The sequence below is a fragment of the Salvia splendens genome, chromosome 5 (genome assembly GCF_004379255.2).
Source record: "Salvia splendens isolate huo1 chromosome 5, SspV2, whole genome shotgun sequence".
Lineage (NCBI taxonomy): Eukaryota > Viridiplantae > Streptophyta > Magnoliopsida > Lamiales > Lamiaceae > Salvia > Salvia splendens.
Genome location: NC_056036.1, coordinates 34,009,649 through 34,153,827, shown reverse-complemented (window position 1 = coordinate 34,153,827; position 144,179 = coordinate 34,009,649). Strand labels below are relative to the sequence as shown.

General features: G+C 40.0%; 10 protein-coding genes and 1 pseudogene across 11 annotated transcripts in view; 7 read left to right on the top strand and 4 right to left on the bottom strand.

Annotated features, from left to right (window-relative positions):
- Window positions 1-1,452, top strand: part of LOC121804170 — an 11,491-nt gene extending 10,039 nt beyond the window's left edge. The window contains exon 3 of the mRNA XM_042203705.1: window positions 1,101-1,452. Within this exon, the coding sequence (XP_042059639.1) occupies window positions 1,101-1,452 (352 nt within the window). The remainder of the gene's footprint in view (window positions 1-1,100) is intronic.
- A 17,419-nt stretch (window positions 1,453-18,871) lies between these two features.
- On the top strand, window positions 18,872-37,793 carry LOC121802683 (annotated as a pseudogene).
- A 4,160-nt stretch (window positions 37,794-41,953) lies between these two features.
- LOC121805540 (probable folate-biopterin transporter 7) lies at window positions 41,954-44,814 on the top strand. The gene is made up of 2 exons (XM_042205440.1): window positions 41,954-42,538; window positions 43,566-44,814. Exons 1-2 carry the CDS (start codon window positions 42,283-42,285, stop codon window positions 44,621-44,623), a joined length of 1,314 nt encoding a protein of 437 aa, XP_042061374.1. The 5' UTR covers window positions 41,954-42,282; the 3' UTR covers window positions 44,624-44,814.
- On the bottom strand, window positions 44,760-45,593 carry LOC121805543 (dirigent protein 22-like). The gene has a single exon (XM_042205443.1). The coding sequence runs from the start codon at window positions 45,424-45,426 to the stop codon at window positions 44,878-44,880; it is 549 nt and encodes a 182-aa protein (XP_042061377.1). The 5' UTR covers window positions 45,427-45,593; the 3' UTR covers window positions 44,760-44,877.
- Window positions 45,594-48,994: 3,401 nt separating this feature from the next.
- Window positions 48,995-52,652, top strand: LOC121805539 (CSC1-like protein At3g54510). Its single transcript, XM_042205439.1, has 10 exons — window positions 48,995-49,328; window positions 49,568-49,711; window positions 49,791-49,854; window positions 49,986-50,198; window positions 50,279-50,470; window positions 50,590-50,888; window positions 51,164-51,443; window positions 51,714-51,992; window positions 52,148-52,381; window positions 52,475-52,652. The coding sequence occupies exons 1-10, from the start codon at window positions 49,045-49,047 to the stop codon at window positions 52,631-52,633; spliced, it is 2,148 nt and encodes a 715-aa protein (XP_042061373.1). The 5' UTR covers window positions 48,995-49,044; the 3' UTR covers window positions 52,634-52,652.
- A 149-nt stretch (window positions 52,653-52,801) lies between these two features.
- LOC121805542 (annexin D3-like) lies at window positions 52,802-54,473 on the bottom strand. 2 transcript variants are annotated; one of them, XM_042205442.1, is made up of 6 exons: window positions 54,313-54,473; window positions 54,063-54,208; window positions 53,668-53,895; window positions 53,388-53,600; window positions 53,227-53,316; window positions 52,802-53,155 (listed from the first exon to the last, which is right to left on the bottom strand). In XM_042205442.1, exons 1-6 carry the CDS (start codon window positions 54,386-54,388, stop codon window positions 52,952-52,954), a joined length of 957 nt encoding a protein of 318 aa, XP_042061376.1. In that variant the 5' UTR covers window positions 54,389-54,473; the 3' UTR covers window positions 52,802-52,951. The 2 variants fall into 2 exon arrangements, with proteins under 2 accessions (XP_042061376.1, XP_042061375.1); XM_042205441.1 differs by having other exon boundaries at window positions 54,063-54,229; window positions 54,313-54,469.
- A 7,263-nt stretch (window positions 54,474-61,736) lies between these two features.
- LOC121801962 (annexin D4-like) lies at window positions 61,737-63,319 on the top strand. The gene is made up of 5 exons (XM_042201452.1): window positions 61,737-61,882; window positions 61,969-62,141; window positions 62,247-62,462; window positions 62,547-62,846; window positions 62,907-63,319. The coding sequence occupies exons 1-5, from the start codon at window positions 61,765-61,767 to the stop codon at window positions 63,114-63,116; spliced, it is 1,017 nt and encodes a 338-aa protein (XP_042057386.1). The 5' UTR covers window positions 61,737-61,764; the 3' UTR covers window positions 63,117-63,319.
- Window positions 63,320-72,692: 9,373 nt separating this feature from the next.
- Window positions 72,693-77,811, bottom strand: LOC121805794 (DNA-directed RNA polymerase V subunit 5C-like). Its single transcript, XM_042205796.1, has 5 exons — window positions 77,684-77,811; window positions 74,385-74,656; window positions 73,539-73,715; window positions 73,316-73,429; window positions 72,693-73,015 (listed from the first exon to the last, which is right to left on the bottom strand). Exons 2-5 carry the CDS (start codon window positions 74,616-74,618, stop codon window positions 72,890-72,892), a joined length of 651 nt encoding a protein of 216 aa, XP_042061730.1. The 5' UTR covers window positions 74,619-74,656; window positions 77,684-77,811; the 3' UTR covers window positions 72,693-72,889.
- LOC121805793 (translation initiation factor eIF-2B subunit beta-like) lies at window positions 77,146-83,789 on the bottom strand. Its single transcript, XM_042205795.1, has 9 exons — window positions 83,527-83,789; window positions 83,292-83,446; window positions 81,866-82,153; window positions 81,504-81,627; window positions 79,307-79,414; window positions 79,088-79,190; window positions 78,885-79,010; window positions 78,047-78,240; window positions 77,146-77,811 (listed from the first exon to the last, which is right to left on the bottom strand). Exons 1-9 carry the CDS (start codon window positions 83,577-83,579, stop codon window positions 77,721-77,723), a joined length of 1,242 nt encoding a protein of 413 aa, XP_042061729.1. The 5' UTR covers window positions 83,580-83,789; the 3' UTR covers window positions 77,146-77,720.
- A 5,366-nt stretch (window positions 83,790-89,155) lies between these two features.
- On the top strand, window positions 89,156-90,262 carry LOC121804169. The gene has a single exon (XM_042203703.1). The coding sequence runs from the start codon at window positions 89,156-89,158 to the stop codon at window positions 90,260-90,262; it is 1,107 nt and encodes a 368-aa protein (XP_042059637.1).
- A 30,632-nt stretch (window positions 90,263-120,894) lies between these two features.
- Window positions 120,895-121,305, top strand: LOC121804167. Its single transcript, XM_042203702.1, has one exon. It carries the CDS (start codon window positions 120,895-120,897, stop codon window positions 121,303-121,305), a length of 411 nt encoding a protein of 136 aa, XP_042059636.1.
- The last annotated feature ends 22,874 nt before the right edge of the window (window positions 121,306-144,179 follow it).

The following is a 144,179-nucleotide window of genomic DNA, read 5'->3' as shown; positions in this document are numbered from 1 at the left end:
CTCATGCAATTTCCTATCCAACTCAGAAACGTAAATGAAGAAAACAGAGCATACTCCTAGATTCGAACAGAATATAGAAATCGGGATGCCGGAAACTCGCTACGAATCGGAAGTACATCAGATCTACATAAACTGAACGAAATGAAACGAAAACACGTAAGCTAGGCATAAAATTAAACCAACACGACTCAGATTCACGTCGAATGCTTAATCCACTCCGGATCCAAGACATCCGAACTCAACACCCAGCACAATCAACTCCATAGCTCCGATTCTCACAGATCTACTCAAATCAACTCCAGATCCCAACAATCTCAGACAACCCTACGACATCAACAAGTTAAGAACCCGATTCATCCACAAACAAACTCCATTCTCCTAGATCCAACCACAAACCTGCGATAATCTAGAAAACAACCAACTCCAACAATCCAACTCAGAATTCAAGTAAACATAATCGACAAACAAAGATCAACACAGTCGGCATAAACTAAAACGAAACTTGCATAAACACAGAAAACATCCAGAAAACAAAGAGGTCCGAGCCTCGAACAGCGAAGCTCGGCGAATTCAGCAGAAACGTAAATAGAAAATAAATTGTTTCTTCGCCCTCAAGTAGGACGGTGTTACCACCAGATCGAAAAGTGTGTAAGCTAGAAGTGAACCCCAAGTATGCCCTGAATTTCCCACGAAAGAACCCAAGTGTGTGAAGAAAAGTGAACTAAGCTACAAGCTGTTGGCGAGGTCTCCCACCGAGAAGATCCCTCCAGCGTGCATGCTTCTCTCTTTTATAGACTCGGACATAACCTTCTAGAGTCTTCGTAGAAATCCCTATTCTACCCTTCAACTCCGAGGCTTCCTCCGTCGAGCAATTTTCCGCATAATGTCCACTCTTTCGCCTTCTTCCTAGGTCCACGCAACTGTCTCCCTTCTTTGCTGGACCTGGCGAAAATCTTCACACACCTGGCTTAAAACGCGTGTTAGACCCAGAAATTTCACGAATTAAAGCCCTAGACCTATGCATGAAATTAGCCTTATCAGTCTCCTTATCAATTAGTTTTTGGAAAATCATGTCATTTGCCTTTTGAGTTGGAGTATAGGTCTTATTGGGCGAAAAAGAAGTTGAATCAAGATTTCCAAAAGGTCGGCAAAGAAAGGCATCTCTTTCTCAACGAGATGGAAGAGTTTCGAATGGAAGCCTACGATAGCTCGTTTACTTACAAAGAAAGGATGAAGGTCTATCATGATAGGATGATTAGTCCACGAGAGCTCAAATTGGGGGATGTAGTTTTATTGCATAATTCGAGACACTCTCTTTTCCCCGGAAAGTTGAAATCTAAGTGGACCGGTCCTTACATGATCAAGAAAATCTATGATAGTGGGACGGTTGAGTTGCTAGCTCCGGATGGGACATTGTTTCAAGTCAACGGCCACCGGGTGCAGAAATACTAGTTCGGACAAGGTGAAGAAGATGAAGTAGCACTAGAAGAACCACCAAATGAGTACAGAAGGGGTAAAGTCAAGCTAATGGCTATAAAAGAGCACTTGTTGGGAGGAAATCCAGCCATTTATTTCAATTTTTTTAAAAGTTTTTTAGTACCTTTTTGGTTCAATTTTCGTTTGTGTTGATGAAAATTTTTGCAGGTTTCTGGACTCTCTTCAGGGAACGCTGCAGTATCCGCAGCGGCCCGCTGGCCACCTTCTGGAAAGGTTCTGACTCGTCGCAGCGACCGCCGGTGGACACCCAGCAACCGCTGCCCAAATGCAGTTTCCAGAGTGATTTTTCGAATATTCGCCCCGTCCAGCCCTTACGAAAAAATTTTCAAGGTATGTTTTCTTTTTAGTAGTTTACTCACGTCCCTACTGACTCTACAAACTTATTTTATACTTTGTTGTAAATAAGTTTGGGGGGATGAAGTGGTGGACCGTGAGTTTATTTGTTTTAGGTTTTAGTTTAAGTTTTTGTTTTAAAAATCCCAAAGGTGAATCCATGCCATAAACATAGGATGAAGAACTTAGAAACGTGCATGTTTAGGGACACATTAGACCGAGTTGTCAATGATATAAAGTTCTTTTCATCTTTGATTAAGTATGGCTTGACGTTTTGATTTGATGGTTTGGTGAAAAGGTGCATAATTAGTGAATTGCTTGTTCGCCTTGAATCATGCTTATACCTTGTGAGATTTGATCCTAATTTTTTTCTTGTGTGATTTATCTGCATTCATGTTTATGTTTCTAGAACTTGCTCCTAGTCTGCCTAAGTCTACATAGTGTTTAAGTTGATTTAGGAGGATGTTAGACCATCTTTTCTTAGCTACTTTTATACCTAAAATTTTTGACCCTCTCAAAAGTTCAAAATTTTTCCCTTTTGAGCCAATTTTTGAGCCTTTAAGCCTATTCTTTGGAAGCCAAATAAATGGGGACAATCCATTGGGTTAGGTTAGTTTTTATTATCTTTTGTAAAGGAATTGGAGAGATAAGGAGGAAAGTTATAAAAAGTAGTGTGCTTAAACATAGAAAAGTGCAAGTTGTGAAATAGAAAAATTTAAAATGTGTGCTTGATCTAGAAAGGATGCTTATGAAAGAGAAAAAAGAAAAGAAAAAGAAAGAAAGGTTGTGAAAAGAAAAGAAAAATCAAAGGTTTGGAAAGTAAGTTCAAGGAGAAAAATAAAGTGTTAGAAGTGTCTTGCTTTTTTACAAAAGTGGAGTCAGTTAAACTCTACTTGGGATATTTTTATTTTGAGTCACTTTTTAGCCAAATATTCCTCACCTACCAAAGAGCCTACATTACAACAAAAAATAAAGACCTTTCGGACTTTTGATGCTTAATCACATCTAGTAGATGAGGGATTAGACTTTGAGCAAGCCTGTGGTAAACTTTGCATGATGCATGATTTGAGTGCTTATACACATTACATTTATACACTTTGAGAATGAGAGAAATAATCACTTCCCATCTTTGGAGGTTTGCCACATGTGAGTGCATCAATTCAAGGTGTTCCACGAGTTAGTAATGAAAGTGCACTAATAAGCCTGGCTTGATTTGATTGCATTAATACATGCTTGATCCATCTATTCCATACTTTGAGGCAATTATGACCTCTAGTCCTTGTGCATTCCGTGCGTCTATTTTGTGTCTTAATTGTTTTGTTCAAAGACAAACAAACATATAAGTTTGGGGGAGTTGATACGATCAGATTTTGCATTGTTTTAAGGCCTTTATTTGGTCCGTTTTTAATGTCAAAATCCAATTCATGTCCATATTTTGCATATTTTATCTATTTTGGTATTTTGACGTGTATTGTGATAAATGTGCATATTTGAGCCTAAAAAACAACAAAAAGTCGAAGTTGGAAATCTGGAGTTTTTGAGACGCCCAGCGGTCCGTTGCAACACAACCAGCGACCGTTGAGCCAATAGCGGTCCGCTCCAGGAAAGTTGTGCATGGAACGAGGAACACGCCCAGCGACCGCTGGGGAGTCCGCAGAGACCGCTCCAAATAATCCAGAAGCTACGGGACAATTTCCAGCGACCGCTGCGATGAAGTGTAGCGACTACTGTTCGAGAGGCAGAGGCTACGGATCATCATGCAGCGACCGCTGACCAAGGCGCATCGACCCGCTGGAAAACGCGGCGCACGGAATTGACCTACTTTCTCTCCAAGATTTACCAAACTTAGCCACTTTTTGCCTTATTTGATGGAGCTTGAATTTTCCTCTATATATATCCCCTCAAACCTCTTCATTAGGATCTTCTTTTTGCCTTATAATTCTAGAGCATAAAATTGAGAGAGTTCTTCATTGTGCAAGAGGTTGAAGAAGGAATCAAGATAAGATCAAAGCTACAAGGATCCAACCTTTGGGTTTTATTGCTTTAGTTCTTATGTTCACTTTGTTTTCCCTTCATTCTATGTTTTTAGATTATTCAATTATGTATAACTAAATTCATAGGATTCTAGGGATGTGTTACTAACGACTTTGGTTATACAATTCCGTTTTTTATTTAATATCCATTTTGTTTCTTCCCTAAGTTGTTCCATAATACTTCACGTTTGAGTGACATATTCGATGATGATTTAATATAACTTGCTACATAATCGTGAGAGGAGGTTGGCGAGTTAGATCCATTTAGTAGACACTACAATTAGCTTCCCTTAAAACGACACTGTTAATTGAGAGTGAGGACTTTTTAAGGGTCTTAGGAGCTTTTAGGAGTTACGAATCTAGGATTGACAACCCTAGTGTTAGTAATCTACGCTTATGCCACATGGGCAAAACTTATGTGACTCATTTTATCGAAGTATAAATTGTTCTAGGGTATTGTAGTTGGAATTTGTATAACCATAACTGTGAATGCACATCCCTGGAATTCTCTTATCTCTCATATTTTACCTCTTTAATTATTGGCAATTAGTTGTTTTATTGCTTTCAAGTTGTTCTTGCTTTAAAAAATCCAAAATTCTCTCGGTTTTCCAAATAGTGAAAGAAGCTTAGTAGGAGGTAGCCAATCTGTGATTGTTTTCCCTGTGTTAGATATTCAGTACTGACCTTTAGTTATACTGTATATACTCTATATACTGCCAGGTTTATTTAGTGCTAATAAAAAGTGCATCACACACTAACTTTCTTTTTCACTTATTTGCTAAAACCATACTTAGAATAAGGTAGAAAAATGAAACGATTTGTGAAACACTGGTAGAAAATCTTCAAGATTGAGTTTCACGTAAATTCCTTCCAGATACGTCCAAATATTTTAAAAAATATTTTTGCTATTTTCTGAAATTAAAAAATTGTTTTGGAAATCTTCTTAAAATAAAACAAGAGACAAATAAAAACTTTATTTCAAGTAGTGGGTAATTCTCGGAATCCACTTGATCAAGTGTTCGTGTTCACACACGTGTATGAATTTCCTAAAATTGTCCAAACACTTATTTCAAGTATGCGTAGTGAGATTTCTGTAGCTACACATACTGCCGATTTATTTATCACTTCTCTTTTTATGCGGATTAACAAAGAAAAAGTTATAAGGCTGGATACTCCCTCAAACTTTGTGATTCTCACGATGTGGTGAGTCAGTTTAGTCGCTGATTGCTTCTTGCAAATCTGAGCTTGACTCACTTCAATTTCCACCGAGACTTGAGAAGTAGTACTTTCTGCCCATTTGATCATCTCTGGTCCGCTGTGCTCATGGTTTGGCAGTTTCCTTTCCTCCTTATAATCATTCATCCTCTGGTTCCCATAGCCACCTTTGCAATTTACTTGATCGAGTGGTTTTAAGTTGCTTTCCAACTTAATCAGCTCAAAAGCAGGCAAATTATTATGGGCATGGTCATCAACTGGATATCCTGAATTAACTCTTCTTCTTGCTATCCACCGATTTTTCTGAGGACATATCACCAATGTATCTGCCCGTTTTTTCTTTTGATTCTTGTATGTCCCCTAAACCTTCTTATTTTCCTTGGGTCGTAGTCCAGGGTCAGAAGGTTCTTTTGCCTTAAGCGGTTTAGGCAATGGTTCCAATTGTACCCAGTAGGTAAAACCTTGCAACTCTTCTTCTCGGCCTCCCTTCCTTCAGCTCTGGCTTTCCTTCTTCGCAACACCCATCAGACTTGTCGATCACTGGAGGTGGTCTCTCTACAGGTGCATTTTTGCCTTCCATAGCAGCTACGAGTTCTTCCATCTTCTCATCGAGTCTATGCAGCGTTCTTGTCTGGAGGTAGGACAGTGTATTACCAAACTCCACACTACGATTGATGACCCCTTCTTCTTTCTCTTGGGGTTCATCCTTTGCTTCCTCTTGAATTTCATGCGATGCTTTATCATCAGGAGGTGTGGTGATCGACTCTTCTTCGGTTAGTGGTTCCTCTTCTTCTCATCAGTAGTTTTATGATAGAACACATGTATGAAACGAGCCTCATCAAGAAGTTTAATGGGAGCAACGATTTTGAACTGTGGAGGCTCAAGATGAAGGTAGTGATGATGCAACAAGGATTATGGGAAGTTCTGAAAGGGGGAAAAACAGAGGCTGAAGAAAAACCTGATGTCAAGAAATCGAACCTCCAAGATAAAACTTACAGCACATTGATTCTAAGTTTGACTGATCGGGTGTTGAGGGAGGTTTCAAGGGAAGAAACCGCGGCTGAAGTATGGGCAAAACTTGAGTCATTGTATATGACCAAGTCCCTCACCAACAGGCTGCATCTAAAACATAAGCTTTTCACCTTCAGATTTTCTGATTCAAGGAGTATAGGAGAGCAGCTTGAGGAGTTTGCTAAGTGCGTTGATGATCTTGAAAATATTGATGGTTATCAAGGATGAAGACAAAGCATTGATGCTTCTCAACTCACTTCCTAAGAGCTTTGATCAATTTAAAGATGATATACTACTTGAGAGATATTCTAAGATCACCTATGAAGAGGTTCACTCAGCTATGAAGATGAAGGATTTCCGGAAAGGAGCTGTGAAATCTCTTGATCCAGCAGCTGAGGCTATGAATGTCAAGCCTGCTAATAAGAAGGGATTCAAGAAAAAGGGTCACAAGAAGTGGAAATCTGGGAAGGAGAAAGAAGAAAAGGAAACCAGATCTTGCCACTATTGTAGAAAGCCCGGGCACTTGAAGAAAAATTGTTATGCCTGGAAAAGAAACAAGAAGAGGCTGACAAGACACAGAATACAGCAGACTTGGCTCAAGAAGTAGAAACTGCAGAAGTAATGAATGTAATGAAAACTGATATCACTGATTCCTGGATAATGGACAATGGATGTAGTTTTCATATATGTCCTAAGATAGAGTGGTTTCAGAATTTGCAAGATGCAGATGGCTCAGCATTGTTGGGAAACAATCAAGCTTGCAAGGTGAAGGGAATAGGGAATGTGAGATTCAAACTTCCTTATGGTTCGGTAAAGATAATTACAGAGGTCAGATATATTCCAGATATAAAGAGAAACCTCATTTCTTTGGGTGCACTTGAGAAGAAAGGTTACTCATTCTTGTCAATTGATGGAAAAATGAAGATTCTTAAGGGATCAAGGTTGGTTATGGAGGCCATAAGGAAGCATAGCTTGTATTATCTTTTGGCTGAGGTAATAGCTGGTGAAACCAATACTGTCAAGAAATCAGATGTAAGTCTGTGGCATCTCAGACTCGGGCATGTGTCTCAAGGAGGAATCAAGCTGCTAGTGAAGCAGGGGATTATTCAGGAAGCTGCTGATTTGAGCTACACAGAATGTGATATTTGTGTATTGGGAAAGAGCAAGAAGAATCCATATCCAACAGGGAAGCACACTTCTACTCATCCTATGCAATATGCACACAGTGATGTATGGGGGCCAGCTTCAGTCCCAACAATAGGTGGAGGAAGAATCTGGTGTAAAGAGGCAGAAGTAGAAAAAGGATTGTCACTAAAATGTCTAAGAACAGACAACGGGCTGGAGTTTCTGTCTCACAAATTTGATGACTTCTGCAAACTTAAGGGGATAAAAAGGTATAGAACAGTGCCTAATAACCTTCAGCAGAATAGAGTGGCTGAGAGAGCAAACAAAATCATACTTGAAAGAATAAGATGTATGTTAATCTCTTCTGCAATGCCTCAAAGGTTCTGGGGTGAAGTAGCTTCAACTGCAGTTGTGCTTATAAATAAATGTCCATCATCAGCTATTGAAATGCAGACTCCTGACTTCAGATGGTATGGATCTTATGGAAGTTATTCCTTGTTGAAACCATTTGGATGCAGAGCCTATTCTCATATATTAAGCAAAGTAAACTGGAACCAAGAGCAATCAAGTGAGTGATGCTCGGCTACCAAAAATGAGTTAAAGGGTACATGATATGGTCTATGGAACCAAATAATAACAAGGTTGTAGTCAACAGGGATGTAACTTTCAGGGAGTTAGAGATGCCATATAAAGCTACAGATGAACAGATTGTGGCTGATAAAGATAAATCTTCAGTTGAGGTGGAGCTGCTGGATAATCTGAAATTGGTGGATAAGCAAAATGAAGCTACTGATTCTGAAGCAGAAGAGACTGATCATAATAATGCATCTGGTAATAATAGTGATGAAATGGAGGATTTGTCTAATTAATTGCTTGCCAGAGATAGGCAGAGAAGAGAAAATGTGAGAAAACTAGCCAGATATAGCAATACCAGCTAAGGGCATTATGCATTTTGTGTAGCAGAAGAGATTGATTCTGCAGAGCCTAACACTTACAAGGAAGCTGTTAAAGGCAGGGAAAATGATAGGTGGGTCAAGGCCATGCAGGAAGAAATAGACTCACTTATCAAGAATAATACCTGGATTTTGGTGACAAAATCAGTTATGCAGAAGATTATTGGATGCAAATGGTTATACAAGAAGAAAATTGAAGCTTCTGACAATAATAGAATCAGGTACAAGGCTATGTTGGTGGCTAAAGGCTACAACCAAAGGGGAGGAATTGACTTCAATGAAATATTCTCACCTGTTGTAAATCATAATTCGATCAGAATGTTGTTAGCATTGGTTGCAAGGAATGACTGGGAATTGCATCAGCTTGATGTCAAAAACAACATTCTTAAATGGTGAACTTGAAGAGAAGATCTTCATGGAGCAGCCTGAGGGATTTGTGAAGGCAGGTGATGAGGATAAAGTATGCTTGCTGACAAGAAGCTTGTATGGCCTTAAGCAATCTAGCAGGCAATGGAATATGAAATTTGATCAACATATGATGTTGATTGGCTTTGAAAACTCTAAGTATGACAACTGTGTTTATATGAAGAAAAGAAATGGTAAGGCAGTTGCTTTCCTACTCTTGTATGTTGATGATATGTTAGTGGTTGGTTTAGATATGAATGAGGTTCAGAAAGTAAAGCATGATCTCACAAGTAGATTTGAAATGAAGGATCTTGGAGAGGCCAAGAGGATCCTGGGATTGATATAGCAAGAGACCGGAGAAGAAGACTCTTGTGGTTGAATCGGCAAGACTACATCAGTAAAGTTCTAAAGAAGTTTCAATGCATGAATCCAGAATTGTGTCTACTCCATTGGGACAACAATTCAAATTATCAGCAGAGCAGAAGCCAAAGGATGAGGAAGAAAGGACTGAGATGAGTAAGATACCTTATGCCAACATAATTGGCAGTGTGATGTACATCATGGTCTGCACAAGGCTAGACATTGCACATGCCGTGAGCTTAACTAGTAGATACATGAGTGATCCGGGAAGGGTGCATTGGCAAGCACTGAAGTGGTTGCTGAGATATCTAAGAGGCACCACTGATTATGGGATCTTATACTCAGCCGGGCAGGATTATACAAGAGATGAGCTAGAGGGTTTCTGTGACTCGAATTTTGCTGCTAACTGTGATAACAGGAAGTCACAAACCGGCTATGTGTTCACTTTGTTCAACTCAGCCATTAGTTGGAAGTCTAATCTTCAATCCGTAGTAGCCTTATCCACAACCGAAGCAGAGTATAATGCTTTGGCAGATACGATAAAAGAAAGTTATTGGCTCAAAGGTTTGCTAAGTGATTTTGGGATAATTCAGATGAAGGTTGTTATCAACTGTGATAGCAGCGGTGCAATTTGCCTATCTAAGCACCGGACTTTCCATAACAAGAGTAAGCACATGGATGTTAAACTTCATTTTGTGAGAGATGAAGTAAGCAAAGGGGAAGTGGAGGTGAGAAAGATTGGGACAGAGCACAATTCTGCGGATGCTTTGACAAAGGCATTACCAGCTGCCAAGTTTGCCTATTGCTTGGAGTTGGTGAAGGTGCAGAGGAAATAAGGAGCTGATAATGGAGACAATGAAGGCTGATTTGAAGATGTTGGAGCCAAGGCGGAGATTTGTTAGGAATGTGGTCCACAAATATTCAAATGGTGGTTTGGGCCGTTTGGAAAGAAGTCGGGTTGGCTTTGTTGGGCAGTTAATTTGTTGAGCCCATTACTATATAACTCAATTTGTGAGTAAGGGAGAAACATAGCAGATACACACTCTCATTCAATCTCTCTCTATTCTCGGCATTCTCAAGAAGAAGAAGAAGCAGAGATCGAGTGGATCTTGAGGGATTAGATTCATGAGCTGATATTTGTAGAGGTGTTACCTGCAGCTGATTCGGTTAGTCCTCATTAGTTCAATTGCGTTTTTGAGCTAGATTGATTGAGGATTGCATCGTAGTGTTTCTTGTAAAAGATCTTCGTCTTGTATTGTTCCTCCATTGAATAAATCGTAGCTTGAGTTTCCTGTGGACGTAGGATTCATCTGAACCACGTATATGCTCGTGTGCTTTACATTTCTTGCATCTTGGTTATTGTTGTTCCATCAGATCGATTCACAGTTTTGTTACTACGAATTCGTCTATGAGTTTTAGAATTCTAGGTATTTGAGAGTAAATCTTTATGTTTAATTAATTCCAGTTTTGATATCCTAAGACTTTATTTACGTCGTATAGTTTTGATCATTAATGATTCTAGTTCATTGACACGATCAATGTATGATCTAAATGGCATACGGGGAATCAAGCTGCTGTAACATGGTTACATGAAATTTGTAGTATATTCAAAGCTTCAAGTTTTGTTAACTGGACCACGAACAAATTTGAATTCCAGCGCACACATTTTTTACTTGCGACGTACTCCTACAATTCTATGGTTTTATGATATGAATTATATATTTGTTTCCTTTTGGTGTGCCAACGTTACCAAACTTTATTTGTAAAAATAATGGATATTGTATTTTGAAATTAATTCATGTGTCTTATTTTTAGAGCCTCTTTCTTTAAGGCGAAATAAAAGCGTATTGTTTTCTTGATTAAATGATTTGTCACTAATTAAATTTCAAAAAGAACTTGGCACTTAGAGAAATATTTGCTTCGGTCCATCAAGAATATGCAATGTAGAGTATTGTAAGTGTAAATTATAAAGAGTGATGTTTAGAAATAAAAATTGATAACAATTGTTGCTAAGTTGTGATATATTATCATAGATGAACGGAGAAAATTAAGGGCAACATTAATGGTGCATGAATGTATATATATTATTTATATTAATATTTGTTGAATAGATACTTTTGGGAACATCTCACAATGGACTAAAGTGTCTCCAATTTAATCATGGAACAATATTGTAGCTATCCAAGCTTATTTATATAATTGTTTTTAATTCATCGGATGAATTGCTCCTCGATACTTAATGGAGTTTCCTCGACAATATAGCCTGCATCCAAGATTTAATATTCAGTCACCATATAACACAAATTGTAGTACTCCTACTTATCTATAAAATATATGGAGAAGACCATTCTTTCATAAAAAAAGGTACATAGGAAAAAAAATGTTAGTAACATATGTAATTATGAAATACCGATAAAGTATTAATGAGATTTTTTTAATAAAGGGGTAGTATGAAGTTTGATCCATTGTTACTTTTCTTGAAATTTTTAAAAATCCTAAAATTAACATGTTTCTATCTACGTTCCGATTCAAAATTTTAATCTTAAAGCTAATTATGTGGTTAAGAGTTTCTCCGATATTTGGGTCAGATTAAAAAATTAGAATCGAAAAATATAGCCATAAATTATGAACCATGTCAATTGTAGTTGTGCAAAAAATATTGGACCAAATTAATTAAAAGGCACAATAAATAAATACATCTATATTCCTCTTTTTATATAAAATATAATACTAAAATTAAGTAGAACGGTGAAATAAAATATTGGGACTTACTTCCGCATTTTGAGTTGAGGGGGAGAGGATTGTTGCACATTTTGGCGACGTGAGCGACATTATGAGGGCTAAGTACTTTCTCTGTATAAGTCACAAACATTTGGCAAAATTGCAAAACATTCACTTTTTTTAAACTTGTGCAACATTTTTGATCGGGTTTAATCATTTTTGGCGCAGCTATATGCATATACAGCGCACAGTCCCTTATTAAATCGATCATGCCGCTAAATTGTTGTTGGCCGACGCTTGCAGGTGGAAGCGCCGCCGCGGCTGTAGCCACCTGAGCATTCATAGTTATGATACTGGCGATCATGAGGGTTGTTGCCACCACAAAAAGTTCAGTTGGATGAATATTGGCCATGTTTTATCTTGTTTGTGATTTTGTGGTTATTTGATTTCTGTTGGGGTTTTATACACTTGGATTAGCCTATTTATAATTGTAATTTGGCAATAATCAATATCTCACATATGCATGTAAAATTTTTTCATATTAGTGAACTATATATATTTGTAACTTGGCAATAACTAATAGTATCTCACATTTTCATGTAAAAGTTTTCATATTAGTGAACTCAAGGAAAGAGAATTAAAGTGGATTTTCTTGAAAATCATTCTGAATATTTTTAATACGAAGTTTGATATTTAAGTCCTTATAGTTCCCTTCTTCTTCATTGAGCATGTGAAGAGTTGGAGTGCTGAAACTTTATCGGACTACTACATTAGTATAGTGAAACAAGTCTAGACTACTAATGAAACAAGTCTAGACTATGATTGAAAAAGAAGACTCTCGCATTCCAAGCATGAAAGAACTGCTCCGATTCTACTATGTCACAATCGCACTTTGCTAAGAATAACAAAGCCCAATAAACCGTAACTAGAGGTGAGAATGAAGAAAAGTCGAATAGAGACGGAGTGGATACATGGATCAGTCATATGTTTAAGGGGTATCCAAAAGAGAATACTTGAATAAAATGACTCGATCGTGTAAACTCGAGTCAAGGATTCATACAACACAACCTGTCAAACATCAGTCTTTAAGGAAAAAGATAGATCAACTTGCTTTAAAGCACATTAGATACAACTGAACGTGGTTCCATGTATAAACACATGAACCTCCGAGAATTTTGCATAAACACAAGACTAAGCCTACTTGGATCAACACCCTCCACTCCATTACAACTCAGCCTACACATTAAAAATACATGCAGGACTGAGTACATATGGGCCTCAGTGAACACAAAGCCAAAAGATACAATTATACATTGAAAATATTGTCAAGCCCATCACAGTAATACTTTGGGCTTTTCTTAAAAGGTCCACCCTAACTAAATTCTTCGTGAGCTAAAGTTTGATTGTGCAATCTAAGTTCTTTCTATAATCCACCATATCTGGACACCTTGTGCTAGAGAAGTGGTCACTTTCCATGTCACCGGACCGGCCAACCCTTACGATGACACACAATCCACATGTACACTAACCGAGTAGGGACTGTCCCCTTGCTGGGACCTGAATTTGATTTTCAATAACTTTTTGGCATATCACATTCGGCATAACCAAAACGAATATGCATCATCCCATAAAATACTTATGGCAAGATAGCATTATTTGCATAATAAATATCATCTCGAAAATACTTCATATTTTTATCCACAGTTGTATGTAGGATTGAAAAGTCACCTTGTGTGCTTCCGAACTCCGCAAAATAATATTAACTCACTTGGAGTTAAATTCTTTTGCGATGGACCTTGTCAAATAAATGATAATCATGCTTATTCTTATCATAGAGGTGTTCATGACAGATTAGGTGTTGCTTATATCCGTTGATTTTGTCTTTGTATTTGGGCTTTGCCTGTTTTTTTTACCAAAAAAAAGATAATCTATTTAACTTCACTAAATAATAAAAGCAGATAATATGCACCTAGGATATGCATTACATCTTCTCAGTCGGTAAAGCGTTTAACTTTTTTCACTTTAACTAAATTGGAAGATTTAATTCTTGGCATTACAAGAGATTAATTAATTAAATAAATCTGAGTATTGTTGTGAGTTTTAAAGTGCAATGTAAGTACACAACACAAGTAATAAATCCCTAAAAATACTACTTCTGCAAGTATACAGGCGTGCAATGTAGTGTAAAAGGTGTCGAACCCACGGGGAGGAGACTAATAGCTAAAACGATTAAACCTAACTAAAAAGTAGTAAAATAGTTTAATTTTGGGTTTTTTTGATCAAGAGGCGATTGAAGGCCGAAACGAGAAGGAAAAATGCAAGGGAATCACGATAAAGAGGGAAGACTACTCCTAACTTGTTTCGAGTTGCTTGTTCACATGAATCCAAAGTCTAATTACTTTCCATTATTTATCGAGATCGTGTTGATTTTACGATCTCACACAGCTGGTCACTGATCGTGGAATTTTACACCTAGGATAAGCTGATCACGCCTCATAGGCTAGCACTCGCCAACCCCTCACTCCTACAGTCGCATAGTAAGCTCGGGATTGGCTTCTACAAACATTCAACAGCCAAGATCCACCCCGGACTATCCCCTGATCAGTTTTAGCCCTAGGATTTCTTATTTATGTTAGCTCCCTACTCCAAGTTAAAGAGGCATTGAAGTTAAGACCATTACAGAATTAAGTTTGCTAACAAAACCCAACACGAATTGAAATAAACACATAGACAAGAACCAAAATACGGAAATCAATCAAAGCACAATCATGGATTCATATTTACAAGCTTCCCTAACTAACTAGGAGTAATCCCTAAAATGTAGCCATTCATAGTGGACAACAATACAAAAAAACAAGTAAATGCTAACATATGGGCAAGATTAGGGACGAATTAGCCTTAAGCTTCTTCTTCTTCCTCCCAAAACTGGTCTTCAAGCCTCTTTTTCTCTCAAAAATTTGCCTCCAAGATACCGGGCTCGAAAACAGGTCCTGTAAAATTTGCCCGGTCGGCCGATATGTGACTTAGAAAATGCTCGGTCGGGAGGTTTTTCTAACTCTCGGCACAGGTCGGGCGTTTAAACGCCCGGTCGCGTGTTTCTCACTGCATTGCGCAGTCTTTGTAAAACAATCGTATCTTCTTCTGCCTTGCTCCGATTGAGGCGTGCGAGGTATCCACGCGAAGCTCTTTCGAAGGTGAATGCAATGGTGAACTTGTACAAGCCTTTTAAATTAATCTTGAAGGGCTGATTATTGATCAGATTCGGGCCATTTTCCTTTCTCCTTCCTCTCTTAGAGCTTGGTCTTTTGTTCTACAATATATCAAAATGGGTTCATTTTTCACCTTAAAAAGTATGTTAAGATAATGCAATAAAGGATTATAATTTGATTCACATCAAGTATTTACTTAAATCAAATTATGCAAACTCACTTATTTAAATTAATTCAAAAGAACTTAAACCCAAATAATTAATTTAATCCAAATTTAGCAATTAATTTATCTTTACCTAAGAATGAATTAATTGTAGCCCCAACACTTTAAATCTCACATACTTATGTTCTTTATGGGATTGGCTATTGAAGTACTACCATACAAGATAATTTAGTTAATTTGATATAAATAATGTCAAAAATAAAAATAAATGTACATAAATTTCATATGTATATAATATTCTGAAATTTTCAATTTAATTAAATTAAATTACAAATTAATTTTATTATCAGGTATGCTATACTATAGCAATAAAGCGAAAAATGGTATGAATACTTTATGACAAATTTTTACATTATTTCAAACTTGATTCGAAATAGTTATGCGCAATAAAAAATTATTTTTCTTTTAAATATGTTGATGTATGGATGTATTCATTTCCTTTTTGTATATTTTGTTCTTTGTTCTTTTTAATCTCAACCTCACGATTTTGTCATCCGACGGTTAGATTGGTGCCACAGGTAATTTAATAATGCAGATTTTCAGTTGAATAATGCACACCGACTAACAATGCAACATTATTGTGTAATAATGCAGATTTTCAGTTGAATAATGCACACCGACTAATAATGCACCATTATAGTGTAATAATGCAGATCATCTGGACCGTTGATAAATGAGATTTAACTGCTCATATTAAGAAGAATAAATGATCTAGGGATGAATAGGAGAATAACGCTCCCATGTTGATGTATAATATAAAATTTTACTATTTTTCTAAATTATTGAAAAGTGATTAGTATGTGATTTATTTTAAATTAATCAAAATTTAAAATTTAAATTAAACTTTAATGTAAAATCTTGAAACCGTTCATTGTAGGTTTATCACTCTCCGTATGTCATAGTCAACTTCGATTATAAATATTAAAAATAAGGTTTGCTAGTTTGATTACAAACAATTTGTTACTAGTAGTATTATTTTTGGTTTTGTCATACAAGTATAACAAAACTATACCCTCTTCTATCACTACTCTATATTCTGTTATTTCCCAGTATATGAATTATGGACAATGATAAATGTACATAAATTTAATATGTATAATTTGATTTTTTAGGTATTTCACATACAAAAATTAAATTTTGAATATTAGTTAATTTAAACTTAATTAATACTTAGTATATTACATATGTACCTTTTATAACATTTGAAGAAAAGATTAAATTTTTGAAATTATGGGAAAAGATTTTCTTTTCCATGTAATATCTAGTATGTAAATAAAACAGTAAACCTAAACCATGTGGGGATTTATCATTATCATAAATCCTTCATATAATTTCTTTTTCATTGGAATAAATCCCAATGGTGAAATGACTCAAAACTAAGGAAATTATGAAATATATATTGATTCATATTAGATTCGCATATTTGAAATTGCAGATTTGATACTTTGATATATTTTGATATTTGGGATTTAAATATAATAAGGATAATTTAGTACTAGTAATTAATAACAAATCAAAATTTAGGGGTATTATAATGTACGTAGATTTATCTTTACTAATTGATCGTATTTTAGTGCGTGAATGTTCATTTTCCGACGGTAGAAATTCGCAAATCTAAGACGGTAAGGAAAAGGTATGTAATGATTAAGTAATTAATCCGAGTAATTATCATCTTTTAATTACTTTTAAATTTAAAACACAATTACCTCTTTCTTCTTCACATTTATTATTTGATCATCAAAAGAAAAGAATTCCAAAATGGTAAAAGTATAAAAAAACCTCCACTTTTCACAAGAGAGAGAAGAGGTAGGCATGCACATGGGTCGGAACCGCCGGTTTCGGTTCATGAACCGGCGGTTCACGGTTCATAATTCCCATGAACCGGAATCGGCCGCCAAGGGTCCCAGCGGTTCCTGTTCCGGTTCAAAAAATCGCTGGTTCACGAGGCGGTTCAAAACTGCCGGTTCCTGGCCGGTTCGGCGGTTCGTAATTTTTTTTTTTTGCATTTCTTCTCGTTTTAGTGTTTATTTCAACGAGACTACAAGTCACAAGTCACAACTTATAAGTTACAATTTACACTTAATGTTGGACTTGAGCTTTTGGGTTGAAAGAGAGTGTATTGGATTATTCTCTTTTATATCTACATGTTCTTGGATGTATTGTTATTTCTTTCAATGTGGGATAAAACTCTTTATTTATAACAAAATGATACAGCTACATCATCTTTGTTTATATTAGTTTATATCTTAACTATCTTCTATTATTATAACTTAACAACAAATATAATTACATAAAGTATTATTCTTTAATTCTTTATCATTATCAATTTGTTTGTCTATAAGTTTATGTGTATATTAACTAATAAATACCATTATAATTTATACACATTAAGAGAATAATTATTATACAAATTGTATTAATCTAGTGATAATTATAATATGAATAATTATTTATCTATATACAAATCATATTACTCAATAATTGTTTATTCTTATTTATCAAAAATATATTCACAAATAATAATTATATTTATATAAATTATACTACATCTATTAGAATAACAACTATTATAGAAAATCATACTATTAGTCTACTACTAATGTATAAACTATATTATACCACTAAACAAATCATTTTTTAGTTATCTATTTTTATCATTATTATACCAATTATATTAATTGTTATTTTTTCACATTTTAATCAATATATTGAGAAAAATTAACAACATAGTTACATTAAATCCAATTATTTGAACACGTCCACATTCTATAAATATACAAATTATTAGCAACATGCAACATTCAAATTTAATTAAACTATTCTAGTTGATGCTATTATTATCTATAAATTTGTCTTAGAAAAAGAATCATAACAAAAATAAAGATAAAGTTAGTGAATAATAAAATGTAGTAAAAAATAAAGAAAAGTAGAAAACAATAAAAAGTTTTGTATCTATTGGAAAAAGATGAATGAATGATCTAAACATGTAGTTATAAAAGAAAATACTTCAACATATTTTGTCCCACGTTGAAAGTGAAACAAAAAATATTCAAGGATGTCTCTATAAAAGAGAAACAACCAAGAATGGTTTCTTAGAATTCTTAAAAGTGAGCACATTTAAATCCAATTGTTATTATTATTTGAACACATCCACATTCTATAAATATAGAAATTATGAGCAACATGCAACATTCAAATTTAATTGAACTATTCTATTTGATTCTATTATTATCTATAAATTTGTCTTAGAAAATGAATCATAACAAAAATAAAGATAAAGTTAGTGAATAATAAAATGTAGTAAAAAAAAAGAAAAGTAGAAAACACATGAAAGTTTTGTATCCCACATTAGAAAAAGATGAATGAATGATCTAAACATGTACTTATAAGAGAAAATATTTCAACATATTTTTTCCCACATCGAAAGTGAAACACAAAATATTCAAGGATGTCTCTATAAAAGAGAAACAACAAAGAATGGTTTCTTAGAATCATAGGCCCAACAAATAAATATGGGTTATTATGAAATTATTGTATTTATTTATTTGTGAAAATTGATTTTTATATATAAAAATTGATTTTATAAATAATGATTTTTTTAAAAAAAAATTATTGAACCGGCGGTTCGAACTGGTGAACCGTTGGTTTTGAACTGCCGATTACGGTTCTTGATATTTCTGAACCTGAACCGGCCCGCTTGAACCGCCGCCGTCGGTTTCGGTTCCGGTTCATGAACCGGCGGTCCGGTTCGGTTTGTGCATGCATAAGAAGAGGTTTATCAAGACAATGAGGATGGCGGTAAAGAGTTCTGAATTGTTGGAATCCGGTGGCGGAGAAGCTAGCGCTGTGGTGGTGGTTGGAGTAAAGGTGGACTCTCGGAGTAAAGAGTTGCTAGGAAGGGGACGCAGAGTGGCGATCGTGTCATTGCTCTGCACGTGCTCGATCCCAACGTCGGTGAGAATTTTATAATATCTGTTAAGGAAGAAGTTCCTTAACTCGTAGATTTTGCGTCATACGTCGCGGGAGCTTTTGCCCGTCGATCAATCCGGCGTCAAAATTAGGGTTTTGTGCGTTTTGCACGTTTGAAAGGAAAGAGAGTAAGAGAAAATAAAATAGAAGGATAATTGATATATCTTGAATGAATGGGAAGAATACAATGCCTCCTATATATAAGACTACCCTGACTTAGAGAACAAGAAAGTAAAGATCCTAATAATATATGAAAAGATATGGTAAATCAATAACTAACTAATTAATAAAGATATGGGGATATTATTGAAGATATGCTCGTATCAACTCCCCCACGGTTGAAATCCACCTTGTCCTCAAGGTGGAAACCACGACACAACGAAGAGAGTCGAAAACAACAACTTGGCAAGATATCTCCTCCTGGATCAAACGCACATCGAATAGTTGAAGATCTCCGTTCATTATTCCCATAAAAATACACCGAGGGAGGACTCTTGTTGAAAATTAGATGGCTCCATTTGTTAACGAATTCTTGAACAATTTTCTGGTTGCTTTTGGTCTCCTCATCCGGCTTAGACAAAATCATAATGTCCTTTCCAAGTAGTAGCTTGAGCCAATTCTTCAGGGGAGTCAAAACTCCATGATCAGGCAGAGCTTCATCTTCTTCCTATGCTTCCAAATTCCCATCAATATCAACCTTTTCAACTTCACAAAAACGAGAAGAAGAATGTAGAATCTTCTCTGAAGAATCATCAAATCCGTCCTCGACTAGATCACAGTCAAGAATCAAAATCTCTTTCTTATTACACTCCAAAACATCTCCAACTGAAGTCTTGGACAGAGCATAGGAAGAAGTTCTGGCGGCGGCGGCGGCTCGAGGGCGGTATCGGGAAGCAGCGTACTCGACTGCTGCGGCGGAGCCAATGAGTCGTAGGGGGCTAAACCCGACGGCCCCGGCGAAGCCTTGCTATTTCCTGATGGAGGAAGGTGCTGAACGAGGTCCCCAAACAGGGCTGCGCAGGTTCAGGCAGCTCGGGAGGAAGCATGTTGTCGATGCGTCGGTCGGCTGCAACAAGGCGAGACTCCATCCTGTAGCACGCTTCCAATAATTGTTGAAGCTGTGCGAGAGTCGGATGTGTAGTGGTGGTGTCTGGACAAGGTGGCTGTGGCGCGGGCTGATTCCATCCTGAGTTAAGCGGATGATCGTATGCCGAGACCTCATGGAAGGGGCGTTGTCCCATTGTCTCCCAGTAGGCAGGTGGATCCCAGCTAGTGGGTTGTCTGAGCTCGGTGTGGTGTGGCTGCTGAGGCGGTTGATAAGGCTAAGAGTATCCCTGCTGCGTGCACAACCTTGGCGGGTCCCAACAAGAGGGCGGTGGTGGCGAGTACAAATCTGTCTCGTAGGACGATGGTTGCTGATACGCAGTTTCCTGGCGCAACCATGGCGGGTCCCAGGAAGTGGGTTGACGGGCTTGGTAGGGATGATGTTGTGGGTGGAGTCTCCCATCCTATGGATGTGGATATGATGGTTGTTGATCTAATGCTCTGATCGGATGGAGCATGGGTTGAGACACGGGCTGCCATGGGTGGTAATCCGCCTGCCGGAGTTGATATCCGATGTAGCTGTACGACATGTAGACAGCGATTCGGAGGAAAAGATCACGATGAAAACACCAATTGTTAAGGCAGGTAGAGTACTCGACTGCTGTAACGACCCGCTAAGCTGATATTATTATAAACTATATTATTAGCTCGATTATCTAAATAAGTAACTTTTATGCGATTAAATCCAAACTACGATAGATTGCAGTTGTTGTTTGTTTCGACGTTAGGCAAGTAAATAGAACACGTAAATATTTTACACCTATAAGATTATAATAAATTTAAGTAAATAAACAAGATCCCAAAAATTTAAGTTTTAATGTTCGATACATCCAACCAGTGTCCAACGAAAATTTAATTTATTACATCCTACGTTCTAAGAAAAATCGGGTACTTCAACGCGGACAGCCACGAGCTTGAACCGATTATACCTGCACCAAATTAAATACAAATAATAATTATTTTAATAAACAAATAAAAAAAAAGGGTCCGACAGCATTTAATGCTGCATTAATTGCATGGCGGAAGGAGACCATATCCTCTGACGGAATATCTTGGAAGATAAGTTTCAAGATGTATATGTATGTATGTATATACAATCAATCAAACATCCAAATTTCTCTGCTCACATAACCCCACAAAAGAGGAGTCCGAGGAGGGAGATGGCACTCAATTGTGGGTTCAAATACTACAAACCAACACTTTACCTTCCACTTCAAAAGGTAAACAGCAAACATCTCCTTTTATTTATATATGTACAAGCATACATATATGTATTTGGAAATAGGATCTGCCCAGATTTAGAATTCACAACCCCAATACAGTAAGTTTAATATGAGTCACCCAAATCTCCCACATAGCAAGGCATATACTCAAAATTCACCAAATTTAGTAAATAGAAATAATATAGAATCCTACAGCCTTAACAACTAGAAAGAAGGAGAAAAGCTTATCTCCATGAATCTGCCGGGTTCCGGCAGCGAGCTCAGCACTCCGTCGCCGACGGTGACAGCCCACGCCCCAACAATTCGTCACTAATTTCATTCTTTAGAATCTGAAAATTTGAATTCACAATGTTTCAAACTCAAAAATATAATCTTTAGGAATAAATGAAAAGAGAAGAAATGAACGAACAAATTTCCAACCAACCTACCTGACGGGAATCGACGACGGTGGCTGGGGCTGCGCGAGGTGACAGCGGCCTCCGCGGCGGCGACTGACCTGGACGAGAGGGAGATCTGGAAATGATGGCGGCGCGACGGTGAAGAGAGAAGAGAAGAGAGAGAGGGATAGGAGAGGGACACCGCCCGGAGCGCGGCGCCGGCAGGGCGGCGGATCGGCGGCGATGAGAGAGGGAGGGGAGAGAGGCGGTGCATTTTGTTGAATGAGGGAGGAAGAAGAAAGACTTAGGTTTTAACTTAGGATTTCTTAATTTGGGCTAGTTTTAACTTGGGCTAATGAATTAAATGTTTTGGGGCTGCAATACCTAGTAAGTGTGAGGCCCATTTTCGAATTTATTTAATTTCTGGGCTTAATAAATTAATTGGATGATATATTTAAGATGGGCTCCAATTAAATTGTTTTGGGGCTTTAGAAAATTAATTTGAAAGATAAGGTGGAGAATTTGGGTTTTATAAATAAATCATTGGGTTTATAATTGAATTAATTGTGGGAAATCGTTTAATTAATGTTAGAATATTTCCAAGGCCGAAATAAATATAAATTCTCGGTGGGAAATTATTACGATAAGTTAATCATGGGATTAAATAAATTTTTAGGAGTAATTTATTTAATTTCAAAATAATTTTGAAGTATGAATAATTTATCCCAAGCCCGGAAAACATATAAATTTTCTTAACAAAGGGGAAATAGTTGCGATAATTCAATTATGCGCTTAAATAAATTTTGGGATTTTTGTTTGAGATTATGATGGAAAATACGAGGAGCTAACGGAGGAATTATGGGCGTAAGCGGCCGACCGGCATCGCCCCGCGACGCCTCGGGCGGCCACTAAGGAAATGGAAAGAAAGAGGGAGACGACGTTCTCAAGTCACAGAAATAATTAAGTTTAATAAAGAAGTGCTATTAATTAAATTTCCCAATTTAATTAATATGCAAGTTTCTAAAATTTTCTAACGGTGAACAAATGATAAAAGAAATAAAGTAGGGGCATGCATTCCTAGGAGTATGTGAATTTTCTCGAGTCTTATTAGTACGTTATTTGTTTTCAAAAGGCTATCTCCGTGAGTTAAGGGTGGAGTCAGGAAAATTCAAGTTAAGGAGTTTTAAGCAGTCGAGGTGAGCTTTCCTATACTAAAAATACAAATCGTATTTTATGAAAACACGAACACATGTTCGTGATTCTTAAAGATGTTGTCTTGCCATAAATGTTTTTGTATGATGCATATCTGTTTGGCTAAGGCCAAAGGAATTATGAATGATGATATAAGTCGAATTCGGGTCCCAGTGAGGGTGGTGTCCCCGCTCGGACTAGTGTACACAAGCTACCTTTGACCTGTTGGGCAGAGCAGGTGACCGAGGAAGGTGGCCACCTTCCCGGCACATGAATGTAAGGTGACCGTGGGAGAACACCATCTCAACGGCACAATGTGATCAGATATGGCTAAGTACAGGAAAAAGGGACTGCAGTCCAATGTGAATATTTTTAGTAAGCTCGGGTCTTTTCAATAAAACCCTGAGTGTTACTGTGATGATGGCTTGACAATATTTTCAAATGTATATGTGTAATTTTTGGCAATGTGTTCATTTGCTTCCGTTGTGCATCCTAAAAGACTCAGGTCTATTTTGTTCAAAACTCTGAAATTTTGACATTTTTACAAAAATTACTCGAGATTTCATGATCGAGTATCTTTTCTTCTATGTATCAGCACTTGATTAGCCATATCTCGCAACCAATGCTTGATTTTATTTTCCCCTTATTTCTTTCCCCGCTTCTTTAATCCTCCCCCTAGTCGCGATCAACCGTGTTTTCTATCCTTAGAAAATGCGGTCGTGACAGAGTGGTATCAGAGCATTCTTTCTCGCTCTGAACCCGAGAGTCTTCTTTGAAAATCTTTGGTCTAGCCTTGTTCCACTAGACTGTCTAATCGATGAAAATGCTCTTAGCACTCCCACCAATCGCGCTCAACGAGGAAAAATGTAACTTGTTATTTTTTTTCAAAAGAAAGTCAAGATGTTTGAAAGTTTGAAATGGAGAAATAACTCATGCAGTTAATTTGAGTGAAAAGATGAAAATACGAGTTTAAAGAAAGAGTTGATGTTTTTTTTTATTTGGTAGCGCACTTAAAGAAAGAGTTAGTATGTCTTTTCTTGGCTAAAGACTGCGAATGTATGAATAAAAGAAATAATTTTCTTGAACGGAAAAAGGTACTGAAATATGAAAGTATAAAGTATATGAGATTGGTACCAATTATTGAAATGATACCTCTTTTTGAGTAGTCATTGAATCATGTTGCTAGAATGGGGAAATCGAAATTTCCAAGAACTTAGAATATTTAGTTCTGCGTTCCTTCTAGAACATAATATGAACTCAAACTTAGAAGTACAGTATGAACATTTCTCGCTTTCCCGAGCGATGAAAAGAAAAGGACTCGATAAGAAAGAACCTAGCTCTACAATATAAGTAAACAGAAACGACGTGTTACGAGGATGAGTGTTCTGACGACCCGAGAGTACCAAGGAGTCATAATCTCCACATGTGGTCTTCTGACGTGATCGTAAGGTGAAGGTAGCTTGTGATCAAAGTTTCCCCTAACTCATTTACCATCCTCTATAAATAGTTAAACAACGGAGTATCACCATCGTAGTTAACCAGGAAGATTTATCAGCAACGCTCACTTGGATTACCATGAATTTCATTTTCTCGCATCCCCCTTGATCAAAATACTTTTGTTTAATTAAGATCTTAATTGACTTCCTTTGCAAGGTAATGTGCTATTATTTTCCCTCTTCTATGTCAAGGTTGTGAATCACTTTCAGTTTTGAGCTTGCTCCCTCATGTTTTCTGATAACCTCCAGTGACTACGGTCCTTCTTTACTCGTTCTGTATAAAAACAATACTTTGACTCTCTGAATTCTTGCCACCAAACTCCTATACTAGGAGTTGCTTTATTTATAGCCTTCAGAACGAACATGTTTCCCTAAACTATTGTCTCTTCAATGATAATATATTCTTCAAAGATCATTAGTAGACCTTTAGTGTTTTCAAATGTGCTTGCTGACACTCATTAATTTATAAAGAATAGTCACCTCTTCTTAATCGTACTATAATTATTCCATCATGCTTTGAGCTCTTTAGCAACTCCAAGTCTAAAGTAATTTGCTCTCTTTCCGAACTAGTTTGCTCTGGTTGTCTTCTCTACTAGTTAGTTTCCGTGATTTGGTTGTAAACTTTGTGAATTCATTAACGTGATATAGTATCACGATGTGGTTGACCAAAAGGGTAGTTCCTTGTTATTCTTCTTTCTCAAATCCACTTGAGACCAATCATTTTCAGTCTTACTATATTAGAGCAGCCATCTGGTGAGACCTTAAACCTTTTAATTTGACCCTTTGTGTTTTCAGACATACCTATTGACAAGCTCTTTGTTTCACATGAGTACTCTCATCTTCTGAATTCAAACATGACTGTTGTCTTTTGATCTGAGCTTTTCTGCAAGCTCCATGTTAAAGCTGGCACATTGCTTCTCCCTTGGCTAGTTTCCTCTTGTTGCCCTCTTTATTAGTTAATTTCCCTGAATTTCTTATAAGCTCTAAAAATTTCGTTGATATGATCTTCTATCACAGTGTTGAGCAAATTGCAATTGTTTGTTTTTCCTATTCTTTTCAAATCCATTTGTAACCAACCATCTCAGGTCTTCCTGTTATCATCTGGGGATACATGAAACTTTTCTACCTCACTGTTCATTTTGATTATATTATTGGTAACCTATTATTGACATCTACATTCTATTCATCATACCCCACTTTTGCAATTTATTCCATCTGACAAGCTCTTCCCACAATAAAATTCTCAAGTTCTATGGGTATAGCTCAAGCCCTTTGAAGTTGTATCTTTTCTTTTCTGTGAGTGAGCGTAATGAGCCCAATTGAACCTAGTCTTTGCACTTCATGAAAATTTTGTTGCAAGCTATAGGTGAGGGTTTGTGATGAACTAAATTACTCACGTAATCGAACTAATTAAGTCGTTTTATTTTAATGGCTACCTTGGAGCCTACACAAAGCAAGAACGATTCGAATATTTCTCTTGGAATCCCAAATTCAATTCCTATCGAAGTTAAAACGGTTAGATCAACTCTATATTTCCTCGCGTGAGACCCTCATGGGAGGCAAGACATTGACCACTTCAGAAAATGCAAAAAAAAAATAATAAATAAATAAATAAATCCTACGCCAACGAACGTCGAACCGAATTGAAATTTAACATCGGAGAGGTTTTTTTTAAAGTATCCCCTTCCAAAGGAATAACCAGATTTGGACTCAAGGGAAAGCTGAAACCACGATTTATTGGACCCTATGAAATTCTGGAAGAAGTGGGCCCAGTAGCATATCGCATGGCATTACCTTCCCAACTTTGGGAACATACACAACGTATTCCATGTCTCCCAACTTCGAAGGTACGTGTTCGACCCAAAACATGTGATTCGCCACGAAGAAATCGATCTAGAACCTGACCTGAGTTACGAAGAAAAGCCAGTAGAAATACTAGATCGAAAGGTGCAGCAGCTTCGGAACAAGTCGATTGCTACAGTGAAGGTTTTGTGGAAAAACCACGGACAGGAAGAAGCAACATGGGAGCTAGAAGAGAAAATGAAGGATAAATATCCCGAGCTTTTTGTCTAAATACATCCTAAATTTCGGGGCGAAATTTCTTTTAAGAGGGGTAGAATGTAACGACCCGCTAAGCTGATATTATTATAAACTATATTATTAGCTCGATTATCTAAATAAGTAACTTTTATGCGATTAAATCCGAACTACGATAGATTGCAGTTGTTGTTTGTTTCGACGTTAGGCAAGTAAATAGAACACGTAAATATTTTACACCTATAAGATTATAATAAATTTAAGTAAATAAACAAGATCCCAAAAATTTAAGTTTTAATGTTCGATACATCCAACCAGTGTCCAACGAAAATTTAATTTATTACATCCTACGTTCTAAGAAAAATCGGGTACTTCAACGCGGACAGCCACGAGCTTGAACCGATTATACCTGCACAAAATTAAATACAAATAATAATTATTTTAATAAACAAATAAAAAAAAAGGGGCCGACTGCATTTAATGCTGCATTAATTGCATGGCGGAAGGAGACCATATCCTCTGACGGAATATCTTGGAAGATAAGTTTCAAGATGTATATGTATGTATGTATATACAATCAATCAAACATCCAAATTTCTCTGCTCACATAACCCCACAAAAGAGGAGTCCGAGGAGGGAGATGGCACTCAATTGTGGGTTCAAATACTACAAACCAACACTTTACCTTCCACCTCAAAAGGTAAACAGCAAACATCTCCTTTTATTTATATATGTACAAGCATACATATATGTATTTGGAAATAGGATCTGCCCAGATTTAGAATTCACAACCCCAATACAGTAAGTTTAATATGAGTCACCCAAATCTCCCACATAGCAAGGCATATACTCAAAATTCACCAAATTTAGTAAATAGAAATAATATAGAATCCTACAGCCTTACCAACTAGAAAGAAGGAGAAAAGCTTATCTCCATGAATCTGCCGGGTTCCGGCAGCGAGCTCAGCACTCCGTCGCCGACGGTGACAGCCCACGCCCCAACAATTCGTCACTAATTTCATTCTTTAGAATCTGAAAATTTGAATTCACAAGGTTTCAAACTCAAAAATATAATCTTTAGGAATAAATGAAAAGAGAAGAAATGAACGAACAAATTTCCAACCAACCTACCTAACGGGAATCGACGACGGTGGCTGGGGCTGCGCGAGGTGACAGCTGCCTCCGCGGCGGCGACTGACCTGGACGAGAGGGAGATCTGGAAATGATGGCGGCGCGACGGTGAAGAGAGAAGAGAAGAGAGAGAGGGATAGGAGAGGGAGAGAGACGAGAGGGAGGAGAGAGACGCCGCCCGGAGCGGCGGCGCCGGCAGGGCGGCGGATCGGCGGCGACGAGAGAGGGAGGGGAGAGAGGCGGTGCATTTTGTTGAATGAGGGAGGAAGAAGAAAGACTTAGGTTTTAACTTAGGATTTCTTAATTTGGGCTAGTTTTAACTTGGGCTAATGAATTAAATGTTTTGGAGCTGCAATACCTAGTAAGTGTGAGGCCCATTTTCGAATTTATTTAATTTCTGGGCTTAATAAATTAATTGGATGATCTATTTAAGTTGGGCTCCAATTAAATTGTTTTGGGGCTTTAGAAAATTAATTTGAAAGATAAGGTGGAGAATTTGGGTTTTATAAATAAATCATTGGGTTTATAATTGAATTAATTGTGGGAAATCGTTTAATTAATGTTAGAATATTTCCAAGGCCGAAATAAATATAAATTCTCGGTGGGAAATTATTACGATAAGTTAATCATGGGATTAAATAAATTTTTATGAGTAATTTATTTAATTTCAAAATAATTTTGAAGTATGAATAATTTATCCCAAGCCCGGAAAACATATAAATTTTCTTAACAAAGGGGAAATAGTTGCGATAATTCAATTATGCGCTTAAATAAATTTTGGGATTTTTGTTTGAGATTATGATGGAAAATAAGGCGTAAGCGGCCGACCGGCATCGCCCCGCGACGCCTCGGGCGGCCAGTAAGGAAATGGAAAGAAAGAGGGAGACGACGTTCTCAAGTCACAGAAATAATTAAGTTTAATAAAGAAGTGCTATTAATTAAATTTCCCAATTTAATTAATATGCAAGTTTCTAAAATTTTCTAACGGTGAACAAATGATAAAAGAAATAAAGTAGGGGCATGCATTCCTAGGAGTATGTGAATTTTCTCGAGTCTTATTAGTACGTTATTTGTTTTCAAAAGGCTATCTCCGTGAGTTAAGGGTGGAGTCAGGAAAATTCAAGTTAAGGAGTTTTAAGCAGTCGAGGTGAGCTTTCCTATACTAAAAATACAAATCGTATTTTATGAAAACACGAACACATGTTCGTGATTCTTAAAGATGTTGTCTTGCCATAAATGTTTTTGTATGATGCATATCTGTTTGGCTAAGGCCAAAGGAATTATGAATGATGATATAAGTCGAATTTGGGTCCCAGTGAGGGTGGTGTCCCCGCTCGGACTAGTGTACACAAGCTACCTCTGACATGTTGGGCAGAGCAGGTGACCGAGGAAGGTGGCCACCTTCCCGGCACATGAATGTAAGGTGACCGTGGGAGAACACCATCTCCACGGCACAATGTGATCAGATATGGCTAAGTACAGGAAAAAGGGACTGCAGTCCAATGTGAATATTTTTAGTAAGCTCGGGTCTTTTCAATAAAACCCTGAGTGTTACTGTGATGATGGCTTGACAATATTTTCAAATGTATATTTGTAATTTTCGGCAATGTGTTCACTGAGTACTTTTGTACTCAGCCCTGCATATATTTCTAAATGTGCAGGTTGAGCAGCGAAGTGATGGGGGAAGTGCTATTGAGACAAGACATTTAATTCAGTCATATTTTGACTCTCGGAGGTTCATGTCTTCATACATGGAACCGCGTTCATTTGCTTCCGTTGTGCATCCTAAAAGACTCAGGTCTATTTTGTTCAAAACTCTGAAATTTTGACATTTTTACAAACAATTACTCGAGATTTCATGACCGAGTATCTTTTCTTCTATGTATCAGCACTTGATTAGCCATATCTCGCAACCAATGCTTGATTTTATTTTCCCCTTATTTCTTTCCCCGCTTCTTTAATCCTCCCCCTAGTCGCGATCAACCGTGTTTTCTATCCATAGAAAATGCGGTCGTGACAACTGCTGCGGCGCGGGCTGATTCCATCCTGAGTTAAGCGGATGATCGTATGCCGAGACCTCGTGGAAGGGGCATTGTCCCATTGTCTCCCAGTAGGCAGGTGGATCCCAGCTAGTGGGTTGTCTGAGCGCGGTGTGGTGTGGCTGCTGAGGCGGTTGATAAGGCTGAGAGTATCCCTGCTGCGTGCACAACCTTGGCGGGTCCCAACAAGAGGGCGGTGGTGGCGAGTACAAATCTGTCTCGTAGGACGATGGTTACTGATACGCAGTTTCCTGGCGCAGCCATGGCGGGTCCCAGAAAGTGGGTTGACGGGCTTGGTAGGGATGGTGTTGTGGGTGGAGTCTCCCATCCTGTGGATATGGATATGATGGTTGTTAATCTAACGCTCTGATCGGATGGAGCATGGGTTGAGATATGGGCTGCCATGGGTGGTAATCCGCCTGCCGGAGTTGATATCCGGTGTAGCTGTACGACATGTAGACAGCGATTCGGAGGAAGAGATCACGATGAAAGCACCAATTGTTAAGGAAGAAGTTCCTTAACTCGTAGATTTTGCGTTGAACGTCGCGGGAGCTTTTGCCCGTCATCAATCCGGCGTCAAAATTAGGGTTTTGTGCGTTTTGCACGTTTGAAAGGAAAGAGAATAAGAGAAAATAAAATAGAAGGATAATTGATATTTCTTGAATGAATGGGAAGAATACAATGCTTCCTATATAAGACTACCGTGACTTAGAGAACAAGATAGTAAAGATCCTAATAATATATGAAAAGATATGGTAAATCAATAACTAATTAATAAAGATACGTGTATATTATTGAAGATATGCTCGTATCAATATCACTATCCAACGTGTTTGTAGCACCTATATTTCAATTTTAGTGTTGTATTTCTGAAATCTCAACACAGGAATTTTTTTGTGTTAGTTTAACTTTGTGAAATACTATGTTTGATTCGAGTTTTCTTTTCCTTTGCTGGAATTGCCAAGTATAATTAGTTTAATCGTCGCAATTTGAGGCTCTCGAAATTGCATTGCATTTTCGAGCTTGATATTCTAATTTGTTGCGATTTGATTTTGGGCGGAGAAGATGAATCGGATTTTCTTTCGCTGGTGAAAGCTTTTGATTCCATGCTGGTTTCTTATGAAGGTTTCTGCAACCTAAAACAGGTGTTTATGCTGTTTCTACACGTCTATATTTTCAATCCACTGTATTGATGGTATTAGCAAATTTGGGAAGGTGGATTTAAAGCTCAAGGTCTGTAAAGGATCTCCAGTTCATAAAATCATTCTCCAGGAAGCAAAATCATGTGGAGCAACGAGTTTAATTGTCGGTACTTCAGGAGTTGATCACAAAATTAGATCAAGGCCCTCAGTTGCCAAGTATTGCTCCAGGAATCTTCAAAACAATGTAGTATCAGTTATGCGTATCAACAATGGCAAGATTGTTTTCGGTAGAGAATTGAATGCTTCATGCGTCCCGTTGATGTCAAGCGACCTCGATCAAGGAGGAAGAAATTGTCCAAAAGCCCTCTGAGTCTGCCACCCCAGAGACTCTCAACATCATTGATGGAGTACGAACTAAACAAGCCCAACAGCAGTAAAGCCCAAGAAAGAGTATCAGTTCGGCACAACCAAAGAGTATCAGTCCGGCATGACTAAAGAGTTTAGTTCGGCACAACCAAAGAGTTCGGCCCCAGCCTACAGCTCGGTGAAAGCCAACTCATCAAGCTCTGCTCTCAGGTCGGCATCAAGCTCTACTCTCAGATCGGCAAAAGCTGCTCGGCAATAGTTCAGCAGTTCGGTCTCAGTATTCGACCGAACTGGGAGATAGTCAACTCATGTCAGAACCTCCACGATCTCCACTACACCCACGATCTATTCAGTGGTGTCAAGCAGTCATTAACTCATGCAGGATAGTGGGCCCATGCAGGATCGCATGACCTCCACGACATCCACAACCATCATTAGTGATGACGCAAGCCACGATCTTAGTTCAGTATAAATAGAACTTAGATCAAATAGATTAGGGGGACTCTCTCTCTCGCTCTCTAGAGATAAAACACAAAATAGCAAGTTTGTAATTGTAAGCTGTAGAAAACAGATCAAGCAATACAATCTTGCCCTCCCTTTTTCCCGTGGACGTAGATTTACTCCAGTAAATCGAACCACGTAAATTCTTTGTGTCATAATCTTCTTTCTCTACCAGCATTTACAAACATCAGAAATTCGCGGATTCATCACTGGCGCCGTCTGTGGGAAACTCAGAACCAAATTTGTGATAAAGCGAGTTTTTGATCCTCCTCCACCAAAAAAATGCATTCCAGATCACGTAACACCCATAATTCTGTCCGTGACAACCGTGAGGAAGTAAGTCTAGCTCGCAGGTCTGAAAAACGGCCTCGGGAGACATCTACTTCCAGTTCTCACGAAGGAGCAAGCCACTCCAGGAGTCATCGCACAGAATCTTCCCAGCAGCCCGATTTAAATGAGGTTGTCAAACTGTTTTTGGCCGAGAAGCAGGAGGAGTTCTTAGCCTTCCTGCAAAAAAGCCAGCAGCCGGAGAAGAAAACGGGGGATTCTCCCTCCTCCTTCAGACATGAAAGTCACTACCGCAGTAGTGACGTGTCCTCCAGGAGAGAGAATCCTCACCCCCGACATGTTCTTCCTCGCCGAACTCCTTTTGAAAGAATTCAAAGGGCACCGGTACAAGCAGATTGGGACCACGTCTCAATCCTGAGACGCCACCCGCTCAGTTCATACCATTGAACAAGTCGAGAGCGGAAATTTTCGAACTACATTCCGAAATGTTCGAAAAACCAAAACGGATGACGAAATCGGCCACACGCCGAAGTCTTGATGCATATTGCTCTTTCCATCAAACCCACGGTCACGATACCGAGGAGTGCCGAAATTTGGCTGCAGATATTGATGTTCTTGTGAAAACAGGAACGCTAAAAAAATACCAAAGCAAGCAGCCGAAAAACAAAAAACAAAAAGCAGAGGGGTACGAGCTGCTTTCCTCAGAATCCGAAAAGGCAACAGGATCCCGAAGACGATGACGAGCAACAATATGATGGAGTAATCCTGACCATTGATGCTTTCCCTGCCGGGAAGACTAAATCGTCCCTGAAGCCGTAATTCCGGTTGAGATCGGCATACCCAGTTTCCGAACTCTAAACTTCTTCTCAGCAGAACTGAAGGAGGACGGACTGAGAGCCGAGCTAGATCTTGCCGAAGAAGAGAACTGGCCTGCATAAAAGCAGCCAAGTACAAGGAGCAAGTAGCCCGGTATTACAACCAAAGGGTGAAGAAGCTGCAACTTCAAGTGGGAGATCTCATCTTGAGAAACAACGAAGTCAGCCGAGCAGAAAAGCTGGGCAAACTCTAACCCACCATCAAAAATTTCCATATCGGGTGTCAGAAGTCCTCGGCAAAGGGTCTTATAAATTGACTCTCAAGTCAGGAGAATAAACGCCCCGAGCATGGCATATTTCCAACCTCAAAAAGTTCCCTTTGTAAGAGACAGTTCAGTCAGTCTTATGTGTTTTCTTTGTTTTTTACTTGTTCTTGTCTCTACGTGCGTTGTGTCTGTCTCTGTGCGTGTCGTCTCTTACAAATGTTACTGAGGTATCTTGTTCTTCGAAGGCTGATCCCCTTCTTAGAACATATGCAAGCTAACGATTGTGAGTCAAAGCTTCTACAGAAGATACAAGACCACAATTCAGCTTAAACAAGCAGTTCGTCTGAAACGAGCTGCAACAAGCCAACGATTGTGAGTCAAAGCTTCTACAGAAGATACAAGACCACAATTCAGCTTAAACAAGCAGTTCGTCTGAAACGAGCTGCAACAAGCCAACGATTGTGCGTCAAAGCTTCTACAGAAGATACAAGACCACAATTCAGCTTAAACAAGCAGTTCGTCTGAAACGAGCTGCGATAAGCCAACGATTGTGCGTCAAAGCTTCTACAGAAGATACAAGACCACAATTCAGCTTAAACAAGCAGTTCGTCTGAAACGAGCTGCAACAAGCCAACGATTGTGCGTCAAAGCTTCTACAGAAGATACAAGACCACAATTCAGCTTAAACAAGCAGTTCGTCTGAAACGAGCTGCGATAAGCCAACGATTGTGAGTCAAAGCTTCTACAGAAGATACAAGACCACAATTCAGCTTAAACAAGCAGTTCGTCTGAAACGAGCTGCGATAAGCCAACGATTGCGAAGTCCAAGCTTCTACAGAAGATACAAGACCACAATTCGGCTTAAGAATCAAGCACTTCGTCTGAAACGAACTGCAACAAAAGTCTGATTCTCGCGATAAAACTTGCCTGAATTACGACTAGGGAAAGTCCAATCCACGCGATAAAACTCGCCGAATTAGGACGACCAAGTTCGGTCAAAGCAGTTTACCTCATAAGACCGAGGACGACCATGTCTAGTCAAAGAGGTTTACTGCATAAGACCACTTCGGTTAACTGGGAAAGTCCAATCCACGCGATAAAACTCGCCGAATTAGGACAAGGGAAAGTTCGATCCCGGCGACAAAAATCGCCAAATTAGAACACAAGACGAGTCCGGTCAAAAGATGTTTATTTCATCAGACCAAAGACAAGTCCGGTCAAAAGATGTTTATTTCATCAGACCGCCAAGCCAAGTCCGGACAAAGATGTTTATTTCATCAGACCAACAAACCAAGTCCGGTCAAAGATGTTTATTTCATCAGACCGACAAGCCAAGTCCGGACAAAGATGTTTATTTCATCAGACCGACAAGCCAAGTCCGGACAAAGATGTTTATTTCATCAGACCAAAGACGAGTCCGGTCAAAAGATGTTTATTTCATCAGACCAAAGACGAGTCCGGTCAAAAGATGTTTATTTCATCAGACCAAAGACGAGTCCGGTCAAAGATGCTTATTTCATCAGACCAAAGACGAGTCCGGTCAAAGATGTTTATTTCATCAGACAAAACGAGTCCGGTCAAAGATGTTCATTTCATCAGACCAAAGACAACTCATGTCAGAAGTTTACTTCATAAGACCAAGGACCAAGTCCGGTCAAAGAAGTTTACTTCATAAGACCGAGGACAGACCTCAACTTACCCCGTACCTTTATCCAGAACGCCGAAGTGACTCGCTTCGCCGAAGTGATTCACTTCGCTTTTTCGGGGGGGGTAGTGATGGAGTACGAACTAAACAAGCCCAACAGCAGTAAAGCCCAAGAAAGAGTATCAGTTCGGCACAACCAAAGAGTATCAGTCCGGCATGACTAAAGAGTTCAGTTCGGCACAACCAAAGAGTTCGGCCCCAGCCTACAGCTCGGTGAAAGCCAACTCATCAAGCTCTGCTCTCAGGTCGGCATCAAGCTCTACTCTCAGATCGGCAAAAGCTGCTCGGCAATAGTTCAGCAGTTCGGTCTCAGTATTCGACCGAACTGGGAGATAGTCAACTCATGTCAGAACCTCCACGATCTCCACTACACCCACGATCTATTCAGTGGTGTCAAGCAGTCATTAACTCATGCAGGATAGTGGGCCCATGCAGGATCGCATGACCTCCACGACATCCACAACCATCATTAGTGATGACGCAAGCCACGATCTTAGTTCAGTATAAATAGAACTTAGATCAAATAGATTTGGGGGACTCTCTCTCTCGCTCTCTAGAGATAAAACACAAAATAGCAAGTTTGTAATTGTAAGCTGTAGAAAACAGATCAAGCAATACAATCTTGCCCTCCCTTTTTCCCGTGGACGTAGATTTACTCCAGTAAATCGAACCACGTAAATTCTTTGTGTCATAATCTTCTTTCTCTACCAGCATTTACAAACATCAGAAATTCGCGGACTCATCAATCATCTAGCAATGAAACTCAGAATGTTTCAATGGCTATGTTATCCGTAAAAACTCGAGAAAGGCCTGAATCTAAATCAGGATGGGCAGTATTGCGCTAGTTTTTTTTGTCATGGACTGATACTACCTGAATCTTCATCTGGTAAGAAGTCATCTGTGTTGCGACGGATATTGAGTTTACCGAGTCGACTATCAGATGCAGCTATTTATCCGGATCAGAAACCGACTAGTACATCTGAATGCCTAACAAATTTGGACCCAGCAAGGGGAGATATTGTACCGTACTCAGTTGATAATAATTCTAATCTGTTTTCATCTAAGATCTTCTCAGAAGGACTCAATGCTCTTACAGAGAAGTACTCAGCTACATGCCAGCTGTTTATCTACCAGGAGCTCTTGTTAGCTACGAATAACTTCATACCTGGTTCGTTATGTTTCATTGGTTTGCAAATTTCTGATTCACTCTTTCTTCTCATGTGTCATTATTGATGTATGCTATCTTTTCAGAAAATTTGATTGGAAAGGGTGGGAGTTGTCGTGTTTATCGAGGCTGTCTACCAGGAGGCCAGGAATTGGCTGTCAAGATACTAAAACCATCAGAAGATATACTGAAGCAATTTGTTTCAGAAATTGAAATAATTTCGTCTTCCCATCACAAGAACATAATTTCCTTAGTTGGCTTCTGTTTTGAAGAGAACAAATTACTACTGGTTTATAATATTCTTTCTAGAGGGAGCCTGGCAGATAATCTCCATGGTACGTGTATTTGTTTATTTCTGTATATCGTGTGCATCCTCTAGCTTCATTTGATCAACTTGTAATTGTGTATCTCTTAATTACTGCTCTTAGAATTAGGTGCTGAGAAGTCCAAAAACTTCTTTGGTTGGGACATGAGGTACAAGGTTGCCGTGGGAGTTGCAGAGGCGCTGGACTACCTACATAGTTCAGTTATTCACAGAGATGTGAAGTCTTCAAATATTCTTCTTTCAGATGACTTTGAACCAAAGGTATTATAGAATTCAACTAGCACTAATTTCAGATGGCTTGATCTGATTTCTGGTGTACTACTAATTCTGACTACGGTTTCCCTTGCAGCTGTCGGATTTTGGCCTTGCAACTCGGGCTTCAAGTTTACATCATATGTGTACCTCAGATGTTTCTGGCACATTTGGGTTAGATTTTATAGCTTTTTCTCAACATAGTTTGGCAACAGAGGATGGAGTTTAGTAATATGTTTATCTTGCAGCTACTTGGCTCCGGAATATTTTATGAATGGGAAGCTAAACGAGAAACTTGATGTATATGCTTTTGGGGTTGTACTTCTGGAGCTATTAACGGGAAGAAAGCCGATTAATGATGGATCTCCAAAGGGCAAACAAAGCTTGGTGATGTGGGTAAGTATTCTTTTCCGAAGTCTGGATGTGATCGACTTTTCTCTTAGTCGAAATGATTTTGGAATGTTTTCCGATATCACCCATTCCTTTATAGATTGGCATCTCCAGAATGATTCCTTAGTTTCTAGTTAATCGAGAAAGGACAAGCACGACTGATGTGGCTGTACTTAAACTGTTTCAATTCAGGCAAAAGACATTCTGAAGGATGGGAAAATTTCAGAACTCCAAGACCCAGAGTTGGTTGATGCTTATGACCAAGAACAATTTGATATTATGGTCTCAGCTGCAACCTTGTGCACCAGACACGCGCCACAATCTCGTCCTGAAATTAGCCTCGTAAGTAGTAGCAACTGGAGTTTTTTTCTGCTAAAAGTGGTTAAATCCGGTTATGATTCTTAACACTGTCCGCGCGGCTCAAAACAGGTCCTCAAACTTCTTCAAGGTGATCCAGCAGTGGTCGAGTGGGCTAGGCAGGAAACCGAGACTTGTGAGGACTTAAATATGATCTATAACGAACAATCCGCTACAGAGATCCAGTCCTTCATAAACCTCGCTTTGCATGATTCAGAAGATGATTCCACCTCCTCTAGCAGCACCGAGCTGAACATCTCCGTGGAGGATTATTTGGGGAGTCGTTGGAGCCGTTCATCAAGCTTCAGTTGAAATGTAGAGCAAAACAGGTTAATTCGACCATGTACATAGATACAGAGGCTTCATTGGACGAGATGATCCCAATGGGTTTCGACCCAATAAACAAAAATTTTAAAAGGCCGCATTATGGTGGAATGAACCCGAGACCTTTGGCCTCAAGCACTAATCACTCATATACAGTGTTTAGCGTAGCCAAATTTTCAGGTCTCTTTCTTCGTACAGCAAAGTTGGTCGACGGCGTGAAGGATTGCCAAACTATTGCAGTTAAATGGTATAAATCTCAGACACAGGTACTACTGACTGAGTAGATGTTAGTTGTTTATTGTGTTTAGGCAAGAACTTGTATACATTTTAAATATACAGTTAGGCTTTGTGAATCTTTAGTTAGAATATTGTATTGATCATTACTAGATACTCCTACTAATTAGGTCATCCACAACGCTGTCACTATATCGTCCCTTAAAATACTATTTGTGGGTCCCACTGTACTTTTTTACTTCATCCCTTAACTAAGGGACGAAACCTGCAACGCTCCGTCCCTTAACCGTCTCTTAAACGTCCCTTAAATTACTATTCATTCAATTTCATTTTTTTATTTTTTTTTCCAACAAATTCAATTAATAAAAAACACACTTCATTAAAAATAAAATACCATTACAACATAAAATTCGTAAAAAAAAACATAAATAAAAATCCTAAAAAAATTAAAACTACATAATTTAATTTCCTTTGCTCAATTAGATCCTCTTGGAGTTGGGCGTGAGCGCTAGAGTCGCGTGTCCTTGCCCGAATATACAACCGTTCTTGTATAGACGGATGCGCTCCACTTCGCGGCGGACTACTTGCGGTTGAGCTTCCGGGGGATTCGGGGTAGAACCAATTTCCCGCCTCGGGTCCTTCGTCTTGGACAATCATGTTGTGCAAGATTATGCATGTATACATGATGTCGACCATGCTCTCCATGAACCACGAACGAGCCGGGGCTTTGATGATGTTGAAGCGCGCTTGGAGAACCCCGAACGCACTCTCCACATCTTTGCGAGCAGCCTCCTGCTTCTGCGCTAAAGAGCCTGCTTTGGGTTCACAGACCTGCTGCACGTCTTCACGAAGGTTGGCCATTTCGGGTAGATGTCGTCGGCGAGATAGTACCCCATTTTGTAAAGACGGTTGTTGGCGACGAAGTTGATGGCCGGCGCTTTACCACCTAAAACTTCGGTGAAGAGGTCGGATTGGTTGAACATGTTTACGTCGTTGTTCGACCCGGGGACCCCGAAGTACGCGTGCCAGATCCATAGGCGGTAGTCGGGAACGGCCTCGAGTATAACAGTTGGGTGGGTGCCTTTGTGGCCGCTGGTGTAGGACCCCCTCCACGCCACCGGGCAATTCTTCCATTGCCAGTGCATGCAATCGATGCTGTCAAGCATCCCGGGGAACCCGTGCACTTGTTCGTGCAGGTCGAGCAGGAACTGGCAATCTGTCGTGCTTGCCTTCCGGAGAAATTCGTCGGTGAAGGCCGCCCGGACGCCTTTGCAGAATTGGAGCAAGCACATTCGCCCAGTGTTGTCTCCAATGTGGAGGTATTCGTCGAACATGTCGTGTGGCTGCAGTACATTTCTGCAGCGTCGTGTGGCTGGGACGACCGATCGCATCGAACCCTTCCTGGAAGAACTCTTCCCGAGCTGCCAAAGTATTCGCGATGTGGAGAAATAACGGTTTCCCTATGCGGAAACGGCGACAAAAGTAGGTATCTTCCCAAACTGGGTTATCGCAGAAGTAGTCGCGTACTAACCTTGCGGCGGCTTCCTCCCGGTTACGATGGATGTACGTCCGGGAGCATCGTTGGGGCGGCGCGGCTTCCTCCGCCTCCCGACGTCGATCTTCTCCAAGTGATTGTTCCATTATTTGACGCATTTGCTCAAAATGATCCATTAGTTTGATTAAATTTGGGAGAAGAAAAACAGAGTTGGTTTGAGATGAAAATTGAAGTGAAATAGAGAGGATTTGAGAGGAATAGATATGTGTTTGTGTTTGAAATGAGTATGAAATAGGGGTATTTATAGAGTAAAAAATAAAAAAATAAAAATAATTTGAAAAACGGCTATAAAACGGTAACATTACCGTTTGGATTTTACATTTTTTTATATTTTAATTTGAATTTAAAAAAAATGAATTATTGCATCAGTGTGACGAATCCCACTCGCGGGCCAGCGAATGGGAGTCACTCATGGCCTGGGAGCTCGCCACGTCGCCTCGGCGTGTGGCGAGACGTCGCGTTACGCGTCTCGCAGGGACGGCACTCGGGACGGGATGGCGACGGGCAGGGGACGAGACGGTGCGCTGCAACGCGTCGCGCCGCCGTCTCGTCACTCCGTGACGGAACGCGGGACACCCGCGTAACGCGTTGCGGGTGCCCTTAGGGTTTATGGTTGTATGCTTGGTTTGTGGAATCTGATTCTGTTTTTAAGGTTGTTTGTCCTTTTGCTACCTAATTGTTTGATAGAGACCATATTACTTTAAAGTGTGGCTCGTGGCGAGACGTCGAGTTACGCGTCCCGCAGGGACGACACTTGGGACGGGATGGCGACGGGCTGAGGACGAGATGGGGCGCTGCAATGCGTCGCGCCGCCGTCTCGTCACCCCGTGACAGAACGCGGGACACACGCGTAACGCGTTGCGGGTGCCCTTAGAGTTTATAGTTGTATGCTTGGTTTGTGGAATCCAGTGGCGGATCCAGGGGGCAGGTGGGGGCGGTCACCCCTACCCGATCGTCCGGAGAGTCTAAATTTTTCATTGAATCAAGCCGAAAATAGCATATCCGCCCCCTCCGTAGAGTGTAGAAATATTTTTGTTTTCAATAAATGTCATATAAAATGTAGTAGTTCAATGATTTGGTTGTTGGATTTTTAACTAAGATGTCTAGGGTTCAATCCTCAACAAAAACATATTTTTTTCATTTTTTATTTTATCCATTCATATTTCTTCTTATTATCAAAATAATACCTTTAAATACTTTATGTAATCTAAACTTTTACTAAGTTGCATATATTATGTTGTTATATTTATTCTTTAGTTAAAATCATTTTTAATCTTGTGTTAAAGTCTTTTTTATCCTATAGTACTTATAATTTGATCCATGCATCTTAATTATTCTCTATGTAACAAAATAAACATTTTAAATATTTTTGAAATATAAATATTTAGTGCTCTACTTATATCACTTTTGTATATAATATTTACAGTGATTTAAAATGTACATATATTTACAATAATTTTATATTTTAAAATGAATAAGACATATTTGCAAGCTAAAGCATGTTTATATTTATATATTTTTTTATTTTAAAATGAATAATACATATTTGCAAGCTAAGCATATTTATATTTTATTAATGAAGCTAGTGCTACTTAAATATTAATATAATATTTATTTATTTTATTATTAAAAATAACATTAAATTAAATATTTAATATTTAAATATAAGTTCCGCCCCTGTCATTTTCGGGTCCTGGATCTGCCACCGGTGGAATCTGATTCTTTTTTTAAGGTTGTTTGTCCTTTTGCTACCTAATTGTTTGACAGGGACCATATGACTTTAAAGTGTTGGTTATTAAAGTTTTTGTCGTTTGAGGGTAGTGTCCCAACTAATGTCCTCTTTTTATGACAAATAATCCACTACTTTCTTGGCATGTACAACTAAAAATGGATCAACGCAACTTGAATCATTCACAAAATCTTACTCAATAAGTTGCTAAATTTTTGTGAATGAAAGGTGTTGAGAGAATAAATGTCGTTTAAAATTTTCATTACATTTGGCATGGAAAAAGACTGATTAAAATTAGTTATGTTACATATCTCATTGTCTTATGGTCCTTGGCCGAGAGTGGCTAGTTTCCAATATTACATTGATTAAGGCATTCGATCAAATTAATTATGCATTTAATGAATCGATCATTTTGTCAACTCGACATGTACCACCGATCAATTTGTTGTATTTTAATTTTATTACTATTTCCTCCCTTTTTTAAAAATAAAAAATTTTGGAACTTGCATAAGTTTTAATGTAAAATTAATAAAAGAGAAAAGAGAAAAATTGGTAAATAAGAAGGATGAAGAGAAAAAAAAATAGTAAAACTAGTGATTATAAATTGTGGGGCTATTTTTTAAAATAGAAATTTTTTGTTTTTAGAAAACATATTAAAAAGAAAAAAAAATCTATTTTTAGAAAACGGATGGAATATTATGTTGTCCAATTCTATACTATTAATTTATTTTAATTCAACTAAAATGAGTTATCAACACAAAAGAAAAAATAGTTGAACACAACAACAAGAAAAAGATAATTGAAACACAAAAATCCAAAACTTGCGAAATTAAATTAAGCCACTCCTTAAATTTCTCTTATCAATCGGCCCAAATTTGATTCTCGATAACCTCTTCTTTTCTTGTGTCTTTTCTTTTCTTTTCTTTTCTTTTCTTCCTTTGGTTTTGTAACCTTTTTCATCACACACATGGTAAGATCGCCACGTTCCTATTCACCAGAAACTTCCCTCCCTCGGTTGCTTCCCCATTAATCATTCTACTCCCTAAACACCACCCGGGATATTCCATTTCCGATGCTGCTCACAATCACCATCACTACCGATCCTCAATGAACAGCCCCTAAACTGCTGATTCCTTTTACATCTCCACACTTTTCCGGATTTCTCTCTCGCGGAGCACCCACCGTTTTCCTTGAACGATTTCTGGCGCGTGTGGCAATGGGGATGGTGTCGGAGATTGACAGAAAGAGGAAATTTCTGCTAGGGATTGGGTATTTCGTGCAGGGTTTGAGGTGTTTCCCATGGATGGGGGTGAATTTCTTCCTCAAGGATGGGATGAGAGTCGCTCCCGCCACTCTTCAGATCCTTCAGAATTCCGCCAATTTGCCTATGGTTGCTAAACCCTTGTACGGCATTCTCTCCGATTGCGTCTACGTCTTCGCCGAGCACCGTATCCCCTACATAGCCTTTGGAGGTATCCAAATTTATTCCCCCAATTCATTTTTTTCAATACAAATTACCTACATCACTCAATTACATTTATACATCTTCTAGTAAGTAAGCAGGATATTTTCACTTAGTGTGAATTGTGAGAAGGCTGATTGTTAAAATCTAATATCTCGTCCCACATCGACTTGGTGATGATCCTAGCTTGTCTATATAAGAGTGGATAACCCTCCCCCTTATGAGACCTTTTAAGGGGTGAGTGGCCCATTTCTAATATGGTATCAGAGCGGGCCCAAGTCGATGATGGAGTTTATTTATTTATCTCTTCTCTTGCCTACCCACGTGATGGAAGTCCGATGTGTCATTCCGGCCCACACGTGAGGGGGCGTGTTAAAATCTAATATCTCGTCCCACATCGACTTGGTGATGATCCTAGCTTGTCTATATAAGAGTGGATAACCCTCCCCCTTATGAGACCTTTTAAGGGGTGAGTGGCCCATTTCTAATACTGATACTACTACTATTGAATTGAATCGTCAATGACGTGTTATGTGAGAGTTCAATTTTTGAGATTATGTTCAACCTCTTTTTCTTCATTCATGTAGCAGGAATGTAGTTTATTGGTTTGGTGTAGTCACTTATGCTGCACAATATGCCAATTGAGTCAAGCCTATATTTTATTCAGCATACTAGTGTGAATTTGATGAAATTTTATGTTTGGTATCTTGGTCCAAGGATACTCTATGGTCATGTTGTTTGTTTGTTTGTTCATGGCTGTTTGAATAACCTAATGCCTGCTATGATTCAATATTTCTTAGTTCAATGATATGCTGTCGAATGTCACGACTAGAATGTTGTGGGAGAATGACAACCTTTTGAGAAAATTGGAACTGATAGAAGACTAGGAGTTACGTGCCTTTACTCAAAATTTGTTTCCCTCTTCTCTTTTTCCTAGGATGAGGTGTTGGGGAGTGCGGATACCCTTGATTTATTTTGACACTCAATTTACGACATGGATTATTGTTTTTTCTGACAGAGTGATGAATATTTTGCAGCTTTCCTACAGGCAATCTCATGGATGGCAATTGCAATCTTTGCAACATCAGGCATCTCCTTCATGTCGATTACATTTTATCTCCTTCTCGGGAATTTGGGCGCTTCTATAGTTGAGGTTGCAAACGATGCCATGGTGGCAGAGACTGCGAAACAACCCACTACTTCCAAAAATACCAAATCCTCTTCATCTGGTGGCGGCCTGCAGTCGTTTGTCTGGATGGCCTCATCGATAGGTGGAGTTCTGGGAAATCTTGTAGGTGGAATTGTTATTGATCGATTTGCCCCACGGATGATGTTTTTAATCTATGGCATTCTCCTTTCGATTCAATTCTTAATAACCGCACTAATTCGAGAAAGCAGTCTAGCCTTACCAAAGAGTTCATCCCTAGGTTTTAGGAAGCAATTATCCGAACTCTCTGCTGCGCTCAAGAAGCCGGACCTCTTGTATGCAATAATCTGGTTTTCTTTTTCCTATGCTGTGATCCCAGCCCTAACAGGCACCATGTTCTTCTACCAAACTCAACATTTGAAGATTGAGTCGTCATTGCTTGGGATATCAAAGGTGGTGGGTCAAGCCGCAATGCTTCTATGGGGTGTTGTTTACAATCACTACCTCAAGTCAGTTTCATCTAGGAAACTGATCATTGCTGTTCAGGGGACCATGGTCTTTTTCATGTTGTCGGATTATCTTTTCGTGAAGGGGTTCTATCAGAACCTTGGTCTTCCAGATTCTTTATACGTTATCATATTCTCCAGCTTGCTCGATGTCCTCTACTTCTTCAAGATTCTACCCTTCAGCGTTCTGATGGCGCAGCTTTGCCCTCCGGGCTGTGAGGGCTCCATAATGGCGTTTGTCATGTCAGCCATCGCGCTTGCCTTCATAGTGAGCGGCTACCTAGGCGTCGCCCTCGCCTCCTATTTCAGGGTAAATGGAGATGATTTCTCGGGCCTGCCAGAAGCTCTGTTGGTGCAGGCAGCATGCACGCTCGTTCCCATCTTCTGGGCGTCGTGTGTTCCACTAGACAGGGATTCCCAAGGAAAGTCGAAGGAGAACTAGACGCCGCTGTCGCTTGCCAGGTTTTTGTAATACTTCTGTTCATGTCAGTTCTGTTCTCTTAGATTTATATGCCATTAATGTAATCCCAAGCTTATTAGGTATAGATTTTTCAATAGAATATATTTATTTTACACAATCGTGGAACTTTGATTTTATTAGTGGTAATAAAGCAAGAAAATTTATTCTCCTCATTTCATTTCAATATCATAAAAAAGCTAAAGAAAACAACCCAACATTAGCATAAGCAGATACTTTCAAAAGTGATTGACAGAGACATTGTATTGGACAGTAGCATCTCCTGTCTTAACATCAAACCACACGGTATGTGCCAAAGCATACCCTCTTGCAAACCTAAACAGCCCGCTCCCGCCTACGATCGGCATCTCTCTCACGTTGTCCATCACGTGGTTCCGCCCGAGCATGCTCAAACTGCTCCCATTGTACTTCCCTTGCGTGAAACAGAAGCTCACCACCATCAACAGACCCAGATCATTCCGAGTCGCCACCGAGTACATCCCCTGCGCCCGGCCGATGATCTCCGAGCCGCGATCCGCGCTTCGGGTGAGTGCATCGTCGATCATGTATGTTGTTCCGAACCCCAACCCTTTGCGAGCGATGATTTGCACGGCGGTCGGATTCCTCCCGCCTGGCCGGTCCTGGAAGTAGAAGTGAAGGTGAGTAGTTTTCTCCGTCCGCGTCGCAACTAGGGTTTCGACGAAGTCGTCCTCGAATGAGGAAATGGTTGAGAGTGAGAGAAGTATGAAGTTGAGGATGAAGAGAGTGCAAGTATAGGAAGAGGCCATCTTGGATATGCTTCATCAAGTGCTTTGGCCAAGGGATTTATATAATACACGAAGATTGCTTTTGATTTTGGTTTGTTTAGTTAAATATATATTGCAAGAAAGCTACTCATTGCAATTTTGCACGCATGCCGTCAAAGTTGAATTGCTTGCTTTCTTTTCGAGTAAAGATGTGACATATGTTTCTATATTTTAGGAGACACTAAACCTACTAAGATTATTGTATTTTATTTTTGCATCTACGTAAAAGGTAAAAGTTGTTGCCCCTAAAAAATCTAAGAGGAAGAGTACAATTAAGAATATAAGGTAAAAGGAATGCTTCTTCAATACTTAAAAACAAAGGATTCAGCAATTACAGGCTAGCCTAGTGGAAATGATGATTGTCACATAAATTTCGACTAAAATGCAAATATTGCAATATAGATTTGATCGAATACTCGAAATTAAGTATATGCAGAAAAGCAACATAAATATAATTTAACTAGACTAATATTGATTGCTAGAAGAAAGATATTTGAAAATCACGTAAGCCGGTGGGCTAAAATAGTAAGGAGTATATTTTTATAATAATATGAGAATATTTATATTTGGACTCTAAATTAATTGCATTTTTAGGCGCAATTAACTACACTGAAAAGGACAAAACGTGATTGAATGTAACCAAATAACGTTAATAACACACAAGCATCAAATATTTTTCGTTTACAACTTATATTGTGCATGAATAATATGACTTAAAGTCTTACACGGGTGATCTACGTTGGAGCTGTGAATCACTCGCTAATTATATTTTAAAAACCATACCACATAAATATTTTTAAAAAAGAAACAATTATGTAATTTCATAGAAAAATAAAGTTTTCTTTCTGTAACCCTGTACCCCTTTTTATCTTTGCTATATCAACTTCTTACATATTTCCCGTGTCTTATTCCAAATAGCAACACATTTCACATATTTCCGTCCAAAATCAAAATAGTCCTAGTATGGAATATAGTGATATAATAATCCTAAAAAAAGTGTAGGTTTAAATCTCATGATTTGTATTACCTCTTCTAGTCCCTATTAATTGTCTCATAGTTGATCTATGCCTGTTTTTTTTATTTCACTTCATTAAGAATAGTAAGAGGGAAAAGTTTGTGCAATACATATCATACTTTTATATATAGTAGTATTAATTTAATAATAACTCTGAGTAGAATATTTGGTCCATTTATCTAAAATAATAATAAAAAATATATATATTAATGGGAAAATAAAAATCCTAAAATAAGACTAGAAAAGATGGAGTATTTCCTAAGACACGGCAGTTTCACTCTCACAATTAAGAAGAAATAGTTGCCGAGATTTATTATGTGTTGAAATGGGATTATTTAAAAGTGGGAGTTGGTTAAGTCCGTTTCACTCTCACAATTAAGAAGAAATAGTTGCTGAGATTTATTATGTGTCTAATAAATTAAATTGAAATTCTATTACATTAAAAGTGGGAGTTGGTTAAGAGCACCCGCAACGCATCTCGCGGTTGTCTCTTATCTTGTCCCTCCGAGACGAGACGGACGCGGAACGCGTTGCAGCGTCCCGTCTCGTCACCATCCCCCCGAGACACCCGTCCCACCGAGACGGATGGCGAGCCGTCTCGCCACGCGCCCGCGCGACGTGGCACGCGCTGGCGCCACGCGTGACGCCCACTCGCCGGCCCGCGAGTGGGCTTCGTCACGCTGACGCAATAAATTATTTTTTTACAAAAATCGAATTTAATAAAATATAAAAATAAAAAATCAAACGGTAATAATACCGTTTCCGACCGTTTTTTTTACTCTATAAATACTCATATTTCATCCTCATTACACACACAAACACGCATCTATTCTTCCCAAATCATCTTCATTTCCTCTCCAATTTTCATCTAACCTCTCCAATTTTCATCTAACCTCTCCAATTTTCATCACAAAATGTTCGGCGATGGAAACTCTGGCGGTGGTGGCTCTGGCGGGTTTGACATCAACGCGTTTGGCGACTGGGGGTGCATGTACAATGTATTGGGTGGTTCGGGTTCCGGTTCGGCGACGCCGGGCACCCAAGGCTCGTCGACGCCGGCGGGGTACCAACCACCCCATTTTGATGTGGATGCATACGCTCGTCCCTTCGCCCCGCGGTATTCGCAGGGATTATCCCAAATTAGGGAGGATTTTCCAGATGAACCCATTCCGGAAGGAGGACGAGGCGGTGGAAGCTCCAGGGCATTCGACGCCGTGGAGGAAGAGGCGGAGGCTGCCGAGGAGGAGGAGGATGTAGGCCGGCATCCGTACAGCCGCAAGGACACGATGGTTGTGTACACCGTCTAGATCAGCGTCTCGTACGATCCCATCGTCGGGAATCAACAAACCCGGAAGTGCTTCTGGGAAAAGGTCACCGAGGCTTACAACGAGATTAAGCCGAAGATGCTCCGCGCTCACTTTGACCGAGTCGACAGAGGGCTCAAAAAATTCTGCGGCATCTACAAGACCGAAGCGGCTCATTACCAAAGCGGAGCCACGGGAGCCGACATTCTGAGATCGGCTTTGCGAGTCTATTTCGACAACACCGGCAAAGAATTCAAACATGTCGATGTTTGGGAGGTCGTCAAAGACGAGGCAAGGTGGGCCGGCGGTGTCCAGTCCAGCACGAGCTCGACCTCAAAGCGCACGAAGCACACGGCGGGTGACCAATACTCGTCTAGTGGGGGCGGTTCAGGAAGCACCACACAAGAGGTTGCCTCGCAGGAGGTTGAGGGTACGACGGACGATACAGGGAGGTCCTCCAGTGGGCGCCGTCGGCCGCAAGGGACCAAGGCGGTGAAGGCGGCTAGAGGGTGGAGGGGCTGAGGCGAATCAAGTCAGGCAGGCTCCCAAGGGTCGCCTTCCTCCTTAATGTTCATGTACTTCACTGCCACGATGGCGGACACTTCCCACATGATGCCTGCCCAATTTCAAGCCTATCATGCCGGCATTGTGTATCTGGCGGGACAACTTGGTATTCCGCCTCCACCGCCTCCGGGGGATGATTCGCCGGCGGAGTAGTTTTTATAATTTCTATAAAATTGTATTTTAAGTTATGTCTTTTTTATTTATTTTGCCACAAATTTAATTATGTATTTTTTTAGGATTTTAAGTTGTAATTTTTATTTTATTTAATGAAGTATGTTTTTATTAATTGAATTTTTTGGAAATAAAAATAAAAAATGAAATTGAATGAATAGTTAAGGGATGAGATGATTAAGAGACGGATAAGAGATGAAGGGTTGCAGGTTCTGTCTCTTAGTTAAGGGAAGGAGTGAAAAGTACAGTGGGGCCCATGAATAGTTAAGAGATGGGCCAGTTAAGAGACAGATAAGAGACCGTATTGCGGATGGCGTAAGTCCCAAATAAAAGGAAAAATGTTTGAATAACGATTAACGACACCAAAAACCGCATGCATATTTCATGCAACCACGTCTCCGTCTCTGAGAGTCCGCCGCGTATAAAAATAGTAGGGCCCACCCCAAATCAGTAGAAGGAGTATTTGTTTGTGTTTGTGTTTCTGTTTCCCCCCGAATCGAAAATCAGAGAAACCGCTGTGGGATTGACATGACATGACATGAAGGCATGAATGCAGAGAGCTTGCTGGTCTCAGCGTCCATCAATATCGGCTTCGCTCTCTTAATTCTCTCTCTCTTCTCCATTCTCCAAAAGCAGCCCTCCAATGCTCCCATCTACTATGCCCGCCGCCTCTCCCAGCACCGCCCCGTCTCCCTCCACCCCCGCCTCTCCGTCCGCCGCCTCCTCCCCTCCCCCGCCTGGATCCGCCTCGCCCTCTCCATCACCGAGGACGAGATCCTCGACACCTGCGGCCTCGATGTCTTGATCTTCATCCGCCTCTTCAAATTCGGGTCCGTTTCAATCAATTATATTTTACTCTGTTTTCCATGTATGATCAAATTCAAATCACATGGATTCACATTTCTGTGCCAATTTTATCATGGGAATTAGATGATGATCTTAATGCACGTCATTTCATCTGCATTCACTGTTAATTTCATGGAACCGAAGCTCGACCTCTTCGGATCCTATTTACAGTGGCAAGTGAACTGTGTGGGTAATTGAAATTCTGTGTGGAGAATTTTTGCAGGATCAATTTCTTCTTGGTTGGCTCTTTGGTCGGGTTATTTGTACTAGTCCCGATTAACTATCTAACCGGGGATGGAAAGCAAGCCGGCCATTCGCATTCCTTGGATGCTTTCACAATAACCAACATTACCAAAGGCTCGGACTGGTGAGCTTTTGGGGCATTGTGCAATGCTTTTATACTTCATTCGTGTTTGATGTTTATCTGAGTACTTGGTGTTCAACAGGCTTTGGGTGCATTGCGCGTGCTTATACTTCATATCCTTTTATGGATTATACCTACTACACAAGGTAGCATTTTCTTTTGCTTTCTATGTGGATTCTCTTTTGATTTTGATGAATTTTAAAGCATTTTGCCTAATTTTTTGGCCGAACAAACTAAGGAAAGCATTGTGTGAATTTGTTTCTTCCATCTATCCCAGGAATATGAAGCTATTCTGGTAAAGAGGATCCAACAACTACATCTTATGAGGCATGAGCCAAATCAGCTCACTGTTTTGGTTCGAGAAATTCCATTTTGTGAGGAACACAATGCCCATGATTGCGCTGTTGATCACTTTTTCTCAAAGTATCATCCACATTCATATCAGTCTTATCAAATCCTTTATGATGGACGTGAACTTGACAAATTATTGGTAAGGTTACTCTAGCATATTGACTGTGAGCCAAACACAGGAAGTTCAATTGTCTTAATGTATTAACTACTTATTTACAGAACCAATCAAAATCGGTTAGAAAAAAAATTGAGAAGTTGAGGCATCGTTCAGCGAATAAAAAACAAAGCATGAATTTGCTCGAATCGGAAGCATTGAGAAATGATGTAGAGATTGAACGGCTAAAGGAACAGCTTCGTGACATCGGTTACAAAATACAGTTTATACAGACTAAAGATCAGCTTCAAGCTAAGGTAGAATTTTACTCGATGAACAATCTGTCTTGCAAGTGATTAAAGTTTTTATAACACGAGTTATTTACTTGTTATATTAGAAGTTATTGTATTATTACCATTTTTTTCATCCTTGTAAGGAACTTCCGGTTGCTTTTGTCACATTCAAGTCACGTTGGGGTGCTGCTTTAGCTGCTCAATCCCAGCAGACGTCTAACCCTATTATATGGGTAACTGAAATGGCTCCAGAACCGAGAGACGTACTTTGGAAAAACTTGGCAATTCCTTTCAGATACATGCCTCTTTACAAGTTTGGTGTATATGTATCAGTAACAGTACTTACAATCTTCTTTGCTGTACCTGTTACTGCCGTTCAAGGAATTGCAAAGTTTGAACGTCTAAAGAAATGGTTTCCTCCTGCCATGGCTGTTCAGTTGATGTAAGATAAATATATATCCATGAACTGCATTTATACTCTTTGCTGGACTCATATTTGTATGAATCATCTGTATAGGCTTTTTGCATTACTTTGTAAAGCTTATTTTATGTTCACGGGAATAGAATGATAATGGTCGTGTACTGTGATAAGTTAATTATCTTTTCCCGACCATTTTTCTGTTCTTGAGTTCTGTTGTTTGCAGTGAAGTATGTCTTGAATATTCCCTAGCTATTAGTATGATATCTCACACCTCTACATCTGTTTCTCTTTTGTAGACCTGGACTCAGCTCTTTCGTGACAGGCTATCTTCCAAGTGCCATTCTCAACGGTTTTGTCTATATCGTTCCATTTGCCATCATAGAAATGGCGAAAATTGCAGGCTATGTATCAAGGAGTCGGAAGGATATAAAAGCATGCAATATGGTTTTCTATTTTCTCGTTGGAAATGTTTTCTTCTTAAGTCTGTTATCGGGATCATTAATAGATCAGATTGGTGAATATTTCAACAATCCTAGGGATTTTCCTGGTCGTCTTGCAAGTGCTGCCACTGCTCAAGTAAGAAGACCAGTACTTTCTACTCGTGATCATTTTTATGTGAAAACTTATATCCATCTATTTTATTGTTTTGGTTATTCAATCATTGAGTAGTTTGGAAAGGTTATATAACACAAAGAGCTTTTGTTAGAGATTTTATAGTAGTAGTATGGTTTTCAGTGATACCTCAGAGTTTCTTTTTGCAATCGTTAGTTCAAGATATGCAGACACATATACAATGCTCGATGTATAATACCTTGTTCTTGATTCTCTCCTCATCCTTTGTTTCAGGCAGATTTTTTCATGACGTACATCTTGACCAATGGGCTGTCAGGATTTTCGCTGGAGATTCTACAGCCCGGGTTGCTCATATGGGAAGTAATGAGGTCTCACATATGGGATCGTGGGAAGAAGACGCGACCATATCTTACTTCCCTGCCTTATTACCGTACAATTCCCTTTGTTTCACTCTGCATGTTGATCGGCATGGTGTATGCAGTTGTGTCACCATTGCTCCTTCCGTTTCTGGTTGGCTATTTTTGTCTGGGCTACGTCGTGTTCATAAACCAGGCCGGTTTCCTTTCCTCAACTACAAACTATATATAGCATACACTGTCACGCTTTGCTGGCCACCTATAATTTTCGTATTCATAGATATTTTCTAGCAAAAATTGATGTGAGAAGATTACTATGGCAATGAAACAGCTCTTTGTTGCATCCTGCAGATTCAAGATGTGTATATAACTACTTACGAAACATGTGGCCAGTATTGGCCCTACATTCATCACTACACCCTGGTTGCAATCGTGATCATGCAGATAACGATGATCGGTCTATTTGGACTCAAATCAAAGCCTGCAGCTTCTATTTGCACAGTACCTCTCTTGGTCCTCACTCTGCTCTTCAACGAATACTGCAAGGCCCGCTTCCTACCCACATTCTACCAGTTCTCAGTCAAGGTAGAACGCATTTTTGCAACATTTATTACATCCGTTTTTTGTCATCATTTCTATCTTAATATGGGAAGTTTAGAAGAGAGTTTTCATTTGCAGGATGCAAGGGACAGGGACGATTTTGATGAAAAAACGGACTTGATGGAACCCAACATACAAAATGCCCTCGAGGCATACAGCCCTCCCTGTTTGCGGCCACTGGATCTTGAAGATGGGGAATCGAGGTCGATGCAGCCACTAATAAATGCCACCACGTAAAACTTTCTACTTCCCACTTCACTACACATTGTTTTTCTGCTGCATGAGTTTGGCAGATGACATACAGAACGATGATTGCTGCTTGTATAAATTCTCTCTCTTGATCTTGCAAAACTTTCCGTGTCTATCTATCAGGCCTTAGATTTCTGATAAATATGCAAGATGAGGTTTCAAACGACAGAGTCTGATCTTATTAGTACATTACACTCTGTTTTATCCATTTCACAATCAAACTAACAAATTATGTGCCCAGAAAGTAATAGGTCAAATAACACACCAATGAATCAAAACTCATTAAACCAAAGAAAAAACAAGAAATCAGATCTTTGCTCCAAGCAAAGTCATGAGGAAGTCCTTGTAGTCCCCAGACGTGTCTCCGATGACAGCATTGTCTAGACTAGATTTATTGGCGTTGAAATACTCAGCCCGCACCCTCATCATATCGATCTCAGCCCGAGCTACAATGGCTCTAGTCAGCGAATCTTCGTCAGTCCCCAGTCCTACAATAGAAGCTCTTATAACCTGCCATTACCAGTGAAAAAAAGGGGTTACTTCCAGTTCCAGCAAGGAACAATTTCAACGAAGCGAATTACCTCAGCAAAGTGTTTCTCAGGAGTGTCTAGGCACCAAATGACCACTTTCATGACTGACTCCACAATGCCCTTTCCACAAGCCATAATGTCCTACCAAGTTGGAGTATTTATATCAGTGATCAATTGAAAGGCAAAATGTAATTTGAGATAGGAAAAGCAACCTTCTCAATGGATGTTCCATAGTCATCCTTGTAAAGCTGGAAAGTCTTTCTGAGCTGAAATGTGTTCCTTGTAGACAGTATCCTCAAGAGCTCGTCGTCGTCTAGTTTCTTCGCTTGAATGGCTTCACGCAGTTTAGCTGCCTCCATCTTGGCCATGGACGAGTCCACCGCTTCTTTATCGTATCTGTAGGAACTCACCAAACTGACCAGGATCTGTTGAATGTTTGTGTGTTAGTGATGAGTTTTTAAGCAAGAGAAGTGTGAAGGTAGAGAGATGTACCTTTTGGAGGGGAAGAGAGACATTGGATATGATGTCTTCTTCAAGAGAAGTGTGGAAGAGAGAGCAATAGGCTTGTCTAACAGCAACAAGATGATGAGGCGATGTAGCGCATGCTATCTCTGCTACAACTTGCAGCTCTGTTAGGTTTTTCCTTCTCGACTTCAACGCCTCATTCGCAAGCCTTGCGTCTCTTTCCCAGGGCTCGTATGTCCACAGAATCACCGCTTTCTACCATTTTCGCAGAGAAACAGAGAATCAGAAGCAAACACACAAATCGGAAAAAAATCACATGTAAATCAACGAAAAATGGAGTAGGAGCATCATCAATTGACAATTGGAAAAATGATTGAATGAAACAAGGAAATGAAATTCGATGAAGATGCGAAGGTACGGACCCTGAAATCACCAGAGAGCTCGTCGTTGAGGCAATCGATGAGGGAGGAATTGTAAATCTGGTGATACGTATCTCGGATGAGTCTTCTCTGAGCTGCATTTCTGCAACCGAGAATCCGAATTAAAGCCTTCTCATCCGTTCCAAGCCCTAAAACCAAACAACAATCACCTACAATATCATATACATTTTCACCAGAAATCGAGAGCCTTATTGAAACGTTAATTGGTTATATAATAGGAGAAATGGCCTACTCTTGCAAGCATTGTTGATTGCTTCGCAGTCTTTATCTGGAGAAGGAGCCACTTGAGGAATTCTGATCGTCGTCATTTTCTCCCCTTATTTGATTTTTTTTCTTGCTTTGATGAGGTTTAGTAGTTTTAGTTTCAGTTTCTTCTCTACAGAACAGACTGTTGAAGATGAAGGGTGCATGTTGCAATTTATCTTTCCTAATAGACGTTTTTGCCCCTCATTCTCATTTTATTTCCGCCCAGGTCCAGGTGGAGGGTGGACTATTATTTATGAATATTTTGTAATCCGACTTAATAATTCATTGATAAGACTTTTATTTTATTTTACTTTACTTTTTGGGCTAAACTGATCTATACTAAACAATTTTATACTATGTCGAAGATGAACTGCTACTACTCTGTCTGAAAATTATATATGACCAAGTAAAAAACAAATAAAATTGGTTGGATCAAATATGTCACTTAAAATTATTGTAGTGGCCTAAGACAGATGAAACAAATGCATAGTTGTTGGACTTTATTAACCAATGGGGACATATCAAGCACATCATATATCCTCTACACCACTCTTACTTATTCCATGTGTTTTATCACTCCCTCTTATTCCAATTCACATGTTTTAATACCATCAAACTTTATCTCTTAATAATTGTAACTTTTTTTTCTTTTCCGAGCCACCTTTTAACTATTGATAAAACATTTTGTTGTTACATATCCTTTTGTTAATATGTAAGTAATTAAATTCTATCTTTATAATGGCATATAAAGAGTTTTATCTTATTGATTATGTCCATCACGAAGGATCAATATATAGGTCTACCTTGATTGAATGACGTGGTACCTACAAAGTTATTAAGAAATGGACATGACAAGACATTACCAATGATTTAGATTATTGTGATCTACTAATAAATGTCAAAGTTGCCACTCTGTTGTGGAAAATTCGTCTCTACTTCTTTTTACTAAGACCATCCACTACGGGTCTCGCCGGCGTCTTGCGTCTCGTCCCGGCGAGACGGGACGCTGGCGCGACGCGTTGCAGCCTCCATCTCATCCTGTCTCGTCCCGCGTCTCGTCCCGGCGAGCTACGAGACGGGTTGTCTCGCCACGCGCCGAGGCGACGTAGAGCAACCCGGCGTCGTGCGTGACGCTCACTCGCCGGCCAGCGAGTGGGCGTCGTCACATGCTGACGCAATAAATATTTTTTTAAAAAAATTCGAATTTAAATAAAAAAAAAAATTTGTAACGGTAATAATACCGTTTTTTTGTTTTTTTTTATAATTTTTTTGATTTTTTATTAATTTTTTTACTCTATAAATACTCCTAAACTCATCCTCATTTCACACACAACTACACATCTATTCTTCCTATCATTTAAATTTTCTCTCAAATTTTCTCTCAAATTTTCATAAACCAACTCAAGATGTCCGGTGACGGCGACGGCAACTAAATGAAATTGAATGAATAGTAATTAAGGGATGGTATAGAGACGGTTAAGAGATGGAGCGTTGCAGGTTCCGTCCCTTAGTTAAGGGATGGAGGAAAAAAGGACAGTGGGGCCCTCAAATAGTGCTCAAATAGTAATTAAGAGACGGTTTAAGGGACGGTATAGAGACAGCATAGTGGATGGCCTAAGCTTCGTGTCTTTGTAAGAATACAATATATGACACGTATCAACGTAATCACGTTTGAAAGCTTTTTTTTTTATTCGGTGTATCAGATCTTTTATTATTAAAATGTCATCGAAGGGTGGCTAATCAGTTATATACTTATATACTACTACTTCTTTCTAAGTACTTTTACAGAGTCCATTTCCACTTCAAAAATTAATTCTATAAGAGCATTAGCAATGGGGCGCCATAAGGCGCGCCACGTCAGCAGTTTTATTCTCCTACCTTCCCACCTACGGTGGGGCGCCCTAAGGCGCGCTCTAAGGTGCGCCCTATGACGCGCCACATCATCATTTTATTGTTTTGTTTAATTAATTTAATTGTTTTCAAATAACAAGTAACGAGTAAATAAAAAACGGTCTAAATAACAAACGGCAAAGTTTTAATAAAAAATAGTTACATCATTGAATTAATAAAAAAAAAACTAAATCGGACCAATTCCCAACTTCTGACGCAGCTCATCGAGTAACGCCCGGAGATATTCGGCTTCGCCGGGGTCGGTACACTTCTTGAGGGCCCTGTGCGTCTGCAACATCGTCCTTGCCATCGACGCTGTTACTAACGACTCAAACGCGGTGGCCGTCTAGGTCGGAAGCTCTACCGGGACCGGAGCTTGGGTTGCAGCGGTCGACGATGAGGTCGCGGTCGCCTTCCCCTTGGCCTTCGCAGCCTTGACGCCGGGAGGACGCCGGACGGACACTGGTGTGCCGAAACTCCCTTCATCCACGTACGTCCGGTTGAGGTCAACCGGGTGACTGCCGCTGCCGCTGCTCGTGTAGTCACCAACTTCGGTGACCTTCGTCCTCTTCGGCGCACCAGTGTGCAGAATTTCACATTGGAACTTCTGCTTCTCCCTCAAGAGCACCTAGATGGCCTCGTGCTTGAAGTCGCCGTACATCGACCGGTACAACAACAGCGCTTTAGCGCGCACGTCGCTCAAGCTCTCGCCGCTCCCCTGTGACCACGTGAACTTCTCGAACTCCGCCGCGTACAAGTTCACTTGCTTCTTGACTTGATCCCAGTGCTTGCGGAGTTGCTCACGCTTGCGCTTGTATGCGGTCGGCGGCTTGACCGAATTGTAGAGGTCCGCGATGCGTTCCCAGTACGCGATCTGTCGCTGGTTGTTAGCGAATATCGGATCTTCCGATATATCTACCCAACACCGGGCCAAAGTGAGAGTTTCGTCGTCGTTGTAGTTCGTACGGCCGGGGGCGTACTCATCGCAATCACCGGGAGGCGGCAACTTCTGCGCCCGCTGCCGGTTCCGCTTCTTTCTGGCTGGGGCGGAAGCGGTCGCGGCGGGGTCGGGATCGGCCGCTGCGGTTGGGCGGTGCGGAGACGGCTCCATGTCAGATAACCCATACGATTCCGTACTAAAATCGGGATCGTAATGGGTGTTGGTGTCGAACGAACGATAATCGTCGGGTTCTGTACCCGACCAATGCGCCCATGCGCTAAACGTAGGACTATTGGGGCTTGAATCCATTTCGTAGTAAGTTTCGAAAATGAAATCGCGTGAAATGAAATGTTACAAATGAACGGTATTTATAAAAAAATGAAACTGCGTGCCATCGTCTGCGGTCGATCGTCCGCGACCTCCACAATGGGGCGGACGATGGTCATCGTCCGCGCTATCCTCCGCCACCGAAGTATAGGGCGCGACTATCGTCCGCGCCCTATGGCGCGCACCCACAATGGGTGCGGACGATGGATGGCCCGGACGATGCGCGCCATCGGGCGTGCCATCGTCCTCCCATTGCGGATGCTCTAATATAATTAATTAATCGTAAGCTCGCAAATGCATCCCACTAACATTAGTTCTTTCAAAGACTATTCCTTTTTTTGTCCTTTTTTATTTGGGAAGACATTATCCATTTCAATTTATTTGATTTGTTAGTTAATGATTAAATTCAACTGCTATGATTGAAAATAATGCAAACAAGTATTATATTTTTTGTGAGACATAGTGTTCAGCCATATATCACAAGATAGAAATGTTTATTATCATATTTAATTTATTATTTTATCATGGATATATCTGTCACAATATTTTTAAATATTACTGTAGGTATAAGGGCATTTTCTTCCTTTCACTTTTTATCTATGGAATTATCTTACAAATCAAACAAATCCAACCCATAGAACTAAACAAGCCCTTAATATACTCAGTTATTAGACTTTATTAGATTTTTTTAATAAAAAAATCAGATTTGAAATATGTTAAACCAAAAGTCACACATAAAGAGATCAACAATAACAAATTAAAAATAAGAGATGCATGAGGGTAGATTTGTAGAACAAGTATGGAAGATTTGACAACCCACTTCAAACAAGCTTATGAAAATCAAATCACTTAAATCGAACATCATCATTATTAAATGATGATAATAGAAAAACTGAAAAACATGTGATGCAGTTATAGGAGATAAGACTTGGAGGCTAAGAAAATTATATTTTGGGTTTTATTTATTTTCTAGTTAATAGAATTAGTAGATGAAAAAATATTAGGAGTAATTGTTTTTCCTTCTACAAATTAGGTTTTTATTTTTTGCTTATTTTCCTTCTAGTTTTATTTTCCTTCTAGTTTTATTTTTCATAACTTTAGGGTTTTCCTTTGCCTATATATAGGCATCATTGTTGAACTTAAAAAACAGACTTTGATTATTAATTGAATAAAGTCTCAATTTGGTCCTTAACATATTGCGTTTTTTTTTTATTTTGGTCCAAAACATTATCTTTTGAATTATTCGGTCTCTCACATTTAAAATCGGTTCACATTTGGTCCATTTTGGACGGTTCCGTCAAATCTTTGACGGTTTTAATTACTATGTCACAAATCCGTCACTAACTGAGAGAAACTGTTCCATCACTAATCCGTCAGTAATCCGTCACTAATGCGTCACAAATCTGTCACTAATCTGTCACTAAATTGCGAAACTATCCCTGCGTTGTACAGAATTGACTCAATCTCGCATCGCGCGGCCAGCTCTGTGAAGCAGTTGACGCCTTGCCCTATTTATCTAAAGGAGGCGTTTTGCTCAACTACAATGCCGGAGAGAGATTTCGTCATGATAATGGCATTTTGCTGAAGCAGTTGGCTGCGCGGAAGATGTTTGATAAAATGTCGGAGAGAGATTTCATCATGATAATGGCGTATGTGCAGAGCGAGAGGTTAGATGAGGCTGTCAGGTGTTATTTGGAGCTGAGAAGATCGGATTGTGGGTATAATGAGTATAGCTTTGCTGGGGTGTTGACGGTTTGTGTGAAGTTGAAGGCTCTGTGGTTGTTAAAGCAGCTACATTGCCAAGTTTTTGTACTTGGATTCTTGACAAATGTTGTTCTATCGAGTTCTGTGATGGATGTGTATGCGAAATGTGGTGAGATGGGAGATGGGAGAAGGTTGTTCGATGAGATGAAATGGAGGGATGTTCTTGCTTGAATGTGGTGAGATGGGAGAAGGTTGTTCGATGAGGTTGTTCGCGCGTATTAGTGACGGATTAGTGACGGATCAGTGACGGATTAGTTTCTTCCAGTTAGTGACGGATTTGTGACCCGGTAATTAAACCCGTCAAAAATTTGACGGAGCCGTCCAAAATGGACCAAATGTGATCCGATTTCAAATGTGATGGACCGAATAATTCAAAAGATAATGTTTTTGACCAAAATAAAAAAACGCAATATGTTAAGGACCAAATTGAGATTTTAGTCTTATTAATTTTACATTGAGTTTTATACTTTGAAGTTCTTAATAAGTTTGAGTTCTTTATCTACAATTTCAGTCATTCTCATACGTTTCTCATCAACATGGCTGGACTATCTCACTTTATGAATTGTGGTTGTAACGTCTCACTAATGAGCTGCAATAATAGATGATAATGATCTTCATGGAGTACTGCCACTTCTTTTTTTCCTTACCTTTTTGAACAAACAAATGAGTGGGTAATGAATATCACATACTATCAACTATAGTTAGTAAACTTTGGGATTATTCTTTAATCGTAAAATATTATTGGTGGGTGAATATTTTGACACGATTTAAGTGTACAATGCATGATACTATAATTTTATTTAACATCATGGTATACATAAAAACAGTTGGACAAAATAATTGACACCCATTTTGCTATAATACGGGCATCCATGTTGTATAGTGTACATCTCTCCAAAATAGTCATGAACAATTGCAAGACGATAAAAATTATTGTATTACTACTTTTTAGTTTTTATGGGATGTGTACAATTATATAATGCAACGAACTACTCCCTCCGTTTCATTAAAGATGACCCACTTTTCTTTTTAATTTATCCCAACCAAGATTTCTCATTAACAAAAATGAAAACATATTTATCTCTATTTTATTCTCTCTCTTACTTTATTCTCTCCACTTAACACACAAAATAAAGTTACATAAAATCTCGTGCCGCCCAAGGAAAGGATAATCTTCCTTGGGAGTATTTTAAAACATGCACATATATATCCCAAATTATTGACGATTATATCAAAACTTCTTACAAATATACCAAGTTTTGTTCGATATCCAATGAGTTATTCCATAACATCTAAAGACACGACACCTTAATTTTTATTTTTAATAATAGTAAAGTTTTCACAGCTCATATTGTCGTTTGAAGCTTGTAATAGCCAATTGGATTTCAGACTCAATCAAATTATACAGAAGATGATGGTGATGTTGATGGTAATGGTGAAATAGAGAAGAAAATTGTAAATTGACTAAGTAATTCTAAGATAAGATTGACTTACATATTTTATGTGATGTCGAAATGTTGCAAATAATTAGTTTTGTTTTTTTTAATAACAATTGCCCATTTCTTGATGTAAATGTATAAAGTGAATATTTCAATCTAAAAATACTAAAGTGCAACATTTAACATTCAATTAGTACTAATAGATTTACAGTAGTATGGAATCATTTATTTAGAGACATTGAATTATGAATGCGACAAAAAATTGACAACCATGCACATGGCTCATAGACTGTAGCATGGGCACGAGTTCCTCATTTTTGGATATGATAGGTGAAGCAATCATGCCACCTACCTATCCAATACATATTTGAATTTTCATCATTTAGTAGAAATGAAATAAAAATATTGTAAATACGAACTTTTTTTCATCACTATGTCACATGACATATATATTATGCTAGTACTAAATGTCGGTGGATTTATTTCATGTGAGTATATATGTGTTCTACCTTTCATATAGACGTATTATATCAAATGTTATACTATTAACAATCTATTTTCATAAATGTCTTGCCATCTATACGTTTCAATTGCAAATTGCAATCTTATTTTAATTTACTCACTTAAACTTGTCTTATTTATTTTTTGAGATGTTTGAAAAATCACAAAGCCATTACCCCTTATTATCATATACAACCTTAATTATCTTTATTGTGATTTTTTTCTCTTGTACTGAAACTACTAACAAATTTAAAAATTATATTAGTGAATTCTCATCAAAAGGATAGAACTAGAGTCTAGAAACAGAAAATTTTCTTAAGTGATATACTAAGGCTACCAGAAAATATTTTTTAAAAATTAAATGAAGTGGAGAAAATAGTAAGTAGTAACTGTAGTAAAATTAATTAACGTAATAAATTGAGATGTAACCAACACAGACGATGCGATTAATAAGACTCCATAAATTAATTCCAAACATTACACACTAAGGACTTGAGGGACATAGTAACATTTCGCAGGGGTACTTTTGTCTTTTCAAATTTCAAACATCCTAAGTCATCGTCATAGTATAAATTAAATGCGAGAGCGCCATCACCATCTACCTTCAAATCGAAATTCCCTCAAAAAAAGAACAAATTTACAGAGAACAATGGCAGCTTCCGACGAGCTCCGATCTCTCACCAGAGCTTTCACAGGTACTTCAATTCTGCAATCTCATGAAATAGTAGTCTCTCTGAACTTTAATTTACAATCATAATCGTGTGAAATGGTGAGGGATTAGGGCTTGGAGTGGACGAGAAGGCATTGATATCGACGCTGGGGAAATGGCACCCTGAGCAGAGGCAGAGTTTCAGAAAGGGAAGCCGCGACTTTTTTAGAGAGGATGAGCGCCAATTCGAGCGGTGGGACGATCGCCATATCCTGCAGCTTCGTCACGAGTTCCTACGTCTCAAGGTATGTATATACTTATATATGGATGAAGATCTGTGATTCTGCGGTTTTAATGTTAGATCTAAATTGAGAATTGCGAGTGAATTGAAAGGAATTGAATGAATACAGGATGCGATAGTGCTATGCACGATGCATCCATGGGAGAGAGATAGTCGATTATTGAAAGAGGCGTTGTACAAAGGGCCTCAATACCATGTGTTGGTGGAAATCGCGTGCACCAGATCCTCCGACGACTTGCTCGGAGCTCGAAAGGCCTATCACTCTCTCTTCAATCACTCTGTTGAGGAGGATGTCGCCTTCCACCTCCACACTCCTCACAAAAAGGTAGTAGTATTACTCCTTTTTCCCCCTTTCAATTCAATTTTCCAGCAACAAACAATCTCATCTCTTTTTTCCTTTCATGTGCAGCTTCTGGTTGCGCTTCTGAGCTCTTATCGATATGAAGGCCCAAAAGTGAACGACGAAATCGCAAAAATTGAGGCCAAGGCGATTTCAGAAGCGATCAAGGCAGGTGGTAGCAGCAGCCCCTTGGAAAACGACGACGTTATCAGGATTTTATCAACTAGGAACAAGGTCCACCTCAAGGCTGTGTACAAGCATTACAAGGAGATCACTGGCAATTACTTGGATCAGGATTGTGATGATTCCCACCTGATTCTGAAAGAAACGGTCCAGTGCTTATGCGCACCAGAAACCTACTTCGCAAAGGTGAATGAATGAAACTCAATTTTATCAATGAAATTTTAACCAAAAATATTGATGGTGTAGATTTTGGAGGCGTCGTTGAGGTACAATGTGGATGAGCTAACCAAAGAAGCGGTGAGCAGAGTGATCGTGAGCCGAGCTGATGAGGATATGAAGCAGATTAGAGAAGAATTTAATCGTCAATTCGGCGTTGATCTTGGCAAGAAGATTGAAGATGTGGCCAACGGAAACTATAGAGATTTCTTGCTCACTTTGGTTGCGAGATCGGATTGAAGCTTCGGTTGTTGACAATGTTTTGATTTGCTGGGAATCTAAGGATCATGAATATAAAAATAAATATGTTAATTTTTTTTAATGATTATGGTTATTTGTTGCCGGGTGTGATTTTGTTAAGGATGGCCTGTCGGTCGAGTTGTATTGAAGTTTATTTTGTGAGTGTTGCCTTATTCGAATAACACTAATTTGTTTCCTGGTTATTTTCTATGAAACGTATTTGTTTAAATTGATTACTATATCTCTAGAGGTGAGGATACGTATAAACCTCCGTTATAATATAAATGCTCCAGTAATGAATGAAGTCAGTGTGAAATGAGTTATTATGATAATTTGCTTAGAAAAATTATTTAAGTATTAATGAAATGGTATTGTCCTCATCCATTGGAGTCGAATATAACACCTCATATTCATTGAATGGTACATGCGACATATCAGAGACATAATGTGTCTATTGTGTATATATTGTGTTTAATATGTGTATAGTGTGTGTAGTTTACGTATAATGTGTATTTTGTGTAGCGTATGGAATGTGTATATTTAGTGTATAGTGTGTGTGCAACATGTGTGCTATGTGTGGAATGTGTATATTTTACTCACTAGATTTGTGCGTAAGGAAAGCAAGATATCCGAATAAGAAATCATTAAAACTTGAAAACATGAGAAGAAGCAAGACCATACCGAGTCATTCGTTGCTTGGTCTTTATTTTCTATAAGCATGATAGGTTTGATGCATGTTAAGCAAAACATTTATTTCTTCTGACACACAAGAAATCTTCATTCTTGATACATGATTTGCACAACGAACAGGTGCAAGTGTAGCACGTAAAGTAAGAAGCCTTTCGATATACACTGCATATGTGCCACCCTGAAAGAAATAGCAACTAAAATAAGGCTCCGTTCGGTATCATCAAATTGAGTCCGCAGAATTGGAAGGAGCCTTGAATTCCAAATCATGTATCAAGAATGAAGATTTCTTGTGTGTCACTCGACATGCATCAAACCTATCATGCTTATTGAAAATAAAGACCAAGCAACTAATGACTCGGTATGGTCTTGTTTCTTCTCATGTTTTCAACTTTTAATGATTTCTTATTCGAATATCTTGCTTTCCTTGCTCGTAAATCTAGTGAGTAAAATATACACATTCTACACTACGCACACATGTTGCACACACACTATACACACATAGCACAAACACTGAATACATACACCACACACTCGCTGCCCACATACACATTACACATAACACACACAGTACACACATTGCACACCGCTTACAAAAACTGCTCTCACGCAGTGCACACGCACGTACACACTAATGCTATAAATTTGTTTTGTACTACATGGAGCTGCCCACAGTAGTCAAAATAACATTCTCGTTTCATACATACACAAACCAAGTAAAGGAAAAACGACTATAAATTGAGATACATTCTCTGTTGTGTGTATGTGTACGTTTTCAGCAAATGTGTGTGTGTTTTTTCAGCAAATGTGTATAGTGTGTGAGAATCCTGCTAAGAAATTGATTTCTTAGTGGAATAACCCTATGAAAACAGAGTAATGGAATAACCCTTGCTAAGGAATCAACATATCAGCCAATAGAATGCATCTATTTTAATAGAATGCATCAGCCAAGAAAATTAATGGAATCAATACGCACACAGCAAATTGAGATACATTCTCTATTAATGAAATCGTATTCACAGTAAGGCAGGTGTAGTAAGTGTTATCTGCAAATGTGCATGTGTGTGAGAGTGAGTGATGTGTGTTATGTATGTGTGTGAATTGTGTTAGTGTGTGTGTGTGGGGGGGGGGGGGGGGGGGTGTAGTGTGTGTTTTTAGTGTGTGAGGGTGGTCTGTAGTGTGTGTTTTCATTGTATGTGCTCAATTTCTTCAAATTCAATTTCATATGAATTACTATCTCCGTCCAAAAAAAAAAGATAACATTGTAAATGACATGAGTTTTAATACGCAATTGGTAAAGTAAGAGAGAGAGAAGGAAAAGTGGTGGAAGTAGTGTTAGTGGATTGTGAGATCCGCAATTAGAATGATGAGTAAAGTTAGTATTGGTTTAAAACATTCTATTTTTAGAATTAGTATTATTTTGGTAGACGGCCGCAAATGGTAAAACTTGTCTATTTTTTATGGATGGAGGTAGTATACAACTTTACCGAACATGGGATTTGGAATTGGATTATAGTTCAATTTCTTTCAATTCAATTCTATAGAATTCTAATCCCAATTCAATTCCAATTTTGTATACCAAAGGACCCTCTAATTTGCACATTTCTCACAAAACACGTCAAAATAACAAAATAGATAAAATATGTAAATAATAGACATGTAATGCAACTTTGACACTCTAAACAGACCAAATAATGACCTTAAAATAGTTCAAAATCCGAGCGTATCATAGATACCTCCGCGTAACTATTTACAAGCTTTAAGCGTTTTTAATCTATTTAAATTGAGACTCATTTAACTTAGCTTTTTAATCTATTTAAATTGAGACTCATTTAACTTAGATACATCATATTAATCTATCCATGTGGCTGTAAGATGTAACAACCTACAAAAGACGAAACCACATATATTTGAATTCTTTATAAAAGAACATTATATATCATATTAATCTCTCCTAGGGATGGATCGCTACGGTATATCGTACCGAGAACGCCATACCGCATGCCTTACCGAAAACTGTGGTTTGAAAAAATATCATACCGATACCATACCGAAGTTTTGGTATCGTTAATTTTTGATACAGTTACCTTACCGTTATTGCGGTATACCGAAGTACGGTACGGTATACCTTAGTACCGTTATGCAAAAAAAATCTCTTTTATACACAAAATATTTAAAAGTAGGATTTTCAAAGATTTTTTGTTTTTAATTCTATTTTATATTATATAAATATATTAAATCTAATGTAATATATATAATATTTCAACATGTACCTAATTTTCGGTATACACCGAGGATTCAGTAAACCGCGGTATACCGATTCTACGTTACATACCAAATATTTGGTATATCACGGTATACCGCGGTATAAGAAAATTGATACCGTTACCGTACCAAATACCGTACCAAAATTGCGGTATACCGAAAAACTAGTGTTTTCGGTATTTTTTTGGTACGATAAGTGCGGTATTTCGGTATTTTTACCAAGCCCTAATCTCTCCATGTGGCTATAAGATGTAAACACCCTACACAAAAGACAAAACTACATATTTTTGAAAAAGAACATTAGATATATAGATTTGTAGATTTGTAAAGCACGTAACAATTTGGATTGAATCTTATCCACCATAGAATCTGTCAAGTACACCAAAGGAACTTCTTCATAGCCTACTTGATTAGGAGGTCTGCCCCTTCTTCCCCATCCTGCTCTTCCACATCCTACTCTTCTATATTGCTTCTGCTTCCGGAGGCAGCAGTAGCACCAGCACCAGGCTTATGCACCACAGAATCTGTCAGGTTCACCAAAAGATAATCTTCTTCATTGTCTAGTTATTGCTGTACCTTTTTATGGTGGTCTGTCCCCTCCGCAATTGCAGCCTTGTACTTCGACACTGCAGCGTTCATAGACACCGCTGCAGTGTTCACAGACGCCACTGCAGTGTTCACAGACACCACTGCAGCGTTTAAGGCCTTGAGCATAGTTTCCGTTGTCATCCACAATAGTGTCCGCTGCGCCCGTTGCCTTACCATCCACGGTAGTGCCTGCTGCGCCCGCTGCCTTACCATCCATAGTAGTGCCTAGGATTGGATAAATATACCGAAAAACGGTATATCAATCGTATCATACTGAAAAATATCGAAAAAAATATCAAATTTTCGATATACCGAAATTTTTAGTACGATACAATACCGTATCGTAAGTTTTCAATACCATAACGATCTGAATTTTTTTATACCACGGTATACCGTTTTATATCGAATATACGATATATATCAATATTATCGGTATACCAAAATATATAAAAAATCAATGCGGTATACCGAAACTTTCGATACGGTAACTATATGAAATTCTTTCATATCGATATTTTCGATACGATAACGATACAAAATTTTCGGTACAATGTACCGTATCGACCCCAGCCCTAGTAGTGCCCGCTGCCTTACCATCCACGTAGGTAGTGTTGCCCACGGTTCCAAAACCGGCGGTTCCGGTTCGGAACCTCCGGTTCCGGTTTACAGGAATTCGGAACCGGAATCGGACCGTGAGGCTATTTCACGGTTCCAGTTCTGGTTCGAAAACCGGCGGTTCCGGTTCCGGTTCGGAACTGCCGGTTTTCGGACGGTTTACACGGTTCCGGTTCGAAAACCGGCGGTTTCACTGTTCGGTTTTTTTTTTCTATGTAATTTGAAATTTGGACTTATACAATAAATTGGAACAAGACAACGGATAATTTAAATTGAAATAACACGAATAAGGTAAAAATGATATCAATTTTATTGAATTTGAGTTGTAACGGACAACTATATATTACAATTCACAATACATGTACAAGTATACAACAATGTAATATAATTTACAAGTGTCGTCGCAACATAAATAAAAAAAACATGAAATGGGGGATAATGGATGAATTTGAATTCAAAATCAAAATAAAAAAAAAATTGAATTTCGGAAAATCGGCGGTTTTGGCGGAAAACCGTCGGAACCGCCGGTTTCACCGCCAAAACCGCCGGTTCGGTCAACAAACCGTCTGCCTCGTGTTCCGCACTGGAACCGAAAACCGCCGGTTTCGCGGTTAACCGCCTGTTTTCATGGTTAACCGCCGGTTTCCGCCGACAAAACCGGTTGAAAAAGCTGCCCCCGCTACCTCCTCGGTTTTCTCACCGGAACCGTGAAAACCGCCGGTTAACCGGCGGTTCCGAACCGTCCGGAATCGGCGGTTCGGTGACTGTTCCGGTTCAAAAAATCTTGAACCGGAACCGGACCGCGGTTCCAAATGCGACGGTTCCGGTTCGAAAAAATTAACACGGTTCCGGTTCGGCGGTTAACCGCCGGAACCGGAACCGGTGGGCATCTCTACACGTAAGCATGCACAACGGTTCCGAACAGCCGGTTCCGGTTCATGAACCGGCGGTTCACGGTTCATCATATGCATGAACCGGAACCGGGCCCGCCAAGGGTCCCGGCGGTTCCGGTTCAAAAAACAGCTGGTTCACGAGGCAGTTCAAAACCGCCGGTTTTTTGCCTGAACCACCGGTTCCGGTTCATGAACCGGCGGTTCAACCGAAATTTAAAAAAACAATTATTTATTTATAAAAATTGATTTTTATATTTAAAAACAATTTTTACAAATAAATTAATACAAGAAATTCATAGTAGCCCATATATATTTGATGGGCTTGCGAATTTATAAAACCATTCTTGGTTGTTTCTCTTTTATAGAGACATCCTTGAATGTTTTATGTTTCACTTTCGATGTGGGACAAAGTCATTCTTGGTTGTTTATCTTTTATAGAGACATCCTTGAATGTTTTATGTTTCCCTTTCGATGTGGGACAAAATCATTCTTAGTTGTTTCTCTTTTATAGAGACATCCTTGAATATTTTATGATTCACTTTCGATGTGGGACAAAATATGTTGAAGTATTTTCTTTTATAACTACATGTTTAGAGCATTCATTCATCTTTTTCCAATGTGGGATACAAAATTTTCTTTTGTCTTCTACTTTTCTTCATGTTTTGTATAATATATAAACAAAATTATTATTCAAATATATTCTTGATTGATAAAAATAAAGAATTATTGAGAAATATGATTTGTATATAGAAAATATTTATTTGTATAATAATTATTGTTAGGTTTATACAATTTATATAAAAATTATTCTTTTAATGTGTATAATATTATTTATTAGTTAACATATACATAAATTTATAAACATAAGCAAATCATTAATGATAAATAACTAATGAATAATAGTTTATGTAATAATATTTGTTATTAATTTATAATAATAGAAGATAGAGTATTAATATAGACGAAGAATGATGGACGATCTATCATATACTTATAAATAATGACTTTTATCACACATTGAAAGAAAGAGTAACACATCCAAGAATGTGCAACTATAAAAAAGAATAATCCAATACACTCTCTTCCAATTTAAATGCTCAAGTCCAATATTAAGTATTGATATTTTAAAAATCAAAAGGTTTAACTTGAAGTAGTGTTTATTATTTTTATAAATAGAATGTATTCATTATAAGTTGTAATTTTTAGTCTTACGTAAATTTATTATCAATAAAATTGTAATTTTTACCTTATTGTTTGAAATTTATTTAAGCACATTTTTTACATAATAAAGACTAAAATGCAAAAAAAAAAAAAAAAATACTCCGTACTTAAAGTTGGATTTGATTTTTTAAAATGCCAATACTTGGATGAGAGTATATTGGATTTGATTTAATTTGGAATAGAGTATATTGCATTATTCTCTTTTATAGTTACAAATTCTTGGATGTGTTACTCTTTCTTTCAATGTGGGATAAAAGTCATTATTTGTAAGTTTATAATAGATCGTCCATCATTCCTCGTCTACATTAATACTCTTTCTTTCAATGTGGGTTAACCGCCGGGCCGGTTCGGTTTGTGCATGCTTACATCCACGGTAGTTCCTGCTGCGCCTGTTGCCTTACCATCCACAGTAGTGCCCGCTGCGCCCGTTGCCTTACCATCCACAGTAGTGACCGCTGCCCCCGCTGCCTTACCATCCATAGTATTGTCCGTTGCGCTCTTCTCTACCTTATTCTCTCTCTCTTATTTTACTATTTCTCGACTTTAACTATTTATTATCATTTTCACAAAATGAGTGCAGAAAAGTAAATATGACACTTAATGCGGGATGGAGGTAGTAATTTTTTTAGTATGAAACTATTAATTGTTTGAATTGATCATCTCTAGAGGTGCGGTTACTTATAAACCTACGTTATAATATGTATGGAGTAATGAATGAAGGCAATGTGAAATGAGTTATTATGATAATTTGCTTAGTAAAATGATGAATTGAAAGAAATGGAATTGCCATCATCCATTAGATTCGAACATAAGGCCATATATTCATTGAATGGTACATGCGACATATCGGAGAGAGAGAGTATTACTATGTGTTATTGTATGTATTTAATCGGTTGATTACTTCCATAGAATAAATCCCTTTAAATAGGGTTGAGCAATAATGGGTATTAAGTAATGTTTTTAGCATTAGAAATTATACTCCCTCCGTCCCGCACTACTCGCACCTTTCCTTTTGGGCACGAAGATTAAGGAATGAGTGATAGACAAAGTCAACAATTACGGCTGTAGGTATAAATTGTTACTAAAAATGGAAAGAGTGCAAATAACTTGGGACGCCCAGAAAGGAAATAAGTGCAAGTAGTGCGGGACGGAGGGAGTATAATCTATCATACATGGAATATTAATTCAATCCTCGATTTTAGAAATTGATTTATTTCTAAGTAATGGGAGCATCAATACTCAGCTTGTAAATGACATCTTCAAAACTTCAATTTTTTGAGTTAGACTACTTTAGTCAAAACATCTATTAGTTAATCCTAAAACCGAACATAAAGTAATTCGATTATATCTCTTTCGATCTTATCTTTAGTAAAGTGTATGTTTGCATCTACATGTTTGGTTATGTCATGGTAGACTAGTTTTTCAAGACACTTATAGCAGCTTTGCTTTATTAATACAGTATAGCTAACACTTTTCCATGAGAAAAATCAATTTTCAACCATTAGCTTTCTTAGCCATAAAATTTCGGTCGAACCACTCTTGATACCTTGAAATTCGGTTTCACCATCAGATAAAACAACTTATTTATGTTTCTTCCTCCATTTTTACCAAATTATCTCTAATAAAGTAAAGTAGCAATTGTGGATTTTCTAACAATTGGGTTACTTGTCCAATACGCATTTGCGTACTTATCTATTCTTAGGTGCCCTTTTTTATAAAAATAATACTCCCTCCGTCCATAAATAGATGTAACTAGGGGTGTCGAAACGGGTAGCGGGTAACGGGTAATCCCGAACCCGACCCGTTACCCGCCAGGTATCGGGTACCCTTTACCCGATGGAATCGGGATACGGGGCGGGGCCGGGTTTAATAATTTTGGGTTTTGCGGGTATCGGGTATCCCGATACCCGACCGGGTAATCCCGATAGTCCCGAAAATACCCGATATATATATTGATATTTTATAATTTTTATTTTTTATTTTAATACTTGCTCTTCATGATGTAATTTTTTAAGATTTTAATATTTTAAAAATCATAATGTAATTTTTTATTAGTAATATATTATAAAATGTATTTTTTAAGTTTATAACTTTTAACTAGGGTTAGGGTTAAGAATCTTAAGAGTTAAGATCACAAATCTTTTTTTCCGTCTTTTCTCTTACTCTTCAACTCCTTGGCTTGATCTCAATTTTCAACAAAATTAAATAATAATAAAAAGTTTCAAGTGAGACTATTACATTCATCAATTAGTATTTCTAAAAAATCATCTAAAATATACAAATAATATTTAAAAAAAGAAGATTTCAAAAAAAAATGTTTCGGGTCGGGTACCCGCGGTGTCGGGTGCGGGATACCCGACTCGGGTATCGGGTAATACCTGACTAAATGCGGGACGGGTATCGGGACTAACTTTTCGGCCAAAATCGGGTGCGGGTACCCGTGGGTACCCGTTTCGACACCCCTAGATGTAACACTCTCCTTTTTAATTTGTCTCACAAAAGATGTCACATTTTCATTTTGAAAAAAGTTCCCACTCACATTAATATATAAATTATATTTTCTCTCTTCATTTAATACACAAAACAAAACCTCCTAAAATCTTGTGCCGTCACACAAGTGTGACATCTTTTATTATGGGACGGAGGGAGTACTTCCTTTGTCTTATCGAAGATAACTCACTTTTCTTTTTAGTTTGTCTCACCTAAGATGACCCGCTATAAAAAAATAGAAACTCTTTTATCTCTACTTTATTTTATTTCTCTTAATTTATTTTTTTCACCTAACACACAAAATAAAACTGCATACAATCTTGTCTCACTCAAGAAAGAGGTTATCTTTCTTGTAACGGAGGAAATACGTCATATCTAAATGTTCCTATCAGATATTCCCATCTAAATGCGAAGAAAAATGAATTTACCAACTTGACGTTGATACCTACTTGGATTTGCCAATTCAGTTATCTGTAAAATATGGTAAAGCATAATCGGCGTGTAGTGTCCAGTTTAAACTCTAGTAGGCCTATCGCTGCTTGGATATTCATGATGCATTTTTTATGTTTTACTAGAAAAATTCCCAACACTTCAATTCCAAAAAAGTAATTGAGGTCACCTTATATTTCACCTTGATTTTTATGAGAAGGTAGTTTTAGTTTTTTAACGTTACACGGTCAACTTGATTTTTTAACGTTCCAAAAAAGTAATTAGGTTATCAACGTAACAGCTTATTAGTATATTAAATACGTACTTACTACTTTCCAAAGCTGTTATTCTAATGAGCTTAGTTAACTGTCAAACGCCCTCAACACCATAAATATAATTATCCAGGCTTAGTAATAACATAAATGAGAGCAGCGTGAACGTGTGGTGGAACCCCAAAACAGAAAGTTGTCGATAATTACATATCAAAAGAGCCACAGAAACACCTACGTATAGACTTATACTATTAGTTTGCAGCTAGAATGTCTTAAACAACTGCAGAATGCGATATTTTCTTCTAGGTTGAGATTAGACGACGCAACGATAAGACACTAGAGAATGAGGAATGCCACCAGCATAGCACACCTTCACCACCTGCCCTTTCTCGAATCCATAGTACCTTGCAATTGCATCGCTTTCAAGCATCATAGGAAGCTGCCAATTTCAACTACATATTCAGTATCACATTCGTGAAAACATTTATTCTTGTCAACTCATTGTATAAACTCGCTATGCAAATAAATATTGTAGCCATTTCTTTGTGTGCAAACTTGAAGCATATGGAGATAATCCGAAACTCGCTTCAGCCAGCAGAGTGTCACTATACTTTCAAAGCATGCCTCGTCACTCATATTTCAATGATAATCAAGCGCAAGAAAACAATTTGAACTTTGTTGTCTTGTTTTGTTTTATATGTATGAAATAACCATAGAATTATCAAAATCCAAGATGTACCTTCTTGTCTTCAATCGCATGTTTCTTGAGAAGCGTATCCTTCTCCCCAGGAGACAGAATCTCATATTTCGGCTCCAAAAAATGCTTTGAGATGTTAACCAACAAATCAGCAATCTGCAAAAAAGGCAAGGAAATGAATCACATGACATCTGATGTTACCAGCCTTCCTATATGTGCCTTAAATCATGCTCAAAACCATAGTATGTAGTTCCAGCTAACTAACCAGAAACGTCTCCACTTTCACCGAATACTCATCCAAAACCTTTTGAGCATGGGAATTCATCTTGCTTTGCACGACTAGTATCACCTTGTCCAGCCTTTCTTTGTTAGCAATCTGACTCAGTATGCCAACAGCATTTTGTTTTCTCGTCTGAAAACCTTCACAGAATATGACCAGAATCTAGAGCAGGAAATAAAACCACAAGGATAAAAGTTAATAACCAAAGCAATCTGCAACTCAAAGAGCTTTACTAATTAATTACTGGCAAAGATCACCCGATTAAGAAATCTACTGTGAACTTATTACCTGCATTCATTCTGCAAATATCTCATTTCCTAAATGTGCTTTCATTGAGTGCTAAGAGATTATGACCATCCTAAACAATTTGTGATAGAAACTAACAATTTCTTATCACTTTAGACTTGCCTAGAGACCTCTTATCTTGTGAAGCTTCAACTCCAGACCCTGCTATCTTCTATTTTAGAGCAATACAGTGTGTTTACAATTACAATAGAGTTTAGATCACCAATTCCCTCCCTTTACTCCGTAAAAATCAAGTTATAAACGTGAAACACCATAGAAACCTTTTCCATTGGAAACTGGAAACAACTTCTCTTTCACGATTAAGCATTCGCATCACAATCGATTTCAACCAAAACATAAAGCATCGCTCACATTTTTTTAAAAAAATTACGAAATCACGACTCTAGCTTCGAAAATGAAGGATTTCCCGCAGATAAATATCAAACAAAAACACATTCACAACTCTTTTTCGTAAAATACAGAAAGCAGAACAACATACATTAACCGTTACAGCACCAAACAATTTATTTTTAAAAATTAATATACCTTCCGCGAAGGATTGGAGACACGGTGAGCGGTGATGCGAAGGCGGTCGGCCTCCGGATGGTCGCCGAACTCGGCGCGGAATTCGGCTAGAGAGCGGCGGAGCTGTGCGTCCATGTCGGGGACTAGGTAGCCTCTGTCGCTCAGCATTTCGATGACGGTCCGCCGCGCGAGGTAGTAGCGGCGGCTATCGAGGCTGCCGTTTTCTACCAAGCTGTTGATGCACACTTTCTGCATTGTGGTTGATTTTTTGTTCTCTCACTTCCTCTCCCCCTCTGAAAGCAGTAAAAAAAGAGGAGGTACCGTACAGTTAGTTGGAGTAGCCAGTGATCACCCTTTCAGTTTTCCAAATTTAAATGTGCTGCGTGTTTTTATTTTATTTTTTTCTCCCTACGTCCCCCAAAATTCATCACCATTTGACCCGGCATGTATTTTAATAAATGTAATAGAAAGTGAGTTGAAACTGTTGGTGGTATATGTGTCCTACTTATATATATTAGTTTTATAATAAAATGTGAGTATGAATGAGTTAGTGGAATGTAGGGTCCACTACCAAAAATGGTAAAAGTAAAAGGTGACAAATTTTTAGGGACGGACGAAAAAGGAAATAGGTGACAAATTTTCAGGGACGGAGAGGGTACAATTCAATAAATACTTAAAATGTGATTTTTATGCTTGCGGTGCAAATTAAGCGTTTACTGTTTCATCACATGATTGTATTCAGTTTTGATTTATATGTTGATAATGAAAAAAAGTAGAATAGATAATGGGTTTATATGTTGATAATGAAAAAAAGTAGAGTAGAGTGGACTACAAATATGGTTTATGGGCTATGGGTTTATCTCGCTCATAGTCTCTGGACTTTAAAAATATCGTCAGTAGTCCATGAACTAAGGATTTATTTCGAAATTGGTCATTTCGGCTATTTTTTATCCGAAAATGCCGTTTTGAACATTTGACCAATTTCGTCTTTTCACGTTTTAACTGTTTCAATATGATACTTATTATTTCAATAATGTACTAAATCTGATATTATTTTAAAATTATCTTCTTCTCTTTGCCATCCTTCACTTATTTTTTAATTTCAATATTAGATTTAACTTTTATAAAATTAAATTTAAAATTTAAATTTTTAAATAACAATAAATTATTTTAATTAAAATTATTAATTTATGCATTCTTTCTCGTTTCATAGCTATATATAGAGAGATAAAACTATGCAACCAACTCACACAAAACTCTTTATAATAAATACATAAATTAATAATTTTAATTAAAAATTATTTATTGGTATATAAAAATCTAAATTTTAAATTTAATTTTATAAAATTAAATCTAATATTGAAATAAAAAAAACAAAGTGAAAGATGGCAAGGGAAGAAGAAGATAATTTTGAAATAATATCAGATTTAGTACATCATTGAAATAATATCAATTGAAACAATTAAAATGTGAAAAAATGAAATTGTCCAAATGCTCAAAAGGACATTTTCGGATAAAAAAATAGCCAAAACGACATTTTCGGACATCTTGCTTCCTTGGATCCGCTCAACTCCCATCACACACCGATGTGCGGTCCCCAACTCTTCTCCTTTGCTCTAAGGCAACCCGCAACGCGTCACACGGGTGGCCCATAATCCGTGATGCCGGGACGAGACGGCGGCATGACGAGTTGCAGCGCCCCGTCTCGTCCCCAGCCCGCCGAGCGTTCCGTCTCGCCGAGACGGATGGCGAGACGTCTTGCCACGCGCCGGCGCCATGCGTGACGCCCACTCGCCTGCCCGCAAGTGGGCATCGTCACGCTGATGCAATAAATCATTTTTTTAAAATTCGAATTAAAAAAATTAAAAAAACGAAAAACGGTAATATTACTGTTTTTCCTTTTTTTTTAAATTTTTTTTACCCTATAAATACTCCTAATTCATCCTCATTTCACACACAAATACACATCTATTCTTTCCAAATCATCTCCATTTCCTCTCCAATTTTCATCTAACCTCTCATCACAAAATGTCCAGCGACGGAAACTCTAGCGGTGGCGGCTCCTGCGGTTCGACATCAACGCGTTCGGCGACTGAGGGCATGTACAATGTCCTAGGTGGTGGTTCCGATTCGTTGACGGAGTAATTTTTTTTATTTTCTATAAAATTGAATTTTAAATTATGTAAATTTTATTTTTTTAGGATTTTAATTATGTGTTTTTTATTTTTTTAAATTTTAAGTTGTATTTTTATTTTATGTTGTAATTTTATTTTATTTAATGAAGTGTGTTTTTATTAATTGAATTGGTTGGAAATAAAAATAAAAAATGAAATTGAATGAATAATAATTTAAGAGACGGTTAGGGGACGGATAAGAGATGGAGGGTTGCAGGTTCCGTCCCTTAGTTAAGAGATGGAGTAAAAAAGTACGGTTGGGCCCAAGAATAGTAATTTAAGAGACGGATAAGAGACAGCATTGCGGATGGCCTAAGATAACCTAAGTCTGATATATCCCTAACTTCTTCGCTTGTCGACTTCGGCTCCTACAGCCCAACATACACCCATTGCCTCCTTCGTGAATACTAGAAAAATAAATTTAGAGTTGTTTGAATATCTTAGTGCAATTTTAGATTTTATGGTGAATGAGGTTTTTATAATTACACTTACGAATTTTCGATTCGAATGCAACTAGAAATACGACAAATCTTAAAACAATGCAATCTAATCAACGACATGCCTCTAAGAAATCTCTAAACTAACCAATTTATATAAAAACCCGACACTTCTCAACCGCAATATCTGCATATGCTAAGTTTGAATTCTAATAATATCCGCAATATACAATTTTTCAAAAACATCATAACATCAAGGGTGTCACCAATATAAATTGCAAATTGGAGGTAGTGATGAATGCACATACAAATGAGTAAATATAAAAACAAATCAGCTTCAACTCACTCGGTTACACAGTTAATTAGAAGTAAGAAGGCATGTTTTGCTCATCAAGGAATGAGCCTAAACATGCAAAACTTAGACGTGCCACTCAACCTTTGGCGATGCACTTCATCATTGCAAAGCATGATCATTAATTTTCGACGTATTAATTCTAACCACTATTTACTCCTCTCCCTATAAACTCAGTTGTTTCCATAAACGAATCTACTACACCAACCCTTTTCCCATCCCTGCTAAGTTTTCGATTCCACTGACAAATAGAATACGATTGGTGAAAATGATGAAGAATGTGCAGAACAAATTTTATGAAAATAACATTCTCTCTCTCTCTCTCTTTTTATCACCATTTTAGGATCTAAGACTTACCAACATGTTTCAGAGCATTGTTAGTAAAAGGTGATCTTCAAGAAGCTGATTTCCGTTGCACTACTAAGTCGTCAGGAGAGTAAAAATCAGCAATGAGCCGGTATATGTAGGAAGGATTGTGACCACCACTGTATATAAAAGAAGTCGTTAGTGAGAATGCCAAGCACTGTGCAACAATTTGACGAGAGCATATAGCTCATAAACATAAAACTTTTGTCACTCCAATACATGAATCCTATAGTAAAACCAGTTTGAATTGAAGCTTTGGCATTCATTTATATATTTTTCAAATTGACAAGTCAAATATTCCAGATCTGCAACCGTGTTATATTGAGCTTTATCCAAATTCCAAGATGATCTTACGTGTCTGTAATAAACAGGCTAACAAGGTCCGGCGGCACGTAATCAAAAGCAGGATTCACGACATGAATAAGAGGTGACCCACTGCCACTCCCAAAATCCAAACAATCTGAGAATTCTCCAAAGTCCAACAACTCAGATGGAGACTTCAGTTCATTCAGTAGGACCTCCGGGTTGTGAGGGTATAGAGGGCACAACTGTATGATTAGGCAAAACAATTAGCAAGGAAGGAAATAATAGTTAAGCATCATTACATGTCAACAACATTAAGTTGTTATAAAGCAGAAATGTCAATCATCAACCAGATTTTGATTATATTATTGACATTCAATTAGTCGATATTGATTAAGGAACCATGGATCTAAACAAAAACAAAAGGAGGAAGCAAACAGGTATCTACTAAACAGTCCCTATGAGGATTTAAGCTTTAAGGAAGTACATGGAGTGTGCAAATTTCCTCCCAGTGCTCACTTGATTTATCACAATTTAGGTCTGCTAAGATCATTATGCAAGAGCCTTGCACAGTTTGTTATTTGCTATTGTTTTCCACTAATTATGTAGTCTGACATCAAACCTTGCCTTATGGAGTGTGGAAATTTCCTCCCAGTGCTCACTTGATTTATCACAATTTAGGTCTCACCCAAGATCCTATCCATCTACCAGAAAATTATCTTTTGCTGGCTACAGCAAAAGAGACTGGTAACAAATTCTTATAATCATTATAAAAGAGCCTTGCACAGTCGGTTATTTCCTCTCGTTTTCCAATAATCATGTAATCTGACAGTAAACCTTGCCTTATGGTCAAATACCACTCATAAGAAAGGGCCCTACAACAGAATACCTTATGAACTCCAGAGAGGACAACGAAAGGAACGGCATGCCTTTTAGCTGCTAAGGCAACCATATTCAACCCCACAGGAGCTATAACACCACCATTAGCCATGACGGCATGTGCTCCCACTATAACCTTTAAAAGGGAGATTTTTCCAATCAAATGCAAAATAATAACAACACAAAAAAGTTAAATGTAACCATCATATGTACCATATTGACATGGGAAATCATGGCAAAAACTGCAGAATCGGTAATAACCGTAGTTTGAAGGCCCCTGGAAGCCAGTTCTTTTGCAAAAGCATGCCCCTGATATCTGATTAGATAACAAACATCAATGAACATAAAACATTATACTTCCAGAGACAATCTTCATTTAATTGCCTAAGGTGAAAACTATTGCAAGTGCACTCAATTATCCAAGCATCCAACCTTGGAGCACCTTCAGCGACAAATACACGGAATGACCTATTTTTTTCCTTTGCAGCAAGTAGAAACTCTTTTACTGTCTGTGAGCTGCCAAGTGTCAAGATCACCTCACTGGAACATGGAAGGGGAAAAGAGATACTTGAGCAAAATAGTAGTTCGAGTTATCAAATGCAACAACAAAAATGATGTTGGAGAAAACAGGGTCCTAGTAGCTCCACACACAAACATCATTATAAGGTTAAAAGACTAGACATTCAGCACACATAGACCCAAATTTAGTATCGGGTTTGCAATGAATAACCATGTAGCACAAAATAGATAAGAGGTTACAACTTACAACATTAGTTGCTTTACATAAAGATCAGCAATTACTATTTCAGTAATAACTTATAAGTGCAAACCAATTCAAGCATAACCACTAATTATTACTCCCTTTGTCCACAAAAAATAGTCTCATGGGTGGACGACACGGGTTCCAGTGTTGTTAGGGTCGCGGGTCGGTCCGGGGCGATGAGGCTGGACCCCGGGTCGCGGGGCGATGGGGCGCCGGGGCGAGGGACCCACGAATCGGGGCGCAAAATTATTTATTATTTATATATTAGTAATAATAATGATTAAAGATAATTCACTATAATATAAATAGTATATTTACATAACAGGTAAAAAATATTTTTAAAGTTCAATTTTGACATTGGGTAGAAAAGAATTATTGGAGGAATTATAATCAATTTACTTATTATAATATTTAATTAATGGATTTTATAATAGAGTCATTTTGGAAAAAGATGAAAGATTGGAAAAAATAATAAATTATTATTTTATTTCTCTTCATTTAAATAAACATAATTGTTATTTTAAATCTCTTCATTTAATTCATAAAACAAATTATCAAATAAACATATAATTATTATTTTATTTCTCTTCATTTAATTCATAAAATAAAATTAGGTAAAATGAAAAGCTCCATAAATAGAGATTGCAATGTTCTAAAGATTACTAAATTAGCTTTATATAAACCTAAAATTAAATTATAAATATAAGGAATTAATAAAAATATGTTACTTATACAAATAATAACAATAGAAATAAACAATAATTGATGGGGTAACAATAGAAATAAACAATAATTGATGGAGTATAAAGTAATTTCATTTCCCAATGTAGTCACTATCTATCTCTCTCTCTCTCTCTCTCCCCTCCCCTCCCCTCCCCTCCCATCCCATCCCTCTTCTTTTTTCTCTGTAAAAGCAAAAAAATTACAGCCAACCGGCGAACCAGGGCGGACGGCAACAGGTAAGCCCCCGATCCGTCTCTCGCTCCAGTCGCCCCGACCGCGCCCCGACCGCCCAGAGCGCGCCCCGATGGCGCCCCACGTATCTCGCTCGGCTCACCCATGTTGGGGCGAAGCCGGGCTCGATCATGGCGACCCGCGCCCCGAGCGCGCCCCGGGCGCGTTTTTGACAACACTGACGGGTTCTAATGAGAAATTGGTAGAGAGAGAGTGGGTAAAGTATTTGAGAAAAAAAATTCCATTTTTGGATATATTTGTGTGAACGAACCGAAATGGAAAGATGGAATTTTTTGTGGACGGAGGAAGTACGATATTACAAGAGTTTTTGGGGACATTGGTTTCTCTATTAAAAAATTAGCTATCATTGTCAATATTAGCTTACTTTGATTCGTAGCTTTCAATATTTTCACTTTTCCCTTTTGATTCATAACTTCATACAGCAAATTATACATAGTATCATTTGAGACTGCACTTGTTTGCATAAAGAGATGGCACTTGAACTGCCATAAGCAAGACTAAAGAAAACACTGATCTAATGACTTCTCTAGTCCAGGATTTATTTCAGGACTTCAGATTCATAACCATGATTAGTTGATTACAAAAGCAATGTCTCTATGTTAAGAATCAAGTACTTGATCTTTACCCGGTATTAGTAATGATGCCAAAGCATTTTTTTCAAAACCAGTGAATGAATAAGATAAGCTGAGTCCAATTCTTGCTCATGATAGCACACAGAAAATACTTCCTTGGAAATTTCAAGTTCATACCAGATCTAATATTTTATCACAAACAAGCTGAAGCATTAAAGGTATTGCAAATAACTACTCCCAAGTCCCCAACTAATATAATGGAATACAGTGACGTGCAAATATATGCGGGTAGTGCTTGTATAGGGATATGAATGCATACTTATGATGTATATGTTCCACTGCTTGTTCAGCAATCTGTTCGTGGCAAGTGGAAATTTCTTGAATTAGTTCGTTAACTGCCTCAATGACATCGTGTTTCAGTTTCCGCCTCAATGAATCAGCAGCTGGAAGGAAGAAACAATAAGAACTTAGAAGACAATACCCTTTAAAGAGTACATATATTCAGATTATTCATTGATCTGAAACTTACGGCATAACTGAAACTGCAAATTTTACCTATATAGTAGTATACTAGATATAAATATACAGGATAAAACATATATAGTAGTATAGTATTAGAGAGAAGCGTGTTTCTTGCAAATTAATTTTAGATTCTTGTGCGATCAGAGTGGAAGAATATACATTTGCTTTTGCCTTCAGAATCATCCCCAGAAGAAGAGGTATGAGGAGTGGCTGCTGCATGAGGTATATCATCAAGTAGTGTCTGTAATGAAGGTGGCCTTAAAGCATTTCTTGCAGCGGCAGCTACAGCAGAGGCTGAAAGAACTGGATGATCATATTCGTCGTTGCCGTCATCATCATCGCTTTCAGATGCTAAATTCAGCCCACCAACAGCAGCATTAGTAATAGAAAGATCTTCTTCGCGTATTATATGTAGAACACGGCGGACAACATTTCCAACAGCCAATTCTGCAACCAAAATTGCTCATCACCATCAAGCTAGAAAAACAGGAAGTATTCAACAGAGATAAGAATTGCTTGATGTTTGAATTACCAAATATAGCTTTTAATGTTATACACAGGGAATAAGCTACTTGGAGCTCAAAATAGCCAAACAGAGTTTATTATCTAGGGAAACAATAAGAACTGCTTGATGTTTGTTATGCATTACACAAGAAGTGCTTGAATAGCCAAACAGTGCTCTCTGCCTCTTCATTCTCCATGCAAGTTGCAAGCACCAGCAAACATTTGTGTCAACGAAAGAGAAGCTCCTACAACCGGATTTTTCTCTAATTGATAGTATGTTACTATCTTAATACCTTATAGATCAATCAATGCAGCATACTGATCTTCAAAGATTTAAACCAACATAACAAACGTTTATCGGACAAGAGTAATTATGAAGTTCTATAGGGGCCCAATTCTGGTATTATTGTTGACAAACGGTAGGTTAGGAAGATAACAAAAGAATATTCAACCACCATGAATATGCATTAGGCAGCTAACTCAAAGAAACCAAGAACAACCGAATCAACAAGAGATCACCTTGTACCTCCATATCCCAGTTGATCTTATCATCCAAATGGGATTTTATTTACACCACTGGAAACATACAATATTAATACATCACAGCCCTAATCTGACGGAGGAAAACACTTCCGGTTAACTGAATTTATCAATCAGAAACCTACATTTTGCCCATAGTACTAAAATCTAACAAAATTGAAGAGCCAAGAAATCCTACTAAATGAGCCTAGCTATTGCTAGCAATTAATCAACATACTTACAACCATTGTTATTTGATATCTGAAATTGGTCATTATCATGGTCATTCAGAAGTTAACAAACACTTAGAGAATCTCTATACGGCTCCTTTTATTCCTCAAATCATCCGAACTTATTCCTTTTCGTTCAAGTTTACAATTGATAGAACAAAGCTGTATTACAAGGAGACAGGCACAATTAACTGAAGATAGGAATAACAAAATTAAGAAGTCCAAAGAAAATACAAAATTACAATAAAATTGGGCTTGGGGGCGCAAAAGCAGGAAGCCCAACTAGTAAAATCAATAAGACTATATGAATCGAACAAAGAGAGTTAACATACCAACAGGTTTAGCAGTGATGAGCTTCTCGCCAACTTCCTTCACGGCGTCAATGAGAGCCCCAGCTTGGTTACTGTGCGGCAGCCTCAATTGAGATATGAACGAACGGAGTAATTCCGCAGTGAGCTTTGCCGTCGTCTTGGACCCCTCAATTTGGCTGCAATTATCAAATTGAACAACAAATTAAACATAAAAGCGGCGTAAAATCGTTCCAAATTTATTTATTTTTACAAATACCGTTTTTTGAGCTTAATTACGAACTCATTCACGAGGGAATGCACGTCCGGCATGATTCCGTCGGGTAAGATAAAGCCAGTAAAAAAGAAAAATATGTTGAAGTTGCTGAATCAGGGAATCATTTTGGTTTTAGGAATTGAATCAAAAACTTGCGTCGGATGTTAGGGCGCGGAGGAGGTGGAATTGGGATTGTTTAAGGATGTGGTGAAACGTTGCGAAAGGTTTATCGGTTGGGTCGGATCACCGATAATATCCGTCCGCGAACGCTAATTGGATCAAATTTATTTGATTCTATCTGCTTGAATTTAAATTCACATATTTAGATGTTTTTTTATAATAAAATAAAATAAAAATTAATGCTATTTTCCAATATTCATATTTTTAGTTTTATGTTATTTTGTTTCTAATTTAAAAATTCTTACTTGGCTACGTATGTGATGGCGTTTTTATAAATACTAGTGTTAACATTTGTTTTATGCCCGAGACAAAAGGTTTTTTAATAATGAAGATATATTAACCTAAAATAAAGAATATAGAGTAAATAAGTATTAAAATATATTTACAGGTAAGAACTAATTAAAATAAGTATTTGTAATATTATAAACAATTAAAAATATTATAAACAACTACAAAAAGATATTTGTACTTCTCTCAACCTATTCTCAATGAAACATTTCATATTTTAGCAGATGATTATATACTATTTTAATATTTGATATGCGTATAGTAGTATAAAATAAAAGAAATAACAAAAGAGGAGATATGTGGATAAAATAGAATAAGACACACAAATAAAGAAGACTGTAATCCTACTATTTACAAAAGAAAAAAAAACAAACTATTTGAACGAATAAATAGTTCACCAGTTTTGATTAACAAAACATAAGTATTCATAAATGAAAATAAAAACATAAGAAAAAACAATAACAAACTAGTAGTTCATAAGTTTTGAAATTGCAACATATTGTTTATAACTAAAAATATATTTTTTTAGAATTTAGTAGACATGATACGAATAAAAAAAATCACAATTAATAAATTTATTTTCATCAAAATTAAATTCAATAGTACATAATAATATTTTTAAAACTATAAAAAAGAAATAGAACTCAAAGTCATAAACAAAATTATCTTACCTAGTAGTATAATAAATCAAAATCAACTAAATTATAAATATGTGTACTTCTAGTAATTTAAATATAAATATATTTATATCTTGAATATAAATATATATTTATAAGTAATTTCAACCTAATTTATTAAACTAATATATTATATATAAAATTGTATATTATTATACACAAAAACAATTAATGTTATGCAATATTGTTTTTTGTTTGATAATGAACTTTCTATTTTTAAAAACTTATTTCTCTCTAATCATGTGAGACTTATTATCCATTAACAATACTTAAAAAAAATTCTTTCTATATATATTTTCTACTTTACCAATTATGCATTAAATTGTAAAATAAAAATATTTTCATTATTTTTGTAAGGGTAGAATAGACATAAATACCATAGTTAAAAAATGATGAAGCTTATTAATTTTGATACCAGAATTTATTTAGTAGTATCATTTTAATATAAACACTTTAGATTTGTAGCTTTTTAAGAAACTAACATATCAACCAGAGATATAGTTCACAATATAATTGGAAATTTTATAATAAATCACAATTAACATAAATAATTATGAATCTCCATAAAAATTTTAATCCCGTACATTGTTCTTTAAAAACTTAACAAAGAGGTGTAAAAAGTTATGTACACAGTTCATTTATCAATTTGTGCATTTATATTTTTCTCAAAACCGTAACACCGAAAAAATGATACTAACGTGCTCCAACTTCACAAAGAGAAGGCACCAAGAGTTATGTATAGGATTTCACTTTAACAATTAATATCATCTCCATTCATAAACACTACATTTAAACCAAAAGAATTCGTATTCACCAAATAAATATATTTTTTTAATGGTTCCTACGTATTTATATGTGTTATATATTAACCCAACAACACGTTTCACTTGAAATAACGATAAAATTTTATGCATCTTATTTGTATTGAATAATGTGACAATTTACACTACTCTTTATATTATACGAATTCATACAAACTTTGTAAGTTTACATTCATTTTAGATATTTATAATTTCATCTAATTTCATAAGTTATTCTATAAACTTGGTATTATTATTATTTAATTAATTGGAGACTAATTAAAATATTTTAAATTGAATGCTAATTAAAATATTAAAATATACTTTAGTAAATATTTTAATTAAGTAAATATAAGATGAAACTTAAAAAGATTAAATATTTGCATTGTCGTTTAGCTTGCGAATTACTTCTAAGAAGAAGCATTGCAATAATGAATAAAATTTTAATTTTGAGAATTGCAACAATGAATAAAATTTTAATTTTAATCCAAATAAAAAGGCATGTTAAACTCTTAGCACATCTCCAATTTTAACCTAAATAGAAGGAAAATTATTATATAAAATTTAATAAACAGTAGTAGTCAAATAAAACCAAACTTTATGACATAATATTAGTCATAACACCTAATTTAAAACTCATTCTCAATTAAAACTCTTTCAAATTATAGAATCCAATAGACTAAGGCCCAAATAATATACTCCTACATAAACTAATTATCCATACAAACCCTACATGATACAAAGTGCCGCCTCACTTTCTCTCTCTCTGTCCCCAATCGGCGCTCCCCCCTCTCTCTCAATCGGCGGGATTCGCCACCACGCCCATCGCGACTACTTCCGCCCTGCCGCGTTGCTCAAGCAAGCTGTCTTGTCGCTCCACCATACTGCCTCGCCGGCTTTCCTTTCACCCTGCTTCACCATCCGCCTTATTCATAAGACCCAGTCAGCTCATCATTCTCAATTTCTGAAAGTTTGATTTGTTTTAGTTGGATAATTGAAAGCAAGAGTAAGAAATATCCATAGAAGCAAGATTTAATTTTTTGTTGTCGTCGTCACCCCTCCTGCAAAGCTGCACCGCCGCCTCCTACTCCCCATCTCCGGCATCCCTCTCGCCGTCTCACCCAACGCACCACTGTGTTGTCCCGGCTGTGCCGCGTCGCCGCGCTTCTCTCTTTCTCCTTCTTCTCACCTTTCTCTCTCATTATCACGCCACAGCCGCTGCTGCTGTCGCCGCCGCTCTGGCGATGATTGGGGGTCTGCACAGCCGCCTCGATGCACTCTTTCTCCTTCCTCTTTCTTTTTCTCACCCTCTCTCTCTCCGTTTCATTTTGCAGATTCAATGTTGCTTTATAATTGTCCCAAATCGTACTTGGGAAGTGACACACTCATAGTTTAGGATGGTTTTAGAGGTGATTGACCCATGTTTTTGGTGAATTGAGGTGTTTATTATAGGCTTTCACCCATTTAGTCGTCAAATAGATGAAGTAATGAGTTTGTTGGAGTTTTGAAGTGAAAACAGGTTAAAATGGGCAAAACGGAGCGAGCGAGGCTGACTCTAGAAAGAAGACCCGACCGGGTGTTTTGAAGCAGAGAGACGGGGTCCAGAGAGAAGACCCGGACGGGTGTTTTATACGCGTAACCGTTGATCCTGAATTTTCACTCCGAGTATAAAGGCTATTTCACACATTTTGAGCGGGATTTTCCGAAAACTTCCCAAAACTGCAAAATCAAGAGAGAATAGAAGAAGAAGAGGACACTTCCCAACATCAATTCAATCTTAGGGAGTTCTTGTATCCATTTCCATCATGTTTTCCTTTGTTTCTTTTGTATTTTGTGTTGTTGGTATGAATAGCTAAACTTTTATTAGGGATGTAGTGAAGTTGTATGAATCTATGGGTTGAACTTTGAATTATGTTTATCTATCTCATGTGTGGTTTTGTTGTTTATTGGTCTCTCATTATCCAATTGCTTGATTGCCAAGTTGATACTTCATGTCTAATTTTAGTCATTGAGAAATGCTTGATTAGATTGTTAAATAATCAACAACTCCATGCGTTTTATGTGATCGAAAGATGCATAGCTAGAGAGAGGGCTTGGGTCCGTAGAATTAGGGAGCCGGATTCGAAGTGTTGGGAGGAGACTCCATCATTAAAGTCCCATCAACGTGTTAGATGCACCCGAGAGGGGGTCTATCCTATTGTCCCCACCTTCCTAACCATGCATGAGTCCTAATAGATGAGCATAATCCCTAGGTGACACCATTGATCCATATCAGCGGATCCATATCCCTATTTTTCCTATTTTGTGTGAAAACCTTTCTGTATTTGCTTTATTTGGTTATTTAGTTTAAATAGTGTTAATTGTCATCTTTAGATAACAAAAACCAAAACCTTTCATTAGTCTAAATAGTGTTTGAAATTGCATCATAGTATTCATTCGAGCACTTAGTCTTCGAGGATCAATAATTTCAACTTGCCACGTGCTACATAACTCGTACACTTGCGGGTGACGCTTTTGATTGCTAAATTAGCATGCGTCAAGTTTTGGCGCCGTTGCCGGGGACTAAATTTGCTTTTGTGTTTGATATTGTGATAAGATAGAGAATACTAGTTTAGATATTTTAGTTGCTTTATTTAGTTTAGTTTTCTAGTTTAGCTCTAATTTGAATTTGTTTCCTCTCTTGTGTTGTGTAGGTTTTTATGCTCCTGCGTTCAAGGCGTCTACCCCTTGAGCCGATCAATTTAGAGATAGAAGCTGCCAATAGAAGAAGAGGAGGACGCAGGAGAAGAGCAAGAGCTCAACCTCTAGTTGAGTCAATGGAAAATCCACATGGAAACAACGGAGGCCCACCTCCACCTCCTCCGAATCAAGATCAAATCATTCTCCAACTGCAACAAGAAATGGCGGAGATGAGAAGGGAAAGAGAGGATGAAAGGAGGCGAGAGGCACCAGTTAGAGATGCATTTGGAAACGTCAATATCCCAATTCCACCGTATGATACAAGGGTGAATGCTAACACTTTTGAGTTGAAGACGGGATTGATTCAATTTGTGGAACAACGTGTTTTCTCGGGAAGGCACACGGAGGATCCTAATATGCACTTAGCTAAATTCTTGGAGATTGCCAATACAACTAAGCTTAATGGGTTCCCGACTATACAATCAAGTTTAGGCTATTCCCATTCTCATTGTCGGGATATGCTAGAGATTGGTTTGATAACCTTGAGTCGGGCTCGGTTACAAGTTGGGATGACTTAGCCCAAAAGTTTTTGGATCGGTTTTTCCCTCTAAGCTCCACTCTCAACCTTCAAGCGGAGATCTCCCACTTTAAAATAAATGGTCAAGAGTCTATGTTCGAGGCTTGGGAGAGATTCAATACCTTGTTAAAGAAATGCCCCAACCATAGACTATCTCCGGGCCATCAAGTGAGCCTATTCTACAATGGATGTTCGGATTTTATCAAAAGTCAATTAGACTTTGGCTCGGGAGGATCATTCTTGGACAAGGGGGTCGATGAGTGCAAGAAGATGCTTCAAAGGCTTGCCTATACTAGCAAGGGTTGGAGCTCGGGCCGAGATAGTTCAATGCCGGTAGCTTCGGTTGTGATTTCGGATGCATTCAATCTTCTCAACCAAAAAGTGGTGTTGTTGAATCAAAAGGTGGATGGCCTTAATTGGGGGTGGCACATATGGGAGAGCCTTTACATACCGTGGAAGATGTCAATTATGTACATCAAGGAGGGAATCAAAGGAACTACTCCAACTATCGCCCTAACAATGGGGGTGGTAATTATCAAGGCTATCGCGCACCCTTCAATGCACATTCAAACCTTGCTTATGGAAATCCTAACAATGCTATCCAACCACCTCTACCTCCTCGTTTTCCTACATCTAGTGGGCCAACAAGTGGGGTCGCTAATATGCCCACCTCTTCTAAATCTTCAGGTGATGATGCTACCCATGAGCTTCTAAAAGCTCTAATGGAGAAGACCGATGGAATCATGGCACAATCTACCAAGAGAATTGATAAGGTTGAGACGGCGGTAGTGGAGGTCACCACGAGAATGGGGGCTTTGGAGCATCAAATGAGTCAAATTGCCCAAGCTGTGGGTCAACTTCATCAACCGGGGCAATTCCCAAGCAACACCATTCCTAACCCAAAGGATTGCAAGGCTATTAATTTGAGAAGTGGGACAAGCTATGAGAGCCCCCCTATGCCCGAAAAAGAAGCTATTGTGCTACCCGAGGAAGAAGAGGTGATAGAGGTGGAGACACCAAAGAAGAGCCCACCAAAAGATCAAACCAAGGCAATTGTTCCTCCCAAACCTATGGAAGTTAAACTTCCATTTCCTCAAATGATGCAAACGAAGAAGAATGATGAACAATTTTCAAGATTTTTGGATATCTTTAGGAAAGTTCAAATTAACATCCCTCTTGTTGAGGCACTTCAACAAATGCCAAGTTATGCAAAGTTCCTAAAGGATGTGGTCTCACAAAAGAGGAAATGGGGGCACTATGAGACGGTAAACTTGACGGAGAGTTGTAGTGCAATTATTCAAAGGAAGTTGCCGGCCAAAATGCAAGATCCGGGGAGTTTCACTATTGAGTGCACCATTGGAAATTTCTTTGTGGAGAATGCCTTGGGCGATCTAGGGGATAACATTAATCTTATGCCATTGTCCTTCTTCAATAAGCTGAATATTGATAAAATGAGGTCCACTAGCATTACTTTGCAAATGGCGGATAGATCGGTATTATACCCCTCGAGCATAGTTGAAGATATATTGTTGATCTGATCCAATTCATGTCGAAGAAGATAACATCTCCATCCAAGTTTGGGACCACTTTTGCTTTTTAACTACTTTTTGCTTTGTCCTTTACTTTTCAGCTGGTACTTTTCAGATCTGTCAGCCTAGTCACCTAACTACCACTTATTCTCTGATATGCCGTTTCGCCTTTTATAGTAATCCTGTACCTTCCACATATTTTCAGAGACATAATGTTCACCCACTCTCACGTACACAACCGCTTATCAATCACCATTTACCCCTCCTAGTCAGTAGAGTATCACCTTAATTTCCAGTCTAGATAGAACCTCAACCCCAAGCGTGGTAGCTAACCAACCTTTCCAGAATATCACCACAATTACCAAAGCGCATTTTTCTCTGTGGGATTCGACCCTTACATCCACTATACTAGTCAGTAGAAGTGGGTTGAGGAATTATTAATAGCCAGGTTCAGGATTAGCTAGGATCTCCTATCCTGATCAGTAGGATACATCCTTTGCTTGACGCGACGCCTGCAACACCTTGGCTCTTTCAAATGGCACCGTTGCCGGGGATAAATGGCGTTATTTACTGTTCTTGTGTGTCATACTTTGGGGTATATATTGTGTATAACTTTTCTTTTTTCTTTTTCTTTCAGTTTATGAGAAGCAGTTCGGCTCCTGACCATTGGAGACCGAAGATACTCCAGCGAGGAACTATACTTGTGACCACTCGTTCTTGCCTGTCGACAACCCTGTCTGACCTAGGTACGAGTAGTGACGAAGAGCAAGACACCATAGAGGGAGGAATACCAGAACAAGTACTACAGTTGGAGGGTAACCCAAGGAGAATGGATGCCCAAGGAGATGATGATCCAGAGATCGGGACGCTGAACGCGCATACTGAAGGAGAACCACCGCAAGCTATAGTAGTCACCCCGGGGCAGATAGCTTGTGATGTGAAGCCCCAAGTTATTGCAATTCTGCCCACGTACTGCGGGAAAAGCTATGAAGGCTCCTACGAATTCCTTCATGAGTTCTGTAAGATTTGTAGGGCACAGAGAAGGCCAACAGGGGCGACAGATGATGACTACAGATTGAAGGCTTTGCCGTTCGTTCTAAAAAGGGAGGCTAACATCTGGTTCATGCGATTGCCCCCAATTCCATTGAGAGTTGGGCAGATTTCAAGTCAGCCATTTTAGGCAAATTTTTTCTGTCATCTAAGACGAGTGCGCTGAAGAGAGAGATAACCAGTGTGAAGCAAGGTTACGATGAACCATTGAGTGATTATTGGGCAAAGTATATGAGCCTTTTGGATGCATGTCCGAACCATCGTATGGCGGATATAGAAATACATCACACCTTTTATGAGGGGATGAACAAGGCGACAAAGGATCTGGCAAACTCCTCGTAAGGAGGAAGTTTCACGCAGTTAAGGGTCAGTGAAGCTAAGAGGGTCCTAGGGAAACTCTTGAGCGCAAAGAAGGAGTACGACAATTCAAGAGATGGTTACAGCAGAGAAAGGATTGCGAGTGTCTTGTCTACTGACCAGGAGCATAAGATAGAGCAGAAGAAGAATTTGAAGATGGACGAATTGAAGAAGACACTCCTGAGCGCGATCGAGAAGAACGCACCACCAACTTCCCCAGCTGGGAACTACAAGGGTGCGAAACAGGGAAACCAAGGACCGAGCTATGATCAGCCTAATAACTTCGAGAATATGGAGCAAGTCAATGCTGCCGGGTACTACAATTCTAATGGGCATTGGATCCAGGGGAGACAACGGGACGCACATGGAGGGACCATCCGAATTTTTGATGGGGAGATGGGAACCAAAATCAAAACTAAGGTCCAGGTCAGAATCAATACCACCCTCACCCAAACCAAAATTTCAACCGTGGCCCAGAAAATCCCAACAACCAGTTCAACTGGTCAGGAAGGAACCAACAAACCCATAGTCAACAACCTCAAAACCAACCCCCACAAAACCAGAACCCAAACCCTGTCTATGTACCACCCCACTAGAGAAACTTCCAAAATTACCCGAATCAACCTAATCAAGGTTCCCAACATCAGCAGAACCAGAACCAGTTCCAAAACTAGGCCCAATATCAAAACCAAAACAAAAATAAATATCACCAAGACCAGTACAACCCTCCTGGCCAGTATAACAATTACCCACCTAACCAGAACCAGCAAAACTTCCAAAATTTCCAGCCCAACCAGAACCTCCAGTTTAACCAGCACCAAGGGCCAAATCAGTCCCAATATCCTAACAGGTCAAGACGATCTATGGAGGACATGATGGGAGAACTGCTCGCTTCATAGCAAAGTATCAAGGGTGAATTGCAATCCAACAATGAAGTGGTGCAGGGGATGCAGAGTGCCCAGAAGGAACATAGGGCGAATATTGATATGATGAATAGGCAGTTAGCCCAGCTGGCTAGTTCGATGGGTGAAATGAAAGGGAATTACGGGAAACTCCCATCTACAGTCCATGTACCTGAAAAGGCAAACGTGAGCAAGGTCACATTACGGTCCGGTACAACCTATGAAGGGCCCCAACCAAAGAAGTCCAGTGGAGAACCTAGTGGGACGAAGGTGCTGAGAAACGTTGTCTCGGAAGAGGAGCTACGCAGACCTCTACCCCAAATGCAGGATCCATTTTTCTTGGATGAGGAACCAGCGAGAAACGGTGAAACCGGAGGCATGCAGCCCAAGGTGGACTCGCCTAAGGAAAAAGGGACCGACGAAGGAGACTCCATCCCAGAATGTACCCAAGGAAAACTCCGGAAAGGCTGTTGAAAGACTGGTTAAAGAGGAGAAAGGAAAGAAACCGTTCCCTTACCGTTTCGTGACCAAAAGGAAGAAAGAGAACCCAGTGGATTACATGTCGATTTTCGGGAAGCTGGATGTTACCATACCATTCCTCCAGGCCGTGAAGCTACCCCCACTTGGGAAATTCATTAAAGAGTTTATAGCCGGAAAAGTCCAGGAGGAGGGAAAGATCATGGTGGAAGGGATAGCATCAGCAATTGTCACGACCGCACTTCCTAAGGATAGAAAGTACGGTGGGTCGCGACTAATGGGGGAATTAAGAAGTGGGGAAGAAAGGGGAAACAATCAAGGGGTACGATATATAGATCAAAAGATGAAACTTTATTACCAAATCTATAGTCTGAAAACACGAAGCAACAAAGTTTGTATGAAAATAGTCCAACAGATTAAAGAAAACATAAGAGTTTTAAAACTTGGCATAGCGGAAGCAATTGAGAGTTAGCTACTACTATGTATGAAGACATAATAGTAACTGGAACGTTTATTGAATCCTGTCTTTGTCCAAATACTCAACATCCTCCGCCTCCCTTGCTCGCTCAACCTACACATAGGGAAAACATATGCAGGGGCTGAGTACTTGATGCACTCAGTGAACTCATACCCGAAATACATTTTATCGATAAAGTTATGTCAAGCCATCATTGAGTGAAACTCGGGTTTTACTTTAAAATGCCGAGAAACACTAAAATCATTTCCATCATAAAACATGGCTGCAGCCCATCATCATCATCATCATCCTCCCTCATTTACCATATCTGAACCATCATGTGAAATGAGAATGTGGCCACAAACTCGATCACTGGACCGGCCGACCACAAAGGACGGCTCACGATCCCCATCAGTGCACTAGTCTGAGTAGGGACTCACTCCCTAGTTAGACCCGAATTCGTTAACCATCAAAGTCTAGTAGGACATTATCCTAGTAGACAATCAGATAGGCAATTCAAAACATAAAATACGGCATGACATAACATTCAAACCACCCTTATCTCACCATATACATATCATTGCAAATAAAAGAGTTTAAGTAATATAGCCCACCTTAAAAGCTTAGAGTTTTCCTTAAATAGCTTCTCGTTCTAACTTTAGCGGGCGTGCGAACCACCTTTTCGGAAAATACATAGAGTACACATCAATCACGGTAACGCAGACATTTAGAATGCATGCACTCTAATTAAAGTCTTTTATTTCATTTTTCTTGGTTTTCGTACATTTTTTATTATTCGGCGGCCGCCCAAGACTTAATTATTTACCTCACCTCTTACTTCCAATTAAAAGTCCCAACTAAATTAAAGAGGCCCAACTTTAAAATAACCTCCAAATAAAAAAATAAAAGGCCCAATTTCTTAAACAACACAAAGGCCCAATCAAAAGTGGCACAATCCCTTCTCTTTCCCCCATTCTTCACGCCATTTCTTCTTCACTCTACTCCTCTTTCTCTCTCGACAGAAATTGCAGAAACTCCCAAATTCCGTAGCCTTCAACAATCGGGTTCCAATTTTCCCCAAATCCCGTCGCCTTCCGTCGCGTCGCTGCTGCTCCGAGCTACTGTTCGCCGCTGACGTCGCCGCCGCTGTGTCGTTGCTGCTGCTGTCGCGGGGAGGCGTCACTGCTGCTGTCGCGGGGAGGCGCCGCTACTGTCGCCGGACAGAACCGCTGTTGTTGCCTTCCTCCAGCTCCGCCAGCGCCGCCGCCGCAGGGTCCGGCGGCGACTCCGCCGTCCGCCAGCCGCCTCTGCCGGCCGCCTCCTTCCCCGAAAACACTCCGAACAAGCCCGGAATCACCCCGAAATGTCCCATAAGATACGTTCTTATTATAAAGTTAAGTTCTTTCTCATTTTCGATTAAGTACGGCGATGTTCGATTGGTTTTTAGTTGTTGAATTGTTTGAATGACTTGTGGGAGGTGAATGTATGCAATAATGTATGACCTATTCATGCTTTGGGGATTTGGATATAGATTATACCTTGAAATGATTGAACTTGATTGTGGTTGAAACAAAATGGAAGCAACTTCTTCTTCCTCCCCTTCTCTCGGCTATCCCTCGGCTCTCTCTCTCTTTTCTTTTTTTTTCTTGTTACAAGTGAAATGTGAGAGGAGAAGTGAAGAAGCTAAAGTATTAATCTTGTGTGACCCTTGGGTTGTAGAATTGAAGATGGAATATGGAAGGTGGAAAGAGTTGGAAATGGAGGGTCTCCATGTGAGAGGAGTAACCGGCCGAGAAGGAGGAAAGAAGAAGAAAAGAAAGAAAAAAAAAGAAGAAAGTGTTGGGCTTGCTCCCACATTTTTGGAAAGAAATTTGGGCCTCCACACTTTAATTTGTTTTGGGCTTGTTTAATTGCAAGCCCAAGTTTGTAAAATTCTTTATCAATTGGTTAGAATTTTTAAATGTTATGGCCAAAAGCCATTTTTATATAAACATTTGGACTCTAATTTAATTGAGAAGCCCATATATATATATATATATATATACTTTACCTTCTCACATTTCTTTCTATTAATTAAAATTCACGGAAACTTTAATTAATTCGTTATCTTGTCTTCACAACGATTAAAATCGTCCAACGCAACCACTTATATTTGGTGTTGTTCCAAATATAAATTCCTCGACCGTTCCTCAATTTTATGCGCGCCAAGCACTATAAAAAGTACGGGCGTTACAACAATTGTGCAGGAAAAGCTACCACCCAAGAGAGCCGATCCAGGTATGTTTACTTTGCCTATAACTATAGGAGATGTAAAAGTCAAGCATGCAATGTGTGACCTGGGAGCTTCTATTAATGTTATGCCTTTGTCAATCTATAACTGGCTGAAGGGAGTGATGTTGTCAAACACTAGGGTGTTGATCCAACTGGCTGATAGATCATGCATAAGTCCTGAGGGTGTATTAGAAAATGTGTTGGTGAGAGTACATGATTTTACTTATCCTGCTGACTTTTACGTGATCAAGATGGGTGAGTCTGAAGCTAGGGAGTCAAGCGGTATATTGTTACGAAGGCCATTTATTAGGACAACCAAGACGATTGTAGATATGGCTGAGGGAACAATTTGCAATGATTTTCATGAAGAGAACTTTACCTTTGATATCAATGAGGCCATGAAAAAGCCTATCGATTCTGAAAATCTATGCTATGTTGATGTAATTGACCCCTTAGTCCAAGATTTTCTTGAGACTGAATTATTGCAGGAGAAACTCCAAGCTTTAGATGTATATGGGCAGGCTGATGTGGAAGCGGCTGCATGGTGCGATCTGATCAGTAGCCAAGGGTTAACTGACGAAGAGATAGAAGGAGCAATTAAGGATTTCTGCCAGAAATCAGAATTTATTGGAGCCGCAGGGGCTCAGCTACCAGTCAGTACAGATGAAGTTTCAGATGAAGAGTTGGAAAAGGAGGGGGATGCTGCAAGAAGCATTCTGCCCGCTGACATACTTTCCCCACAAGTTGAATTGAAGAAGCTACCGGTGAATCTGAAGTATGCCTTCCTAGGGGAGGAAAACTCGTACCCGGTGATCATTAGCATCAGCCTGACGATAGAACAAGATGCAAGGCCACTGACCGTCCTAGGCAGGAACAAAGAAGCAATTGGATGGAGCCTTACAGATTTGGTGGGAGTAAGCCCCGACGTCTGCATGCATCATATTAGGCTAGAAGAGGGGGCGAAAGCACATCGTGACTCGCAGAGGAAGGTGAATCCCAACATACGGGAGGAAATATTGAAGGAAATCTTAAAGTTGCTGTCATTGGGGATTATCTACTCGGTGCCCGATAGCGAGTGGGTCAGCCTTTTATAGAAATCCGGGATTCAGGTGGTTCAAAATGAGAGGAATGAGCTGATACCGACAAGGCTAGTCACTGGTTGGCGGATGTGCATAGACTACCGCAAGCTGAACGCCGCAACCAGGAAAGACCACTTCCCCCTACCGTTCATTGATCATATGTTGGAGCGACTGGCTGGGAAGAAGTACTTTTGTTTTTTGGATGGGTACAACGGGTATTTTCAGATCTACGTGGACCCTGAAGACCAGGATAAAACTACCTTCACCTGCCCATTTGGAACCTATGCGTATAGACGCATGCCGTTCGGTCTTTGCAACGCTCCGGGAACATTTCAGCGATGCATGATGAGCATATTCTCCGATCTAATTGAGGAGTGCATAGAGATATTCATGGATGACTTCACAGTCTACGTGGACTCTTTCGATTCATGCCTTCATCATTTGGATATAGTCTTGGAGAGGTGTCAAGCGAAGAGCCTAGTCTTGAATTTTGAGAAGTGTCATTTCATGGTTACAAAAGGTATCGTCCAAGGGCACGTGGTGTCAGAGAGAGGTATCCAGGTGGATCAAGCCAAAGTGGACGTCATTTCCAAACTACCTTTCCTTACTGACCAGAAGGAAATAAGGGGTTTTCTGGGGCATGCAGGATTTTATCGACGATTTATAAAGGACTTCGCCAAAATCGCCTAACCTCTTACCAAACTTCTTCAAAACGAGGTGGAGTTCAATTTTGATGAACAGTGCAAGGCTGCTTTCAACCTTCTCAAAGAAAAGTTGGTATCTGCACCAATTATCCGAGCTCCTGACTGGGAGCATCCTTTCAAAATTATGTGCGACGCTAGTGACTATGCAGTGGGAGCTGTTCTAGGCCAGAAGATCGAAGGGAAAAGGTATGTGATTTTTTATGCATCTAAGACATTGAATCAGACCCAAAGGAATTATGATACCACGGAGAAGGAGATGCTAGCCGTGGTATATTCATTCGAGAAGTTTCGGCAGTACTTGTTGGGATCCAAGGTCATCGTCTATACTGACCATGCGGCCATTAAGTACCTGATTGCCAAGAAAGAATCAAAACCCCGCTTGATCCGATGGGTACTCATGTTGCAAGAGTTCGATTGGGAGGTGGAAGACAAGAAAGGGGTAGAATAAAGTTGCGGATCATTTGAGCAGGATAATGCTGGATGGGAATAGCGAGGAGGTGCGAGATCGATTCCCGGAAGAGCACTTGTGTGAAGTGATTTTCGCCGCCAGAAAAATTGACTGGGAAGAAGTGATGAAGCTTACTGGCCAGGATGTGACAGAGAAAAGAAAGGAAAAAGTAGGGCAGAAGCCATGGTATGTGGACCTAGCCAACTACTTAGTTTCAGGAGAGCTTCCAGAAGTTCCGAACGTCACTAAGGCTCAAAGAATGAAGATCAAGAGTGAGGCAAAATACTACTTTTGGGATGACCCGTATCTCTGGAGGGTAGGAACAGATCAAGTGATAAGAAGGTGCGTTCCTGACTGGGAGCAGAGAGACGTATTGACACATTGCCACTCTTTGGCATGTGGAGGACACTTCGGTCCCAAGAAAACGGCAAGAAAGATTCTAGATAGCGGATTTTATTGGCCAACCCTCAACAAAGATGCCTACGAGTTTTGTAGAAGTTGTGAGCATTGTCAACTGACCCGTGGAATATCAGCACGAGATGAAATGCACAAGTCCCGATCATTGTTTGTGAGTTGTTCGACATATGGGGGATGGATTTCATGGGGCCTTTTCCCTCGTCGTATGGGAACTTGTATATCTTAGTTGCAGTTGACTACGTCTCCAAGTGGGTAGAAGTCAAGGCCACGAGCACGTGTGAAGCAAGAGAGGTTGCCAAGTTCCTCAAAAGTAACATTTTCAGTCGGTTCGGAGTACAAAGGGCCATAATATCCGATCAAGGCACCCATTTCTATAACCGCACCATCGAAGCCTTGATGAAGAAGTATGGTGTGCACCACAGATTATCCAGCCCCTACCACCCGCAAGCAAACGGCCAAGCAGAGATCTATAACCGAGAGATAAAGAAGATTCTAGAAAAAACCGTCAATCCTTCTAGGAAGGACTGGAGTATGAGGTTAGAGGATGCTCTATGGGCATATCGGACAGCCTATAAAACTCCCATAGGAATGTCTCAATACAGAATCGTTTTCAGAAAGATGTGCCACTTACCCGTTGGAATTGAGCACCGAGCATAATGGGCAGTACAACAAGTAAATGTGGATGCTACAGCCCGTGAAGAGGAAAGGAAGCTGCAATTGCAAGAGTTAGATGAACTTAGATTGGAGTCGTTCGACTCAGCCATGTGGTACAAAGAGAGAACTAAATTGTGGCACGACAGAAATCTGAGGACCAAGGATCTCCATGTTGGCCAGAAAATACTATTCTTCCAGTCTAGATTGAAGCTCATGCCTGGAAAGCTCAAGTCGAAGTGGACAGGGCCTTATGTCATCACCGCACTCCGTTCTAATGGAGCAGTGGAGATTTCAGGGAGTCTTCCTAACTCTGAACCTTTTATCGTTAATGGACATAGGCTAAAAGTATTCAGGGACAACAGTGATGTGGCTGTGGTGGATGAGATTCCACTGCAACCATATACTCAGGTTTCATACTGACCGGTAGGATAGGGATTGGAATTCCACTGGGCTAGCTCCTTTTAGTGTGATTTACATATGCTGACACAGTAGAATTCCAATTTTCCTAAAGGAGATGTAAATATGGTAAATATGTGGTAGTTAATTAATTTAAACCGTTGCATGCAAGTTAATTTTAAGAAAACCCAAAAATATTTTTCGGACCTCAAATATTAATTGGGAGTACGTACTGACCACCAGCATACCTATGGGTGAAACTCCCAATTTTATTTAAGTGTCTATTTCACTTTGTTTCTAATCTAGGAAAATATAGGGGGAAATCATTAAGGGACGAAGTTTGAATTTGGGGGTTTGTTGCAGCTTTGCAGGGGGACAGCGACTAGGAAGGCGCGTGTGCAGAGAAAGAGAGATGACGTCCAATCAGGGGGCAGAGCTCTCAACCGTCTCCCATATGAATCGGCGTGACCTAGAAACCGCCTGCAGCCGGTTACAAACCCTCAACTGCCTTTTCCACCATCATAATCAAACCGTCTCTCCCATTTCACTTCACAAACCCTTACCTCCATCCATCTCTCCAGAAATTTCCACCATTCTCTCCACAAAAGCCAACACCCGCATTACCACCAGAAATTCACCGAATTAAGCCATGGGAAAGAAGAAATGGGCGAAGAAAATCACCAACGAGAAACCTACTTCAAACCGCAGAGAAGAAACCCCAGAATCGCAGCCGACAATGGAAGAGCAGCCACCGAACCCGCAACCACCGGGGCCGACTCCTCAGGCTCCGACGATGGTTTCTTTGGACGTAATGACGGAGTTCCTTCGTCAGCAGGACCCAAGTCGAGATTGGGCGGGTGAGTTGGCCGGTTTTAGCCGAATCGGGGGCAAATGGAGCATGACCAGAGAAACCCCAGCAGTACCTGCATCAGAACCGAATGTGCAACCCACAGCACAACCACCCACTTCCATTCAGACTTCATCAATAATTGCACCAGAAAGGGAACCTCCCTCGGCGACCGAACCCTCAGAATCTGCCCAAACTCCCCAACGAAGCGACTCAATGGATGTTGACCCCATCTCTGCCTATTACGACTCCGAACCAGAGGAAAGGGAGGCGAGAAGAAGAAAGGAGGAAAAGAGCCAGAAGGGAGGCGATGAATCAGAGAAAATGCCGACAGCAGAGCCCATTCCTCAAGAAACGGCGAGGGAAGAGATAGATTTAAATGAGACGGCCAGAAATCAGGGCCTAATGACTGATGAAGAATTTCAGGCTCTTCTGGATGAGGTAAATCGGACGGAAGATGGTACCGCCACGATGGCTGAGGGTCTAGACCTCGCATCAAGGGCAGTAGAAGAGGGTGAGAAAGACGATGGAGAGAACAACTCAGAAGACCTAACCGAACGGCCAGTAGACGAAGTGGTGGGAGGCCAGACAAGAGAAGAAGGGACAGAGTCAACAACTCTCCAGACAGAGGCGGGGAAGAGTGATGTGCATATTGAGGAGGAGGAAACAGTAGCAAGAACAGAGGTACCCGGACCAGTGGCACCGCCAGTGATAAAACAAAAAGTTGTCAAGAGGAAGTTGGTGTTGAAAGGCGACCCTAGGGCAGAACAGCCGAAGCCGAATGCTTAGGGAAGTGGGCATCCAGTAAAGCAAAGGTAAACACGGCGGCAGATCCAGTGGAGATTTTAAGTGAAGAGGAAGGGACCACTCCCACAAAACCTGGGGAGGGATCCTTACCCACTACTGATTTGGAGGATACTGCGGAGGCAACCGAAGCGGTCTCCCAAACGACGAGTGACCAGGGTGAAGAGACGACGCAGATGGCTAAGAGGCCGGACCTCGCATCTGCACCAGCCGGTCATATCGAGCCGAGAACTGAAGGTACTCGTATCAGTACTGAGACCCGACCCTCTGCCCCAGACCAGCCTTCAACACATGCTGAGAAGGAACCGGAAGACGAGCGAGATAGTGAGGAGGACAGACACCGTGCAGAGAGAAAACGGAAGGGGAAGGCCCCTATGATGAATAAGCCCAGCAACAAGAAGCCATGTACAATGAACATTGGCATAGTCATTACTGAGTCAGTTCAGCGAGCCCAGGAACACCGGAGGGAACAGAGTGATAGCGAATACGCTGTCAGTGAAGAGTCAGAATCGGACAGCGCCATTTCCTTGGAGAATGAGGAGTACAGTGAGAAACAGCTCCCGCACGATCATCGGGAGCTAGTACATCCCCCGGTAGAGAGACTGAGGTACCGGCGCTGGACAGTGGACCTTACTGATGATCTGGAGGAGGAGATGAAGTTATTCGACTCTAAGAAGCTACAAAAGGTTTTCGATAGTGAGGATGAAGAGAGTAAGCAAGTGAAGAGCGGAAAGGTGCTTCATATTCCTTCTTTAGATGAGTTGGGTGCCCGCGAGCAGTTTTTTTCTTATTTGCATGCGTTAGGATTCGAATGGTTATTGGAGAATGGGAACCCGAATATCAGTGTTAGGCTAGCAAAGGAGTTCTTTACTACATTCAGATTTAGGGTCACCACAGATTTGGACGAGGTTTCTATTAGCTTTCGGTTGTTTAGAGGGGAGATAAACATGAATCTGATTGAATGGACAATACGTTTGGGGATGTGTAGTCTAGAGGAGGCGATAGGATCGGAGTGGCGGAGTAGGGAATGGGGAATTCTACGTAGACACGTAGACTTCGAGCCCTAGGAGGCATGGGAGGAATTAACTCACCCGGCCGCTGGGAAGTTTGCATCAACTCTCTCTCGCTCCATCCATTTCTTTAACCCAATCCTACGCCTAGTACAACTCCACTTGGACTTCAATTTGCTGGGGCAGTCTAACTCCGTTGTACGAACATCAATGACAGAGTTATACCTTCTTTGGTGCGCCAAGCGCGGAAGGAAGTTACATCTGGGTTTTTGGACTGCTTACCAATGCCATCTAATTGCCACCCATCCTGCGAGAAATCTCACCCTCTGCCATATCTTGGGAGTGTTCGTCAGAAACAACATCATCATCACAGAGGCTGAAGGCTTATCCCTCCAAATCATGGTAGATCCCCCTGGGTTGTTTGATACCCCATTCTTCGTCCGAACGAATGCTGTTTACATGAGGCAAGGAGTACCGCGTTTTTACACGATGGGTGAGGAAGCTATACCGACTGGGAGAACTACAGCAAGCCACAGAACACAAGATCAAGAACAGAGGCAGAAGAGATTAGAGAAGGCAGTGGAAGAGTTGGCGGAAGAGAATCGGCAAGCTAGGACGGAGTTAGCTCGCCTGACAAATGTGATGGAAGGGATTCTGAAGGAATTAGCGGAAGGAAAGTTAGTACGAGGAGCTGGACCAAGTGGCCATGGAGGCCAGGATGATGAACCCAGGGTATCGGAGACAGATGTAGCAGAACGAGAGGAAGAAGGTAACATGGAACAAGTGGAATCTGAGGAAGAACCATCCGGGAATGAGGAAGAGGATCTGGCAGAGCCACCTGCACCAAGCCCTGCTCCGCGGAGGAGTGGGATGAACATGTGACCACCACCCCCCTTGACAAGTTAATTTTTCTTTTCCTTTTTAAGTTTTAGTTTTTTGTATTTCGTATTTTATGTGTTTTTTTAGTTAGTATAATCTGTGTAGTATGTGAGCAAACCCCTTTCATAACACTTAGCCTATACAATAGTCTAAGTGTGAGAAGTAAAGGGTTTGATATTTTTGGCGCATGTGTTTCTGTTTATGTGTTTTTATTTTTGAGTGCATGTTAGCTCACACTTAGTCCACTGCGTAGCCTAAGTGTGAGGAGTTTTTGTATATATGTACGTGTGTTTGTTGGGTTCTGTTTAGGTTTTAAAATTCTCCCACTTAGCCTATTATATAGTCTAAGTGTGAGAAGTTTTTAGTAGAAGCATGTGTTGCTTGTTTGGTATGTCTGTGTGTCAGCCATACTGGACATTACCTTTTTTCACTTCACAGCCTTATCTGAGGGCAGACACTTGTGAAGCGGGAGGGGGGATGCAATGGCCAGTATGATATGTATATATGTGTGGTATGTGTTATTATTTGTCTAGGTCTAGTTTTTTTTTATATACGTGTTGATTGGGCTTAAAACCCAACTGCCTCGAACTGACGGTGAGGGGAATTGAGGGAGATAAGACATGCTGGACAATGGAAACCACCCCCCATAGTATCTCCTAGTCACTGTAGATGATGCAAGTATGAGAGAAAAATCCATCCTTAGAGCCGAACACAAAAGCCCTCTTTAATGCGAGTTAAAAGCCTAAAGTGGAACCACTTTCCACTCATCCAGAAAATAAAAGAGTGGCTGCCACAAGATGCCTTGGGTAAAGTGACCGCGTGTAGCATACACTAAAGGCAGTAGGAAACCCCCCCCTAAAAAAACCTTAGAACCCCACTTTCGAGCCATATATACCCAGATATAACCCATCAGCCACTGGGACTGTGTGTGTGCAAGGCATAAGGAAAAGAGGCAACTGGCCAAAAGGACATGCAAGAAAGAAACCAACTGGAGCGAGAATGGAGAAGCAAGGAGAAAATCGACCAGGAAGTCATTCCAGGTCCCAAAAAAAATAAGAAGGAATAAGGGTGGCGAAGCTACAAAAAGGAAAGAAGAAGAATGTGAAGAAAATGGTCAAAAATACTTGACCACAAAAAAATTGAGAAGGAACAAGGGTGGCGAAGCCACAAGACTCTACTGACCAGTTGAGAAGCAACATCAGAAAAGGTCCAGCCAGGCAGAGGTGACAGCCAAGAGCCTGAGCGCACACAGTTTCCCCACATCAAAATAAATTAGAGATTTTTGAGCCTAGAGCCTCAAGAACAACCAACCCAAACACTACAAGCCAATAGCCCGGTTACAAGCTTTAAAGACCTTCGGTAGCCGCACGTGAGATCTAAGTCCAAAGCATCTGTGGTTCAGCGCTATAAGAGAATACAGTTCTAATATCCCCGATGAGGAATGGGTGACTAAGCGAATCTGGTGTTTGGCCGAGAGTTTGGATGATCTTGACTAGCGGATATACTGACTGGAAGGAAAAGGGGGGCCGCGGAAGTTCAAGGCTGTCTAAGGCTGGATTGCACCTGACCCAAAGGGGAGGGATGGTTGAAAATATAGCCCGATTGACGTGTTTAAGTGTTTCTTTTGTCTTTTATGTGTGTTTGTCTTGTTTATGTGTTTTTCTTTGCGTCATAGTTTAGAGTCTAGGTTAGGATAGAGTCGGTCAGGGGTGTAACCAGGCTAGAATTCGACTTATTGCTTTTGTTTGTTCTTCACGCTTGAGGACAAGCATGTGGTAAGTGTGAGCAGTTTGATAAGTCGTATTCTAGGCATTGGTTACTAGTCAGTATAATGTGCATAATTGGAATATATCTGCAAAACAGTTGCTAAAGTGTGCAGGGAAAGTGTTCTAGCCAGTATGGGAATGTTCGGATAATTCAGGTGAAAAGGGCGTCAGTAGGGTGCAATACTAACCAGGATGCATGCCAAAAAGGCTCAAGATGGAGAAGAAGGATAGATGGGAAGATCAACCGCGAGCAAGGGGCAAAAGAGTCATTTCATGAAGAGAGTCTACCCTAAAAATCAAGGGAGGCCTCCCTATAAATGGAAGACACTTGGAGAGAGAATCGTCATCAATTAGTTCATCACTTCTACGCTTAGTTAGAAACCTCTCTTTGGTAGATCGGTCCCTTAGCATTATACTTCATATTCTCGTTCCTCGCCACAGCCATGGTCACCTGAAGCTCATCAGTTCACCGGAGTTCCACATCCTCTCGTTCCAGTCAGCGTGTTTCATAGTGTTAACAGTTTCATCGCCCGGAGTGGCAAAACAATCTTTAATTGCTTTCTTAGTTAATCGCACTATGTTTTCTTACATTGGATATGTAGCATTTTCAATATTTGCTTATTTTGAAGTCTTGGTTGTGATCCAAACATTTATGATATGAAGTTGTTTTTATGCATTAGTTCTTGTTTGGTTCTGTTTCTTTCTGTCTAGATAGCTTAGATTTAGTTGTTTCGGTAATTTCAAGGTATTGCAAGCATGTTTTCATTTCCGAATTGATAGATCTGAGTTCATGAGTTTATTTTGCTGTTAGATTCTAGATCTGAAATGGTTAAGTGTGAAAGCCTAGTTTACGTGATTTCTGCCACCTTGCATATCACCCAGGAAGCGTAATGTCAGTTTCGTTAGTTTAATCTTTCGATTTGAATTTTAAATTGTTAGATCTGTTTTCCGAAGTTGTTAATCTACAGTTCTTGTCCATTAATCTGGGTTTGTTGATCTGATCCAATTCATGTCGAAGAAAATAACATCTCCATCCAAGTTTGGGACCACTTTTGCTTTTTAACTACTTTTTGCTTTGTCCTTTACTTTTCAGCTGGTACTTTTCAGATCTGTCAGCCTAGTCACCTAACTACCACTTTGTCACGACCGCACTTCCTGAGGATAGGAAGCACGGGAAAATCGTGACTAGTGGGGGAACTAAGAAGCGGGGAAGAAGGGGGAATAATCAATTCAAGGCAATACAACTTAACAATCAAAGAGGTAATTCCATTTAAATCGATCAACGTTTCAAAACCCAAGTCTCATAATGAAAGATAACAGAGTTCAACCATAAAGGAAGTAACAGAGTTCAACAGTTCAAAGAAAATAACAGAAATTCTGAAAACATTGAATAGCGGAAGCAATTTTGAGAGTTTAGCTACTACTATGTATGTAGACATAATAGTAACCGGAACAGTGATTTAATACGTTCTTGGATCATCGCTCAACATCCACCGCCTTCCGACCCCGCTCAACCTGCACATAGGGAAAACATATGCAGGGGCTGAGTACTTGGTGCACCCAGTGAACTCATGCCCAAAAACATTCACCGTTAAGATATGTCAAGCCATCATCGTGTGAATCCTGGGTTTTACTTTAAAAAGGCCGAGAGACACTAAAGTTCATTTCCTTAAAAAGTGTCCGCGCGAACCAACATTATCCTCCATCATATACCATATCTGAACCATCATGTGAAACGAGACTGTGGCCACAATTTCGATCACTGGACCGGCCGGCCTAGGGGACGGCTCACGATCCCCATCAGTGCACTAGTCTAAGTAGGGCGTAGACCCTAGTTAGACCCGAATTCGTTAACCATCAAAGTCTAGTAGAGTTTTATTCTAGTAGACAAACAAATAGGCAGTTTCAAAACATAAACACGGCATGACATACTTATAGAAACATCCTTATAACACCGTAAACATATTGATTTAAAATAAACGTTAAAGAATAAAGCCCACCTCAAAAGCTTATGATTTCCGTAAGAATTCCTCGTTCCGACTGTTAGAGTGCGTGCGGACCACCTTCTCGGAAAATACATAAAATTCATATCAATTCTCGGTAACGACGATATTTGGAATGCATGCACTCTAATTCAAATCTTTTAATTCTCTTTCTCGATTTCCGTGCATTTTCGGTTATTCGGCGGCCGCCCAAGGCTTCACGTGCGACGCTGGTCGGCCGCTTACGCTCGTTCTTTCCTTCGTTGGCTCCTCGTATTTTCCATAACGTCGAAAATAATTTCTAAAAATTATTCAAGCGTATATTTTAAATTTTCATAATTATTTACCATTGAAAAAAGGTATCATTTAATACTTAGGTAAATTGTTCATTCTTTAAAAAGTCTTCCGGAAATTAATTAAATATTTTTTTCTGATTAAATTTTAATTTCCGGCCCCTAAGATTAAGCTTAGCCCACCTTATTCTTCCAAAAATTTAATTAGGAAGCCCATCAAATTAAAAGAAGTACATGGCCCAAACTTAATAAAATGTTGGCCCAAAATCATCTCCCTCTCCAACACACTCTCTCTCTCTTCCCTCTTTCTCTCTCTCCGTCGTCCTCTCTCTCTCGGCAATCACACAGCAGCCGACCGCCACCACTGCCGTCGTCGTCGTTCTCCCTCCGGCTTGCCACCGTCGCGGCTGGAGCCGCCTGCCGCCGCAGCTGGAGCCACCGAGGAAGCTGCTGTCTTCGCTGCTCGCCGGCGGGAGCTGCTGCCGCGGAGGAGAGTCCACGTCGCCGCTGCCTCGCCACGCCGGGGTTGCTGCCTCACCGTCGCGTCACCGGTCGACGTCATCCGCACCGAGAACGTCGAGTGCGGCTGTCCGCCGCTGCCCGTCGCCGGCGGCGGCTTCTCCCCCTCCGAACCACTCCAAACCCGCCCGGAAACACTCCGCAAAGGCTCGCAACACGAGTTATGAACATAAAGCTAAGTTCTTTCTAAGTTTCGGTTACGCGCGGCGATCGTTCGGTTGATTCTTAGTTGGTTTCTTACTTGAATTGGTTATGGAGGATAATCAAAGCTATATGCATGTAAAGCTTAAAACAACACATGATTTATGATAGGAATGGATTATACCTCCAAGAAGATTGAAAAAGATGGAAGAAAACACAAGATGGATGGCTCAAAGCTTCCTCCTTCTCCTCGGCACTTCCTCTCGCCGCCTCTCTCTCTCTCTTTTTTTGTTGTGTAATATGAAGGTGGGGGTGGCTATTGGGGTGTAGATATTGATGGGGAAGTGGGGAGGTTAAAACCGTGAACATCATGGGGGGGGAAAGAAAGAACCGTCGGACGTGGTGGGGGGAAGAAGAATTAATTTGGGCTTAGCTAAAATAAATCCATACTTGGGCTCCCATGATTTAATTTCCAATTGGGCTAAAATCAACAATTAAATTACAAGCCCAAGCTAGAATGGATTTAAAGAGTTATTAAAATTCAAGTTATTTCATATTTAATTGGACTTCAAATTTATTTTTGGAAAGTCCAAAATAAATTCATACATTTATATATTTTTCGTATTTTCCTTCATCAATTAAAATTCATGGTCCCTTATTAAATTTTGTTATCTCGTTCTTCATAACCAAAAAATTAAAGTACGAGAAATCGTACATAATTTATATTTGGTGTTGTTCCAAATATAATATTCATTCAACCGTTCCTTGCTTTACGCGCGTCGTTATCCACAAAACATATATTTCTTTCCATTTAATTCATTCGTCTTGCTAAAGAATAGCAATTTCATCATCGGCCTTTCAACGAGACCTTAAACGTGTCTCCCAACGTTCATTTTTAAAAAGAAAACACATTCCTTTTCCCATCAAACCCATAAACCATAATTTTTCCCATATCACATTTATCGAGAAGCATAGCATTTCGAAATAATTTTATCAATTATTCCGTTACATAAAAGTAAATTTCAAACTTAAGGTACGAGTGTTACATTCTACCCACCTTAATAGAAATTTCGTCCCGAAATTTACTCATTTCTAACGAACAGTTCCGGGTATTTCTCTTTCATTTTATCCTCGATTTCCCAAGTAGCCTCCTCGTGGCCATGGTGTTTCCAAAGTACTTTCACGGACGCGATCGATTTGTTCCTCAACTCTTGCACTTTCCTGTCCAGAATAGCTTCGGGCTTCTCCTCGTAACTCAAGTCAGGATTCAGAATCATTTCCTCCTGATGAACCACGTGTTTAGGATCGAACACATAATTTCGTAATTGTGACACATGGAAAACATTGTGCACAGTCCCAAAACTTAGTGGTAGTGCCAACCTATACGCTACGGGTCCCACCTTCTCAAGGATTTCATAAGGCTCTACGTATCGTGGCTTCAACTTCCCCTTTACGCCGAACCTCGTTATCCCCTTCGACGGAGACACTTTCAAGAACACCTTATCTCCCATATTGAACTGTAAATCCGTACGCCGGACATCAGCATACGACTTCTGTCGGTCTTGAGCTTCTTTTATCCTTTGTCGAATTTGTCGCACGATCTCTATCATTTCTTCGACCGAATCTGGCCCGAGTATTCTTCTTTCACCAACCTCATCCCAGTAAAGTGGTGATCTACATTTCCTCCCATACAATGCTTCATATGGGGCCATATTTATTGTCGCCTGGAAACTATTGTTATAGGCGAACTCGATCAATGGTAGTACTACTTCCCAATTTTCTCCTCTGTCGAGCACCACGGCTCTCAGCATGTTCTCAAGAGTTTGAATCGTTCTCTCGGACTGTCCATCGGTTTGTGGATGGAAAGCAGTACTAAAATTCAGTTGCGTACCAAGCTCTCGTTGCAAACTTATCCAAAATCTTAAAGTGAACCTGGTGTCTCGGTCCGACGTGATTGTCACTGGTACTCCATGTAGCCGAATGATTTCTTTCACATAAATCCGAGCTAGTTTGTCGGATTCATGTGTTATAGGGATAGGTATAAAATGCGCACTCTTGGTGAGACGGTCTATGATTACCCAAATGGCCGTATTCCCTTGCCGAGTCTTTGGTAAGCCTGTCACAAAATCCATAGTGATATGTTCCCATTTCCACTCCGGGATCTCCAACGGTTGCAACTTCCCATAGGGTCGTTGATGTAAAGCTTTTACTTATTGACATGCCAAACATCTCTCTACAAACGAAGCTATGTCCCTCTTCATTCCATCCCACCAAAATGATCCCTTCAAGTCCTGGTACATCTTTGTACTTCCAAGATGGGCGGTGTATGGAGTCTCGTGTGCTTCGGTCAAAATTTCATTTCGAAGTCATTCGTCGCCTGGCACACATAGTCTCCCCTCGTAGGTGAGAGCATTATCAGCCTCTTCTCGAAACTTCTCTTGGTCGCCCTTCCTCACCTTCAGTCGAATTTTCTCCAAATTTTTATCGTTGCGTTGCCCTTCTATTATCCTTGTTCGTAGATCGGATGCAATTACCAAGGTGGCAATCTTTCCCTTCACAGTTACCGGAGCTCTCACCACCTCCAATCGCATCTTGCTAAATTCGCGAATCAACTCCGCTTCCTGAGTGAGAAATGCAGCCAATTGCGGTTGAGCTTTCCGGCTCAGAGCATCCGCCACCACGTTTGCTTTACCCGGATGATAGTTAATACCACAGTCATAATCCTTGACTAGCTCGAGCCATCTGCGTTGCCTCATGTTCAAATCTTTCTGCTCAAAGAAGTATTTCAGACTCTTGTGGTCGGTAAAAATCTCACACCGAACTCCATAGAGATGGTGCCTCCAAATCTTCAATGCGTGTACCACAGCCGCTAGTTCTAAGTCATGAGTAGGGTAGTTCAACTCGTGTGGTCTCAACTGCCGCGAAGCGTAGGCAATCACCTTACCATTCTGCATCAGAACACACCCCAGTCCAATCTTCGATGCATCAGTGTAAACCACATAGTCTACTCCCGGTTCCGGCACTGCTAGAACAGGTGCGGTGGTCAATTTCTCTTTCAACAACTGGAAGCTAGCCTCACACTCCGGCGTCCAATTGACCTTGGTCCCCTTCTTCAATTGTTGAGTCATTGGCCTTGCGATTTTGGAAAATCCTTCAATAAATCTTCGGTAGTATCCCGCCAGACCAAGGAAACTCCGAATCTCGTTTGGGGTCTTTGGCGCCTTCCACTGTTGTACGGCCTCCACCTTTGCGGGGTCAACTCGAATCCCTTCGGCTGTCACAACATGCCCCAGAAAATTCACTTCCTTTAGCCAGAATTCACACTTACTGAACTTGGCGTATAACTTCTCTGTTCGGAGTGTTTCCAGTGTGATCCTTAGATGCTCCTCATGTTCCTTTTCATCCTTCGAGTAAACTAGCACATCATCTATGAATACCAGGACGAACTTGTCCAAGTATGGATGGAATACTCGATTCATTAAGTCCATAAATACCGCCGGTGCATTTGTCAGTCCAAACGGCATTACTACAAACTCATAATGCCCATACCTCGTTCGGAATGCCGTCTTGGGTATGTCCTCCCTTCGTACCCTCAGTTGATGATATCCCGACCTTAAATCCATCTTTGAAAATACTCCTGCTCCCCTGAGTTGATCGAACAGGTCGTCTATTCTCGGCAGAGGATACTTGTTCTTGAGAGTCAACTTGTTCAATTCCCGATAGTCTATGCACATTCTCAGAGTCCCGTCTTTCTTCTTCACAAACAACACAGGTGCTCCCCATGGCGACACACTGGGTCGGATAAAACCCAAGTCCAGTAGTTCTTGTAGCTGGATTTTGAGTTCTTCCAACTCCTTCGGTGCCATCCTATATGGCGCTTTCGATATAGGTGCGGCTCCTGGTTCCAGATCGATAGTAAACTCCAACTGTCGGTCAGGCGGAGGGCCTGCCAACGCATCGGGAAATACGTCGGGAAACTCACGTACCACCGCCATATCTTCAACTTTCCTCTCCTTCTTGTCATGTCCCTGTAAATACACCAGATAGGTCGGACGCCCCTTTCTAATCATCGTGGTTGCTTGAAGTGCCGATATCACACAGGTTCGTTGATTCATTGAAATTCCGTGGAACGTAGAGGGCTCCTTCCCCGGGGTTTGTAACGAGATTTGCCTCTCTTGGCATCGGATAGTGGCATAGTTTTCAGCTAGCCAGTCCATCCCCAGAATAATGTCTACATTATCCATCGGCATAACGCGCAAGTTGTACGCCACTAAACTAAGTTCTCCCACCGTGAGTTCTATATTCGAGCAAGATCGTGAGATTTCTACAAGGCCTCCTACCGGTGAGTTCACATTCATCTTATGTTCAAGTTCATCAACAGGCAGTCTTAAAGCATTCACGCAGGAGTGCGATATAAAAGAGTGCGACGCACCCGTATCAAACAGAACAGCAACAGGCATGTCAAATAATGTTCCCATACCTGCCCGATTTTCTTGTTTCGGCTCCCCCTGTGGGGCTTTCGCTTGCTTGCGTCCCAAGGCATAGGCCCTAGCTTGAGTCGGGTATGACTGGCGACGCTGCTGCTGCTATGGAGGTGGTGTAGGATTCCCTCGAGGTCCGTTCAGCGTTCCCCCGCCTCCAGTATTGTTGTTGCTCGGGCACTCTTTGGCGAAGTATCCAACCCCACCACACTTGTAGCACACGTTGGTCCCGACTCTGCACTCTCCCATGTGGTTCTTCTGACATTTGGCACAAGGAGGTGCTCTCTGACGGAAATCTCCACTTTGGAATGGAGCAGCTTGCTTTCCTTTTCCCTGAGAAGAGTTTGGGGTACTCTGGAACCTCTTGTTGTCGAAGGGTACGCGGTTCCCGTCCCATTTCCTCTTATCCCGGAAATTCTGCTGTGAGGTCGGCGGTGTTGGAGTAGTGGGTGTAACCGTCCTTTCCCGTGGCATCGCTTCCTCCACGTCCAATGCACGAGATAATGACTCGGCATACGAGAGTCTACCACGGCACGCCAACGCTATCCTGATTTCGTGCCTCAGGCCGGCACAAAACTTCTCCGCCATCTTCTCGTCGGTGTTTACTTGCTCGGGTGCATAATGAGACATGTCACATAGGGCACGGTCATATTCTGTCACAGTCATCCGCCCCTGTTTTAAATTGTAAAACTCGGCCTCCTTTGCCTTACGGTAGCTCCTTGGAATGTATTTGTCATACAATTCCTCCTTAAAGTCTTCCCATGTTAGGGTGTCTAACTGTTCCTGCGTCATTGTCCGCTGCTTCGTCTCCCACCAGAATTCTGCGGACCCGGTGAGCTGATAAGTCACGCACGATAGGCGCTCCTGGTCAGTGCACCTCAAGAACTTAAAGATGCGTTCTATGGCCCGAATCCAGGTCTCGGCCTTGGTTGGATCTCCCATTCCATCGAACACGGGAGGACGTTCCTTTCGGAACTCTTTCTCGATGTTCCGTTCCGGCTGTGGCGGTGGTGGAGGTGGTGGTGGTGGTTGTCCTTCGGGACCCACACTGCTTTGGGTCTCGTTGCTTGCCTCATTCTCGTGGTGAACTGCGGCACGTCGGGGAGGCATTCTGTTCAACACATGCATTAGTATAAAAACCAACTTTACCATCACCACTCCACACAACCTTTCCAAAGCGATAACAAAACTTTCCATACACAGCATGGTAAAACGAACACAACGATAAAACAACGGAAACTTAATTATCTTAAAACCAACAAGTACGTGTTTCACAAGGTCTTTGAAACAGGGAAGGAAAAACAAACGTCAAAAGAAACTACCACATAGTTCGTCAAAACAAAACATTCAAAACTAACACAACAGTAAAAGAACACTACTCCTCGGGAGCTCTCTCATAATTCGCCCCTTCCTCGCTATCAACTTCAACCTCTCTCGCAAGGGGCTCTTCTTCGGGGTCTTCCTCATCCTCCATGGGATCCTCCTCGTCTTCAAGGGGATCTTCTTCCTCTTCCTCATCACTCTCCCGCACCTCAGTAGCGACGTCGATATGCTCATCAACCACCAGGACTTCCGTCGCGGGAGGTGCGGAGGTGCGCATCCCAAGTCTTCTCCTCTTAGGGCAGTTTGGTTGGGGCGTCTCACTCTCGTACCGACCCCCGCTGTAGGGACTGCGGCTCGATGAGGACGCCTCCTTCCTAGGAGAAGCATAGGGTGGCGGTCCATCACGAGCATCGACCAGTGCTTCCAAGAGAACCTTCACAAAACCATGCATGTCTCCCTGCATGCTGTAGTCGGGAAGCTTATGCCAGACGTATGACCGTGAAGCCTCGTCGGCCCACCTATTCCAAGGTGCCGGTAGTCCATCAATCAATCTCTTGATTCCCTCATAGTGCCTCTCTCCGCAGCCATGAGCATCCCGCCATAAGGTCAAGTAATCAGCGACATAAGATATCAAAGGGGCCCTCGCGTCCCTCTCGAACCCGCGGTACATTTCCACCGCCCGCAATCCATTCTTGACATACCTTCCCCTTAGCGGTGCGTGGATCGTGATCGCCATCTACACAAAAGTAAGTTCCCTTAGCAACCAATCGTAGAAAAAGAATAAGCGAGGTAGAAAAGATAAAACGCGTAGAGAACGTCATACGTGTTACCGTTCATATACCTGTCGATTTCCATAAGGAAAAAGTCATAGCAGTTCTTTTCTTGTTAAGTTATCATCTAAGGATAGATGTTTCGTATTTTATAAACGTGGTACTATTACAATTTCGTCTATCCTTCAATCTAACGCTAATCGCGCTTCACAAGGTTTTCCTCGTCTCGTCATTTCATCGTCCTTTGGAATTCGCGCCCTTTTTGCGCCCCATTCATTCTATCACTTCTATTATGCTTCGTTTCAACTTTTGCCTTCTTTCGTGTTGAGCGTGGTGAGACGGAGTGTTGAGTGTTAAGCGAATACTCTTTTAGTCTAGCGAAACGAGTCTAGACTAGATTGAATAAATGACTCTCGGTCCAGAGCGGAAGGAAAAAGCGGCTCTGATACCATTCTGTCACGACCGCACTTCCTAAGGATAGGAAGCACGGGAAAATCATGACTAGTGGGGGAACTAAGAAGCGGGGAAGAAGGGGGAATAATCAATTTAAGGCAATACAACTTAACAATCAAAGAGGTAATTCCATTTAAATCGATCAACGTTTCAAAACCCAAGTCTCATAATGAAAGATAACAGAGTTCAACCATCAAGGAAGTAACAGAGTTCAACAGTTCGAAGAAAATAACAGAAATTCTGAAAACATTGAGTAGCGGAAGCAATTTTGAGAGTTTAGCTACTAATATGTATGTAGACATAATAGTAACCGGAACAGTGATTTAATACGTTCTTGGATCATCGCTCAACATCCTCCGCCTCCCGACCCCGCTCAACCTGCACATAGGGAAAACATATGCAGGGGCTGAGTACTTGATGCACCCAGTGAACTCATGCCCAAAAACATTCACCGTTAAGATATGTCAAGCCATCATCGTGTGAATCCCGGGTTTTACTTTAAAAGGCTGAGAGACACTAAAGTTCATTTCCTTAAAAAGTGTCCGCGCGGACCAACATCATCCTCCATCATATACCATATCTGAACCATCATGTGAAACGAGACTGTGGCCACAATCTCGATCACTGGACCGGCCGGCCTAGGGGACGGCTCACGATCCCCATCAGTGCACTAGTCTAAGTAGGGCGTAGACCCTAGTTAGACCCGAATTCGTTAACCATCAAAGTCTAGTAGAGTTTTACTCTAATAGACAAACAGATAGGCAGTTTCAAAACATAAACACGTCATGACATACTTATAGAAACATCCTTATAACACCGTAAACATATTGATTTAAAATAAACGTTAAAGAATAAAGCCCACCTCAAAAGCTTATGATTTCCGTAAGAATTCCTCGTTCCGACTGTTAGAGTGCCTGCGGACCACCTTCTCGGAAAATACATAAAATTCATATCAATTCTCGGTAACGACGATATTTGGAATGCATGCACTCTAATTCAAATCTTTTAATTCTCTTTCTCGATTTCCATGCATTTTCGGTTATTCCGCGGCCGCCCAAAGCGTCGCGTGCGACGCCGGTCGGCCGCTTACGCTCGTTCTTTCCTTCGTTGGCTCCTCGTATTTTCCATAACGTCGAAAATAATTTCTAAAAATTATTCAAGCGTATACTTTAAATTTTCATAATTATTTACCATTGAAAAAAGGTATCATTTCATACTTAGGTAAATTGTTCATTCTTTAAAAAGTCTTCCGGAAATTAATTAAATATTTTTTTCTGATTAAATTTTAATTTCCGGCCCCTAAGATTAAGCTTAGCCCACCTTATTCCTCCAAAAATTTAATTAGGAAGCCCATCAAATTAAAAGAAGTACATGGCCCAAACTTAATAAAATGTTGGCCCAAAATCATCTCCCTCTCCAACACACACTCTCTCTCTTCCCTCTTTCTCTCTCCCCGTCGTCCTCTCTCTCTCTCGGCAATCACACAGCATCCGACCGCCACCACTGCCGTCGTCGTCGTTCTCCCTCCGGCTTGCCACCGTCGCGGCTGGAGCCGCCTGCCGCCGCAGCTGGAGCCGCCGAGGAAGCTGCTGTCTTCGCTGCTCGCCGGCGGAAGCTGCTGCCGCGGAGGAGAGTCCACGTCGCCGCTGCCGTGCGGCTGGGGCTGCTGCCTCACCACGCCGGGGTTGCTGCCTCACCGTCGCGTCACCGGCCGCTGTCATCCGCACCGAGAACGTCGAGCGCGGCTGTCCGCCGCTGCCCGTCGCCGGCGGCGGCTTCTCCCCCTCCGAACCACTCCGAACCCGCCCGGAAACACTCCGCAAAGGCTCGCAACACGAGTTATGAACATAAAGCTAAGTTCTTTCTAAGTTTCGGTTACGCGCGGCGATCGTTCGGTTGATTCTTAGTTGGTTTCTTACTTGAATTGGTTATGGAGGATAATAAAGCTATATGCATGTAAAGCTTCAAACAACACATGCTTTATGATAGGAATGGATTATACCTCCAAGAAGATTGAAAAAGATGGAAGTAAACACAAGATGGATGGCTCAAAGCTTCCTCCTTCTCCTCGGCACTTCCTCTCGCCGCCTCTCTCTCTCTTTTTTTTGTTGTGTAATATGAAGGTGGGGGTGGCTTTTGGGGTGTAGATATTGATGGGGAAGTGGGGAGGTGAAAACCGTGAACATCATGGGGGGAAAGAAAGAACCGTCGGACGTGGTGTGGGGAAGAAAAATTAATTTGGGCTTAGCTAAAATAAATCCATACTTGGGCTCCCATGATTTAATTTCCAATTGGGCTAAAATCAACAATTAAATTACAAGCCCAAGCTAGAATGGATTTAAAGAGTTATTAAAATTCAAGTTATTTCATATTTAATTGGACTTCAAATTTATTTTTGGAAAGTCCAAAATAAATTCATACATTTATATATTTTTCGTATTTTCCTTCATCAATTAAAATTCACGGTCCCTTATTAAATTTTGTTATCTCGTTCTTCATAACCAAAAAATTAAAGTAAGAGAAATCGTACATAATTTATATTTGGTGTTGTTCCAAATATAATATTCATTCAACCGTTCCTTGCTTTACGCGCGTCGTTATCCACAAAACATATATTTCTTTCCATTTAATTCATTCGTCTTGCTAAAGAATAGCAATTTCATCATCGGCCTTTCAACGAGACCTTAAACGTGTCTCCCAACGTTCATTTTTAAAAAGAAAACACATTCCTTTTCCCATCAAACCCATAAACCATAATTTTTCTCATATCACATTTATCGAGAAGCATAGCATTTCGAAATAATTTTATCAATTATTCCGTTACATAAAAGTAAATTTAAAACTTAAGGTACGGGTGTTACACACTTATTCTCTGATATGCCGTTTCGCCTTTTATAGTAATCCTGTACCTTCCACATAGTTTCAGAGACATAATGTTCCCCCACTCTCACGTACACAGCCGCTTATCAATCATCATTCACCCCTCCTAGTCAGTAGAGTACCACCTTAATTTCCAGTCTAGATAGAACCTCAACCCCAAGCATAGTAGCTAACCAACCTTTCCAGAATATCACCACAATTACCAAAGCGCATTCATCTCTGTGGGATTCGACCCTTACATCCACTATACTAGTAAGTAGAAGTGGGTTGAGGAATTATTGATAGCCAGGTTCAGGATTAGCTGGGATTTCCTATCCTGATTAGTAGGATACATCCTTTGCTTGACGCGACGCCTGCAACACTTTGGCTCTTTCATACCTCTTATTTTGGGAAGACCGTTTCTTGCCACCTGGAAAGCCATGATTGATGTTTCAAAGGGAGAGCTTACACTTCGCCTTAATGATGAGAGTATGGCATTTTTATTATATGAGGCCTTAAAGAGGCATGGTGTGGAACCGGGAGGAAGCATACAACATTGCAACGTTGTGACTGTGATGGATGAGTGTGTTGGAGGAGTGGCACCGACCTCCTACTTGGATGATCAATTAGAGAGAAGCATTTCTCATTCCATGTATTCTTCTCATTCTTTTGATATTTTAGATGCTAACCCCGAGTTGTTGGAATTTGAAGGTGCTCTGGACTCGGCTAAAGAGATCCCTAGATCGCGTCGTCCACAATTTCTACCTCTTAGGAATGGAAGTGAAGATAGCAATAAAGAAGTGGACAACAAGAAGCTTGAGTTGAAGCCACTACCACTACACTTACAATATGCCTTTCTTGGAGAGAATGGCACTTTTCCGATAATTGTATCATCTTCCCGCTCTAGTTTCGAGTTGGACAAATTGTTGAGAGTTCTTAGGAAGCATAAGAGTGCCATTGGGTGGTCCATATCGGACATTAAGGGAATAAGCCCAACAGTTTGCATGCATAGGATTCACTTAGAAGAGGGGTATAAGCCTAAGGTACAAAACCAAAGGCGATTAAACCCTATTATGCAAGATGTGGTTAGAAAAGAAGTGTTGAAATGATTAGATGCCGGTATGATATATGCTATATCCGACAGTGAGTGGGTAAGTCTTACTCAAGTGGTGTAAAAAAAAGGGGGTACCACCTTGGTGAATGGAAAAATGATGAGTTAATAGCTACTAGAGTGGTGTCCGGGTGGAGAGTTTGCATAGATTATCGGTCTTTAAATTCGGCCACTAGGAAAGATCACTTCCCCCTTCCATTTATTGATCAATGTTGGATAGGCTAGCCGGACATGAGTATTATTGTTTTCTTGATTGTTATTCGGGATATAACCAAATTTTGATAGCTCCCGAGGATCAACATATGACGGCTTTTGGTTGTCCCTATGGTGTATATGCATATAGGAGAATGTCTTTTGGGCTTTGTAATGCCCCGGCTACTTTTCAAAGATATATGATGTCCATTTTTCATGACATGGTTGAGGATATTATGGAGGTTTTCATGGATTACTTCTCAGTTTTTGGTATGACATTTGATAGTTGCTTGGATAATCTAACCAAAGTTTTGCAGAGATGTGAGGAGACCAATCTAGTACTCAATTGGGAGAAATGTCACTTTATGGTACATGATCGGGTCGTGTTGGGACACACAATATCAGCCGAGGGACTTGAAGTGGATAGAGCCAAGATAGTTGCCATTGAGCAATTGCCACCTCCTTCTAATGAGAAGGCCGTGAGCAGTTTCCTAGGCCATGCGGGGTTGTATAGGCGTTTCATTAAAGATTTTTCTCATATTGCTAGACCCCTTTGCCATTTACTAGCTAAAGATGTAAAATTTGATTTCACCCCTGAATGTGTGCAGGCATTTGAGAAGCTCAAGGCGGCATTGGTGAGCGCCCCAATCTTGATTTCCCCCGATTGGTCTCAACCTTTTGAGATCATGTGTGATGCAAGTGATGTGGCGGTAGGCTCAGCTTTGGGACAAAAGAGAGACAAGATATTCTGGTGATATATTATGCTAGTAGGACATTGGATTCGGCCCAAGTTAACTACACCACTACAGAGTAGGAAATGCTTGCGGTGGTCTACTCTTTTCACAAGTTCCGCCCTTACCTTATTGGAGCCAAGACTATTGTCTTTACCGATCATGCTGCCATCTGTCATCTATTTGTTAAGCAAGATGCAAAACCAAGGCTTAAATGGTGGATCTTGCTCCTTCAAGAATTTGATTTGGAGATCTGAGATAGAAAAGGGTGTGAGAATGTGGTGGCGGATCATCTCTCAAGATTGGAGCAGGTTAGCGAAGAGAAAAAAATGAAGTTGGTCATCAATGAAGAATTCCCTGACGAGCACTTGTTTTATGTGACTCAAAGCAAGGTGGCATGATATGCAAACATAGTGAATTATCTTGTTGCCAAGGTGGTTCCGGATGGGCTCACGGATTATGCAAAGAGGAAGTTTTTCCATGATGTGAAATTCTATTTTTGGGATGAACCTTGCCTCTTTAGAAGATGTGCTGACATGGTGATAAGAAGATGTGTTCCCCAAGAGGAATGGGAGTCCGTTATTTAGCATTGTCACTCCGCACCTAGTGGGGGGCATTTTGGAGCAAACCGGACCGCAATGAAGGTACTTCAAAGCGGCCTCTATTGGCCAAGTATCTATGGTGATTGCCACAAATTCGTGTTGCAATGCAACGAGTGTCAAAGAATCGGGGGGGGGAGGGGGTTTGTCAAAGAAGAAGGAAATGCCAATGACCCCAATTGTGGAAGTTGAGTTGTTTGATGTTTGGGGGATTGACTTCATGGGCCCCTTTCCATTATCATTTGGTTATGAGTATATTCTTTTGGCGGTGGACTTTGTGTCTAGATGGGTAAAGGCTATTCCTACCCACACCAGTGACTCCAAAGTTGTGACTAAATTTGTGCAAAAGAATATTTTTACAAGGTTTGGCACGCCACGAGCTTTAATTAGTGATGGAGGTTCCCACTTCAACAATCGTCTATTGGCAAGTGTGCTGGCTAGATATGGAGTGAAGCATAGAGTAACAACACCTTACCATCCTCAAGCCAATGGACAAACCGAGTTAGCAAACTGGGAGGTGAAGCAAATTCTTGAGAAGACGGTGAAGCAAAGGATTGGTCACTAAAGCTTGATGACGCATTATGGGCATATAGAACGGCTTATAAGACTCCCATCGGGATGTCGCCGTATCAATTGGTATTTGAGAAATCGTGCCACCTTCCGGTAGAGATGGAGCATCGATCATATTGGGGAGTGAAGAAACTAAACTTGGATTTCTTAAAGGCCGGAAAGGAGAGAATGCTTCACCTCAATTTGCTAGATGAGTTTAGGAATGAGGCTTTTGCCAATTCTTCTATCTATAAGGCAAGGTTGAAGACATATCATGACAAGTTGATTGAAAAAAAGGAGTTCTTCCCGGGGGATGCAGTGTTACTCTTCAATCATAGATTGAGGTTATTTCCGGGCAAGCTCAAGTCTAAATGGTCCGGACCCTTCACTATAAAAAATGTGATGACCAATGGAACAATGAAGCTTATTGGGCATGATGGAGGCACTTTCATGGCAAATGGCCACAACATCAAGAGGTTCTACTCCAAGAATCAACAAGATGAGGTGTTTGTTGTGGCCTTGACCGAATGAAGAGGAGCTTGAAGACCGTCGGGCAAACGACGTTAAACAATTGCGCTATGGGGGAGGCAACCCCTAGTAGAAGCTTTTTTTTAGTGTGTTGGAACAGGAAAATAGGTTTTGATGGGTGAAAAACGGAGTGAAAGAAAAAATGGGTTGGAATCCAGAGAAGAAACCCGGTCGGGTGTTTTCCATATCACAGAAAACCCGATCGGGTGTTTTAAAGAAGCCGTCGGTAGTCCAGAGAGAAAACCCGACCGGGTGTTTTCCAATTTCCAAATCACCCGGTCGGGTTTTTTGAAGAAGCAGTCGGGGTCCAGAATAAAAACTCGGCCGAGTGTTTTCCACTTTACAAAGCACCCGGTCAGGTGTTTTGAACATTCATATATACACCTGTGAGCAGAACACCCGGCTGAAAAACCCGACGCCCCTTTCTCGCAAAATCCTAGCCTCCAAAAAACCGATTCTCCGGTGATTTCCTCTAAATTCCTCCCTTCCAATCTCACTTCTACACTCTAATCTCTCTTCTACACATTTTGACCGATTAATCGGTGAATTTTGGTGAGTACAAGGCAAGAAGCTAATTTTCAATTTCCACTTCAATTAAACCCCAAAGGTACCAATTTTTCCCTCTTATCTTCTTGACCCATGGATTATTGTTGACTATTGTGTGATTTATGAAAGAATATGATGAACTTGATACATAGTTGTGGGTTTTTGAGGATTAGTTTGAATTTGTTGTAGAATTGTTAGAATTGGGTGAGAATTCATGAGTTGCTTGCATAATGTGAAGTTGGATGTGTTGATAGTTTGCCTTTGTTGAACATTTGAGCTTATTTGTTTCATGTTGATGAAGAGTGCATTTGTGGAAAGATAAATCATGGGAAGAATGGTGTAGTTGTGTGTAATTTTGGTTTGAATTTTTGATACTTGTGATTTATTGGACTTTGGGAGAGAATTTGGCTGCAAGCATGAGGATTAATGATGAATTTGTGCATCTTTTGGGCTTAAATTGTGATGTTGTGCTTAGCTTCTTTTGTTATATGATTTGATTGTTGGTATATAAGCACATGATGGGGGGTGATGCTTACACTTAGTTGTACTCCATATGCTACCTTGTGAATATTGATTCAAATGGCAAGTTTTTGGTTACACTATAAGATAATGCTTTGCATTTGGTAGGTACAGTGATGATCCTTACAGCAGCTGGATGTTCGGTCACTCTAAGAACTGCAGAGGAGCGGGCAACTTGGAAGGTCCTGGCCAAACAAGATTATAAGGTTGCGAGGCAACCTTGTCGGGCCCTTCTACACAACCTAGGCTTACTTCAGTGCTTTGTTGAGCTGTGTAACGTGGGGGAACTTAATAGGATGTTCACGATGGAGATCGTTTCCCACCACCGTTTGAGTCTGGAGTTCTTGACCACGTTGGTGGTGGTGATGCGGGGGAGAGCTATTGCAGCCATCAAGTTCCGCCTAAGGAACACGGAATATGAGCGACCAATGGGGGAGTTAAAGGAGATCTATGGGATTACATCAGATGAATTTGATATGCCAAGGGAGTTCAAGAATGGGAGATTCTGGAACGACATCACCTTGGAGACTGAGAGGTTCAAGGCCGCTCGGGCCAAGAGATCTATGATCCGGAATCCAGTTCTCCGTTTGATCCAAAAGGCATGCAACAACCATCCCTTCGTACGGACTGAAACAGGGAGTGTCCAAAAAGATGAACTATTCTTGCTATGGTGCCTCGTACATGGACGGTCGATGAACATGGTTCACTACATTGTGAAGAACATGGAGTGGGCATCAAAGAGGAGCTCGGGTACTATATGTTGTGGTGCTGTGGTGGGCGCCATTGCGCGCCACTTGAGTGTGAACACAAGGGGATTTGAGCCAGATCTAGGGTCCGTGGTTATGGATATTGAAGCACTCCGACGATCACATGATCTTGGAGTAGAGTATGGGTGCCGAGCCTTTTTCTTGCAAAGGTTGAAAGATCTCTTCCCTCTTTCGGACCCCGTCAACAAGTACATCAACGGGCCAGTGGATAAGAGAAATTGGCAGATGAACTCCCCAATCCACCAAGCCATCACAGCCCGATATCCAAACAGGAGATTTGATGAGGTTGATCCGGATGAGTATGAAGAATTTGATCGTGTGGAGTTTCCTGAGGCTCCCGAGTTGATGATAGGGAATGCGGGTGAAGATGAAGATGAAGATGAGGATGAAGAGATTTTGCCGCGTGGTGACGATGGAGCCTGGACAAGCACTTAGAGGATATGAAACCGCCAAGAGCGAGAAGGGGAGGACTACAGCTCGATCAATGAGAGAATGGCACAGATGGGGCTTCGCCAGGAAGAATATTGGGCCCGGAATGAATCGGGGAGGAACCAGTTTGAGACTAACGACCCAATTCACTAAATTCAACAATGCGCAATGGGCCAACATCAACGCCCAATTCGATGAATTCTGTGGCCAGTGGCAGCATCCGCATCCTCCGCCGCAATGAAGGTCCATGGGAGATCCACTCTCTTTCAAACTTATCCTAACTTTGCTTGGAATATGTTTGGGGGGTGTCTAGTGGATTCCCTCTTTTACCCATCTCTCTTTCTCATACTCTTTATTTAAGTTTCCATGTTTCCTTGTTCCACTAGTTTTTGTGTTTTTGTTTTCTTTTTAGGTTTGTTTTTCTTGTTTTCTTTTGTGTTGAATAATTTCCCTTGGGTAGGATGATAGTGGGGTGAAAAAAAGAAAAAAAATAGAAGTTTGAACGAGTGTGAGACATGTTGGAGGAGTTGCCAATGATGATTTTGTGCAAAAATTTTCAAATTTTCGAAAACCTTGTTGATATGGCTAAGTAACATGTGACTTTTCATTTCAAATTGCCTAAAGTGAATTGCATGGTGCCTTGTCTTTTGCCAAAATGACCTTGTGAGAATTGAGTCTATATTGTTCCTAAATGTGTGTTTTATCTCAAGCATGTCACATGTTTCTAGAATTTGCTCGCGATCTCCTTGAGTCTACATAGTGGTTATAGAGATAAGGGAGGATGTTAGACCATCCTTGTTAGCCATATCTTACTTTTACCCGTTACGGTGTTAATAATTCTTGCTAGCCCACTTTGAGCAAATGAACCTTTTCTTTGACAAACCAAGGGGTTGGATTTCTTGTGTGCTATTATGAAAAATCAAAAGGAAATAGAAGCTTATTGAGGTACAAAAGTAAATAAAAAGAGGAAAGGAAAAGAAAAATGAAAGTGAGATATAGTGAATAATTGGCTTTTATTGAAAAGGGTGTCTTGAAGGTTGAAAAAGAGGTGAAGAACAAAAGTGGAATGTTGATAGATGAGAAGAGTCGAGGCAAGCCTAGAACTAGATAAGATTGGGGAAGAAAGTTGGTGAAGTTGAACAAGTTAGTGTTGGGAATTAAAGTCACTTTAGCCAAAAATTACCTCACCTATCCAAAGAGCCTATATTGCAACCTATAGAAAAGACTTTTCGGACCATAGATCTTTAATCACACCGTAGTAGAGGAGAGTGTAGATTTCGAGCAAGCCTATGGTAAACTATGCATGCTTTGATGATATAAGAGTTATGTCATGAGCTTATACACTTTGAGAGTGAGTGAAATTTCTAAAATGCACATTCCATTTTCTCATTGTGAGGGCAAATTGGCAAGGTTGAGTACATGATAGTAACTTGAGGCTATATTTCATACTACTTTACATGTGTACGAAGCCATTGATACTTGTTCTATTTTATTTCTACTGAGGCAATGATGACACTCCACATTCCTACATGAGTTTGTAAGTCTTGTTTCTTTCTTCTTGTTCGCGGACAAACAAGTGTTTAAGTTTGGGAGAGTTGACACACTCATAGTTTAGGATGGTTTAGAGGTGATTAACCTATGTTTTTTGTGAATTGAGGTGTTTATTATAGGTTTTCACCCATTTAGTCATCAAATAGATGAAGTAATGAGTTTGTTGGAGTTTTGAAGTGAAAACAGGTTAAAATGGGCAAAATGGAGCGAGCGAGGCTTACTCCAGAAAGAAGACCCGACCGAGTGTTTTCCATTGCACGGAAAACCCGACCGGGTGTTTTGAAGCAGAGAGACGGGGTCCAGAGAGAAGACCCGGCCGAGTGTTTCTCCACTTACGGATTACCCGACCGGGTGTTTTATACGCGTAACCGTTAATCCTGAATTTTCACTCCGAGTATAAAGGCTATTTCACACATTTTGAGCGGGATCTTCCGAAAACTTCCCAAAACTGCAAGATCAAGAGAGAATAGAAGAAGAAGAGGACACTTCCCAACATCAATTCAATCTTAGGGAGTTCTTGTATCCATTTCCATCATGTTTTCCTTTGTTTCTTTTGTATTTTGTGTTGTTGGTATGAATAGCTAAACTTTTATTAGGGATGTAGTGAAGTTGTATGAATCTATGGGTTGAACTTTGAATTATGTTTATCTATCTCATGTGTGGTTTTGTTGTTTATTGGTCTCTCATTATCCAATTGCTTGATTGCCAAGTTGATACTTCATGTCTAATTTTAGTCATTGAGAAATGCTTGATTAGATTGTTAAATAATCAACAACTCCATGCGTTTTATGTGATCGAAAGATGCATAGCTAGAGAGGGGGCTTGGGTCCGTAGAATTAGGGAGTCGGATTCGAAGTGTTGGGAGGAGACTCCATCATTAAAGTCCCATCAACGTGTTAAATGCACCCGAGAGGGGGTCTATCCTATTGTCCCCACCTTCCTAACCATGCATGAGTCCTAATAGATGAGCATAATCCCTATGTGACACCATTTATCCATATCAGCGGATCCATATCCCTACTTTTCCTATTTTGTGTGAAACCCTTTCCGTATTTGCTTTATTTGGTTATTTAGTTTAAATAGTGTTAATTGTCATCTTTAGATAACAAAAACCAAAACCCTTTCATTAGTCTAAATAGTGTTTAAAATTGCATCATAGTATTCATTCGAGCACTTAGTCATCGAGGATCGATAATTTCAACTTGCCACGTGCTACATAACTCGTACACTTGCGGGTGACGCTTTTGATTGCTAAATTAGCATGAGTCAAGTTTTTGGCGCCGTTGCCGGGGACTAAATTTGCTTTTGTGTTTGATATTGTGATAAGATAGAGAAACTAGTTTAGACATTTTACTTGCTTTATTTAGTTTAGTTTTCTAGTTTAGCTCTAATTTGAATTTGTTTCCTCTCTTGTGTTGTGTAGGTTTTTATGCTCATGCGTTCAAGGCGTCTACCCCTTGAGCCGATCAATTTAGAGATAGAAGTTGCCAATAAAAGAAGAGGAGGACGCAGGAGAAGAGCAAGAGCTTGCCACAAAGAGAAGTACCGAGAAATGAATCCTTCAATTTCCCACAAGGTCTTTCGGAATGGAACCGTTTAAATTGTTGAAAGATATATTGAATTGGTCAAGATTTAAGAGTTGAATCTCCGGGATATTACCACTGAAGTCATTATTCTAAAAAAACAAAATAAAAATTGAGACCACACATTCAAACTAAGTTTGACTGGATTCGAACAAATTGGAAAATCATCCCTTCAATCGAAATATATATGTACTAATATAAAGTGGCAGTTGCGTGAAAATTCAAAGCACTACCACTATGACACAATTTGAGCGGAAAAATATAATGTTGACTCGTAATTATATACTCCCTCCGTTTCTTCATAGTTGAGTTATTTTTCCATTTCGGAAAGTTTCTTTTTAGTTGAGTCATTTTCATATATAGTAATTATTTTCTCTTTCTTAATGAACTCTCTAATACTTTATTCTCTCTACATTATTCACTTTCTTCTTTATTCTCTCTACCTTTTTTCTCTCTCTTACTTATTTTATCTATTTATTCAACACACTAAACATCACTTTCTTAAACTCCGTGCCGAAAAGTTTTGCCTCAACTATGGTCAAACGGAGGGAGTATATTTTTATTTTTTTAAATGATATTGCAAATCCTGTTCTAAAGATTGATGCACTGTTTGGTAGGTATGTTACAACTTACAACTAGATAATAGGAGTTATCCGGGTTTAGTTGTGTGTTTGGTAGCCATATTACAAATCTGCATGACTCGTGTTTTGCATTCGGCCCGAACAAAGTCCATGTAAAAACCTATGTTACAATGAACAATGTAACTAGCCATTTGCCCAAATTACATATCTAGTCTACCTAGTTAGTTTTAGGAAAATACAATTTTACCCGTCAATTTTATCTATAGCCATATATATGTATACACACTATATTTTATAAACATAAATACTTTAATTATATTTCAATATAATAAATAATAATTAATGTAATTAATAATGTGCAATAATATATAAAACAAAAATTTAACTATATAATTATTTATATTACTAATGTACGATGAGAAATGCTAAGTTATAATATGCTTGGGTGTTTTTAATATACATAAAATATATAATAAAAATAAAAGTAACAAATATAGTTATGATCATATTTATTTAATTTCTCATTTTTATCATTTTTATATAATAAGAAATGGTATGCTTGGATATTTTTCATATAAATAAAACTACTCCATACATTCCCTTATAGTTGAAGCGAAACTTTTCGGCACGGAGTTTAAGAAATAGATGTTGATTGTTTTAAATAAATAGATAAAAAAGCCAGAGAGAGAATAAAGTAGAAAGTGAATAAAGTGGAGAGAATAAAGTAAAAGAAAATAAAGTAAGAAAGAGAAAAAAAATTGCTATTGCTATATATGGAAATGACTCAACTATGAGGGAACTTCCCAAAACGGAAAAATAACTCAATTATGAGGAAATGGTGGAAGTATATAATAAAAAAAATAAAATTAACAAATTTAAGTTATGATCATATTTATTATGTACACCATTTTTAGTATTTTGAGTATATAATAAGAAATGGTATGTTTGGGTATTTTTCAACGTCAGCAAATTGTCAAAATGATCTAAAATTAAGACAACATGAGGATAGTTTAATCATTAAGTAAAATTATTGAGGATAATTTTGACAATCCTAATTTTTATCTTAGTTGTAACTTGTTGTACCAAACATCTAAATAAAATAACTCACATTTATCCTTAGCTACCAAACACCCAATTAAGATAAATTAATTAATCAAAACTATGATAACTATCACTATTTGTATCAGGGCTAGTCGAAACATAACATAGCTACCAAACAATGCAGGAGAGAATAGATAATATGAATCTAAAATGCAGAATGGAGTGTGAGTGTATAACCGTGTGTATACACAACAAATAAGAAGATTTCTATTTTTCCAATGCTACTCTTAAATACAGAATGATGTGTGCGTGTGGTGCGACAATGTGAATACACACAAACATAAAGATTTTCATGTTTCTAGTGCTGCTATTGATTCTGTTTTCTTTTATTTCTCCCTCCGTCCGTGAATGTTTGTCAGATTTTTCCATTTTCATTCATCTCATAAAATTTGTCACATTTCATTTTTTTAACATTTTTGGTAATTGGTCTCATATTCATTCTCCTTCACATTTTATTATAAAACTAATACCCCCTCCGTCCCAAGTTACTTGAGTCGTATTCCATTTTAGGCTGTCCCAAGTTACTTGAGTCATTTCTATTTTTGAAACAAAACATCTACTCATACTTACTTTAGCATTTCTACTTTATCATCTCTCCTCTATCTCACTTTACTCTCTTTTCTACTTTATTTTACTTTATTTAACTAAATAAACATAACTTCCTTAAATCTCGTGCCGAAAAGAAACATCTCAAATAACATGGGACGAAGGGAGTATATAAAAAGTAGAACTCACATTCCACTAACTTTTTCAATTTACTTTCCATTACATTTTTTAAAATCCGTGCGATCAAAATGTGACAAAATTTGTGGGACTAAGGGAGTAATTTATATGTACTTGGTTAGTGCTATCATTCTATAAACAAAGAAAATAACTATAATCAAACCATGTAACTTTTTTATTAGTTCGAATAATAAAGGCTATTCCAAGAAGTGTAATATCAAAGTTTAAATGTTATACTCCCCCGTCCCGCTTTAGCAATCCCGATTACTTTTCTGCACTCATTTTATAAAAATGACAATGAATATTTAAAGTGGAGAAATGGTAAAGTTAGATAGAGAATAATGTAGATACTATTTCTCCACTTTAACTATTTATGTGACGCCCCGAGAAATTGTTACTCTCCTTTTGGATAAGTCGAATTTATTAGCATAGTAAATCCTCGTTGTGAGGACGTAGAATTTTCATTGTAATTACCGATGTTGGAATAAATTAAATACTGTGTTGAAAGAAATAAGTTGCACGAAGATTTAATCAAAAAAAAGGTAAGTGATATACTTTTGTTGGAGGAACAATTTGAGATACAATTTCATGAAATTGTGAAGACATTAATAGTGCATGGTACATAAGTGAAAGAGACTACACACATCCACATTACGTCATCCCTTCCTCCATCTCTAGTAATAGAATTCTAGAGAGTATCCTAAATTGGTATAGAAACCAAAGAGGCACAAGGGTAGATTCTCTTCCCTTCCTCCATCTCTTTCCTTCTCGAAATTCGGCCCCATAAGACTCCAAGAAAGGCAGCCCCTAGACCTGCAAACCAACACAAAAGAGGTTAGAAAATGGACTTGTAAGGAGGGAAGAAGGAAGAGCTCGAATGGCATTGAGGAGATAGCAGGCTGTTGGTTCAGCCAGGAGACTGCTATCTAGGCTGGGAGATAAGCCATTTTGTCACACTATCCAGTTACACCAAAGTAGGGATCAAACAAAGGAGCATAGTGGAATGAGCCCTTGTACACGCCCAATTTAGAGAGGGATCAAATTCCCTTCTCCTCAACCGAGGCCAATCCGGCAGCCCCAAGATTATCATCAATATGGCATGATCACCATATTCATAAGGATCAAAAGAGAGCCAGCTGGCAGCCAACTTGGGAGGGCTTGTTCCCAAGAATTTCAGTCACAAATAGCCAAGGGAGATCAGCCAGAGAATCACCAAAATAGCATGTACAACATGATTATGAAACTCAGAAAGAGAGCTAAGCTTGTAGCCGAAAATGGAATCACCAATGCCCAAGGCCTGCCACAAGAGAGCCAAGAAGGATGGCTTATAAATAACAGCCGCTCCCTCCCCACTCCACACATACATTCTGCCAAATTTTCACAAGACAAGGGGATACGACGGAGTGAGGAGCGGCGGCAGTAGGAAGGGCAAGCCGAAAGAATTCACAAGGTAAACACCTCAACACCACATATGCATCATGTAGGACATTTAAGGAACACAAGAACTTAGAACTTTTCCATAGGATCCTCACACCAAGTTTGAAAAGAGACAGTAGCAATAAACACCCAAGTGGCGATTGAGTTTTAGAACAAACCCTTCCCAACAATATCACAACATGAGGAAAAATAAGATAGTCACAGTTTCCGACGAATCATGCTGCCATAACTCGAAATTTGAATTAAATCACGACATGATAGAAGGGCAAATGGGGGAGAGGACTTAGCTTAGTGCGTAAGGCTGTCCGGCGGAGCCCCGAAAATCACCACGAGGCAGCGACGAACCGTTGGCGACGATTCCGCCGCGTGAAGAGCTCGACGAGAGGGAGAGCTCGACGGGGAGAAAGAGAGCTCGACGAGGAGAGAGAGCCCGATGGGGGAGAGAACTCGTCGTGGATGGAGGGATATATGTTTGTTGGTTTTGGCTACTCCAAAACGTTACGTTTTGGAATATAGTGCGCAAGAGTCGGGATCCATCCTAGAGAGGTTGGCCGGCGAGGGTATTGTGGAAGGTGGCCACCTTCACGGCGCACTAGATTCTCAGACATGGCGGGTGTTGGAATCGTGCTTGGTCAAATGATTTTTGACTAATAATAAATATTACAAGACATTTAATTTTATGAAATTAAATGCAATAACGTCGATCTACGTTCCGAGTAGATGACCGTAGTATATTCATTTTCTCAAATCCGATTCCCGGTGAGTGAGAAATAATATATTAATGTTGGTCACAATAAAGCTAGAAATGAGATATGTGAAAAGACTAAGGGATTAATTAACTAAGTGTTAATTATCCCACATCGGCGATGATAGACTTCTTTGATGAAATATTTAATCAAATGAATTATTATATGTAATAATTATCATGGAATAAGACGGGTGACAGAGCCCACACGCGCGCACACGCGCACCGCCGCCGCGAGCCACGCATCGCGCACCGTGACCCGTGACCTGTGTCCCGTGACCCATTTCCTGTGCCCCGTGCCCCGTGCACCGGGTGCCGCGAGCCACGCACCGATCACCATGACCCGTGAACCGTGTCCCGTGCCCCGTGCACCAGGTGTCGGGTGCCGGGTGCCTGGTGCCTTGGATCTTGGATCTTGGCAATTGGTCTTTGGGTGGTCTTTGGGCTGTTCTTTGGAGCTAGTCGTTGAGCGTGGTTCGAACCCCGCTTGTTCTTTTTAGACCACCCCAAACTCCACACTATCCCAGACGGGTCTGGTCCACGTCATGGTCTCGCTTGACCCCGACGCATGACGGGAGACAAAAGGTTCCCGCTGGACCCCGACGCATGACGGGAGACAAAAGGTCCCCGCTGGATCCCGACTCACAACGGGAGTCAAAAGGTCCCCGATGGACCCCGACGCATAATGGGAGACAAAAGGTCCCCGATGGACCCTGACGGTCCATGGTGTATCCCGTCGTGTAGCATGTCCAGGTGCGTCGTGTCTCTTCAGCTCCCACTGGCTAGTGCACCAGTCAATAACCCCCGGCGGTTACGGTCAAGCCATCATGGCACACATAATGACTGTTGACTCCATCAATGCCCTGCAGGTGGACTTGGCCTATAAATAGGCATGCATCCATTGCATTCTAGACATAGAATACACAAGCATTCCTACATACACACTCTCTCCCTCTCTGCATATCTTCCTGTTGAAGCTCTGCCCCCGCCTTACTCCCGTTCACCGGAGCTCTGTTGCTAGCGGTGCTGCTACTTCAGAGACGAAGTCGTTTTATCTTTAGGGATGACACGCCAAACCGAGAGCACTACCGGGGCGTATCTCGTCTTGCGGAAAGAGGACTCCTTGACTCGGCTTACGGCTTTCCACAGATATTTTCCCGTGTAATTATTTCAGTTTTTCCGTGTAATTTTCCTTTGTTTATTTTCATTATAATTTTAGCCCGGCAAGACTTGTATCTTATTTCGACAACAATCGCAAGTCGAGATATTCTTGCCACTAAAGGACTTTACACACACCAACTAAACTGAAATCAACACCTTTGCTTGGAGATGTCGACTGACCCGTCTACCGCCGCTGCCACCGTTCCATCCACCGTGTCCCCCGTCGCTCCCGTCAACACGTCGTCGGACATTACGATGATTCCGACTCCTGGCTTCTCAACCTCTTCATCAACAGCCCCTTGGGTGTTTGACAACCCATTTGGGACGGTTTCTGGATTCACCTCGAGTGGGTCGGTCGGTTCCACTTTCAGTGGTTCCATTAGATCCTTCATTGGGTCAAGTGTCGGGGCCTTCGGGTACGGCACGGGTGCTGGACCCTCCGGGGTCGGCACGGGTGCTGGACCCTCCGGGGTCGGCACGGGTGCTGGACCCTTCGGGGTCGGCACGGGTGCTAGCTCCTTCGGGGGCAGCACGGGTGTTGGACACTTCGGGGTCGGCACGGGTGTTGGACCCTTCGGGGTCGGCACGGGTGCTGGATCCTTCCAGGTCGGCACGGGTGCTGGATCCATTGGGGTCGGCACGGGTGCTGGGTCCATCGGGGTCGGCACGGGAGCTGGATCCTTCGGGGTTGGCACAAATGCGGGGGCCTCCATGCTCCACGCAACTGTGGGGGGTACTGTGCCCCAACCAATTGTTAGCTCCTACGGGGGCAACGGATTTGGTCCATTCTATGGGACAAGCTCGACACCAATGGCACCAAGGATGATGCCACCCACTGAGAAGCCGTCGAAGTTCACTGGAGCGGACTTCAAGAGATGGCAACAGAAAATGTTGTTCTACCTAACAACGTTGGGCGTGGTTAATGATGTGAATCAAATTATACATTTTTATTCCCCTAACTTTACATGATTTATATAGTTTGATGCTTGCAAAAGTATATTTTACGGTGTAGGAATGAAGCTCGGATGGTGAAAAAGCGGTTCAGAAAGCTCTCAAAATTGGCCACCCGGCCGGGTGTATTTTATGCCTAATAATTCTACCCGGCCGGGTATAATGTTCAGAATACGAAAATTCCAGGAAGTCCTCAAAATTGGCCACCCGGCCGGGTGAATTTTATGCCCAATAATCCACCCGGCCGGGTATTTCAAATCTAACTGCAAGTTGGCTGTTACTGTAGCGGTACTGTAGCAGTTACTGTAGCAGACGTGCTGCAGAGAAAGAGAGTGATGGGACGGTTTTTGGGGAGAGCATTAATGATGGAACAAAAAATGGAGAAAAGGGGGGTGGATGTGACGTTTTTTGGAATTGGGGGAGAAAGTTGACGGCTGGAGGAGAAAAAGGGAGAAAGAGAGGAGGAAGAAATTCCGACCAACATTTCGACGATCCGACTCCAAATCCCAACTCCACTCAACGAGAGCTTGAATCATACGGTTTTAATTGCAAAATTCACCATGTGTATAGGCTAAGCTCTCTATGTTGCTCCAAGTTGTAATATAGGCTTTGTATGAATGTTTTCACACCATTGAAATCATATGTTTGTGTCCTACAATGTGCTTAATTTTATTCACTATGTTTTTGGCTAATGATGTAGTGATGTTAATTCCTTTGCTATTGTCTCTTTAACATAGCTTAGGATTGATCGTTTGTTGGTATGCTATCGATTTAGAACTGTTCAGGGGATAAATTGATAGTGGATTAGGTAAGTGATTATAGTAGACGACGTTCGTTCCCGCGCATCTGCAGGAATTAAATGTCGTTGAAAGTTGGTTCATGGAACAAGTGTTCAGCTGACTGTGAACTATACGTCGTAGACATGTTCAGTGCACGCGATTAGGTTGATTAGTTAATCCCAAATATGTGCTTTTAATATAGGTGTAGAACAATACAAGCCTATTGAGCAACTTGGAGTGACATCTTTTTCTTATTTGAAAAGTCTTCCTTAGTTTGTAAATTTAGTTTATTAACCTTGTCAAACCTTGTTAAATAATCGTACGCCTCCCTGTGGTTCGACACTCGAAGTACTACTCTGTACTCTTGCAGATAGATTGTAATATTAGAGTTATTTTATTAAACTTGTGTGTTAAAAATCCATTAATATAAAAGCTCGAAAATTACACATCAAGTTTTGGCGCCGTTGCTGGGGAGGCAACTGATTATTTAATTTAGGATTCTTTTTGTTTTTATTTTTTGTATAGTCTTCTAACATTTTATTTTTTGTTTCAGAGTTGTAACTAGAAGACTAAGTCGAGCCAACGACTTTAAACAAAGGCGCTAGTTGGGAGGCAACCCAATGAGTTTTTAGTTTTTTTTTTCTCTTAATAAATCGAGGGTTTTGTTCGCTCAATTCTTTCCTTCGATGTATTTTTATGAATTGAGTATTTTGTTTTCTTTTTGTTGTTTTTAATTTTTCTTTTTGTAGAAGCAACATTGAGATGAGATTCACATTCGAGCTTATGAGGAAGCACACCGACAAAGGAAAATACACCCACCCACCCACCCGAATGCACTATGAATATCACGCCTAGTTTGGGGGAGTCTTCTTTCCCTTTACTTTTTATGTTCTTCTTTGCTTGCATTGAGGACAATGAAGCATTCAAGTTTGGGGGGGTTGTGATTGATTTGTTATGCATTATGCACGTTTATTGGGTGTATTATATGCTAAAGTGTTGTGAATCATGTAATGGACGGGTGCATGCTATATCTTCGGCTTTCTGGTTGGGAAATCTTGCTTGATTTTACTTGATCTTTGAAGCTTAGAATGGATGGAATTTGTGCATGTATTTATTTGAAAGAGCATGTTGTGACTACATTCGATTTCTTGAGTTGAGGAGAGTATGAAAGTCATATGTCTTGTGGAAATTATCTTGAATTGATTTGCTTTATCGAGTTGTGTGCTTGTATTCATTTGTATTAACGATTTGGGAGGATAATGCACTAGGATGAACTCTATGGCCAAATGATCACATGCCTAGTCCATCACATGATCCCCTAGATTCCACCTTGAGCTTAACTTCCTTATTCTTTGTGTAAACACTTAGCCAAACACTTAGCCACTGAAAAAAAAGCCTAATTTTAGCCTCATCAATTGACCTTGCTACTATTTGGGTGCTAAATACAAGTTGAGCTTTGTGTTTTGAGTTGTGAGTGTGAGGTGGTGGATTGTAAAGAATAGACATTTCTAGACTTGATAGAAGGTGAAAAGAATGAAGTTCTAAGAAGAAAAAAAAAATAAGAAAAAGAAAAAGACGACCTCCAAATTCACAAAAGTCGAGGTCTTTACAAAAACAAAAAAAAAAGAATAAGTTGATGAAATAAAGATAGAGCTTCTATGTTTGTTTGTGTAATCTCGTCTGGAATAGATCTCAAGTTTGGGGGAGTGAGAGTTTGGTTGTAAAATCTGGTTGTTTGATTTTTGGAAGGGAGTTGTAGGAGGAAAGAATTTGGCACTCAAATGTGTAGCCTTTGAGCTCACTATCCATATTTATCCTACTTCATCCCTAGCCCCATTACAACCTTAAAATAAGACCTTGGACCTTATTGTTGATGCTTGTGGATGTTTTGTGAATAGCTCGGTAGAGTTTTTGAAGTTTGATTTGAAATCCGCAAGTCTATGTGGTAAGTAATGCTTGACGAGTCAATGATGACGGTTTGAGTTGTATGATCACATGTTTGGACTTACTTTGAAATGCACCATGACTTGAAGTTCTAGGTTGATAAGTGATGGTTCATGAGAGTGAGAAATCTTGAATGGAATTGTTGGGGGTTTAGATTTTGTCATTCATGTCTCTATGTGATTCACTCTTTTGGAAAAACTTTTGTGAGTTGAGCTTCAAAGTTTTGTGTTTTATGTGATCTTGCTCGAGGACGAGCAAGCAAATAAGTTTGGGGGTATTTGATGTGAATCAAATTATACATTTTTATTCCCCTAACTTTACATGATTTATATAGTTTGATGCTTGCAAAAGTATGTTTTACGGTGTAGGAATGAAGCTCGGATGGTGAAAAAGCGGTTCAGAAAGCTCTCAAAATTGGCCACCCGGCCGGGTGTATTTTATGCCTAATAATTCTACCCGGCCGGGTATAATGTTCAGAATACGAAAATTCCAGGAAGTCCTCAAAATTGGCCACCCGGCCGGGTGAATTTTATGCCCAATAATCCACCCGGCCGGGTATTTCAAATCTAACTGCAAGTTGGCTGTTACTGTAGCGGTACTGTAGCAGTTACTGTAGCAGACGTGCTGCAGAGAAAGAGAGTGATGGGACGGTTTTCGGGGAGAGCATTAATGATGGAACAAAAAATGGAGAAAAGGGGGGTGGATGTGACGTTTTTTGGAATTGGGGGAGAAAGTTGACGGCTGGAGGAGAAAAAGGGAGAAAGAGAGGAGGAAGAAATTCCGACCAACATTTCGACGATCCGACTCCAAATCCCAACTCCACTCAACGAGAGCTTGAATCATACGGTTTTAATTGCAAAATTCACCATGTGTATAGGCTAAGCTCTCTATGTTGCTCCAAGTTGTAATATAGGCTTTGTATGAATGTTTTCACACCATTGAAATCATATGTTTGTGTCCTACAATGTGCTTAATTTTATTCACTATGTTTTTGGCTAATGATGTAGTGATGTTAATTCCTTTGCTATTGTCTCTTTAACATAGCTTAGGATTGATCGTTTGTTGGTATGCTATCAATTTAGAACTGTTCAGGGGATAAATGATAGTGGATTAGGTAAGTGATTATAGTAGACGACGTTCGTTCCCGCGCATCTGCAGGAATTAAATGTCGTTGAAAGTTGGTTCATGGAACAAGTGTTCAGCTGACTGTGAACTATACGTCGTAGACATGTTCAGTGCACGCGATTAGGTTGATTAGTTAATCCCAAATATGTGCTTTTAATATAGGTGTAGAACAATACAAGCCTATTGAGCAACTTGGAGTGACATCTTTTTCCTATTTGAAAAGTCTTCCTTAGTTTGTAAATTTAGTTTATTAACCTTGTCAAACCTTGTTAAATAATCGTACGCCTCCCTGTGGTTCGACACTCGAAGTACTACAGTCGACTCTGTACTCTTGCAGATAGATTGTAATATTAGAGCTATTTTATTAAACTTGTGTGTTAATAATCCATTAATATAAAAGCTCGAAAATTACACATCAGTTAACTTCCTCAAGGAGAACGAGCCAACCCCGCCAAGCGAGGATGATGCACGTGTCGAGATGTACGTCGAGTATGACGCTTGGCGCAAAGGAGACTATCTTTGTAAAACTTTATTTTAAGTGCTTTAGATGATAGTCTCTATAACGTGTATTGTACTATTCCCACATTAAAACAAGTGTGGGAAATGCTAGATAAGAAGTACCGTAGTGATGATGCGGGTACTAAGAAATTTGTAATAGCTAAGTACTTGGACTACAAAATGGTCGACTCTCGACAAATCATGGACCAAGTGCAAGAGTTCCAGCTCATCATCCACGACCTCGCTGCCGAGGGAATGGCCCTGCCTAAAGCTTTCACGGCGGGCACGGTCATTGAAAAACTTCCACCCGGCTGAAGGACTTCAAGAGCTACCTTAAGCACAAGCGAAAGGAGATGAATCTTGAAGACTTGATCGTGAAGTTGCGCATCGAGTCAGACGTGCGCAAACACGATGGTTTGGCTAAGGCCATGGCCCACCTGTTGCAAAGGCCAATCTGTTGGAGCAGGGCGGTCCCTCCAACAAACGCTCCCGTCCAATTGCAAAGGACAAGGTCAAGAAGAAGCAGCCTGCGAGGAAGGTTGAAGGCAACTGCTACAACTGTGGCAAACCTGGCCACTTTTCCAAGGACTGCCGCAAGCCGAAGAAGAAGCCGGCTGCCCACGTAGTTGAAAAAGAATTCAAGGACTGGGATGAAAGTGACCTTGTTGCTGTGGTCACGGAAGAAGTCAACCTTGTTGATAACAAAGGTGGCTGGTATATCGACACTGGAGCTACTGCCCACGTTTGTGCCGATAAGAGCAAGTTTGCCTCCTACACCGCTGTTGAAGGGAGGAAGATCAATATGGGGAATCAAGCCTCGTCTCAAGTCCTCAGCATTGGAGACGTGATTCTCATGATGACGTCCGACGTCACCATCACTTTGAAGGATGTGCTGCACGTCCCGGACATCCGGAAGAACCTAGTGTCAGGATCAATACTAGTGAATAAGGGGTTTAAACTTGTATTTGAATCTGATAGGTTTTCTTTGTACAAGTTTGGGAAGTCACTCGGAAAAGGCTTTGTAACCGACGGACTTTTCAAGCTTAGTGTAGTTGTACGCCATGTCCCTAAGTCGTTGGCTAATTATAAGAATGCATCTACTTCTTCTTACTTGGCTGAGTGTTCTAACTTATAGCACAATAGATTGGGACATGTAAATCAAAATGCCATTAAAAGATTAGTAAGTTTAGATTTACTAAAGGCAAATGAAGTAGAAACTCAAAACAAATGTGAAACTTGTCTTGAGGCAAAAATGAGTAAGTTACCGTTTCATTCGGTTGAACGGAACACGAAACCCCTTGAATTAATTCACATGGACGTATGTGACTTAAAATTGGTGCAAACGAGAGGTGGTAAAAAATACTTTATCACATTCATAGATGATTGCACAAGATATTGTTATGTCTATCTTTTAAGAAGTAAAGATGAAGCAATAGAAACGTTCAAAAATTATAAGAACGAAGTCGAGAATCAACTTGGATGTAAAATCAAAATGATTCGAAGTGATAGATGAGGTGAATACGTAGCCCCGTTTGAGGAATTATGCAACGCAAGTGGTATAATTCACCAAACGTCTGCACCATATTCACCACAATCTAATGGTGTTGCAGAACGCAAGAATCGAACTCTCAAAGAGATGATGAATGCGTTACTGATCAGTTCGGGGATGCCCCAGAACATGTGGGGGAAGCTGTTTTGACAGCCAACTACAACCTAAACAAAATCCCACTCAAAGGTAAGGACGTTACTCCTTATGAGTTGTGGAAGGGAAGGAAGCCATCCTACAAATACCTCAAAGTGTGGGGGTGTTTGGCTAAGGTGATGGTTTCTCCGCCCAAAGAAGTTACAATCGGTCCTAAAACGGTTGACTGCATCTTCATTGGGTATGCACTTAATAGTAGTGCATATTGATTTGTTGTCCACAAGTCTGAAATACCGACTGTGACCGCGGGAACAACAATCGAGTCAAGAAATGCTGTATTTCTTGAAAACATATTTCCTCGCAAAGACAAGGAAAATATTGTACCCAATTCTGAGACGAGAATTGAGGATGAAGCCACTAGTTCTAAATCAGCGGATGAAGAGCCAGAATCGCGCAAGCGAACAAGGCCTGATCCAAACGATGCGGTACCAAGACGTGGTAGCAGGGTCAGAACACCAAAGACATTTGGTCCTGACTACATTGCATTCATGTTGGATGAAGAACCAACATCGATAAAAGTAGCCTTTGCTGGCCCAGACGGGTTGCATTGGAAAGAAGCTGTTCAAAGCGAAATTGAGTCAATTTTGCTAAACCACACGTGGGTGTTGGTTGATCTACCTGAAGGTGCTAAACCTTTAGGATGAAAATGGGTCCTTAAAAGAAAGTTTAAGGCCGATAGAACAGTGGACAAGTATAAAGCTCGACTGGTAGTCAAAGGCTTTAAACAAAAGGAAGGGTACGATTTCTTCGATACATACTCACCTTAACGAGGATTACATCAATTCGAGTGCTTCTCGCGATTGTTGTTGTGCACAATCTTGAGATTCATCAAATGGATGTTAAGACTGCGTTTCTAAATGGTGACCTTGAAGATGAAATCTATATGGAACAACCTGAAGGTTTTATAGTACCTGGACAAGAGAAAAAGGTATGCAAGCTGGTTAAATCCCTCTATGGATTGAAACAAGCGTCATTGCAGTGGCACTTGAAATTTGATAACGTGATGTTATCAAATGGATTTAAAATCAACGAATGTAACAAATGTGTCTACATTAAGAACACTGATAATGGATATGTTATAGTGTGTTTCTACGTTGATGATATGTTAATCTTGGGTAGTAACACCCAAGTGATTAACGACACGAAAGCCATGTTGAAGAAAAACTTCGACATGAAGGATATGGGTCTAGCCGATGTAATTCTTGGAATGAAAATTCTAAGAACATTCGAAGGAATCACCTTAACACAATCTCATTATGTTGAGAAAGTATTAAAGAGATTCAATGCCTATGATGGCATCCCGGCTAAGACGCCTATGGAGCTCAATGTTCACTTGAGCAAGAACAGGGGTGAGCCCGTTGCACAAGAAGATTATGCACGGGTCATTGGATGCATTATGTATCTTACTAATTGCACTCGACCTGATATTGTTTGCGTCGTGAACAAGTTGAGCCGTTATACGAACAATTCAAGCAAAGAGCATTGGAAAGCTCTTGTAATAGTTTTGAGATATTTCAAGTATACTCAAAATCATGGGCTACACTTTTCAAGATACCCCCGGTACTTGAAGGGTACTGCGATGCAAATTGGATATCCGATAACAAAGACTCACTTTCAACAAGTGGATATGTCTTTACTATTGGGGGTGGTGCTGTCTCGTGGAAATCCACGAAACAGACATGTATAGCCCGATCCACCATGGAATCTGAATTCATAGCTTTAGATAAAGCCGTGGAAGAAGCCGAATGGCTTAAAAACTTCCTTGAAGATATTCCATGTTGGTCAAAGCCCGTGCCTCCAGTGTTAATTCACTGTGATAGCCAAGCCGCTATTGGGAGGGCAAACAGTGGCTTGTACAATGGTAAGTCTCGACACATTCGTCGACGACACAATACCGTGAGACATTTGATCACAACCGGGGTGATTACAATTGACTACGTGAAGTCATTGGATAATCTAGCGGATCTGCTAACCAAAGGGTTAAATCGTGATCAAATGAATAAATTGCTAGACGGAATGGGTTTGAAATCCACAAACTAAAGAATTGTCATAGTGGTAACCCAACCATGATGACTGGAGATCCCAAGAACTTGGTTCAATGGGAAAACTAAGCTATGAGAGTTCGTGTGAAACACTCATCTATATCTATTCCCTATAGAGCAATAGAGTGTTTGAAAAACTTGTCTAGTGGTGAGATTAAGTCTATGACTTTTAATGATTCTTAAAGGATCTCGTTGAGATGAAGTTCTCAAGGAGACTAAGTATGGCAAGATACTTAACGAGGAATCACCTATGTAAGTGTGAAGTGGGGCCGCTTCAAACTATACACTTATGAATCCAAAGTGGTGTCCAAGGCCTGAAATGGACACAAAACGTAAGAACGGATGAGGTTGAGATGTTTAAGTGTTAACATCATTGTCTCGGTGCACGCCGAGGAGGAATAGTTCAATGCATCGCGCTACTAGTCCGCTTGTGTATCCGATGGTGTTGACTATGGATGGTTCAAAGTAAAAAACTACCTATCCTTATGCTTACATACCTCTTGAGGGTTGAGTTTGTGTCTGCATACATATGCATTTGGCAATTTCCACTCATGTGGGGGATTGTTGCAATCGTGCTTGAGATGAAGTTCTCAAGGAGACTAAGTATGGCAAGATACCTAACGAGGAATCACCTATGTAAGTGTGAAGTGGGGCCGCTTCAAACTAAACACTTATGAATCCAAAGTGGTGTCCAAGGCCTGAAATGGACACAAAACGTGAGAACGGATGAGGTTGAGGTGTTTAAGTGTTAACATAATTGTCTCGGTGCACGCCGTGGAGGAATAGTTCAAAGCATCGCGCCTGTGTATCCGATGGTGTTGACTATGGATGGTTCAAAGCAAAAAACTACCTATCCTTATTCTTACATACCTCTTGAGGGTTGAGTTTGTGTCTGCATACATATGCATTTGGCAATTTCCACTCATGTGGGGATTGTTGGAATCGTGCTTGGTCAAATGATTTTTGACTATTAATAAATATTACAAGACATTTAATTTTGTGAAATTAAATGCAATAACGACACCGGGTGTCGGGTGCCTGGTGCCTTGTGCCTTGGATCTTAGAAATTGGTCTTTGGGTGGTCTTTGGGCTGTTCTTTGGAGCTGGTCGTTGAGCGTGGTTCGAGCCCCGCTTGTTCTTTTTAGACCACCCCAAACTCCACGCTATCCCCGACGGGTCTGGTCCACGTCATGGTCCCGCTGGACCCCGACGCATGACGGGAGACAAAAGGTTCCCACTGGACCCCGACGCATGACGGGAGACAAAAGGTCCCCGCTGGACCCCGACTCACAACGGGAGTCAAAAGGTCCCCGCTGGACCCCAACGCATAACGGGAGACAAAAGGCCCCCGATGGACCCCGACTGTCCATGGTGTATCCCCGTCGTGTAGCATGTCCAGGTGCGTCGTGTCTCTTCAGCTCCCACTGGCTAGTGCACCAGTCAATAACCCCAGGAGGTTACGGTCAAGCCATCATGGCACACATAATGGCTGTTGACTCCATCAATGCCCTGCAGGTGGACTTAGCCTATAAATAAGCATGCATCCATTGCATTCTAGACATAGAATACACAAGCATTCCTGCATACACGCTCTCTCCCTCTCTGCATATCTTCCCGTCGAAGCTCTGCCCCAGCCTTACTCCCGTTCGCCGGAGCTCTGTTGCTAGCGGTGCTGCTACTTCAGAGACGAAGCCGTTTTATCTTTGGGGACGACACGCCAAACCGAGAGCACTACCGGGGCGTATCTCGTCTTGCGGAAAGAGGACTCCTCGACTCGGCTTACCGCTTTCCACAGATATTTTCCCATGTAATTGTTTCAGTTTTTCCGTGTAATTTGCCTTTGTTTATTTTCATTGTAATTTTCGCCCGGCAAGACGTGTATCTCATTTCAACAACAACGGGATACACCAAGAACTTAGACTGCAGTCGGACTTTTAAGATCATAAAAGAATTTAGTATGCTCGGGCTTTTTAAGAAAACCCACGTGTGATACTATTGATGGATGACAACTTATATTTGTATGTTTTGTTTTCGGCACTTGTCCACTGAGTACTCCTGTACTCAGCCCTGCATGTATTTATAAATGTGCAGGTTGAACGTCAAGATGGAGAAGAATTGATCGGAGTCGATGCTATTAAATAAGCATGTGGATTTCTCGACGATTCGTGTCTTCATACACGAAGTCGTTTAAAAGGGACCTATTTCCCCTGTATTTTGTTAAGTGAGAATTTCAAAGTCTCACCTTCGAACCCCGATTTAGTTGATATGATGAATTATTCTATTTTGATAGCTTGTAATCGAATATTTGGCTTCTAATTTGTGGTATCAATCCTTGAGTTCTTTCCTCGTTTCGTTAATTCCTCTTATTACTCACGGCTTTCCCGCTTTTGCTATCATTAGCAAAGTGCGATCGTGACAATTTATTACAATCATTTTTATAAAACGAGTGCAGAAAAGTCAACGAGACTGCTAAAGGGGGACCGAGGTAGTATCAAAGTTTATTAACTCTAATCTACATCATTTCTCATTTCTTGTAAGTAAAAAAAATTAGTAAGACCAAATTATGCCCTATTTAATCATATTCATACGTAATTACTGATTTTAGTATAGATTTGAAAACCCATGTGTACAATGTATATTTTTCACCTTTTGTATTATTTTCTTCTTTTTGTCCTACTATCTGCTTAACTGGT

Coding starts and splice junctions, on each gene's coding strand:
- LOC121805540 (XM_042205440.1), top strand. CDS start 42,283: ATGGGGATGGTGTCGGAGATTGACAGAAAGAGGAAATTTCTGCTAGGG. Junction 42,539..43,565: donor CCCCTACATAGCCTTTGGAG/GTATCCAAATTT, acceptor AATATTTTGCAG/CTTTCCTACAGGCAATCTCA.
- LOC121805543 (XM_042205443.1), bottom strand. CDS start 45,426: ATGGCCTCTTCCTATACTTGCACTCTCTTCATCCTCAACTTCATACTT.
- LOC121805539 (XM_042205439.1), top strand. CDS start 49,045: ATGAATGCAGAGAGCTTGCTGGTCTCAGCGTCCATCAATATCGGCTTC. Junction 50,889..51,163: donor GCCATGGCTGTTCAGTTGAT/GTAAGATAAATA, acceptor TCTCTTTTGTAG/ACCTGGACTCAGCTCTTTCG. Junction 52,382..52,474: donor TCTACCAGTTCTCAGTCAAG/GTAGAACGCATT, acceptor TTTCATTTGCAG/GATGCAAGGGACAGGGACGA.
- LOC121805542 (XM_042205441.1), bottom strand. CDS start 54,388: ATGACGACGATCAGAATTCCTCAAGTGGCTCCTTCTCCAGATAAAGAC. Junction 53,896..54,062: donor AGCTCTCTGGTGATTTCAGG/GTCCGTACCTTC, acceptor CGAAAATGGTAG/AAAGCGGTGATTCTGTGGAC. Junction 53,156..53,226: donor CTGAGAAACACTTTGCTGAG/GTAATTCGCTTC, acceptor TGGTAATGGCAG/GTTATAAGAGCTTCTATTGT.
- LOC121801962 (XM_042201452.1), top strand. CDS start 61,765: ATGCGAGAGCGCCATCACCATCTACCTTCAAATCGAAATTCCCTCAAA. Junction 61,883..61,968: donor TCTCACCAGAGCTTTCACAG/GTACTTCAATTC, acceptor GTGAGGGATTAG/GGCTTGGAGTGGACGAGAAG. Junction 62,847..62,906: donor CAGAAACCTACTTCGCAAAG/GTGAATGAATGA, acceptor TTGATGGTGTAG/ATTTTGGAGGCGTCGTTGAG.
- LOC121805794 (XM_042205796.1), bottom strand. CDS start 74,618: ATGCAGAAAGTGTGCATCAACAGCTTGGTAGAAAACGGCAGCCTCGAT. Junction 73,716..74,384: donor TCTCCAATCCTTCGCGGAAG/GTATATTAATTT, acceptor TTCCTGCTCTAG/ATTCTGGTCATATTCTGTGA. Junction 73,430..73,538: donor TGAAAGTGGAGACGTTTCTG/GTTAGTTAGCTG, acceptor CCTTTTTTGCAG/ATTGCTGATTTGTTGGTTAA.
- LOC121805793 (XM_042205795.1), bottom strand. CDS start 83,579: ATGCCGGACGTGCATTCCCTCGTGAATGAGTTCGTAATTAAGCTCAAA. Junction 83,447..83,526: donor GTAATTAAGCTCAAAAAACG/GTATTTGTAAAA, acceptor TGATAATTGCAG/CCAAATTGAGGGGTCCAAGA. Junction 79,415..81,503: donor GTGGAACATATACATCATAA/GTATGCATTCAT, acceptor TCCATGTTCCAG/TGAGGTGATCTTGACACTTG.
- LOC121804169 (XM_042203703.1), top strand. CDS start 89,156: ATGGGAGAGCCTTTACATACCGTGGAAGATGTCAATTATGTACATCAA.
- LOC121804167 (XM_042203702.1), top strand. CDS start 120,895: ATGGAGCATCGATCATATTGGGGAGTGAAGAAACTAAACTTGGATTTC.